This window comes from Apus apus, chromosome Z (assembly GCF_020740795.1).
Source record: "Apus apus isolate bApuApu2 chromosome Z, bApuApu2.pri.cur, whole genome shotgun sequence".
NCBI lineage: Eukaryota > Metazoa > Chordata > Aves > Apodiformes > Apodidae > Apus > Apus apus.
In genome coordinates this window covers 24,344,768-24,459,680 of record NC_067312.1, presented here as the reverse complement: position 1 = coordinate 24,459,680, position 114,913 = coordinate 24,344,768, and the positions used below count along the sequence as shown (strand labels likewise).

The 114,913-nt window shown below is 40.0% G+C and overlaps 2 protein-coding genes and 1 long non-coding RNA gene across 8 annotated transcripts; 2 read left to right on the top strand and 1 right to left on the bottom strand.

The window, feature by feature from the left end:
• Positions 1-4,157: 4,157 nt before the first annotated feature.
• LOC127395929 (uncharacterized) lies at positions 4,158-11,858 on the bottom strand. The gene is made up of 2 exons (XR_007891876.1): positions 11,556-11,858; positions 4,158-7,160 (listed from the first exon to the last, which is right to left on the bottom strand). It is a non-coding gene; the product is annotated as an uncharacterized LOC127395929 (long non-coding RNA).
• A 136-nt stretch (positions 11,859-11,994) lies between these two features.
• On the top strand, positions 11,995-57,894 carry TENT2 (terminal nucleotidyltransferase 2). Of its 5 annotated transcripts, none has more exons than XM_051642969.1 (15): positions 11,995-12,086; positions 14,381-14,572; positions 15,189-15,314; positions 19,009-19,234; positions 20,350-20,464; positions 20,875-20,966; positions 21,690-21,756; positions 27,587-27,653; positions 31,311-31,387; positions 33,855-33,983; positions 37,709-37,752; positions 44,215-44,351; positions 50,486-50,577; positions 54,822-54,901; positions 56,740-57,894. In XM_051642969.1, the coding sequence occupies exons 2-15, from the start codon at positions 14,418-14,420 to the stop codon at positions 56,812-56,814; spliced, it is 1,482 nt and encodes a 493-aa protein (XP_051498929.1). In that variant the 5' UTR covers positions 11,995-12,086; positions 14,381-14,417; the 3' UTR covers positions 56,815-57,894. The 5 variants fall into 5 exon arrangements, with proteins under 5 accessions (XP_051498929.1, XP_051498927.1, XP_051498928.1 ...); XM_051642967.1 differs by having other exon boundaries at positions 54,822-54,908; XM_051642968.1 differs by having other exon boundaries at positions 27,584-27,653.
• A 4,154-nt stretch (positions 57,895-62,048) lies between these two features.
• On the top strand, positions 62,049-111,393 carry CMYA5 (cardiomyopathy associated 5). 2 transcript variants are annotated; one of them, XM_051642163.1, is made up of 13 exons: positions 62,049-62,283; positions 70,018-80,848; positions 83,690-83,785; positions 84,424-84,657; positions 86,381-86,403; positions 88,330-88,451; positions 92,176-92,316; positions 93,318-93,464; positions 96,815-96,959; positions 104,332-104,465; positions 105,225-105,324; positions 106,396-106,572; positions 107,486-111,393. In XM_051642163.1, exons 1-13 carry the CDS (start codon positions 62,129-62,131, stop codon positions 107,766-107,768), a joined length of 12,588 nt encoding a protein of 4,195 aa, XP_051498123.1. In that variant the 5' UTR covers positions 62,049-62,128; the 3' UTR covers positions 107,769-111,393. The 2 variants fall into 2 exon arrangements, with proteins under 2 accessions (XP_051498123.1, XP_051498122.1); XM_051642162.1 differs by having other exon boundaries at positions 92,176-92,325.
• The last annotated feature ends 3,520 nt before the right edge of the window (positions 111,394-114,913 follow it).

Genomic DNA, 114,913 nt, shown 5'->3' with positions numbered 1-114,913 from the left:
GAGTGACAGAGCACTGGAACAGGCTGCCCAGAGAGGTTGTGGAGTCTCCTTCTCTGGAGACATTCAAAACCTGCCTGGATGCCTTCCTGTGTGATGTACTCTAGGTGACCCTGCTCTGGCGGGGGGGGTTGGACTAGATGATCTTTCGAGGTCCCTTCCAACCCCTAGGATTCTATGATTCTATGATTCTATGAGCAGGTGTTGGGGCCCTAGCTGTGCTGAATGGTTATGAGAAACTTTAGATAATAAGAGAAACAGTGAAGGCCATTCTGTGGGAACTAGTTGGTGATGATTATGAGAAACTTTAGATAACAAGAGAAACAGTGAGGGCCACTCTGTGGGAACGAGATAGTGAAGATGACATACAGCAGTTAGGTAGTGTGGTAAACGGGATGGGGGGCTGGACAAAGGGTTTGGAGTTGGGACCAATTAAAAGGGGAATGGGGACATGTAAACAGTGTACACTAACCACTCAAAAACCTTGCTCTGCCACGTGGGTGACATACACGCTGTCCTAAGACTATATAATCTGCACGCAGCCTAATAAACATGGACTGAATCTACATCATACTGGTGTGTCATGTTCTTTCCCGGCTTGCCACGGAAACTGGACCTCGGCAAGCAGGGACACCCCACACTAGACCAGGCTGCACAAGCCTCAGCCAACCTGGCCTTAAACACCTCCAGGGAGGGGGCTTCCACAACCTCCCTAGGCAACCTATTCCAGTACCTTACTACCCTCATGGTGAAGAATTTCTTCCTAATATCTAACCTAAATCTCCCCTCTCTCAGTTTAAAACCATTACCCCTTGTCCTACCACTGCTCTCTACGGTGAAAAGCCCCTCCCCAGCTTTCCTGTAGCCCCTTCAGGTACTGGAAGGCCACAACAAGGTCTCCCCAAAGCCTTCTCTTCTCCAGGCTGAACAGCCCCAACTCTCTCAGCCTGTCTTTGTTGGAGAGGTGCTCCAGCCCTTTGATATCTTTGTAGCCCTTCTCTGGACCCTCTCCAACAGCTCCATGTATTTCTTGTACTGAGGGCTCCAGACCTTTACACAGTACTCCAGCTGCAGTCTCACCAGAACAGAGGGGCAGAATCCCCTCCCTGGCCCTGCTGGCCACACTGCTTTTGATGCAGCCCAGGATGTGTTTGGCTCTCTGGGCTCCAGCACACACTGGCAGCTCACGTCGAGCTTCTCATCTACTACCACCCCCAAATCCTTTTCCTCAGGACTGCTCTCCAGCCATTCTCCCCCAGCCTGTATGTGTGCCTGGGGTTGCACTGACCCAGGTGCAGGACCTTGTACTTGGCCTTGTTGAACTTCATGAGGTTGGCACTGACCCACCTCTCCAGCCTGTCAAGGCCCCTCTGGATGGCATCCCTTCCTTCTAGTGTCAGCTACTCCACATAGCTTAGTATCATCAGAAAACTTGCTGAGGAAACACTCACTCCCACTGTCCATGTCTCCAACAAAGACATTAAACAGCACCAGTCCCAGTACTGACCCCTGAGGAATGCCACCAGTCACTTGCCTCCGCTTGGACAGAACTGTTCTCTGGGCATGACCATCTGGCCAATTACTTATCCATCAAGTGATCCATCTCTCAAATTCATGTTTTGTGTAGTTTGGAGACCAGAATGTTGTGTGGGACAGTGTAAAATGCCTTGCACAAACCCAGGTAGATGATGTCAGTTGCTCTATTACCCACCATCTCTGTAGCCCTGTCATAGAAGGCCACCAAACTTGCCATTAGTGAAGCCATGTTGGCTGTCACCAATCACCTCCTTATTTTCCATGTGCCTTAGCAGATTTTCCAGGAGGATCTGTTCCATGACCTTGCCAGGCACAGAGGTGAGACTGACAGGCCTGCAGTTGCCTGGGTCTTCCTTTTCCCCATTTCTAAAAACAGGGGCTATGTTCCCTTTTTTCCAGTTGGCAGGAACCTCACCAGACCACCATGAGCTCTCAAATATGATGGACAGAGGCTTAGCAACAGCATCCATCAGCTCCCTCAGGACCCATGGATGAACCCCATCAGTTCCCATAGATTTGTGCACCTTCAGGTTCTTTAGATGGTCACAAACCTGCTCTTCTCCTACATGGGGGATGCTTCATTCTCCCAGTCCTCACTTTCACCTGCTGTGGCCTTTGTGATAAGGCTGGAGCACTTGCCAGAGAAGAGTAATGCAAAGAAGTAACTGAGAATCTCAGCTTTCTCAATAACCTGCATAGCTAGGCCTCCTGTTTCCTTCAGGAGAGGGTCTGCATTTTCCTTGTTTGCATTCCGCCCCAGGTGCAGGACCTTACATTTGCGCTTGTTGAACCTCATTAGGTTCCTCTCTGCCCAGCTCTCCAGCCTGTCCAGGTCACGCTGGATGGCAGCACAGCCCTCTGGTGTGCAGGCCACTCCTCCCAGTTTCATATCATCAGTGAACTTGCTGAGGGTACACTGTCCCCTTGTCTTGATGAATAAAGGGGTTGGGGTTTTCCTTCCTACAAACCAGTGAAATACAGAAATCAGACTAGGATGTTAACTTTCTTCTCCCTCCCTGTTCCCATTTTCTTCTGTGTCTTATTATTCTCTTTGTTTTTTCAGTGTACTTTTACACTCCAGATGCTGCTCATCTAGTGATCTTTACAAACTCTGTAACAGCCCTGTGTCACTGCCTGCCTGTCTTGCACCACCTGCAGCCAGGACACTGCCACTCTCAAATTGCTTTGAGTCTAAAGAAAAATCCTTTTCTCCTCACCTCCTGATGGGGCTAAATGCCTCATCCTGCCCTTTCAGCTACTTTGCCTTATTTCTGTTGGTCAGAATCCTAGCTCATGGGCTGGGTAGGGCAGCCAATGCAGCCTTCCTTGCTGTCCCATCCAACTTCCCCCTCCTTTGGACAAACAGGACAGGGCATTGCTGCTCAGAAGTGCAGGTTGTCCTGCAGTTACAGTAGACTAGACTAGACTGTTTTTCAGTTGTAAGGGACTACAGTGATTTCACACTAATCAAACACACACAGGACACAGACAACACACAGAGCAGGGCTTGCATATGTTACCCCACCCCTCCCTTCTTCCCGGGTCCAAATCACTTTGTTCCCGGTTTCTCTCCCTCCTTCCCCCCAGCGGCACAGGGGGACAGGGGATGCGGTTTAAAGTCACTTCACAGGCTGGTGGTTCCTGCTGCTCCTTCCTCCTCAGGAAGAAGGATTCCTCACAGTCCTTCCCTGCTTCCCCACGGGGTCCCTCCCATGGGAAAGAGTCCTCCACCAACCTCTCCTTCATGAGTCCTCCCCACGAGGTCCGGAACTGCTCCAGCCCGGGCTTCCCACAGATTCACGGGCTGCTTCGGGAACAAATTCCCCTGGCGCCGGGGTCTTCCAAAGCTGCGCAATCAGAGTCCACTGGCAGCAAATCCAAGTTCACCCCTCCTGGTGCCTTCAGGGAATGTTCCACCACATTCCTCCATGAGTGCAGGGGGACAGCTGCCATCTCGCCATGGGCTGCAGGGAAACTTCTGCTTTGGCACCTTCTTCTCCTCCTTCTTCATTCCCAACCACGGGCACAGCTCTGCCTCTCCAGCACAGTTCTTTCTTCCACTGCTTAGTTCTGCTCAGGTGTCATTTCAGTTCTTTCGTATGTTAATCACTGAGGCACATCTGTTGTCTCTCTAAAGGCTCCTTAGCTGGTTTTGGAGCAGGGGGAGCTTCTCAGCTTCTTGTGGGAGCCACCTCTGAGGCCCTTCCCCTCTACCAAAAACCTGCCAAACCAAACCAGAACAACTTCACAGGAACTACATAACCCTTAGGAAGACTTCTTGTGTAAATCTAGGTCTTTGCTTCACTGGGAGCAGCATGCAAAGCACAACTTGCACTCTCATAAATTGAAAGAAAAAAAAGCTGCACTGGAAGGCCAAATCTGATTTTCAGAACCAGCATATTAATTAAGCACAAGATATATATTCTTGTATTTGGCACGGAAAGAAATACAAAACTTTTGATACATACTCTGCAATGAGACAGTACAGTGACCTTGTGGTTAAATGGTTCCAGTGAAAAAAAAAATGAAGCTTCCAAACCCTCTTGCTTTCTAACACTCCTCACCGAAGTAGGAGGCTAGTTTTGGCTGGGTAAGGATTCAGAGATAAAAAAAACAACAAGCTATTATTGAGCAGGCATTCTTTATTGCAGCACTGGGGCAGTACTTGGGTTCTCTCCACCGTAAGTGTTCCAACGAGTTAGCAAAACACCTCAACTTATATACACCAAAAACATGCATATTCAGTTTTATGCCAATGAGTTCCCAGAATTCTATTACATAGTCATTTTATTTCCGGGAACTAGTTATCTTCGTAATTATGCATGCTCAAGGGTTGCCTGTGGAGGTCTTTATTGATTCTAGTCTTTTGTCTTCTTTGTCCTGTCTCCCATCATGGTTGTGTCTCCCATCCTGGTCCATGATGCCAATAAAGTGTCATGACCCAAGTAGGGCAACCCAGGGAGATTCAGATCGGACCCTCTTGCTTTCTAAACTCCTTCTCAGAGTGGAGCCCTGTTGCAGCTGGATCCAAACTGTGTCTCAGACCTGGCCTTTCCAGGGAGAGTCATTAAAATGTCACAGAGATAGATAATAGAAAGTCACCAGTCCTGGATCCAGTGTTGGGCCAGCCAACGGGGGAGTTTCCCATCATGGTCCTGTCTCCAGTCTCCTGCAGGTAGATTGTCCAAGTGGGTCCAGAATCAACATGAACGTTGTCTGTTGGTGCCACAGGTCTTAGAAGACTTGGTATTATAAAAGCCTGCAGGATGTTTGGCATAACTGACACAAAGTACATCGTTTAAAAGTAACCCATTCAGCTAACTTAGTACAGAAAAGTAATGATTTTAGTAAATTTCTACAACTATCACCAGTTGTGGTTCTACGGCTGAATAAACCATTCTCCTAAATGCACCAGCTGCCCTCCCCCAAAGCACCTTTGTGAGTCAAGGCACCCTTGTGCCTTTCCTTCACTGCCTCCCCACACAGGTACCACCAGCTTCTCTGCTGGGCTCAGCTGCTCTCTGAGTAGGTGCCTTAGAACCCACCAGAGGCAGCTGGAACCAGCTGTGTCCAGTCTTCAGCAGCCCCACTCAATATTAATCATGATCATGATGGACCCTGCCAGAGAATTTAGTATTTAAGAGAGGTGGGAGAAATGCTAAGCACTAATTTGCTGCTGTTAGCAGATGCAGGAATGCCGTGGGCAAACTTGTGGCCTGCCTCAACGTGGCTGTCAGGTCCTCAGGGTGAGCAAGCTGGCAAAGGGCTTGGAGAGGCAGCCACTCACCCCAGCTGTAAGAGATGGTCTCATTCACATTTAAAGCCTGTGTTTTGGCTTTCTAGGAGTAGCTGCCAATGAAAACTGTAGATATAAAGATTTCACTTTACCCTAACATTCTGTTCACCTGCTTTAATATTTATACATTCTAGAAATGTATTTACTATTACTGAAACAGTGCTGCTGAAAGTGCTACCAGCAGTTTGAGAAACAAAAATTAATGATGCTGACTTTAACATCTTTCTCACAGTGCTTTCCTTTATTTATACTATTTTGACTGCAATCTTCCAAACTTCAATGAACGTACTGAAAATTTTAGTTGCAAGCGTGGTCTTTCCTGAAACAGATTCTTCTAGAAGTTATATGAACTGCTGTCATGGACAGAGGACTTTTTTTTTTTTACCATACAATTTGATACCCCTTTCAAGATACCATACTGAAGATGCTAGCTTGCTGCCAGGTCTCTCAACTTGAGGTTCCTGATGTTCAAAAACCAGGCATTCCTTGCAAAATTTAACCAATGGCTAATTAAAAGAAAAAAAACCCTCCATATAAATCTGCCCCTTTAGCAGGCATATACAGGAAGTCTGAATTGGGCCAGAGAATTTCAGGTTTGTATGCTAATGCAAATTCATACTGCTCAAAAGCTGCTGGAAAGGAAACTGGAAGAGAAAGAGCTATGTCCTGTGAACTACAAGATTAAGTACTGGTGGGAGCAATGCATATTTCTAAAACACTAATGAAGTACTTTCATGGTTTGCTGGAAGCATATTATCATCCTGGTAAAAATTCCATGAAGTACCATTTTAAATTTACCTCCTGTAAATTGCCTGTGTTTTCTAAGATTTTGCTCATGTGTGATGCAATGGCCATACTGTACAATTCTACCTCAGAGAAAGCACTTTTTAATACCATGGCCAATAAGTTAGCCATGTTCTTTTCTAGCTGCACATCATACAGCCACCTTAGTATGTTACAAGTGCAAGAATATGATAGTTAGTTCCAAGACAAAGGGTTTAGATTTTAGAAGCACAAACTTCAGCTCTCTCAGGTCACAAGAGGTAAATGTTTCACCATGAGGACAGTCAAACATTGGAATAGTCTCCCAAGGGAAGGCGCAGATTCCCCCACGTTGCACAGTTTTAAGTCTCAGCTTGACAGGGTGCTGAGCCATCTCATATAAACTATAGTAGTACCTAGAAACGTTGGACCAGATGATCTTTGAGGTCCTTTCCAACCTGCCACTCTATGATTCTATGATACAGTAAGCCACAGCTAACACCTAATAATCTGATTCCTAGTGTTTGCTGAGTAGCCACTGCAATTAATATGTATTATAAATAGCATTTGATGTAATTAGAATTCAGATAATAAAAGGAGAACACCTATATGGAGTTGTACAAAGAGGAACTAATTAAAACCATAGCATACTACCTACCTAAAGGTGTAGAGTTAAGGTTTCCATGGCAACTTCAACTGCATTTCCTGCCTTTTGTGATTTCAAAAGCTCAGCTTCAGCTTTGCTTTAATACAGTGTTTCACACCGAACAGTTTTACCAATAGAAGTACTATTTTGAAACCAGACATTTCTAGGGGTCCTAAAACTATCCCAGTTTGCACAGCGATGTTGTAAATTATTCAGAAGAAACTGTACTAATACATAGCTCACAACAAAGACTGAACTTGCCTCAGCTGGTGTAATGTATTGTGGATATGTGGTAGCCTCTTCATAGATAAGGTAATGGCAGCTTCCCTTTGGAGTTCTGTTTCTTTTCCTCTGTGACACTGGCTGAAAAACTATCTGACCTGAAAAAGGCCAGATTAAAACTGAAGGCAAGAAGGACCACATCTGCAAGTGTAAAATGGGAAAAATTACTTTATTTGAACTACAACTCATTACAGAACATACAACAAGTGCACCTGGAAAAAACACTGGTTGTGAAGAAAAGCAACACTGTGGATTACTGCTGCAGTAGACAAAATTGTTCCAGTTTTGATCCTAACTTTTGATTAGACTTGTGCAACTAACTTCAGCGGGAGTATGTATGGGTACACAAATAAGAAAATATTAAAATTTAGGAAAACCCAAAATGGAGATCTTAATTTAAAAAAGCTGTGTTTAAAGGCATTTAATTACAAAAGTTATAAAACCAAAGCACTGAAGTAATGAAATTACTATCAAATATAATAACTAATCTAACCAGTGCATAGCATTGACCATTTACCACAAGAGTGTATTTTCAACAGTAATCTAAATGGGGCAATGCAAACAATTCATCTGAAAAAGATAAAGGGATCATTCACATATAGACACATTTTTAGATCATCCCAAATGAGAGACAAATACTGTAAATACCCATTTTACTATCAATCACCACAATAGATTTATAAAGGATGTATTTTATAGATACATTAGTTTGCAAAGTTACTAAAAATTTTCATAACAATGCCTATGATACACTGCTTACATTTTATAAATACTGTACTGTATATTACGTGATATGTATACACATATATAAAATTACTATACTGTATTTATATATATCAACTGATCTCACTTAAAAAGCACTAAAGAAAGCATATAAAGGCATACATGAATGTCATTGAACTTGGCTGAATGCTGAACATCAGAACTAGAATGCTGCACAGCAGGAAAAATTACTGAATTTGCTTATTTAAGAAAATAATTAATTTTTCCTTCAGTATTTATTTGCTAAGCTTTTGAATCCTGTTTTTATTGTGTTGGATATCTATGTGGACACGTGCCGGTTACCTTCACCAACTGATCTGTGCCTTTTTGTTTCTTAATGTACAAATTATTTCAGTTCTTTGTATTATTATTGAAATCTTGTATTCTTTTCCTGAGGAAAGATGCCTTTTTCCTGGTACATAAAATTTATTTTAGACCTAAGTATCTGGTTTGGCTTCAATCCCAGAATATCCTGGTTTCTAAACAAACTGCTAAGCATATTATATGGGCATCATGATTAAAAAGCTGTAGTCTTCACTGTGGATCCTGTACCATATTAATCCCTCTTATAGCTCCATTTATTTCTTTGGAGTTACATTTATTTTAATACACTTACCGTGTTTGGTCTCAGTACAAAATATGAGAATGGCATATTTAAAATGAGGCATTGTACTGACACAAGTTTCATTATTTCAGACCTGGTCCTGGAGACTAATAACATAATAAATGATCATATATTACAACTGGTTTGGAAATGGAAAAATGATTAAAGTAATTTAAGTAATTTTCCAGTAGGGAAAGGATGAGTACATGAGTACTTGTTTTTAATCACTCTTATTCAGGAAACAATTTTAAAACCAATAGTATCAAATGTTCTTTCATAAGGTTGTTTGCTACGGTAAAGCACATTCTAAACATTCCCTGTCTCTCTTCCCATAGGCCTTGTGTCTGATGCCAAGAGATAGAGAAAAGGGTCTATAGACTCTTCAAGATCAGACAAGGGTTTCCGTAGAGGAATAGATTTTTTCCTTGGTGTTTTTCTCCTTGAACTATTGAACATTTAACTGCTTCATCAAAATTTCAAGCACTATTTACCTTCAGACAGAGCACTTCAGCTCTGAAGTGTTAGAAAGCTGCAAATAGCACCAAATATTGTCTGTAGTTTTTAGTGGCTGAATTCAGCCTCTGCTTCTGTTATACATCTTAAATGTTCCAACACATTAGATTTACAAACTGTTCTGTTATAGAACAATAAATATACAATTTTTATTGTAAAGCAATATTTCTCTTTCAAGGCAGAAACAAGTCCAGTCGTAATTCCATCCTATTTTGGGGCATCTGGTGGAATCTGTAGTGATAGTTCTGTTGTACAGTTGACCAGTGTTCTAATTCTTTGAATGAATGAGTAAAACCAGAAGTAAGGCTTTGTAAGTATTTTCTGACAGAAAATAATTTAACCTGTTAGCTTTCTGATATCACAGTCATGGTCAGCAAGTAAGGCACATATTGAAAAAATAGAACAGCTCTCAGCACATCAAGACAGAAAGATTTCTCTCAGAAGGCCTTTGGTGATTTGTAAAATGTCAGATCATTTCAAGTGCCTCACTGAAATATACAGCTATTTTGACAAGTGGATGAGGTAAGGCACAGGGAGAAATCCTTATGAGTGAACAATCTGTACCAAAAAAAACCCCAAAGGTTAGATTTAATATCTAGATTAAGGCAAGCACAAATTATCAGAGTGCCTGTGCCAAGGACAGGATGAAAGGGAAACAAGGAAAAACATAGCAACACAAGTTGCTTTAAGCGGGTGAATGCATTTCTATATCCTTTTTTAATCTTCTTTTTGCTGTGCAAAAATTGTTGATGTTTAATACACTGCTATAAACACTGCCCGCTACCAAGTATATTGATTGTTAGGTATATTTGTTGTAGGTCCCATGGCAAACACGAGAAACCTTGAAGAATTACATGTTATTGGTTAATGGCACATTATGGTGGTCTGGAGAACACCGTCTGAATGCGGGAAATGGGGAACTCCAGGAGTTGTATTACTGACTTCCAACGGTCAAGACACAGAATTTTCTGCCTTGAGCAGAAACTAGAAAGTTAAGTTTTTATTCCAAACAAATATAGCACATAAAGAGAGCTGAGTTCCAGGTGATAATCAGAGTCCTGCATAAATGGGCACTGGTAGGATTCTCATGAAACTAGAGATCTACTGTGCTACTCACTCTCCATTTAAGCTCTCTTGGAACTTCATTTCTTGGCAGGGAAGAACTCTTGCTTCATCCCAATAGTTCCCATTTCAAATCCTTATCAACATCACCCACCCAAACAACTCACACTGGGACTTTGTAACATTTATAAAACATATGCGTTACTCTAATCTTAACTGTGGGCTGACCTTAGCTAAAGACCCCAAACCATGGCCAAGCTGGAAAAGCTCTCAGGAGGGAATTCTTTGTGTTGCACAACCCTGCCCTTTGTAGCACTTTTTCAGCTCCACAACAGGACCTATCAGCTCTGTTGCTCTTCTAATCCTTCCCCTAAAAATGGTGACGTAGCCCATAAGCCCTGAAAACTGAGGTACAGATGATAAAGTTGTCAAGAGAGAACTGGTTTGGCAGCTCACACCTTCTCTTGGCAGCCTGTCTGCAGCCCTGCCTTCTCGAGATCCCTAGGCTTTGTCTTTGAACCTTAATGCTAGAGGGCATCAAACAGCACCCGATGTGGCCCACATAAAAGTCCTCAGAGGATTCTTTCTGCAGCCAAGACCTTCCCCCAGCAGCCTCGTGCCAGGTAGATTCCTGGGAACTGTCCTCTCATCACCCTAAATATGTCCAGGGCCTTAACGCCAGGCAAACCCAAGCATGACCCTGACTGAAGTATTTGAGAGCAATTTTATGCAGCCCAAACCTTCCACTGACAGCTTCTCTGCAGTCCCACTCCACCTAGACCCAGAGGGTTTGTCTCTGTCTGAACTCAAATCCTAGCCTTAACCCAAGCCATTTACTGAACCTTACCCTAAGACCTCAAATAAAGAAAAACAAACCAAACCAAACCAAAAAAGTAGTATAATTAAAACAGCCAAATGAAAACATTGATAAGGGAAATGTCTTCCCGGCTAAACCTACCTTTTGCACTACCTTTACAACTTCACTCAGTATATGCTACTTGGGTTTCTCATAAATATAATGGTAAGCACAGCTATGGTCTGATCCCTATACAAGCATCCTAAGCCATGGCCAAAGATGAAAAAGTCCTTAGTGAAGGATCCTTTTTGCAGCCCAAACCTTCCCTTGCCAGTCCATTTGCACATCTGCCCACTTCACCTGGGCCTCTGCACTTTCTCTCTTTCTTATCCACCAAGCCTACCCATGAGTGGCCAGCACCTTAAACCATGACAGGTCTACCATGGTCTGCTTTCAAGTGAGCAAGCCCTCCCCTCACCCCATCCCTCTCAAAGATGGCAGCTTCAGCAGTGCCTCTTAGTGCAGAAACTTTGCTTCAGTACCTGCTCAACGCCAAGAGCTCACTGGCTGTAACTGCTCTCCAACGGAGAGTCAAATTCGGCTCCTGTCTGCTGAACGCTTGATCCTTCAGGGTGCACCCATTCTAGCCCATTCCTGGCTTTGGATTTATCCTAGCACACCTACAACCTCTGGTGGCCAAATCCTAACTTAAGTTATTCAAATGTTATCTTTTTTTCATGGACTTTGGAACAGCAGTCGTCCAGTTACAATCGGCCAACGACTCTAGAGAGCAACACACCTGCACTGTGGTTCCTGTCTTCGGGGCACAGCCAGCAGGGTTTTTGGCGGAGTGCCGTCAGCCTTCCGGCCCTCCGCGGCACACAGGGGCCCTCAGACGCCTGTCCGACCAGCCACCCGCCAATCACGACGGCTGCGGACAGAGAACGGACCGGCGCCCAGTTCCGCAACCACAGGGACGTGACGCTTTTCGCCGGGCAGCTGCCGCCGCCTCGGGCCTGCCTGCCGCCGGGGGGCCCAGCCCCACGGCCCCGGCCCCACGGCCCCATAGCCCCCGGCCCCCCGCTCCGTGCCCCGGCCCCACAGCGCCCGGCCCCTCCGGCAGGGGGCGGCCGCGCATCCCGGCAGCGGCGGCGGCGGGCGCGGCGCAGGCGGGGGCGGCCACTTCCTGCCGCCGCCTCCGCATCCGGGGCAGAGGGCCGGGCAGACGGTGTCCGCTTCCGGTCCGCGCCGCCGCCCAGAGACCGCGGGCGAGGGGCTGCCCGGCGCGGCCCGCCCCGCCTGCCTCCGCCCGGGCCCCCCGAGTCTCCTGGTAGGGCGCGGGGGTTTCCTCTTGCTGCGGAGCGGGGCGCCGGGAGGGGAGCTGGGGCCGGCGGGCGGCCGGGGCTCCGGGGGCGGCGGGAGCTGCGGCTGCGCCGGGCGTGCCCCGCGGGGGCGAGTCGGTGTCGGCGCGTGTGCTTCGTTCGCTGGGCTCGTGCGGGGAGGGAGCCCGGTCGGACGAACGCGTGACGATTGCGGCGCTCTGGGAGGAGCTGGCGGTGGTTCCGCCCGGGCGGTCCCTGCCTCGAGGCGCCGTGCGTGGCGTGAGCGCCGTGGGGCCCCGCGCGGGTGCGGCGACGGGAGGGGGCCTCGTCGGCACGTTTCTTCCCGGCGGCTGAGCGTCTCCTCCTGGCATTTACAAAGACGAAAAAGAACGCGTCGTTTCCGCAGCTCAGTCCTGAGTCCGTGTACGCGGTTCTGTCAGGGGTCAGTTCTATCCCGGAACTGCCGGTGCGTGCTGTGTGTGGTACCCGGAGTGCCTGGGCTGCCTGGTGAGGAAGGAGCTCTTCTCACGGGGGTTACATGCCTTGCCTGTCCGTGCTAGGAAGGAAGAAGCTTAGAATGCACATAAATATCATTCAGATTAAATGTAAATGTCTGGTGATTTTCTTGTCGAGCAATGCAGTTTTGTTTCTTCAGCAGTATTGAAAGTAAATATCTCCAAAATAACTTGCACTGGTCACAGAAGCAAAGGATGGTTTAGGCTGGAAGGGACCTTAAAGATCATTTAGTTCCAGTCCTCCCTGCACGGGCAGGGGAAATACGTAATATTCACCACCACCACCCCCAAAAAAACCCCAACAACTCAAGACAAACAAACAACAGAAGAAGCTGTGAAAGCATTAATCTTGGCAGCTTTTTCTTGGAGCTAGTACAACAAGGTCCATGTATGTATGACGTGTGTGTACATTTCACCAGTGTGAGGTGTCATCACAGGAAGCAATGAAGTCAGACCAGAGCCAATAAACTCCTCGGTATTTCTTTGCCTCTGTCTGATGCTGATGCTGTGTCCAGTGACTGATGTAACTGCTAATCCTTTTTTTTTTTTTTTTTTTCTTGGTAGCTAACCTAAAAATGATACTTTAAATTTACAGTACTGTGTGGTAACAGGATTTCTGTGCTAGGACATGGATCTGTCAGCATTTTTCCCAGTTGCATTACTGAAGCACTGGGTTGATGAAAAGGTTTTTATATAATAATTAGGGAAATACTGCCATTGCTCTTAGGACTCCAAAATGTTCCGATTAGAAGTTCTTTGAAGTGACTTCTTCCTCTTGTGTTTCAATCCACGTATTGTGGTAATTGGAGGAATATTTATATGCAGAGTGTTTAGGTCAGTCACGTACAACCGCGTTTGTCAGTGGCACATCATCTTTGTTTGCAGGGTTTGTATGTAAGACTGAGGTAAAAAATACATGAAGAAACTTTAAAATCATGCCACGTTATCAGTGCAACAAAGATATATGTGCAGTATTGATAAATGCTTTTAAAATCTTCTGATAATGTTTTTTCTAGTGTAAAGTCTGAAGTTTTCAACGTGTCAGTTGAGCTTAAGGTAAAATACTGATGATATGCAAAACGGATGCCATGCACAGTTTCACTTGTTGTAGAGGCGAAGATTTTCTTTTTAGGCCAACTTTTCTGCTGATGTGTAATGCATATAGTAATACAGGAGCAAGCAGCAGTCAGTTGTGCCAGAAAAAAATTGAAATTTAAGAGATAAATCTACATTTTTCTGTCACAGAATCCATTCACTAAACACAAACAGAGAATTACACTATGTCCGTGATATTCTTAAGGCCTACACTGATTCCTTTCCAACTGCTGTCATTATTTGGCTCCTTCTTTGCTTATCATGTCATGAAACAAAGAATGAATTTTGCTTATAGTTCGTTATCAGCTGCATGTTCTTCTGATGTAGTCAAGTGTTTCTTCCCATGTATTGTGAACCTCATTGTGCAATGTTTGAAGTAATAAACGTATTCCAGTGTAACACATGACTTTGAGATAAAAACTTGTATTATTTTTGTTATGTGATTTTTCTAAAATTAAACTTAAAATGGAGGGGAGAGAACAAAAATTCACTTTTAAACATAAAATAAGTTGTGATCGTGAAGCTTCATAGTATGTAGTGTTTTTATTTATGGTCTGATCCTGAAGGAGGTAAAACTAGCCTGTAATATCTGGAAATATATTTTAGATTATGTGAATTTTTAAATTAAGAGTTTAAAATGTAACTAGTATTTATTGTTTCCTAATTTTGATATGTATTTTTTTTTAATGTAGGTAAAAGGATACATGTTCACTTCAAGTAGAAAAGAGCATGTTCCCAAATTGCTCCAACTTGGGTCGTCCACCCTTCCCTCCAAAACATCAACAACAGAGTAATTTCTTCAATAAGCTTCCTCTGAATGTACCACCTACTCTTCCCTCTCACCAGCAAATTATTGACGTTCAGTTTAGTTTTTGGAATACAGCGTAAGTACGATAGGATTTGGTAGTGGGGATTGAAAGTTGGAAAGGAGAGTTAACAGTTTTTTGAAAGAAGCATTTCTGTTTATGGAGAACTTTAAAACCAGTGAAAAACGTGAAACTGCATTACACTTAAAATAGGAAGGCATCACGTGTAAAACAGAGCTGTATCATTTTTTGTTGGTTACCTACAAGTTGCAATGCTCTCCTGCATTGTGCATGATGCATGAAGTTCTGTTGCACTGGTTGGATTTAATAATGCATGGTTCAGTTTTAAGTATCTTCAATTGTAATTTTTTACTGGGGGAAACAGGGAGGAGACACGGGGAAGAAATCTTTTTTCTCAGGGCTTGATTAGGAGACACCATAGTGTTATTTAGGCTCTTAAATTTAACAGTATGTTAAAATAATTGGTTTGCTAACCTCTGCTTGCATGTGGAAGAATGATAATATATTGTTTTAATGAGAAATAGATAATGAAAAACCTCTTGGTTTTGGGTAGAAAAGACGGATGTATTGCGTTCAACAACAACAAATAATGACAGGACCTGCGGAGTTAAGCAAAACTTCTAACCATAAAAAACATCATAGTTACCACATGAGTAACAGCTATGGACTGTAGTCTTTCCAGGGCTCTTTTGAGTGGGAACCTTGCAACTGTCCCAGCGGTTACACCACAACCAATGGCTTATGGAAGTGGCAATCCAGTACCTACATCTGATGCCCCCACATCATTCCAAGGAAGGAAGTAAGTTCTTTGTATGTGTGTGATTAATTCTGGTTGTTAAGTATCTGTGGTGAAGCTTGTCAAATACCAGTTTATTTTGCAACTTGAATTTTGTTGGAAGTTGCAAGACTACCGAACAAATGCTTTTTGATGAAACAGGCCATCTTAAGGCTCTTTAAAGCATTCATGTGCCTGTTTCTGAGAATTCTAGAACTCAGAAGTGTCTTAGTATATGCAGTCTTTCTGCTGCAACAGCCTGAGCCTGGCAGAACTGTAACTTACATGTTTTAATACTATAATAGGCTGTAGTCTGTGTGTGTGCTTGGCTACAAGAGGGTTTGTGTCAATAAACTGGTGTTGTTTGCCTGTGAATTTATCAAGTTAAGAGTGAGAATGCACCATCAATGTTTTATGGGGTTCGGGAAGTTCTTCTGATGACACGCTAGGTGTTTCTCATTATTTTCTTAAATATGTGAAGCTTTATTTTTTCATAGAGAAAGTGCTAAATTCAAGCATATGTAAGTTGTGGGTTTTTTTAAGAGGAATTTTATGGAGGCATAGGTTTTCTACTTTTCAAAAAACTAAAATTAATTAAATTTAGATAACTTCTTTTTAGTTTGGTTGCAACAGAGAGCAGAATTTCAGACTAATACATGGTTTTATTTTCTTCAAACACTCTAGAATAAAGTAACTCCTCCTTACTAGTTCAGCAATAGTAATTGATCTGTGTTTGTGAATCAGCTTATAGTGAGGAAGCTTTATGTAGTCTTGTCTTCAAAATTATTTCCTGTGTACTATTTTTCTTCCGGATTTAACAGATAAGAAAATAGGTATGATTAAATATATGGTATGAAGTTATAGTGAAGTGTGTACAATCACAGAGTGGTCTGGGTTGGAAGGGGCCTTAAAGAGCATCAGGTTCCAACCTGCTTGCCGTGGCCAGGGACAGCTCCCACTAGACCAGGTTGTTTAGAGTCCTGTCCAATCTGGCCTTGAACACTTCCAGGGACGGGGCATCCACAACTTCCCTGGACAACCTGTGCCAGTGTCTCACCACCTTCACACTAAACAATTTCCTCCTAATGTGTAACCTAAATCTACCCTCTTCCAGCTTAAAGCCATTTCCTCTTGTCCTGTCCCTACCTTCCCTGATGAAAAGTCCCTCCCCAGCTTTCCTGTAGCCCCTTCAGGCACTGGAAGGCTGCTATAAGGTCTCCCTGGAGCCTTCTCTTCTCCAGGATGAACAGCCCCAACTCTCTCAGCCTGTCTTTGTTGGAGAGGTGCTCCAGCCCTTTAATCATCTCCATGATCCTTCTCTGGACCGACTCCAACAAGTCCATGTCCTTTTTATGTTGGGATCTCCAGAACTGGACATAATACTCCAGGTGCAGTCTCATGAGTGTGGAGTAGAGAGGGAGAATGACCTCCCTTGGCCTGCTGGCCATGCTTCTTTTCATGCAGCCAAGGACACGGTTGGTTTTCTGGGCTGCAAGTGCACATTGCTGGCTCATGTTGAGCTTCTCATCAAGCAGCATCCTCAAGTCCTTCCTCTCAGAGCTGCTCTCAGTTAATTCTCTGCCCAGTCTGTATTTCTGCTTGGGATTAGCCCAACTCAGGTGCAGGACCTTGTGCTCAGCCTGGTTGCACTTTGTGAGGTTGGCATGGGCCTACCTCTCCAGCCTGTCAGAGTCCCTCTGGGTGGCATCCTTTCCCTTCAGTATGGCAAACTCACCACACAGTTTGGTGTTGGCAGCCAACTTGCTGAGGTTACACTCGGTCCTACTGTCCATGTCCCCAGCAGAGATGCTAAACAGCCCTGGTCCTATATTGACCTTTGAGGAATGCTGCTTGTCACTGATCTCCACTTGGACATTGAGCCGTTGACTACAAGTCTTAGAGCATGACCATGCAGCTGATTCCTGATTCACTGAATGGTCCATCCATCAAGTCCATGTCTCTATAATTTAGAGACAAGGATATCACATGGGACAGTGCCAGATGCTTTGCACAAGTCCAGGTAGCACTTCTTGTTGCCCTTGTTGTCGCTAGCTAGATTTAATTCTACCAGGGCTTTAGCATTTCTAACCTGATCCCTGGCTGCTTGGACAATTTTCCTGTATTTGTCCTGGTTACCTGTCCTTGCTTCCACCTTCTGTAGGCTTCCCTTTCATGTCTTGAGTTTGTCCAGGAGATCCTTGTTCAACCACACAGGCCTCCTAGCATTCTTGTCTGTCTTCCTCTTTTGTTGGAATGTATTGCTTCTGGGCTTGGAAGAGGTGGTCCTTGAACATTAACCAGCTTTCTTGGGCTCCTTTCCCTCCAGGGCTTTATCAAGCAGGTCACTGTCACATGAACTAAAGGACATGCTTTTTTTTTTGCTGCATGCATGTTTCTCAATGACCAGTCTGGTTTATGGAAAACTATGCTGCATTAGGGTATTTGCAGTCACCTAGTTAATCCTTCAATCTTGTGTCAGCTCTTTTTTTAAAGTTATTTTTACTGAATGTGAGTTCATGCAGTCCTCAGTCAAAATAGGCTGAAACAGCGTTATGTTTTGATTTAATGTTACACTAAGAGTTCCTATAAAATTGTGGGTACATAATGTTACTGCAGCTTCTCTCAGATTTGGAAACTGAAATGATGACTTGAAGTCTTTTAAGTTAAATTTGTATTATTATTATTAATAATACCTGTCCAGCTCCCCGTACTACTTTGACAGCTGTTCTGACTACAAGAAATTACTGTAGTTTTATGAACAATCGGTACGTTGATACATATGAACATTTTATTTAATGCTTTTCAATTGACCAAAAAAAAAAAAAAGTGTGAATCCTTCCATGCTGGTTAGCTTTATGCAGCACTTGATGTATAAACAAAACATTAATTCCTCTTATTCTTTACTGTGGATGGGCCACAGCATTCCACCACTGGTCAGCTTTCAGTACAACTTTTCCTTAATGAGGAGTCCATATGCCATGTGGGGTCTCCAAGATCAATGTATCTTTTCAAATATGTTTTAATTCCTTTGATGAAAAGACATCGTGTTTATGACCTGTGTAACTAAACACAGTCATTGTATCCATTTGTCAAATTAGTGTTCTAGTTTTTGCCCAGGTTACAGAGTTTACTGTCTGTACAATCTAAGGCAAAGCCAAATGCTGCATTTTGAATTTTGAATGCCATTTGTGTTAACTTTATTTTTGTCCCCTCTCCACTACCAAATTAATTTTATTCATCAGTCACAAAACTTTTCACTGCATTATGTGGATTAAAAAAAAAAAAAAAGGTACCCTTACATAGTCTGTATGTATTTAAGAAAACAACCCAACACAGCAAAGAAACAGGAAAAAAAAAAGTACATTGTCACCAAAATAATATGATGAGCTTTTTGAGCAGTCCTGCGTAACTGAATTTGCCATTTAGGTTTCAGCTGGTTAGTACAGACATTGTAAAGCAGTTGCATCATTTCACTTAAAGGGTAGCTGCATTTTTGCATTTTTCTGTTCTTTTTCCATTCTAGACTTATTTCACCTAATACCTAGGGTGAGCATGCCCTTTGTTCTGTAGATTACATGGTTTTAATGAAATAGCCACATAATGAAGCATTGCTATATGCACTTTGTAGCAGCTGTCTTTTAGTTGTAGGTTGCAGCTTACAAACTTGAGGAATTACTGTCCTTTTTTACTGTCCTTTTTTTTTTTTTTTAATTTTTAGGAGACGAAGTGAACAAAGTGTTCCACATGACGTCAAACGTCAGCGTCTTCATTCACATCATTCTGAAACAACTTTAGTTAACCAAGCAGTGCCTTTACCAGAAGACCGTAGATGCTCCTTCCCAGGATCAGTTCAGTCTCCAGTGTTCCCTTCATGTGTCCCTCCGTTGCAAGATCCTTTGTTTCCAGATCCAATAGAAACCTCACTACCTGTGGCCAAAGATAAGGTAACATCTTCTATACCTGTGCTTTGCAACTGCCTTCTGAGTAGGTAGGGTTCAGTGGTGCTGTGGGACACTGCAAAATTTTCTGCAAGAGTCCCTAATACGATTAAGGGGTCTGTGTCACTGAGCTGTCATTAGAAGGAATATCAATAAATATAGCTGCCACTGTGGTCTTCAATAGCCTTCTTGTGTTTTTTTGGATTTGGAGCATTTTTGGGGGGTAGAGATAGTGTTCCCTTGTATTGTTTCGCTTCCATACTAAGGTTGGGAAACCTGTATGCTCCAGAAAGTAGGAATTGGGATGGTCTGTTACTCATATAGTTTGGGGGCTCAGAGAATCTTGATGGAAAAAACCCAATGGTAGTAATAGGATCAAAGTCCATTCTGAATAAATACAGTATTGAACCTATAAAGATGTCCTTTACCTCTCTTCAGAATGAGATAGAAGTTAGCTAGTTCTGGAATATAGAGGAGGATATCTTCTTTAGGTGGACAGCGGAGTTGGAACTGTTTTTTGTTCTTTTTCAATAAAAAAACCCAAACATGTGACTAATCAGTCTTCATATTTGATCTGCACTGGCATGACAGAACATTTTTATTGTTGATATATATGTTGAAATATCTATTAATTACAGCATATAACAGTCTTGTGGAAGAGAAACAGTTAATACCTCCTTCCACTATAGATCTAACTACTTCTTTAATAGTTTATGTGGGATGAAAAAAGAAAGCTAACTTAAATAATTTTTAATATTTATTTCTCCATATTACTGGTAGGCAAACTGTTGACAATGAAGTCAGCAGAAGATATACCTGGTCTTTCACTGCTTACTCCCTGAAGGGCTACAGATACCAATGATATAAAAATAGTTTTCTATGGATAGACATAACAGATTGAACAAATTTAAATATAAAAACTTGGCACAAATTTATTCCATAGAGTTGTTCAATATGAATTCAGGTGTGGTAAAACTGTATAAAAGGGAATAGGTAGTCTGAACTGATGCTGGCTATTTTATTTTTTTTTAATGCATTCTTCTGTATTTCATGTAATTCCCTCTCTGGCAGGAAGAATGTTCACTTCTCTGTATCTTTACTTTTTGTATGTGTGTGTCAAGTTAAGTCAGCAGGTTTTGGAGTTGTTTCAAGCATGTCAGCAACAGACTTGTGATTTGAACAGAAAAGAACTCTGCAGAACACAACTCCAAAGAGAAATTCAGCTCATTTTTCCACGTATGTTTTGAATTTGATTATTTAATATCAGTTTGAGTCATGGAATGATTTGGGTTGCAAGGCATCTTAAAGATCACCTAGTTCAAATCCTTCTGCCATGGGACTTCTTGCACTAGTCCAGGTTGCTCCAAGCACCATCCAACTGGGCCTTGAACACTTCCAAGGGTGGGGCACCCACAGCTTCCCTGGGCAACCTGTTTGTGTCTCACCACCCTCATATGGAATAATTTCTTCCTAATGTCTAGTCTAAATCTACCTTCTTCCAGTTTAAAGCCATTACCCCTTGTCCTATCGATACACCTTGGAAAAAGTCTCTCCCTAGTGTTCTTATTCTTTTATTTCACGCTGCTTTTTCCTCTTAAGCTATGGTAGGTCATGTTAATTTTTGTTCTGTAATTCTTCTGTTACAGATAGCAGACTCTTTTTGGTTGGGTCCTCACTAAATGGGTTTGGCACTCGTAGCAGTGATGGAGACTTGTGCCTGGTGGTTAAAGAAGAACCAGTAAGTAATTTAGAGCACATACTATTTAAAAAAATGTTGTTTAAGTGTGTGTGCTTTTTAAGGCTGGATTCTAAAATGAGAAACAAATGCTCACATCCTTTTGATTTAATCACATATTTTGCATTTATAATAATGATGAACTGTGGGCCCAGAAATGTTGCAAATATGAATTTAACCCTATGAACCCTTTAACCTAACGAAACATTAAAAAAATAGGCATTGCCTCTGCAAAACTGGAATTGTGAAGAAAACTGTTTAGTGAACTCTTAACTCCTTTTACATGCCATTTTAATTTTAGAGAGCAGGCATGAGGAGGAATTTGATTCACAAAATGTCTTAGGTATTTTTGTCAAAAAAATATTTATGAGTCGAATGTAGGTTGAGAGAAAAGATGTAACAAAAAAAAGAAATTAAATAACATAATTTTGAAATAATTGAAGCATCATTGAAAAAGAGGAAAAGGACTTTTTTTATATGAGGGCTATGTTTTAATCAATTTCTATGATTTGTGACTGTCTGATAGTTACTTTGCATATAGAATATGAACTGCTCTATCTGGCTTTTGCCACACTAGATGTATATGTAGGCTGTGGAATTGTGTTAGTATACATTATCGTGTCTTATTATGAGAATTAAATTTATTTGAAAAGTAAAGCATGCTTACTTGGAAGATCCAAATGAGAGATACCAACTTTTTTCTTTAATTTTAATACCATATTTCAGGTAAATCAGAAGACTGAAGCAAGGCATATACTCAGCTTAGTCCAGAACCTCTTCATTACTAGACTTTGTAAGTTCCTGGCGGTAGTGAGGTGGTAAGATTATTGGCAATTCTGGAAGTAAAAGTATTGGTGCACACTCGTAACTCATTTATGTAATGGCATCTTGTCTAGCTTCTAATCGCAATATTGTTTGCAGAAAAGTGATAGACACTTAATAATGTTACGTATCTTGGTGCTGATGGTAAGTAATCAGAAAAACATAATGGTTACCTTGCAAACTAGTAACTAGTGGATTTAAAAAATGGGTAGCGTCTGAAATGACTTGAATTGCGGACCACAATTTGGGGGTGGGTGGGAAGTAGATTTCTGTTTGGGAAACCTCTGTTAGTGAACTCTTACTGGTCTTTTAGATTGAAGTGCGTTCCTGTGGACAATAACAATTCATAAATAATACATTAGACTGTGCAGAATTGGTTTTTATTCAGGGACCTTGATAGCAGTGAATAATTAAGTAAAGTGCCCTGTAAAGAAAGTATTAAATGTTGGCAGTACTAGCACATATAGGAGAAACAGGTCAATCCATAATTCTTGTAAGTTGTTGTTTAGACTCCCTTCAGCTGAGGAATTCACCTGGGCAATTCTTAACAGGAAAGCCTCCTTATTCAGAGGCTTTTGTATCATCCTGTGAATTATAAAAGACCCTGTCCTTTACTGACTTTGAAATTTCTTAATTGGTGAGGGTGCATACCCAGATTTTCACAGCTCACCTGAAGAAAGAGTTTATAGATCCATCACAGAACAGGCATCTGATATTTAATGGCTTGTTACTATTGTGTAATTACTATTGTGTAATTACTATTGTGTAAAAGGCTTATTACTCCTGTTTATATAAGGAATCCAGAACTTTGGGTTTGTCTAGGATGCAGGTCATTCCAATGCTTTCTGAGAAGCACAGTGATAAAAGTGTTATGTTTTCAGGATTCAGAAAGGGTGCATTCTGAATAAGCTGTCACCCTCTTCTGTTTTTCAGGGGATTGTGTTCTGTAACTGATCTTTAGAAAAACGTTTGTTTGCCAGGGAATAGAAGTATCAGAAAGACATGATGGTCATGTGGGAGTAATCCCTGAAGGTTTTTGCTTGTGCCATTGCTCGTTTTTTATGCTTTCCTAATTCTCTGTTGTCTTGCAAGTGCCTTTGTTCAGCTTCATTTAATCAAAATGTTCTTTGGACAGTGAGGCAGGACAAAACACTGCTGATACTACTGCTCCTGTCAGACTCTTTTAATTGTGGTATGTAGACCTCTTAGATCATATCTTCCTGATGATGAAGACATCACTGTAGAAACAGATTCCTATACCTGCCTGTCTGTCCTTGTGCCCATGTATGGATGTTCTGTGGATGGAACTGATAGAAAAAAGTTTGAAAATGTTAAGCTGATTCAAAATGAAAGGCTTTACCATGTGGCTCTTCCCGTTTTAATTTAGTTATTTTACAAACTGGAGCTCAACTGTGCTGAGATTCAGTACTTCTGGAACAAGAGGGTTGCCTAGTTACTTTGATTGAAGCTTATTTAGGCAAAAATTATTACTGTCATCCATAATTTCAAAATAGCTTGCGGATTGGTTTTGGTTGGGGAGGGGGTTCTTCCAGGCTGGACTTCAGAAGCTAATAGACTCATTGGCTTTGTCTTCATCTTTGGGGAAATCATCTTAGCAGCATGTGCTTCACTGGTGTCTTTTGGCACTCAGTATGAGTTTGCGGAGTGAGGTTTATGTGCTTAGAATGGGCTGTTCGTTGTCAGCTCCAGATTAGTGGCTAAATTATTTTTTAATAGAACTGCAGCTTTTTCAGTTATTTCCTACCTTCTACTGTCTTCAGAAGTCAGGTTCCGCCTGATCATCAAGGCTGGGATCTACATGTAAGGAAGAAGCCTACAGAAATTGCAGTTCTTTTGAGATGTTACTTCAACTTGATTCAAATGTAGAATTCTAGATTTGCGGCTTTAAGGGTTAGCAGTGCAGGTATGCTGCTCCTGTGTACAAGCAAGTGTAAGATTTGTCTGTACCGAGCTTCTTAAAAAATTGCAATTTAATTCCAGCAGTATTCTGTATTGATTCACATGTGCTTTTTAACCACCTAAAAGGTATGAACCTGTTGATAATTATTTTTGATTTTTTTGCAGTCCACTTAATATGTATGTTACTAGACTGTAACCTAAGGTGACCCGTCTTTGACCATACTGTTTAAGTATTTCTTCTTTCTTTCTTCTGTTGAAGAAAGACTGCAGGATGTTCTCAAGTGTGTGAGCTGTAATTAAGCTTATTTCTTGCTTCGCAGAAGAGAATGGAAATAAACATAGTTTGGGCTGAACATGAAAGCTAATGAAATATGTGCCAGGGTATATGGGAAGAAAGAGAAAGAAACATAAGATGTTATTTAAAACTAAGTCCTTGGGCTGGGTTTGTGAAAGAGTTAAAGGACAAAAAGAGATAAGGAGGAAGTTTGTGGTATAGGTAATGTACTAGAGCTTTTTTAACCTTTTTCCAGATAATTTCAGTTCAGAAACTTGGGACAAGTTTTTTCTAGCTGTGCCTCTTCTAGCATCATCCTCTTTATTCTTGCAGTTTGTGGTGTTCCTGTGCATTCCAAAATAAAGGCTATAAGAAGTGTGATTCTCTGCTTTTATCACCTTAATTTCATGATTAATTGATAAATTAGAAAGCATTTCCAGTGCAGATTAGATCAATCGCTTTCAGTTTGTCTTCCCTTTAGGTAAATCGCCTTCAGAACTTTTATAGTGCCATCTCTTTTGTCCTTTATATACAGTTAACTGTGATTGGTGGATTAATGTTTCATTCTAGGAGGTTTTGAGAAGTGGATTCAAGATTTATCTAAGGTCTAGCTTGTTTCAGTTCCCACTTGCAAAAGGTAACAATTGTGAGCAAGGATTTTGTGTCCATCAGATATAAAATCTTAAGAGCAGAGGCTTTTCTGTGTTCTTACTCTGCACCTAGGTTACTGACTGGTATTAAGATGTGTTCTTTTTTTGAATAGTGTAGTCACAGCATATATAGGAAAAAGGTTCTGATACTTACTGTTTTTGTGGAATGTGTTGGCCTTAAAGGTATGCATTGTGTTTCTCCTAGAGTAGAGAAATGTAAGGATAGCAGTTATAGATCTTGAATTTCAAAGACTAGCAGAATATGTATAACTTTTCTAACCTGCACATACCTGTTTTTTTACAATATTGTCTAACATTCCCAGGACTGTACACTGAAGTCAATGTCATTTAGAAATGTGATATGTGAAACCTGAATTTGGAGTTAAAACTGTTATGACATATAGAAGAGAGTATAATCCAAACCACTCAGAGTAAATGTCAAACTAGTTAGTCTCTTCAGATTCATCCAGGCCAGACTCATTTGAAAAACAACTTGGCTGTACTGGGTTGACTGGTGTTCACTGCCTAAGTAAGTACAAAGAGCTTGTTTTCTTTTAGTTATAAAAAGAGGTGTGGTATTGTTGAGCCTAGGATATCAGAGTGGAATCCACCTAATGGTTGTCTAGTGGGAAACATGCAACAGCTAGGGCAAGCATGGGAACTTTAACTCGAGTTAATGACTTTGAAGGAACATGCAGATGGGGGAGTGAATTCCAAACATCCACAATCAATTCATCCTGTGCTGCGTTGTACCCTCCTAGACTCTTTGTGACTCTGGATTCAGACTTCAGTGTCACCCAGTTTCTGTGGTATAACCATATCACTGAGATCAGGCTACATGTGCAGGATGCCAAAGATCTTTTTGGCATATACCATGTTTGAGTTTAATATTGTACGATTGTTTAATCTTTTATTTTGTAAAAGAGAGACTTAAGCTGTTTATTTTGAAATTCTGTATAAGCAAGTTATTTATGAAACAGTACTTAGTCTTCTTTGAAGTGGTTATATTATTTTTCACTACAGCTGAAGTGGCATTTGTGACTTTTTCATGTACATGCCCAAAACCCTGGAGCAGCTGTATGGAATTCTTCATGTGTATTTTAGTGCAGCCCCTCTGGTCATAGCTTCAAGGTCAAATAGTGAATTTACTAAGGCACTTACTCAACCTGTATGTATCTAAAAAATCTGCATCCTGTGTGTTGGTTTCTTCCCTTAGTATGTATGATTATCTAATGTATAATAGAGATTCTGCTAACAGTGTCATTGGCAGAGCCAAGAAGTAGGTTACCAACAGCAAGTTACTGCCTTCTAACATTATCTTTGCTTTGTTGCACCCTGGAAAACAGATTTGGATTGTTTTGGAATGTATTTATTTTTTTTCTGAGCCAGTTAATTTGGCATGAGCATCCTTAAAGTGCTAGGAGGCATTTGCAGGCAAGGATGTGTTTGGACGTGGATTGCCACTAGTTCAGTTAACTTCTGAAGGGCACCTGAGAAAGGTCACAGAGAGGAAAGTAGAATTGCAGTGGCATGTAATTAGATACCCACTGTTGTCTGCTATGTACTAATGTGTTGGGAATCTTCATCTTCAATTTGGTAGTGAAAGGAGAGGAGGCAGAGAGCTGTACATACTTTATAGCTTTGCTTTAAGAATGTTCTGGGATGTTGGGGGAGGGATGCTTATATGTGTCTGCAAGTGCAACTAGAGAGGAGACACAGTAAGTTGTACTACATTGTACGTTCTGTGAACGTGGATTGGAGTTCTGTAAGAGTTGTCCTTTAAAATTAATAAGTTATTGTCTCTTTTTTGGCATGCCAGTCTGTGCATTGCTTAGGATCATACAATGTATTAACATTTAAATCAATAAGGATTACCCATTATTATTACTATTACCCATTACTGATCTTCCATATGAGTGGCAATGAAGCTGCAATGCATAGTCCAAGAGGCATGAAGAGACTTCAGAGCCTTGGGATAGTTGGTGAGAGAAGCTGAGGCACAGGTTGTTTTTTCCTCTCTCCTTACAGTTGAGCACAAAAACAGGTGGACACGGTTTATTAACGCATGTGGCTGTGGCAGGTGTCACTGCCTCAATTCTGGGTTTTTTGATAATGGGATGGCGTACATGGCACCAGGCTTGCTGGCATTGGATGGCACAGTATGAGTCTGGGAGAGCTTAGTGTGTTTGAGTTTGGATGGTCTGGCATTGAGCATGTCTGTCTATACTGTGGATGATCATCTGAGGTGCAGTTCTGTGGCTGTATATTTACTGCATGTCTTATCACCACTAAAGCAAAAGGCAAATAAAGCATATCCCATTTATGATGGAAAGTGCAGTCCTGTTTTCAGTTACAATTCAATATGTATTTCTTGGTATGTACTTTTTTAGTCAAACAGTTTTTAAAGAAAGTTTTAAGCTTGGTCCATTGCATAGTGAAGATAGACCTATGTTAATACTTGTTGATCAGTAAAATACATAATTTCAACTGCAAGCAGACTAGACATGATTAAAAAGTATGCAGCCAATCATGTGTCCATTGCTACAATATAGTGCTGGACTTAAGTTTCTGCCCATCCTCGATAGATATGTTCTTGCTCCCTTATTTTTGAACCTTAACTATAACTGTTCAGGATTTCTGTTAAAAGTACTGATCAGGAAAAGCATTGTATAATCTTCTGTTCAAATTCTTGAATATACTTACCACAGAAAATTCTTCCACTAATGTTTTTCTCTTTAATATGTAGTGCAGTTTTTTCCATGTGCTTTCCTAGAATGTATTTTTGCTCCAGTTGCTAAAGGTTACTTAGTTTAGCACAACTCTTCTGAGTGTTTTTGCTAAATTTAATAAGCTACTGTTTGCTATAAATCACTCAGTATGCTTCCACTTTCAGATCTTAATTTTAAGATCAGCATCTTACAGGAAAGTTAATTTCATATTTTTCTCTCTTTCAGCAGGCTACATTGAGCGACCTCAACTGATTCGGGCAAAAGTGCCAATAGTGAAGTTCAGGGATAAAGTCAGGTAAGTGTTGTGTTCAACATAATTTTTTAAACTCTCACATGGGAAAGTACTCTGGGTACTGTCTGTGTGAGTAGCCCCACTAAGTAAGGCTTTGTTTGTTTGTGTTGTACTATAGTTGTATTGCCAATTTGTATACCTAGCTTGCAGTGGCAGTTAGCTTACTTCCCTGATAGCCTGAAACACTCGTTGTTATTGTGATGCTGTTTAGTTTCTGTGATGTGAAGTAGGTGCAGTACATTATGTATTTCTATGGGTTACTTGTACATCGAGGACTGCAGTTGACAAATGGTTCATGACAGAAAAACAATGGTAGCAAGAAAAATGTTGTCAATGATCATTTTGCTTGCTGTGCAAACATAACTATTAAGCTACTTAAGGAATAATTCACAGTTTTTACACATACCAACAGCACTAAAACACGCTAGCTTCTTGTGTTGTTGATTTAAAAAAAAATATTCTGCTGTCTTCTGGGGTGGCATGCTGTGTTTAACAAAGTAGAATTATGTGCTCTATTCACATTGTTAGGGACTAAATTACTTTTTTTTAGGAGGAGGAAATAATTGGAGAGAAATGGTTGTGGTTTATGTTATAGTATTATTTTATCTTCATTATGAAGACATGAAAATGCATAATCAAGAGGGATATACTAGGACAAAGAACAATGTATTACCATGTGATAAAAGTATCTGATAGAGGAAAAAACTGTACAATGCACTCAGATTGGGTAGGTGTCTGAATAACATTCAAGTCTTCCTATATTTTTGGGCTTAGATTTTGTAAGGCTTATGTTTATCACCTTCATGTAATAACATAGCCTAACTACTCTTTATAAGTAGGACATTGAATGGCTCTGAAGTACCTATCTTATCCTGCCTGTACACTTTTGAAATTTTGCAACCCTGTCTTTTAAACAAACAAGCCCACTTCTCTGGCCTCTCTTAATAATATACCTTTATATACCACATTATATCAGGCCAGAAACTCTGCTGTAAAAAAACTCAATCTGTCATGTTTACAATTTGTACTAATATAATCCATTTCAGCTTTTCATGCATCTGAGATGGTGTAACACTTGTTAGGGTTTTTTTTTGTTGTGATTTTTTTCTATTTTTTATTTTCACCTAATGCTGTATTTATTTCTGTATGCTTGACTACCTTTTAAAAATTTGAATAATTTCTGTCTAATAACGTTCTCCTTTAACAGTACAGAAGGTTGTTTCTCCCATACTTTCTGAAGGGATTACACTTGTCAAGCTAAAATGTGGGTTAAATTGCTTAGCTACATATTATAATGTTAGTCTTTTCATAGATATACTAAACAGTAAATTCCTGCTACAAATAATGAATAAATCGTGGAGTTATAACAAGATTTTTTTTTTCCAATTTAAAATGCACATTAAAAAGAAACCTGAAGTATGAAAGTGATAAAGTTGGAAGATTTTTGTAAGCATTTATGGTCCATGCTAGGGTAACTTGCAAAAAAATGTAACAGTCATGGTATTCATATACCTTTTAGACAGGATTTAAAGAATTCCTTTTTTCCTACTGAATCAAGTGTAATCATCTTAGAATAGAAGCTGCCCATTACATTTTTGAGAGAAAAAAACAGTACTGTTCACCATCTGGTTTCCTGTGGCTTTTTTAGAAGAAAGGCTTGGCGGGTAGTGACATGACTTTGGATTGGCTTCTTTGTTTGCTTTTTTCTTTCTTTCCAGTTAATTTTCTCTTACATAACCTGTATCCTCTACCCATGTTTTGTCTTTTTATTTAAGCATCTGTTTCTTTCCAATCTCTTATCAACCTGTCTTTCCTAGGCTCATGCCATATACATACACACATCCCCTTTATTATTTCACAGAGGCCTTGAAAAATTAATTGGATATTCTGTACCCAGGGCATTAAGCTTATTCTAGCCAAAACCAGAAACTAAACCGTACAAGCTTCTTGTGAAAGTGAGTTTTCTTGATGCCCAACCACTGAGAGAAAATGGTAGAATTCAGTGGGTGGTATGTGTGCATCTGGACTCTTAATTAGTGTTGCTGGTGGTCCATGTATACCTGAAAATTGGCATGTCTTAATTTGGTGGACAAGAAAGTTTTCAGTGTGTATTTGCCCTCCTTTTTAATCTTAAAGGTTTTTTTAGTGCTATGATAGTAAGGGAAGATCCATTGCACTTTAAGACATACTGTCTATTTTTTTGGAGTCTTTCCCAGGAAATAATTCCAATACTGGCTCTACTACCAGACAAGCCTTAAATTAATTAAAAAGATTTCTGTACTACAGAGGATGCAAAAGCTTCTTTGCTGCTACATTTGATGTACGGTTGACTCTTTTCCTCTCCTTTAGAGCTTTTGGTAGAACTTGAGTCCCAACAGTACAAAACTTTTTTCACTTGCCATAACTGCAACATCTGTTAAATGTGCATATTAAAGTACAAAGTAACTGCTATATAATTTGCTTAATCAGCATCTCATAAGTAGTAATTTTGTTAGTTGAGGTTACTTTGAATTACACATGCAGCCTGACATATTTCTTTATTATATTAGCACATACAATTAATATTCTTACTAGTGTTCATGTTTCGTCTTACAACTGTCAAGCAGCAACTCAAGCATGTTTACTTCCTGTAGTATTATGTAATATGATCTTAAAATACATAGAAATCATACTTAATATTCAGGTTTGATGTTATGTCATATTTTTGGTGCAAACAGTGTTTTAATTTAGCTAATGCCCAAAACCTCTTTGTAGGTATTGAATTAATGCTTTTTATCCAGTTTAATAAATTCCAGGTCCATGTTCACCTTCCAATAATTCTAGAAAATCCAAAGGAATATTCAGGCAAACAGATGCTATGTGAATGAGACTCGAATATGTAAAATGGAAGTAGCTGTACATTGCAGAATGCTACTTCTTAGTCCATAATTGGCAGCTCTTGTTGCAAGTTGCAGTGTTGCTATACCTTATTAATTATGAATTTAATATTGTTTCTTGAATACTGTGAGTAGTTAAGCCCTATGTGCAGTATGAAGTTCAAATTTTGGGCTCAAATGTGATGTAAAGAAAGCATGTAGTGCTTGTTTGCCTTGTTCCTACTTGCTATTAACAGCATGAAACAGTTGTTACAACTATTTTATCACAAACATGCAATATTTAATAATAAACAGTTTTGTTTCAAAGTACTTGCTGATTACTTCTGACCATCATTCCAAAAAAGGTACTCTTCCCTTTTGACCTCTTCAGACTCTTCTCAGTTCATTGGCATGATTTCCTGAAAGAATATGTCAGGAAATTGTTCTAGGCATCGAAGGTTGTCCACAATAAATGATGTAGTGCAAGCCTAGTTGGGAGACAGATTTGTTAAAAATCCAAACCATATTTGATATATTAAGTGGTCCCAAGGTCTAAACTTGGATCTACATGTATGCTCTGTATAGAACAACAATTACATTTTTATAACAGTGGAATTCAAATCTGTGAGCAGCTCAGGTACTATAAACAAAGCTAGAGTAGAAATTGCAGCATCAAAAATCTGTTTGAAGAAAATTCTAGTGTATTATCTTAAAGTTACATTTCTCTACCTCTATCATTAAGTAGATAATAAATTCTGAAATTGAATACCACGATGCTTGATTCTTTTTCTTTTCTCCCCAATAGCCGTGTGGAGTTTGACTTGAATGTAAACAATGTTGTAGGAATAAGAAACACATTTCTTTTGAGAACTTATGCATACGGTGAGTTTTTAATGTATTTTCTTATTTCTGTAAACTTTGTTTTTTAAATGTATGTTTTAGTATTAATAGACTATTAAAATTTAGTTGAATATATTAGCTTACTATATATAAAATAATGTAATGAGCTGCATAAGGTAGCTTTAAGATAACTTCTCATTGCTCATCCTAAATATATGGAGAAAACTGATATATCAGCTAGGTGTGTTTTTAATTGAGTATTATAACTTCTTCATATTAAGTTTCACGTATCTGCTACAAGGGCTGCTTCAGTATTCTGCAGATAATGAGATCATTATACTAATGATTATCTAGTGGTAGAATCTCCAGTTTCTTTTATGTCCTTACAGCCACTGATAGATATGTGTGGCTAATGGCCAGCTGTGTCAGTATACTGTTACAAAGTCTTTCCTCAGAAAATCCAAAATACTGCTTCAGTTTTTATACTAACCCCAGAACAAAACTGGTTTGTGTCGTCTCTGGAGTTCGCATTTTAGGGAGAGACTATGAAACAGAGTTATGAAGGGGAAGTAATAAGAACAGTATTCTTAGTGCTAAATCAGGGTTTTCTAGGCATCATGATGTCCTGTGACAGATAAATACATAAGGAGTGGACCTCAGGCTAGTTCTTCTAGGCTATTTGCAGTTCTTCCTTTACCACCTTCTTCAGTTCTTGCCTACAAGAATTCCTTTTTATTATCAGTAAATGTTACCTTTACTAGTTAATTTTTACTAGTATTTCAGTCGCAATAGTTTCAGTCCTCCATATTCACATTACTGCAAGAGCCTAGAACTTGTGCTGGATCAGTTTGTTAACAGTAAATTCTTCATCCACCCAGGAAAGCCTGTGCCTGGAGAGGGACTTCTTTCAAGCTTAAAAAGGTTAGGGAAATAATCTTTGTAATTCATGGCTACAGGTGAGGGATCAGTTCACCAAGTCTAATGTCTCCTGTTGAAGGATAAACACTGTTGTTTTCTTGAGGTCAAGACTGAGTTAGTAGTTAAGGGAGACTTCTGGTTGGAAAGATTATCTCCTCAATGTGATAGACTTTCTTAAATAGCAATCGTAGCAAGCACATTCTGTCTTGTCTTCTTTGGTCCAGAAAACTCTCAAGTGACATAAGGCAAACAAAAGAAAATGGTAACTTTTATCAGACAATCTCTTTACATGCTTTCAGAAGTTGTATCAACCAGAGTGTATAGCAATAAAACTATTAGCCTGCTCATATAAATTAGTGGCTGAAGGACTTCACCCTGCCTGCAAGAAAAAAAGATCAAATTACCTCTCATGTGGAAGACAAGTGGGTCAGTTTGTTCCATTAGGAGAAATTAGATGCTCACGCAAACAATAAACTGGTTATCTTAGTGAGCATGTAAAACATTTTTTTTCTATGGATGCTCTTGTGTCTTTTTAAAAATCATCCCGTCTATGTTGGTGCATAAGTGCATTGAAAACATCAAAGATAGAATGGTAAAGTGAAGCAGAATGTCCACAGAACATGTAGGCAGATAAAGCAGATCTTGAAACTGAAGGTTATCCTGTTGTGGTATCAATTTTTGGCTTAACAAAGCATATCTGTGATTAAATCTGCAATTCATGGTAGGTATTTTTCAGTTAGTGGAAGCTGGATGTTTGAGCAAATGACATTACTGTGCATTTTCTTGAGGGCATAGCTGTGTCAGGTAAGAAAAGATACTCTAGAACACACAAGGCATTGGAAGGCCATCGTTAAGGACGCTGCAAGATCCCTAGGAGGTGGTGGTGTGAGTGACATCTCCCTATGTCACATTACTCCTGTAATTAAAAGGCTATCTTTGTTCTCCAGATATTCAGAAGATCATACCTGGAATGCACCTATATTTGTGTCTTTCCTCATGGAAAGCATTTGTCTTCATTTAGTGAGTTGTTGAATCTAACATTTCATCTACATAAAAAGCTACTGAGGACAAGGCAAATTTAAAATTGATGTTTGTGTGAAGGGGTTGCTGCTTTCATGGATATTAGGGAAAATTTAAGAATGAGCTCTGTGTCCTCCAGCCAGGAGAATTCTTTTCCTTTCCTTTGAAGTTATATAAATTTAAATAAAAAATTAAAAAAATTAGATACGGTCTGTCATGGCAGCAAGTTATTTCAGGGAAAATTAGTACAGTGAACTGGAGAGAACTTAAAAGTATAACATGACATTGACTGATGAGCCCAGTTTTGTCTTATCTGCAGTTTACCTGGCATACCCCTTGTAGTGTGTCTGTGAATATTACTACTCAAAAGACTATTTTCAAATGCAATTTTGTTTTCTGATTTTTATAGGATGGATTGTAGTTGTAGGAGAGCTAAGTGAATTTTATAAAATGTTTGCTAAATGTATCCTTAGAATACAGAGTATCATGTTGATGGAGTAGGAAAAAAAGTTGATTGATTGATGCATAGTTAAATGTGCTTTTTTTTGAGATTTATTTGTTTTACTTGCAGTTGAGAATCGAGTTCGTCCATTAGTACTTGTTGTTAAGAAGTGGGCAAATTTTCATGAAATAAATGATGCCAGTCGTGGTACTTTAAGCAGCTATAGTCTTGTATTGATGGTTTTGCACTATTTACAGAGTAAGTATTTTTTTAATATGTTGAAACTGTCCTTTTTAAGTTTGTATTTGTGTATTTCCTATAATAACATTAAACACCAGCAGGAGTCATCTTACACAGACAAAAATCTGAAAATAAAGTGGGTTTTACTGCATTTCCTTAGTGCTGCATTTTTCTTCAATAAGTGGACTTCTTCTCTGGAGGCAGAATTACCAGCTTTAAAAAGATTTTTTTGAAGTTTAAACAATTCAGTATACCTGCAGAACACTATATAACTATGAAGTAAACTCAAGCACTGGTTAAGAAAAATTCAGCCTTTTAACAAAGGGAAAAATGTAAACAAAACAAATTCAGTGGCATTTGTTTTTTTGTTTGGTTTTGTTTTTGTGGGGTTTTTTAATTTATTTACTTATTTGAGAGCTTCCAAGAAAATTCCAAGGGACAACACATGCCATGGTGTCATTTTTCTGTTTCTGGTGCCTGGAGGGCTGGACATAGGGAACATGTATATTCAAGAAGGCACTACCATCTAATTACATTTTTCCCACTGATTACTGTCTTCTGTGAGGTGACATGTTGAAGACCATTAAAAGTTGGGATATTTGAGTGCCAGTGGCAGTATCTTTCCTTGTGACTTCAATATGTTGAATATCTGTATGGAGCTGGAGAGCTTCGCCTGAGGAACTAAGGATCATTGTTAAGAACTCAAGAAACCCGTGCTGCCTAGAAATGTTTTTGAGGAACAGACTGAAATGACCTTGTCCCCTTATTCTTTCTTTCGTTAGAATAAGCCCATGTTTGTGATTTTTTTTGCAATTTGCAGTTCTTGCTGAAGACTTCAGGATTATAATTTAAGAAATCATATAGCTCAGTATGAGTTTCTTGGTTCTTTGTTGAGAGAAAAGTGGCTACAGAAAGGAAGGCAAGGAACCCCTGACGTGTACATCATGTGGACTAACATGCCGGTAGAAGTATTTTCTGAATTCCTGTCAGTTCATGTGTGGACAGTGTATTTTGTTGCTTGTATTCATTCTACACATTTCCTTTAATTTTTTGGTGACATGCTGATTATTATTGTTCATGTTGTTTTTATGACAACTGGTTCCTAATGTTTTATAATCTATGGACAAACAGACTCTTATTTTAGATCTTGCCCCTTTGTCAGTTTGTGTAGGTTTTAAATTTTTCTAACATCAGGTAGAAACAATGTTTAGCTCCTCTTGACAGCTTGCTTGGCCTGGAATGTAGATACTTGTCGTAGAGTGGGTAGCTGACTATTGGTTTTAAGGTCGTGCTACACCCACTCTGTACTAGGGTGTAAAGCTTTTTATGACAGTTGACTCAAGCTGGTGGCTTTCTTTAAGCTGAACAGTATTTGTAGTAGAGGTCCTAGGAGGGACTCCGCTGTGGTGGAGCGCCATAGATTATTTTTTTCTGTTTTCACAGCTCTGAAACATACTTTAGGTGACTGAGGACTTCAACGTAGAACCTTAATACACATCTGGGGAAAAAATAAATAAATAAATAAATTAAAAAATGTTCATTGGAAGAGATGAAGTTATAATGAACTTAAAAATGTCAAATTAGTATTAGATACAAAATTGAAAATGCGGGGAACTACTGGGTTTGAAGATCACTGTACAAAGGTGAAACACAATAAGGAGAGGAGAAAAATGATCTTTACATACGATTGGTGATAATCTTAGCAATGACTCGATAAACATTTGATGCAGTTTACATTTTTAATGGAAACAGGCCTTTTCACTTAGACTCTTCAAACCTCTGTTTTCACTGTATCTGTTACTTTGGAAACTTGTATTGGGTCCTGTGTAGCAGTCGTGAATGGCCAGTTACTGAGCTGTGCAAAAAATTAACACACACAAGGGAAAGAGTTACAAAGAAGTAACAACCCTGCAAGCATGAGGACTTTGGCTGTAGTTGTCTTTGGTAGCAGCCACAGCTGCCTGAGAAAGATCAGCAGTCCACAGATCAAAGAGGAGCCTGCTACCTGTGCTTTATCAGCCTTTATGCTAAAAAAGGCATTAGAACCATGGCTCTGGATATGTAACTAGTATCAGCTGTTTTGATTCTGAGGTTTTATTCATGCAGATTTTAACTTTTTTTTTTTTTTCTGCTTTATGAATGTAGCTTGTGTCCTAGTCATAGAATTTCTAATAGAGCTTTCATGGATGTTACTGGGGAGGGAAAAATGGAAAAGCTTTCTTTCACAGTAAATAGTGTCCTTGTCTTCAGTAGGTAAATTTCTTTCCTTTACTACTTAATCTATTTCCATATTCTTATATTTGTATGGATCTCATTGGGCCTAAGGTTAGTGTGGCTTGAGTTTATTTCATAGGTACATCAGTGTCTGTGTTTATCAGTGTACATGAACTTTCCTCCAGGTAACAGGTCCTACTGCCTTGTACAGCAAGAAAAGGAAAACTCGTGGCAAATACTAGTGATAAGTGGTAATTTTCCCCCTTAACTCCATCCTCTTAGTACAGCATACAGACTCAGATAAAATACCTTGATTGCTTGTATTGCTCATATTTTGTTGCTTTTTTTTTTTGGTGTGATGGAGAACTGGAAATTATCCAAGATGTTGAAGAAATAAGATGCTCTTGCATATTTCTCAACACCCACAAGCAAAAATATTACTAAAGCAACTGTGATCCTATTCTTAGCAGTCCTGCTAGTTAATATAGTACACTCTTTGAAGATATCCCAGGCATGTTCTGAGAATTCTGCTGTTCTGATTCTTAGTCCCTATGGAAAAGAATTCTGTAACATCTTATCCCTTGCGAGACCTTGTCTGAAGGGTGAATTAAGTTCCAAGTCAAAGTCTTGTATGCGCAGCTTAATTATCATTCTCCCTAGCGAATGATGTGAACCATTTGTTTAAAAAAAACCCACAACATGCTGAAGACATGATGTTAAAGCTCCAACAGTTGTTTACATGGCTGCTCTAAGTGTGATGTGAATACTTTGGAATTTTTTTTCCTCTCTATCTGTAGGACCACCAATCTCCCACCGAAGTGGGAGATAAGTTTTTTTCCTGTTGTTTGTATTGTGTAATAGATGCTCTCCCCATCCATAACTTTCATAAAAGTTAGTTGCTTGGTTCGCGTTGTGCTTGTTAGTATCGTTAATGTCTGTATAATCTTCATGAGCTGTTTTCCGTTTAGTAGAGCAGCTAACAGCATTAGACTATATATGTATTTTGTGGCAATTTTGCTAGCAATGCCTGCTAAATGTGTTGCGCATTTTATCTTCAGGTTACTTTTGGAGAATCAGTATGTTATACTTTGCAGCTGAAGAATGTGTACTTCTGCAGTATCTGGAGGCTTCCTATGCTGTGATAGAGTCATCCTGTATTAGATGTAGGGAAAGAAAAAAAGAGTGAAGTTTGTTTTTTTCTGTTAGGGAATCTAGATAAGTTTCTTAGAGCCATGAATTAGCAGGAATTTAAAAAGTGAAGTCATGCCCAGCTGCTGTGGAATTTTTAATGTCTTCTACAAATAGTAGTATCTTAGTAACAGTTTCCCTTAACCAAATTAAATACTTATACAAAATATAGAAGTAGAAGGATTTGCTGAATAACTTCTATTTTACAAAATGCATGAAAGTGAAGTTCTTGATAGATGTTTTTAAGATGGAATTTCAGTCCAGCCCTTTGTTGTAGTTGATATGATATTGTTTTCTGTGAATTACATGAATCATAGCAACTTTAAACTTTTTTTTTATAGCCCTACCTGAACCCATCCTTCCATCCCTCCAAAAAAATTACCCAGTAAGTGTTTCTTATGAATTTATTACATCATATACATATATGAAGCTGCTTATCTAAAATATATTAATTCTTAAATATCTCTGGTGGATAAAGTTACACAGTCTGTTGAGCCTGCTCATTGATACACTAAACATAATTGTGAAAAAGGTAATTTGCTGCTTTTGATCGTTTCTTTAGTGAAAACAGCCTGTTATACATGAGAATATTTCACACACAGTTGGAAATGAGTGCTGCTAGGAGCTGCTGACCTAATTCTGTTATGCTGGCCTGAAAATATTCCTGTGTCATCTGTAACTTTTTGATTCTTATTTTTTAATACGTTAAGTAAGGTTTTTTTTCATCCTACTGTAGTGTTTCAGAATTCCATACCATTCTACAGCTATTGAGTTGCCTGGTATTTCTGAGTGCAGAGAGTGAATAATGGTGTGTTTACTAAGGAGACTTCTGAGATCTTACAAAATTGGGCTTCAATCCAAGAAGAAGCTACCTTATTAGGTCTTTGCTGTTATGTCCAGATCATACTCTTCATTTCCAGACAACTCTGTGAATTGGTTTGCTTTGATCCTCTACAGAATCAGGACTGCAATTAGTGGGACTTAACCTAAGGAAGATTAGCTAGAGATAAGAGCTATCCTCCTAAATACTTGTCTGGGGACAAAAGACCTGTTGTTAAATATGTCTGTGCTGTAACTTATTTGGAGAAATTCCTCTGTTCCTTTCCTCCCATCTGTCACTTTGAATTATTTTTTTTATTACTCATAGTTGCCATGGTTTGGTGTCCCTGTCTGTGTGTGGTTTTTTACTGTTGCTGATAATTGTGCTGAGGTAGTATCAGAATGCTATTCTTTCTTTTGTGTACATTCCCTTTAATGCTGAAATGGGAATATTTGATGGCACTGTACATCAGGGAGAAAATACTGTGGTGTCAGCCATTTGGGGTAATTGGGATAATCAAGATGCAGAAGAAAGCTTTCAGCTGTAGTACACTGCAGTTTTATTTTTTTTAACCTGCCTAGGCATACCTGTGCTAAATTTTTATGGTCTTTTTTTTTTTCCTCTGTTTTGCTGTTGGTTTTTTTAACTGCACTGTATGCCTTCTAATTTCTTCATTGTTAGTGCTCCAAAGCATTTGAAGTTTTTTTTCAGTTCTTGTACTCTTAAGGTTTATCAGGTGGGGTTTTTGAATTGCTAAACTTGCTATCTGTTTGCATAATGCTGGTATGCTGTAGCATTTAAAGTTTTGTGTAGCATGTAATTTAAAGAAAACAATAGTAAACAATAGTTTAAACTGAATCTTCAGTAATAATAATGCAAACATTTGTTTGTAGTGTTTGACTTGTTTGAACTTCACAGCATTCTACAAATATTAATGTCTTAAATTATTAAAGCAAAAGCATGCAATACTATAAGGTGAAAAATCTATTAATTTGTACTAAATGCAAGGTTTTGTCTTGTGTCGTGTGAAAATGGTAAATCACTTGTAAGTTTCTAAGTTTCTAGAACACTGCTGTAACATTTTTAACCCTGTTTGAACATAGAGTTGTTGTTGCTGTTAGTTATTTTGCCTTTGGAGAACAGGCTAAATATTCTAGGATTGCTAATAAAGTAAAAGGATTTTTTTATACATGCTTACTATTAAACCAAATCAAAACTATGAGATAAGATATATATATTTTTTAATTACACTAGAAATTTGCAAATATATTTTTGGTCTATTGTCTCCATTAGGAATATAATTAAGTGTTTAAAAATTATGAAAGTTACAATTTCATCATACTGCAAAGAAATGGAAAATGAGAAATATACTACAACAATTCTGGTCTTTTGACTTGCAGTAGTGATTACAAAGCTCAGGCAAACGTCATTATCCAAAGAAACGATATGTTTTCCTTGTGGTTGTAGCCAGTCAAAGCTGTGTCTCCATCCTAATACTACACATAAAATATTGCTTCTCCTCTTCTGAAGCAAACCACCCTACCTACAATCTGTTTTTTTAGAAATCAATTCTGCAGGTCTTTCTGCAGCCTGAAAATGCTTTGAAGCAAACTGCTCATTTTAAATTGCAGGTTCCATGTAGAAGAGGCATGCTTACTTTCAGTGAGAAACAAAAGACAGATTCTGTGAATCATTATATACCTACTTCAGATGTGAAAGGTGAAAACTCCTGGAAGGCCACTACATCTGCCCACCTGTGTGTTTTGTTGCCACGGAAGAGTCTCCAGCTGGCACCGAGCTGGCGTGTTCTGCAACCGCTAACTTAGAGAGAGCATTTGATCATATCAGATGTAGGACTAATTTATAGGTCTTCCTGCCCCTGCCAGCCAGAGAGGGTAGATGAAAATAAACCACAAAATGTGTTATCAGTCTGACGTCTGTATAGAACTTGCCTTCAAGTCAGGACTTTTACAGATGAGCTCTGGAGATCCTGTCATGGCTTAGGCCATTTTGTCTTCTGATTATTTTGCCTGTGTGTTTCCAGAGGTGAACATTGCTGCAGCTGGGTGTTGGATGGGAACGTGTGCCTGAGTTTCCAGTGTTCCAGAGCAGCCTGGCATTTTAGCTTAAATACAGATGGAGGCGAGTCTCCACTAGTGCTCTGGATTTGGAACTTTGTGGGCCCTAGCATGAGCACATTTTTGCTTCTGCTGCTTCAGCTTCACTAAGCAGGCATATCTTTCAGAGGGTGAGGTAGAAGATGGGATGGTGCTTCCCATAGCTCCTTCATGCATTAGAGTCAGTCCTTGGGCAGCCACAGTTTGCTTCACTCTTCAAGTTGCACTTTTTTGAAAGTATAAGCATGAGTTAAATGTTTAGTACAGGGGGTGTCTATTATATATGTGCAAATACAGATACCTACCAAAACCGGCAAGATACTATGCTGATGTTACCACTGAAAACTTTTTTTTGAAGGAAGTATCCTGTACAGTCAGAGTTAAACTCATTAGGCAATGAGATACTAAAATCTAAATATATTTGTTTTAATGTACTCTTGTATTCCTTTCCAATATGTAGGGTGGAATTAAAAATATGTGTAAGCATTATGTAACTCGAACGTGAAGCATGTTCCTGTATGCTATTGTTTCCTAGGGAAATAAGCCAACCAAGGTAATGATCAGAAATCTACCAAAAAAGGAAAAAAGCCTTCAGAATCCCTTTTTTCTTGGATATTTTGAAGTGATAGCTCATTTATATTTGTTGCTCAATCAGATCCTCTGTTTCTTTTCCGTATCTTAAGATGGCATGATGGAAAGACACAGGAAGCAAATGAGCAACTAATCTTAAAATAGGCTAATTTTTTTTGCCGTCTAGAGCAAGTTAAGAAGGGAAAGGTTACAGGGAGGCCCTTCTTGAAACTTAAGATAGTTTGAAAGATACTCTCTAATTCTGTTTTCTTACTAACCTCTGTCATGCAGAATCTGTAAGCTACACCTTGCTGTTTATCTTGTTTTAACCCGAGTCTCTCTGGTGGGAAGAAAAGTACTGCTATCACTATTTTACAATAGGCAAATAGATTGATGTGGGTTGTCTGTGGCAAAGCATCAAAACAATTCTAAGTATCCTATGGTTGATCTGACCTCTTGTTCACTGGGTGCTTTGTTAAGAAATAACATTAGACTACTTTGTTGCTTATTGGTGCATTTAATGTTGGTATATGTAAACAGAATTTTCAATAAATCTTCCCCATACAAAATTTTAAATAACAATTAACTTGGTTTTACATGTAAAACTTTCTAATGTGGTAAGAGCAATTTCTTCCATAACAATTTTTTTTTTTTTCTTCTTTCTACATGTGGTGGTCAGCAACTCGCAATGTTTAAAAAAATAAGTTGACTAACAATCAGAAACGTGTGGTTAACAGTTTTTTAATCATTAGCTGCTGTAGACTGTATCTTGCATTTTTACTAGAGCACTTGTTTTTTGAAGGCATGTGCCCTTCTGGATAAGGGAGGCTTTTATTTGCCTGGCCTTTCTGGGGCAATTATATTTAATACCCATGGTAAAACGTGGAACTGCAAGTTTCATGAAACCGAACTTGCTTTAAAAAAAAAAATAATAAATTAAAGATCTAATTCTAGATTGCAGAATTGAAGAGTTTAATCCTAACTACAACATTAAGATCTAGTAAATTGCTGTCTAGTGTGGGTTAGGAATTTTACCTCTTTTGCTATGAGTGGGAATCTTTGGAATGTGGTACATTTTCTGCTCCTCAAATGAGGAGTGTTTCAGTTTTAACAGTGTTGCTTATGTGACTTTTGGTCAGTTGCTAGCTCAGTGAAGAAATGGACAAAGTGAATATCCTAAAAAATGCCTCCATCTGTGTTATGCTTCTATCATAGTCACCAATTTATGATTTTAAGACTCTGCAAGGTTTTGCAACTTCACATTTCATTAACTGCTAACATTTTCGTGAAAAATTATCTTCAGATAAAGTTTATATCCTTTTGTGCTTTCACATTTTCTGAATGTAAGTGTACACACACATGCATGCATGTATTCTCTTTTTGCTGTAAGTTTTATTGCAACTATATTTGATATATTGTTTTTAGCTATTAGTATAACTGACTTTTTTTTCTTACTGAAATTATGTACCAAACACCAATAAAAATAATTAAATTGTGACCAATATATAAAAGGTAAATGAAATATACTTACGGTCAAGATTGATAAGAAAAATCAACATCCTCTCAAGCTTCTAATAGTGCTAAAGAAAATAACTTCTTTAGTATTCTGAAAGGTAATATCCCAAAGTCTTAACTTTTTTGCTGCTCAATATGTTAGCCTTACTGTTGTGGCACATTTCTGTTGCAGTTGAGAAGTTCTTAGGCATTTGAACACTCAAAGCATTTAAAATAAAATCTTGGTTTCCTTTTCAAAAATGTCTGCTGCCTCCAAACATTTACTTAGTATATATTCTGTTATAGTAATTCCATTGCATTTCTATTTTGTATTACATGGAGGTCAACAGCCCTTGTTCATATTCCTTTATTCCCTGTGTCCGTTTTCTCATGAGCTTTTGTACTGCTAATACTACATTTATTTGTTGTGATTCTTGTACAACTTTCAGTGGCAGTGGGCATGGATTGACTTTCACTCTGGTACCTGTCTCATTACCTTTGGGGTTAAAAGTATATATACTCTATAATTTAGATACAGTTGTTCCCCTTTTAGATATTTATATGCTCTGTTTATGTCTATCTGTCTCCATGTTTTTGGTATTTTCTTTTGGGGGGTAAGCTGTTAAATTCTTAGCTCTGATACCTTTAATAGTTTGGGTTTTTTTATAAGCACAGTTGTATCATGTGAGAACAAGACTTGAATTTTTTTATAGAGGGAAGAATGGCCTTTTTTCCCAGCAGGTGTTGCACAATGTTCCAGGAAGTTTTTCTAGAATTGCCAAAAAGACAACGGGAGTGCCAGACTTTATAGTCCTACTGGTTTGATGGCTAATCATACTTTTCTCAGAGGAAGAACTTCCAGCTCTGAACATGGAAACAGTATTATAGTGTATAGTGCTTCTAGTGTTACTGTAGTACAATAAAGTTGGAGTCATGCCTAATACTATTCTTTAAAATAACAATGAAGTGGGAGGGGAGATACAGTAATGACTGAATAGGTTCCTCAATTTACATTAGATATATTTTTATATGTGAATGCAAATCTTGCTCTTGTGTATCTTGCGTTCATTTTCCTTAAAATACACAACATTGCTGTAAAATGTAGTATCCTAGTATTACCAAGTTTTAAAAATTGTTTGCGTAACAATAGAAGATATGTTCTCCTCCATATACCAGTGTCTCAGAAGAACCTAAAGGATACAGTGGACACCCAAACACTACAGCAGACCTAAACCCATGTTAATTTAGTCTTGTGTAGGTTCCTTTTTAAGCTGGCAGTAGTGACTTCTTTATAGCAAACCTGACTCTTTTTTTCCCACCTCCTAAAGAAAAGCATAATTCAACATAAATTCCGTGTTCTGTGTATTCATCTTTTTTGCACAACTGTTTTTTTTCATAATAAAATAATACGGGCCTTCCTTCTGAATTGTTTCTGTACCACAGAAGCACATTAGCTTTAACTAGCCATTTTCAGTTCAACTGCAACCATTCAGTGCAGTTTACCTTGCTCAGCTTCTGCTCATGTGCTTTTAGTAGCATGTCAGTGCAAGTCCGGTGCAGAGATTCTCCGATGTTAAAGTTCTTTAGCAAACAGAAGGCAAGATAGTCTTAGACATTTCCATGCAAGATGATTCTACCTGAGTTCAGGGGATTCTACCTGAGTTCAGGGGGAGTAACTAGTATCCAGCAGAGGAGCACAAGAGAAATAGAGTCCTTTGCTTTTAAGTTGTCCTTGAACTTGTCATAAGCAAATGATAGGCAGCTTTTTGTTTTATGAAAAATATATGAACCTAGATTAAGGCTCTGTGTGTGTGTATATACATACTCTCTGGTTTTATTTTGACAGGAATCTTTTGATCCTGATATGCAGTTGCATCTTGTTCATCAAGCTCCATGTACCATTCCTCCTTACATCTCAAAAAATGGATCAAGCCTTGGGGATTTGCTAATAGGCTTCTTCAAATATTATGCCACAGAATTTGAGTAAGTAATAAACTCAGTGGTTTTAAATATGCAAAACTTTGATTTTTCTGTTCAATATATGAACACTTTTTAACTCTTGAAGGGAAAGAATAGCAGTTAACACAAGATGGTAACTAACAGAGAGGAAATGGGTGAAAACACTAAGGGACAACAGGAATGCTGATAAGGTGTCTGACATCTTTTGTTTAGCCAAGCATCCTATCCTGTAAAATAGCTGCTAGGGGTTAGAGAGCTTTATCCTTTTAAAATAGCTGGATTTTGTTATATTAGAGTGTTGTAAAACTACCTATCCATGTGTGACAAAAATCTGCTCTTCTTAGTTGTAGCTTAAAGTATTGATTAGTAGCTGCGATTGTCCTGTGTCACACTGAGTCAATGGAGGTTACTGACTCCTTTCTTTGACTAGAATATAGATCGATACAGGCCACGCCGAGTGAACAATTCTCCCGTGTATAGCTGATTTACTAATCTTGTCGATTTGTTAGAATCTGAACTTCATTTTGGCACCTGGACTTTACTGTAGAAGAGGAGAAGCTGAAGTTATGAGATTGCAAATATTTTGCCAAATTGTCACTTGAGTACTACATTTCAAGAAACTTAAAGATCTTCTAAAGAACGTGTTTCTGAAGCAGTTGGTTCATACGTGTTGCTGTCCTGTGTGCATCATATAAATTTCCTGGAAGGAGAGCAAAATGTGTAACTGCTGGATACCCGTTATAATTTTTGAAGTGTTCTTATTTTACTTCAATGTAAGAAGTGAACAATAATTAAATGTTTATAATAAAATATCGCTGTGGTGTGCACCACATGTGAATTATGTAAGCTAAATCCATATACCTTGTGGCAATTAATGGACTAACTGCACTTTATGCATGCTTATGCCTGATTCTGAGTTTCACATAACAGATTTTCCTTAAATGATGTCTGCAGATAAGGGAATGTTCTTTTTTCCTAAACATTTTAGCTGAGTACCTGTCTCTTCGACTGCCAAGGTACTTTTTGCTAAACAGGTAACTTAGAAGACACTTCTGGAGTATATCCTCAAGTTCTTAATGTATGCAGGGAGGCTAGATGCCTTCTTTACTACTTGGCTGTAAAATGAGCTGTTAATCAGCTGTTAATATGAAAGTAAATATCTTTTTCACTAAGGAATAAGTCTCTGGTTTGCCTGTGTAAACTAACAGAGAAGATCTTGTCCAAATGCAGGAGAAATACTTAATATGACTTTTCTTGTCTGGGTGCTTGTGAACATAGAAAAGAGCAGATTTTTGCTTAAGTCAGCATCTGGTCCAGGAAGACTTTTGCTTTCTTTTTTGCCTGCTTTTAGACATGCAGGATATACTAAGAAGTATGAAGACTAACAATGCTTCAATATCAGTACTTGAACTGATGGTAACCTCGGAATATTATTTTTCATCATGATCATAAATGAGGAAAAAAATGTTACCTAAATGTCATCACAGAGGCACAGTAGAGCTTCTAGTTAAAACAAAGCTTGAAATAGTGGTCAATGAAGATAAAGTAGCCACTGATGGAAAGAAAATATTCTTAAAGAACAAACAAAAAAATAGTATCTAGCTTGTCTTTCCAGAGTTAAGGACCTGTTTAGTATTTAAACATTTGACAGGTGATACTCTGTTTCAATAACAAACAAATCAACAAAATCCTCTATTAAAAAACCCAATAAAAACACTGTAAGAACAACCATTGGAATTTCTGTGTTGAAAATGTTACATATCTGAGAAGTCTTATCAGGAAATTACACACCTAGTGCAGCTACTTAGATTTAACTCTTTCTACTACAGGAGTAAAACTTATTCAGGCATACTGTTTACTTGACCGTCTGTGTATCCCTGACAACTATAAATCCTGTTTGGAAAAAGCAGGGTGTGTGTCTCAGTACTAAAATTCCCTGTAGTTTTATAAAAAGTGGGAACTGGCTGCGGAACAGAAACCCAAATGAATGCCAATGCTGGGGAAAAGGCAGCCAGAACATGGTGTTTAAATGTGTGTGTGTCCTAACCAACCAGTGAGAACAAGTACAGCGTCATACTATCCACAGTGTCTGTTATCTTGAGGTTGCTGATGGAGATGTTACAGGTGGGAATGAGGACAGGTGTGAAATACACACAACATAGTGCTCTGTTAGTTCTGCCTTTCCTGGTAGAACTAGTAATTTACTCTTGAATGTGTTGAATAGTTTCATTGCTGTAATACATTATTTTTTTTTAAGTGTTTGCTTTTCCTGTAGAATATTTTCTAGTGTTTTTACAAGCAGAAATGTTGAGATGATATTTAATATTCTGTGACTGTTAAGTTAGGTCACATTTAAATAAAGTGTACTGTGCTGGAGAACTTTCACTATTGAACTGTAATGGTTTTGGTGAAGAGATCACTGAAGAAAATACTACTTTAATTTTCATTAAAGTGACTTTTGTAGATTCCATCTGTGGAGTAGAGCACAGTACTACCAGGTTTGATACACAGGATCTGTTTTGCTGAAAGAACAGTATGCAGTCAAGAATGATCAGATCATGTGTGAAGGTAATAATTTTGGACAGAATGAGTCATTGATGCCACCTCCCTGGAATGCTTAACTGATTAACTATTTTACAGTGTTGGTAAGGAAGATGAACAAAGATGTAGGTACATTATTTTAAACTTCCCCCTCTCTAGCAAAGGCCAGTACATACTTATATTAAAATCTAGGTTTTACTTTATTTTATGAAGTTAATAGTATTTAGGGGCAGGACTGGCCCAAAGGAAGAAGCAGGAGTGGCACAAAAGAAGAAGCAGGAACTTTGCATACGGTGCAGCCATGAAAAAGCTTATCTCCTTGTTTTGTGTTGTTTTTTTTTTTCTTTCCCTTATGCTTTGAATTTGGTTTGTTTAGACTATAAGCTCTTTCAGAAAATTACTAATGACCATGTATTTATACAGTGCTCATTTCACAGTCGTACTCAGGAATTTTTTGTGTGGTCCATAAGGAGTAATTTTTATCCCCCTTCATAAGTTACCAGAAATGTAATTTGCAAATTGCTGCATCTATTGGACTTACGCACTACATATGGCAATGCTTAATTTGCTGATGTAGTTGTATAATTAGCTTGTCATAAGAGTTCAGGTCTGCATGGAGTTTCACATGAAACTGGCTAAAACTGCTGGCTTAAAAAAAAAAAAAAGCTGTCTAAAACTACACTCCATTTTTAATTTTTTCAAACTATAAACTATCAAAGGTCTGCTGATCATACAGTGAATATAACCAAGTGAAAAATTTATTGAAGTGTTTTCAAAAGAAAGTATTTGGAAACTTGTCTGTTTACCAAGCCCTCTGGAGGGAGGCCCTGATTTAATTTCTGCAGCAGTGAGTGAAGGCAGCAGGTTTTCACTTGGCAGTCCCTTTACAAAGCAAGACCTTGAAGCAAGGCCTCACTCTGCTGAAGTTACTGCTAAGGAACTTAGAGATTGCTCTTTGTGACTATACTTCTCTTAAATTGTTTCAAGTTATATAGCATTCAGTAAGTAAGTTATATTTGGTCGACATGATAAAAGACTGGTCACATTATCTTAGCAAAATGTAGAATCCAGTTGCTCACAGATCTCTTCAGGGTATACATTAATAAAGTTAATAAAGGAATCTTTTTTAAAGTATATTGAATTAAATATACTTGCAGTTTATATGTTAATAAACTTAATAAAGGAATCTTTTTTAAAGTATATTGAATTAAATATACTTGCAGTTTGTACCCATCTTAATATATTTATGCAGGCAAGTTTGGCTTATTAGAGCACTCTGGAAAAGATAAGCTTTTTAATTAATTTGTTGTGTATTCATACACAGTCCTGGAAATGCCTGGTCTTTTTCTTTCAAATTATTGCCTTCTCCATGAGAAGCACATACATAATGGAAGAAGTGACATCAGAAACAAATTATAATTGAAACAGCTGATTAAATGGTTATTGTTAACATGTGGATTGAAAGTATGTATGCAGAGAATGTTTGCTTTATGTTGGCAATAATGAAGTCACTGTGTGCAAGCCAAAATGGTTAGAATTAATACACAAATTGTTTGCTATTGGTAATTAATTTCTGATTGAGGCTGATTTTGGAATGAAGACAGTGAGTTTAGTGAGACTATTTGGTAAGGTAGCTGTTTTAAAGTTTAAACAAAAAGTTGTTTAAATACCTAGAAATATCACCTTTTTTGTTGCTTTTTGCTAAACCAGTGTACTGCAAACACAATTTTTGCTTAGTAATCAAGCCAAGTAGAACCTAGAGAAAAAGAAGTAAGAAGAATTACATGTTTGAAGTGAAACAATAGTTTCTGGTTTAACCAAACACAGAACAAATACTTTGTTGCATGACATTTTTTTCCTACTGGCCTGGATCTCTCTGATTTAAAATAAGCTTTTAGTAAAAGCATAAGGGTTGAAATGCTAGCTTCTGCTCATGACCAATGTTCTAGAGCTGCAGTTTAAGCTTCTTTGATGCTCTAGCTTTTTCTCTGTAGCCTTTTTTTGCCCGTTTTTGGGTTTTTTTTAGAGCAATTAATCTGAATTTCTTGTTAAGCTTGTGTTGATGGTAGTTTATTAAAAAGATACAGAAAAGTATTTGGTGCTTCACAATATCCCTTAATTCTTGCAGAAGTAGTCTACTGTGGGAATGAAGTAGAGGAAGAGTGATGGGTTAAAATGAAAGCTTTAGTTTGCATTGGGTGCTAAAAATTGTCATCACCTGTACTCATTTTCTAACAAATACATCAAGGGAAATGTAAATACACACAGCAGTGGGTGAATTAAGTACTCTGAGGTATCCTTAACAGTGCTTCATATGCTGTGTCCTGCACCTTTTAGAAATAAACCCTATTCAGTCTTAAATAAAAGAATAATGTATGTGTTCTGTGGAAGCAGAATTAGTCAAACAGCTCACCTTCATAACTGGTTTTAATAAGGAGTTGTATCTCTCTAATTTGTAGAACTGAAAGCACAGATATTTAGCTGATGTAAATTGTCTTATCACTACTGAATTCATGGAGTTACGACAGCTGATCTGTGGCCTAAAGAGCTCAGAGTTCCTCCATATTTATGTGATGAATTATAGACTGTATTTTGATTTACAGTTGATTTTTACATATTTAGTGTAGATGGTTTATGCAGCCAGACAAGCTCCTATCTCTTTGCATTATGTCAAAAGATGGATTCAGTCAGGAGATCATCTCAAGTGTGTGTAACACCAGTACAGGTAGCAGCATGCTACCCAGCTATTCCTAAGCCCCATTTAGTTGGGGCATATGGTGATGCATTGTTGATGATCCAGGCATTTTGCTGATATGGTAGTTTCCTGATTTAATTACAAGCCGCTGAAAACTGGCTGGGTAGCTTAAGAACTACAAGGGGTTGCTTTGGCTTCCATTGTGTTTGGCATGTGGTCGTGCCAAGCATTGTGAAGGTCATAAAGATGGTTAGCATGTTGTAAGGATTGTCCTGTAAACTCTTCTGCTCTTGTTTCAAAGTTACTGTTTCCTGTGGTTTTGTGATTGTAAAATTGTATGCAGATAGTAGAGTATCTTCAAACACATATTTGAGTTCTTGCTCTGTTACACTTGTAGGAGATCTAAAATTAAGCATATGCTAAGCATTAGTGCTTTATAATGCACTGTTAGTGCTTTCTTGTTCCAGAGACGCTGGCCTGTAAGCAAGCTCTCTTTATACTGTTGATTTTTTAATGGAATGCAGTATGTGACTTCACCTGCACTTATGTTTCTTTTCTCCCCACAGAAAATTCTGAAAGATAGATTTGAGACTATAATCTCTTTTGAACTTAGAAATAAGTGTAGATGTCCGTATTGAAGTTGATTTTTTTAGAAAAAACTGTTTTGGTGTGAAAATGTGTTTCTGTAATGTTCTGTTTTGCAGATGTTTTTGTAAATAAGCTTCTCTTTGTGGAAGATTTTTCTTGTTTCTTACCCATCATTTTTTAGTCTTATATAGTGAATTACAAAGATTAGACTGTTACATGAATTATTATAAAGTACTGTGTTGTATCACTTTGACAATTTAATGAAATGTAAACTGGTATTATTAATTTAGAATCAAGAGTTATAAGTTCTGCAAATTGTTTTCTTTTTCCTTAGTTGGAGCCGTCAAATGATTTCAGTTCGTGAGGCCAAAGCTATTCCAAGACCTGATGGTATTGAATGGAGAAACAAATTTATTTGTGTAGAAGGTAAAATGTAAAGCTGCTTTCTGATTTTTAACTGTTAAGACACTAGATACATGAATCTGTCAATTAGATTTTAAATTGGTTGTGTTTTAATAATGCACAAATTTAATCTGTACTTATGTAGAGAATGAAGTTTAATCAGTTTAAATAGTTTTGGCAACAGTCCCACCAAACACATTTGAGAAGGAAGCTTTAAGTTCTGTAGTGTTTAAAAATAGTCCTCTTGACCTTTACTTCAAGAGCACTCATTGACCTGTTACTGTTGGAACACAGATTAGGACTTTGACAAGGAATGGCTTTTATGGCAGTAGCATGTGTTTTCCTCCTCTGCAGAAATAGTCACCAGTTTTGCCAAGATTGAGCTTCTGAAAAACCAGAGCAGGCACACGCTCAGATTCCTCTCGAAGAATATTCGTTGTTCTAGAAGAGTCCTGGCATGCCAAGTCCTAGCAGTGACTAGATTTATGTCAGTCCCCTTATGGGTTCTATTTTTGGCTGCTTTATGAACAGACGTTTTCTGCAGAGACTATATGGTGCTCTCCAGAACTGGAGGGTAAACCCAAGTTAGCTTTTGGAAATGCAGGTCTCAAGCCTTAGTGAAGACTGAACTGGGCAGTAGTCACTATACAGGGAACCTGCTTCATATGCTTTGATGCCTTCCAGCTGTTGTGGGGAATCTACCTGCATAAGATGAACAGTTAGCATGCCTAGGACATGAAGCTTGAACTAGGGAAAGAGAAGGTAATTGACCAAGAAAAGGATTCATATGTTCGAGAATGCAAGAAGAAGCAGGGAAGGGACTGAGAGGTGCTGTGTAATTGAAAACTGTTAACACAAAGAGGTAAGACAAGGGAGTAAGAGTCAGAATGAAGCAGCTGAGGGGGAGCTGGTTGGACAAATGACTGTGGATAAGGAACCAAGGTGGAATGGGAGCAGAATTAGAAGTAAGTGGCTTAGGACACTGCAGGGAAGAGGTAAGGTTTGAAATGGGACAAGTGGCCTGGGCCCCAGCTGTAAGTAAATGGAGGCTATTAGGATCAGGATATCGAGGGTTGAAGTTTTGGGATAAAAGAGGGTAAGAATTTGGCCAGGAGCCAAATGGTATGGAAAGAGTTTTTAGAGATTGGGAAAATTTTGCTGGGGGAGGAGGGAGTTAAGGCAGAAGTCCTGTGCCTGGAAAAACATTCTCCAAGATTTCAAGGCATGGGAGTGCACCTATTTGTGTGCGTGTAATTTTCTGCTGTTTGTGCTACTCTATGCTGAGTGAAGTGAGTCTCTGTGCTTCCTGGCGGTGAAGTTAGCCATTCTGTGGCCCAGATCTCACCAACTCAGCTGTAATTGTGTAGACAGCAGTGTGAAGCCACATCATGGAATTCCTGTTCTTTATTTGACTTTTTTTGGGGAAGAATCAACTACTAGTCGCTGGGGAAAAATGCACTGAAAGACGACTGTACACTTGACTCTACAGGCTCAGAGTTGAGAAATGTGAGAATCCACTATGTTGCAGGAGAGGCTGAATGTTTCAATCTCTCAGGTTTTTTTTACATTACAAAGTGGTTGAATGATTAAGTTTTCTTTCTGTCAGGTTGGAAAATAGAACATCAGCATACAATATAAGCATTTTAGACTTTTTATTAAATAGGCTTGGTTTGTACAGCATTTCCTTAGGAGATAATCTTGCATTTCCACTGAAAAAGGAAAATTAACTATAGGTGGCACATCTGATTCCTTCGTCTTACAGTGTGCTTCAAGACTTCATTTCAAGAGTGGGTTTTAGCTTCATATACCAAGTTTTTACTTCTAAATTGGAAAGGAATAGTTAAATTTCCTGTTTTGTCTCAAGGGCGGCTTCATGTTTTAACAGCTGTTAAGCTGAGCTAGTTTAACAAAATATGTAAAGCAACTTTTGTGTACTTTGAGAAGAAGCTTTTTAAAGCTAGCTAAACATGTCACAATATTCTTGTTTCCAAATCTTTGCGAGATTTTCCAGTTAGCAGACTAAAATACCAGTAGTTGTTATAATGTGTATTTGTTAACATTTCAAATATATTTGTTGATAAATTACACAGGTGTATGCCTGCAAGTTGACATAATTCTGCATGTTGCAATGTGTTTAGGCTTGCTCAGAGAAAAATTGTTTTAATTTTTATTGGCCTTAAAACTGATTCTCACTTCTATTTCTACTGTTAGAGAAACAAATACAGTAGAGATGTTCTTTTCAGACAGTTTAAAATCTGGGAGGCTGTTACCATTATGGAGTTACAGAGAAAGCTGCTTCTAGCTAATATTTGTGAACACTCCTTTTCAGAAGATCTAAATTGCTAGCAACAGTTCTGGTTTTCATTTAAATCTTGTCTGTATAAAATAACACCATGCACTCTCCTGTTGCAAAAGTTACAGTTTGGAAAAGGTAGTAACATGGAAGTTTTGTGAGACAATTAAATCAATAGTCATTTAGGGAAGCAGGATCAGAAGCTGTCTAAGCTGCACCTGATTCATGCTTGTACTTCTAAATCTTTCAGGTCCACATATTAAAAATAACTCTAAAAATAATTCAGAGCTTGGTTTGCAGCAGTTCTGAAGTTTTGTTATTTCTTGTATTTTTATTTAGAAAGATGACCCCGCTAGCCTTACCCTCAGGCACCAGGGTTGAAGTTGTATTACTTTTTTTCTTTCAATATTTTCATCTCTGTGTGTGAACAAAATAACTAATGATGGACTTCTGCTGTCTTGATTGTTAAAAAGTGTAGTGGTGTAAATAGTAGCTGATAGCAAAATTCTTTCTGCACTCCAGGCAATGAGTTTGTCTTTTAACAGTCAGTAAATACACAAGAACAAAGGGAAGATGTGAGTCAGCTTTTGTGACAAGAGTACCTTTTTTCCTGCTGACAGTTTCGGAACGTTGTACAGCTTTGCCCTTGTTGCTTTTAAAAAAATAAATATCTTGATTCAGCATAAAGTACATAAAGATCCTAGCATTAAAGAAATAGTTAACATCGCGTTTAAGACACACAACAGAAATGCTATGCTGTTTCATGTGGTAAGAGACGTGGAATTCTTAGTGACAGTAGGTCACCACATCAAATTATGTGACTGACTTTTGAGGACTATATGGTTTTTTATTTGATTGCCAGGGTTTTTTTGTTCTAGTCTGAACGTATGATGCTTTCTAAAGTAAAATAAATCTGCTTGTAAACATCTACTATAGGTAGTTAGAAGATAAACCTTTTAGAAATGTGCCAATTACATTTATTGCATGAAACAATTTCTTTGTGAATTTGAACAGCTTGCAGAAATAAAATCTCGGTGCCATGGAGCATGTTCCAATTTTAAGTTCCAGTCTCCATGATGTACTGTAATACTTGGCACTAGTGAAGCTTGAATACTGTGTTCAGTTTTGGGCCCCTCACTACAAGAAGGTCACTGAGGTGCTAGAGTTTGTCCAAAAATGGGCAATGAACTTGGTGAATGGTCTACATCACAAGTCTTAAGAGGAGCAGCTATGGGAACTGAGGCTGTTTAGACTGGAGAAAAGGAGGCTGAGGGGAGACCTTAATCGCTCTCTACAGCTACCTGAAAGGAGGTTGTAGTGAGGTGGTGTCACAGTTTGACTCAGAGACGCCAGGGTAAGCGCTATGTGCTTACAGTGGTGGAAACAAGTACAGGATGGTTGGAAACATATCCTGTGCCTCATGCCACAGCCAAGATACTACTATCCAAGGCCTTGAGAAGCAAATCTTGCTATAGCCTGGGAGTCAATGGTAATGGATGGATGGAGTCCTCCCCGGACGCCGGGCATGGATGGAAGAGAAGGGAGGAAGAAGCAGGAAGTTTTTTTAGTATCTGTTGCTTTAATGTTGGCAACCCTATTAATCCTTCAGTTAAAACAAGAAGTTCGGTGACTCTGGGTCACATGTGCAGTAAGCTTCCAAACATTTTAACATGCAAAATCATATTTTGATATCACAGACTATTAAGCAGTGACAGCACAATCATACTGTACTTCAATAGATACAATAGCCTGACTATATTATAGTGTACATACCATTAGACCATTCAGAATTTGGGGCTTTTTTCAGATCAATGTTATGTAGAAGTAAAGATTGAGAAGCAAAGTAGAATCAGCCACTCAAAGGGAAACAAAGACATTTTGTCTCCTTTGGGTTTTGTCTTATTGCTTGGTCTGTGAAGGCAGCCTAGCTCTAGGGTTTTTTTAACACTTTTAATGTCTGTGTTGGATCTTGTAGAGCCCTTTGATGGAACAAATACTGCTAGAGCTGTACATGAAAAACAGAAGTTTGATCTAATCAGAGATGAATTTCTTCAGGTAAAAAGTAAATCTCATTTAATTTTTCCAGTCCCTTTATACAAATGCTAGTATTTGAACCTGCCCACTTCTGATGTTTGTGTCATTAATATTTTTTTATGCTTTATACTATTTAAATAATTTAAATGTTTTTTAAATATAATGTGTTTCTTTTTAATTGTGAAAAAATTGTTTAGTAAGAGTATTTATTAAATGTCTGCCATTATGCTTAAGTTGAAATGGGTACTTGAAATAGTAAACCCTTTGTCTTAGATTTTTTTAATGTGTGTAAAATTCTAATCATAGTTAATAATTTTAGAATTGCAACTCTATCTTCATTATTTCTACCTACATGAATCTGACTGTTAATAAACCATGTTTTATTCTTCTTACTATCCCTTATTTAATAAATATCACCACCAGTGGTGGTTTTTGACAATTTGATTAAATTGATAACTTTCTTTAGGGAGATTATACTCAAAGTTTTAGGACATGAGTAGGTCAAAGGAGCTTTCACTGTTCCAGTCAGTGGAGGAGGCAAGGACACTGAAGCAAGCAAAGATCTAGCTCCTGGTTAAATATCCTTTTTCTAAAAATCCTTGCTGCCAACTCTCCTTTTTTCTTGTGTCCTGTCTAGGTATTTAATTTGGAATTCCAGCTCAAATTCTAGCTTTCTGAGATCTCTATGACTATTCCTAATGTAGTTATAACTAGGGAATAGTGTACAGAACTGGATTCCTGCTTTAACCAGTTAGACACCCCTGTTATGCTCTGATTGGAGGTTCCTGTTTACTCCAGTTAATCAAGTCCTTAAATATTTGTAGGGCTTCTCCAGCAAAAAGGAAGTCAATACCAGGTACTTGTAATAAAACAAATGCTATAGGCTGTTGCCTTAGTCAGAAAAGGATAACTTTTTTGCTTGGTAATTCTGTTCAGAAATGTCAGTTTCCTTCTGCTTAACCATGTTAGCATACAAAATAGTGAACTGTTCACATAATTTTATATAATATACTTGATATTGTGAATCTGCTAAAGCAGCGGTTTGCAAAGTAGTTTGGGCTCTCCCACTGTTCTGTGAAGTCAGAGTGAACTCCCCTGTTCAGAGTTTTCAGTTAACAAATCGTTTTCAAACCTGTGTGATTTTCTTAAAGTTGTAAAAGCAATTTTTGCTCCCAGCTGTCTGACAGCCTGGTCCTGGTAAAATTTCCTCTTTACTAGGAACCGTAAGGAATGTCAGTTGCTTAAAGTTGCAGGTACTTATCTTGCACTTTTTTAAGAAGCCCGAGGAAACAGTTTGTCTCATTGCCCTTGACAGATTATTCTTCCTGTGGTTTTCATATGCACTGTGGTTTAAATGAATTCTGCAATAAAGACAGGAGGGTCCTTCCAGTTACTTGCAGGTTCATGGCCTAAGAGATGTGACAGATGTGTCCTGGAATTCATATTAGAATACAGAAGTCATTTGAAAGAGCCTATTTTGAAGACACAATTATGATCTGGAAATGTCGGAGAATAGCATTTTGTATCAGGAACTTTGACATGCGTGAATTTGAGACAATTATCTTGCAGTCAGAATATCAGTGTAAAGCTCAGGTAATGTTATCATCTCAGTCTTGACAAATCCACTCTTCTTGAAAGGCTGTACCTTTCTTCGCAGTTAATTTCATTTTGTGTACCTTTTGTATTCTTCCCTTAAAAAACAAAACCAAAAGCAAAGCACCCCTCTTCTCAAGAAGGAGAAGACTATCAACTTTATTTTTGTGGAACTGTGACACATACTGCTTACAATGGTAAATTTAAGCGTTAATGGTAAATATATTAAGCCTTTTAAAACATTTTTTTTTTTTTCCTCCCCCCAGTCTTGGCAGATATTACGAATCAAGAAAGACCTGAACTGTATATTACCTTTAAGAGCAGCCATACAGAAAAGATGACCAATTTATTTCACTTTCTTATCCGATTCTGCTGAAATAAAGAAATATCAAAATCAAGAGGCAGTTTCCCCATGTTTTTTTATGACATGGTTTTCTCTGTAAACTTTTGTTAAGGAAATGTTTATAAGAAAGATTGCATATTTTATTATAAACATTTGTTAATACAGCTGTTCCTTCAAATGTATTTTTTCTGTAAATGCTTGCATTGTTGACTTGTTGAAGAAATTCAGACAAACCACAGGAATAAATCCATTTACATGGAATTATGGGAATATACTGATTTGCTGTTTCCCTAATCTGTATACTCATTAATTCAGACATATTTAACTGTGAAATAGAAGTTCAGTCCTAAACTATGACTAAGTCTGACTGTATCCTTAAGGCACTGCACGCAGTACTCACTTTATGAACAGACAGCATGTGCTTTATATCTGCTTAACTGCAGTAAGCACTTTTACTCAACTAGGCATTTTTCAGCTTTATTTCCCTTTTATGTGGAACAACCAAGCAACAGTTTATGAAAATTAAGATAGATTATGGTTGGTAGTGTCCTGGATATGAAGAACTGTAATCTAAACCAGAATTTTCAGGGAAAAGTTCTACTACAAAGATATTTAAATAAAAGCGGTCAAATCAGTATAGGTAAATGCTTCATATTTACACAGAGTAGGCACAATACTTTTTACAGCTTTCTTTTACATATTTGAAGTAGTAGAGATGTCTGCTTTGGAAAAACAGCAAACAATCAATCCAAAAAAACACCATCAAACCACCCCACAACCCTACCACTGTTAAAAAAGCTGTGCTTCTGTTCTGACTTTGTGTAAGTATTTGTAAATTGGTCAGCTGCTGTAAATTGAATTTAAGTAAGTAATCTTGAAAATTTTACCTTTTCCAAATCAAAGTTGTGAACCCTCTTTTAGACCTGCTGTAGCACAATTTGTGCCTTTCATATTTGCTATTGAAGACCAATTAATTGTTAAAACTGTACTTACCATTTATGTCAAATTCATATTTTCATTTTTAAAGTTTAGTATTTTGTATGGTGTTCAGTGGAATAAAGTTTCTTTATGGAAGATACAGTTTATTTTTCCAGTTGATGTTATTTTGTATTGGTATTTTAAATATTTCCTATAATTAAGTGGAAAATAAATGCCCTATAAAAGTAAGGCCCCTGTTGTAAATGGTGAACTTGTATATGGTTCTGCTCCTGTCTGAGTACTGGTAGAAATTCCATCTATTGCCATCTGTAGTGCAATTGTGAAAACCCTTATAACTGTGTAACATAACAAGCATCTTATCTTGTGCAAACTTTTACGTTCCAAGTAAATTAAAGTTTTACAATTTAAAAGTTCCAGAAACTGTAAACTGTTTGTCTGCAGTGAAGTTAATTACTACACACTTCATCATGACCTAGTCTATGTAAGATTTTGGCTTGTTTCTTGAAACAGGTTCTTTCTACAATTAAAACGATCTTTCTCTTTTCAGTTTTTCACCCCTCACGTGGGGGGAGAGTTGGTGTCAGTGAGGCTCCGAAAGCCCACCACCAGACCTCCTCCTTTTTTATAGCCCTGTTTCACTTAAGCAAGTTTCACAGCAATGAGTAAGCATGTTTGAGACATCTCACCACTGAGAAGCTTGAGTGGACCTCTGCTCCTCCAGCTTTTTCTCAGGCCCTAGGCCATCTGCAGGCCATCATGGTTGTCTTCATCCTCACTGCAGTCCTTTTGGGATGCAAACAGGTTTGTTGAAGGGCTTACAATGGTGTTTCACCACTTTGCACAAGGGCAGGTGGAGTCACCATCCCTGCACAAGTTTAAAGATGTGTAGATATGGTGCTTAGGGACATGATTTAGCAGTGAACTTGTTAGGTTAATGGTTGGGCTTCTTCATCTGAAAGGTATTTTCCAGTCTAAGGAATTCTGTTACTCTGTAAGAGGGGGGGCATACCTGGTCAAACTTGGCAAAAAAGTATTTCATGGGAGTTGGATGTGAGGCACAAAACTTCATTCATGTTTATCTCTTATGAGTGCATTGCATCACTGAAGCTGTCAACATATCCACACCTTAAATTACTCTTTTTTTGATTGAAACTGTGTCTTCCTAACAGTTTTAAAACAGACAGCTAAAAAAATGCTGTAACTCAATTAACTCCTTGCAACTCTGTAAAAATTGACCCAGCAACTCAGCTGTGTTTTTGATACAAGCCAAGATCTGTAGCCTATATCTTTCAAGAGAATCCTTTTGCTTTTTTTCCCTCAAGTTTAAGTACTTCTGATAAGCTGTATTTATAATCAGAAATACAAAGTCTAGATGGTTGTTTTCCCCAAGTGTTTAGAGACAAGCCTGATTGTGACGTCCTCTCTAAAAATGGAAAGTTCTTCAGTACTTTTTACTGTGTTAGCTGAGCAAGGGGTAAGGTGGTGTAACTTTGTTTAGCTTTTAGTGAAAGAAGCCAGTGGGTAATCTGGCAAGAGCAGGGCAAATGGCAGTGCTTTCACAGAAAATAATTGGAGAGCTTTGGAAGATTTCACCGGATGTCATACGTTATTCTCCTGCCAGGGCAAACGAGCAGCACCACTTTCCATGGAAATGCCAGACAACTTGGAACGATGGTGAGTGAACATAATGATATTTTTTTTAAATGGTCTGCTGCAACTTTTGTCAGAAACCTTGAGATAAAATAACACAAAATAAATGCTTCAGGGACAGCTAGTAGGAGCTGAACTTCAACTAACTTTGGATTCACTTCTGCATAGTCTGGAGTTGTTCAGAGGTTTAATGGCCTGCATTTTCATCTACTCTGGGCAGGTAGCCAGAGAGGGAAATCCACTAATGGCTATCATAAATCTTAGTGCAAAGGTGTCCCTCCTCCTCAGCTTCAAGATAAAAAGCTTCACACACATATTCCTTGGCATACACCCTAGCAGGAATTTTTTCTGAAAGATCTTTGGCAAAAGGTGTTTTTTGGAGCTGACCAAGGTTTCAGCAATGGATGCAAGATGCTAACCTCTCTGAGGCTTCTTACTGCCTTGAAATAAAAATGCTTTAGTTCAGCTCTGTTTTTTAACTTAGGACTAGTTTTGAGTATTCCTTTTGGCACTGGTTTTGCCTGTCATTCCTCACCTTACATTATGTCAGAAACTACTAGTATGTCCGCTAGGATTTTCGGAAGTCTTATTAACTTTCTAGCAATGCTTTTAATTAACGGGGTCAGAGATCCACAGCAGGACCAAACATTAACAAGAGCTTCCCATTCAGTCACAGTAGTGCCAGACTGGCATAGGCTGCATGCTGTGAAACTTGAAATTTCTCTTCTAGCTCTCTTGCTCTCACTTTTCCTAAAATGTGATTGTGTGATTTTACTCTCTACCTTAAGGTGGTCTGACAGTCTAAGAGGCTAGTTTTAAGAAATCCCTTACAAAGAACTTAATATAAACCAATTTTAAGACTCAGATTGAAGGGTGATGTGGTTATTTGGGAGAAATGAGCAGCCATGGTAAAAGGATGTGAGGTGATTTGTAGATAACCTGAAGTTAGCATTTGTGAAAACCTTCTCAAGTGCGTATTTGAAACAAATGCTTTACTTAAGTTGGGTCCCTGGACTCAATTCATAGTATATTTGGTGTTAAATTTAAGTCCATCAGAGAATGTAACTCTTTATGTAATGGACTCTACTTGCTCTGGGTTATTTCACATGTATTTTGTAGTGTTGGTTGTTTTCTCTGATAGTTGTGTGTTTTGATATAAATCTTTCTGTAACTGATTTTGCACAGGATGATGCTTGTAGGAAGAGCATGAAAGGATCTGCTGTTTTGGTCAATTTACAGGTCAAATTAAGTTATGGCAGGTACAGAGGGCAAAGGACTAGGTCTAGAAATGATTTGAAGAGGTTCTGGTAAAAGGGTATTCAACTTCTTCTTGCTGTGTTAATGACTGAATCAAAACTTGTGCCATATATGTACACTTCATACATAAGCACTTCTAGAAGATTGTAATGCTCTTGTCTTCCATGTGTAACGAATGTGAAGTCCTGTACCTTAGATTTCATTGTGCCGTGTGCACTCTCTATGCTCATGATAAAATCTGGAGTTTAAGTTAATATCTGTTTCAAGTACACTTCGACAAATTATATTCTGACCTTGTGAATCGTGTACCTCAGTGGGTAGGTGAAGAGAGCAGACAGGTTTTAACTTTATGTACTGCTTAGGAAATATTTTAATTCAAGTGAATCTGTCAGTAGAATTTTAATTTAGCATTGTGGAGAGACCTTGTACTCAGAAATACATGCTTGAGTGTTTCTCTACTTAAAACACAAGAAAACACTGATTGATTTAGACCTAGCTATTGCTTTGAAGAACAAACAAACGAAAAATGGAAAGAAGAAATGGGATTAGAGTTACACTGTGTATACAATGTTTTATACCTGAAATAACTTGTAAGTTATTTGTTTAGAATTAGAGGTAAGATGTTTCTCCCCCTCTTCTAAAAAATAGTTTTTTAAAAAATTCATTACTTTGCCTAGTACAGGTTGGAAACATTACAATTTTTGTCTATAAAAAGCACTGCATTTTGTGTGAAATGCAGAATAATAAAGGATGAACATGGGTTAACCTAAACTCTACATGGTAATGTAGTTTGTATTTGCTTCTAATTAAAATTGGTTCAGATCTTCTCAAAGAGGAAATTTGAAATGTCCTGTGATTTAACAATTGGACACATTTGGGGATTCACATATATTTCCTGTATGTTGTTAAAAAATATAGTACATCTGATATCCCTTATTGTCTGGTATTAATTATTAAAGGCATGTCTTCTAGGCTCATCCACTCATAATTGTATTTGACCTCTCTAGCTCAAATTTGAGGCATGCTGGGTCCCCTGTGTGCTTGGAGGTGGGACTTGCTTTTGTATGTGCTGAAGGCATCTTTTTCTGGAACCACAAGAAAACTCCCCTTCTGCTTCATCTGTGCCATCCACCTCAAATTCCCTAGAGGTGCCTGGGGGTAACTGTGGGGGCCGAGCCCCTTCCTCCCCGCTGCTGCAGAGCTGGGCAGCAGCAGGAGGCCGAGGGGTGAGGAGCCAGCCGGACGGTGCTGCCAGGTTCTGCCACGTGTCGTGGCGCCCGGTTGGTGCTAGGACCCAGGGCAGGGCTGGCAGCGACTTGGCGCTGCAACTGCTCTGCCTTCTATTTAAAGGCTGCCCTGAGTCAGGAGAAGCGAGAGCTGCTGGGGATGACAGTTGCTGCAGGCAGCTCTGGGGAGGGCAGGGTTGGGGGTAAAAATCACCGGTGAGGGCCTGAGCTGGGAAAGGCATGGAGGGATATCGTGGTGACAGGCCCTCTGAGACCCTGTCCTTTGTAGAGGATGAAGAAGAAGAAGAAGAAGAAGAGAAGGAGGAGGAGGAAGAGGAGGAAGAAGAGGAGGAAGACGCTGTGGACCCAGAGGAGGCAGAAGAGCTGACCAACAGGTACTGCCTCCCCCAGGGACTTGCAGCCTTGGTGGGAGCTGTGAGTCATCCTGAAGCATGAGCCTGGGGGAGATGGCAGGATTGGGACCCAGTGCTAGTTTTTCTAGCGCCTTTCCCCTTTTGCTTCACCAACTGACGCTGATAAAAAGGGAGGGGGGGCTGTTAAAGCAGGGTGTTATGGATGGGTATGGCTGTAATTGAGTTTCATGCAGTAAGAGCCTGCCCTGAGTTCCCTGAAAGCTTTTCTATTTAAAGATCCTCTGGCCTGCGAGCTCAAGTGGCATCTCCCTCTGCCTCTCCCTCTCTGGCTGACTCTCTGTCGCATATCGATCTTAAATGCTTTGCAGATTTGCTTGTCAGGGAGAAAATGGTCAAAGATTGCAATGGTGCATTGAAATTTGTTCCTTTTTGATGGCTCTTACTCCCTTCCTGCTTGTCTCTCCTTCTCCAGTCTCTTCTTCCCCGAAAAAGGAAAAACTTACTGTATGTGCTTGCTGCCAGCTGTCATGATTCATGAGGCTGCTTTTTGGGGTGCAATGAGAAACACTTGACCACTTTGCCGGGTTGGGTTTGGTTTTGTTTGTTTGTTTGTTTGTTTGTTTTACCCTGAGTAACTTTTGCACAGAAGCATTTTTTTTCTTAATGTTGCACTCCTGCCATCAGGAGATAAACCAAGCGAGGCAGAGGCCAGGCATCTGGCCCTGGTCCTGCGCAGAGTGCAGAGGCGTCAGCAACCCGATCTGTGCAGGTGGGCTCCTCTGGCCATGCCAGAGTGGTGGTTGCTAAAAGAGACCATGAGGCCTGACAGTCCCTCCTCCCCTGCATATCAGGTTGCAAGATTTCTTCTTTGTCTTGAGTAAAGCCTATGATTTTGGGGTGAATACTGTAGGAAGAATGAAATACACTAATGTTGACATCTTAAGGTATTTCCAGAAACCATTTTTTGAATAAATTTGGGTCATGCTGTTCCTAAAACATCTGTGCTGTGGAGCCGTCCTGGGTCTATCACAGTTCTGAGCCCTTTCTAGTATTGCTGATGGTCACTGGAAGAGAGAAAGATGGCACAAGAGAGGTGGGGAGGGTCTGTGCAGCCCAAGCCACCCCAAATACTGCAGCAACAAAAGTCAAACAGGGAGACACAGCCCAGAACTGTAGGAAAACCTCCTTGCAGAGGAAATAAAGAGCTGTTTTTACAAAGAAGACAACCCTGGTGTGTAATGCTGCCTTTCTCCCAGCAGAGACGTTTACTCTTCAATCTTGTCCAGGCAGAGAGAGGGGTTACATGCTGATAAACACTGCTTGCATCTGGGTGCAACCCTACAAGAAAACCAGCTGAGGTCAGCGAAGTGGAGCTACTTCACTTCAAACAGCTAAATGACAATTGCCTGGATATGTTTTTATGCAATCTGCAATTAAAGGGCTAATAATAAAATTCAAATTGTAAAACATAAGTGAGATTGGCTAACTTTTCCTTTAAGGGGAGGGAAGCGTATGTAGCCTTGCAGTTCTTTGCCTCTCACGATGGGAAGATGGCTTCTCCAAGGATGCCTCTTAGCAGCTCCCCACATCTAGGTCTTGCTTTTGTCTGGCAGTCTCTGCAATAAAAACTTGGGCATTGCATCCTACCACTTAGTTAAACCACGGCAACCATTCCCTTTCAGTCTTGATTGTATTAGGAATTGCAGAGTTCATCTCTATTCTTAACCACCTTACTCCTAAGAGAGGTCAGATTCTACTCAGGAGGTTTTTAACAGCTGTGCACAGTGGTAACCTAGTATACTTAAATTCATTTTATTGGTTTCAGTTGGCTAAAGGAGATGATAATTTGGGGTTTGGCACAGATATGTTAACTGCACCAAGGACTCAACAATAGGCTAATAAAAGAAGATGGGATAAGGCAACACACCTTTGTCAGCATAAATAACTCACTGATCTTTTCTTGCCTTTGGGCGTTTTACTATCTGAAATAGATAGATCAAGATGGATGTCTTTTGTTTCTAGCTCCATGCAGAATTAATCATCAAAAGGGGGAAGATATTTTGGAAGGCAAACATGAGTATGAAGTTAATAAGTTTTAATTTTCTATTGATTCCTGTGAGATTTAAGTCTAACTATGGTAATATAGTTAACTGGTTAACTGGTTTATGTACCCACTGGAATATCCAAGTCTCTACATGGTGGGTGAGCTGCTGTGACGCTGTTCTGGCTCTCACACCTTTCCCAGCTGATTTTTTTTTTCCTGGCCCCTGTCAGCAGCTGCAGACAGGAAATATATTTCACTCCATGTTTTGTTTCCCTTCAGCCTTACTATTAACTAACTGGTTGATAATGGTCCAGATTGCAGTTTGGATCTAAGATAGCACTCTGAGAAGTTCCTCATTAAGTTTCAACAAAGTGATAAAATCACTGGGTAAAAGAACTCTCCCATCCAGACTGAAGTGCTTATTTGGTATCTGCTGCTCCCTGCATGTCCTGTGTAGTGGAGAATCCAGAATGCAGAAGCAAGACAGAGCTCTGGGGCATAGATATGCTTTGGTTTCTCAAGTGGCATATGAAACTGTGACCAGCAGCACCACCAGCCATGCCATGACCTGATGTCTGGAAAAGAGACCACCGCTGCACTGGGTTGTGTCACTTCCCAGGCATTTGCAATCTGCAAAGATGGAATAAAATGTCTGTGACCAGCCCAGCTCCTTGATCCCAGCTGCTCTTCATAAAAATCAACTTTGTAGCAGTGCAACCAGCAGTCTTTCTGCTTTTAATTATTTGTTTGAATTTGGACAGATGAATGAGTCGCTGAGTTGCCAGAAGGGCATCATTAACACTAAAGGAAGTTTACAGTAGGTTACCAAGTAAGAGGCTGGGTTTTAAAAAGTTGCTTTCTGTAGCTCCTAATTGTCTTAGCCTGAAGAACAAGATGGATGAGCTGTAGCCCTAGAAAATGCAGAGCAGTATGCAGAGACCTTGCTGAGCATACTGATTTGCAGCGTGATAAAGGCAGAAATTACAGTAAAGTGCAGAACAAAAACATAATACAGAAAAATATTTTGTTCAACAGGGAAGGCAAGCTTATCAGTAACCATTTCCACCTCCCCTGCACTGTGCCTGCAGGGCTCAAGTAGGAGCCTTCAAGGGATGAGAGGTCTGGTCAGTGCAGGCCATCACCATAGCTTGACATCTTGGTCATTTTATCTGGGTTGTTTTGAGCTTGTGAAAGGTTATGCAGCAGCGTGTGGGTTTTTATGATACTAGAATTGACAAGGTCTGATGCAAAGTGGATGAAGGGAGGCCCTGGAGGATTTTAGAAAGCTGATGGACTAGCTATAGTTCCTTGCAATGGTAGTGGGTATAGCACAGATGAACAGACCTCACTCAGCGTATCTGAACACAACTGCTCTGACAGCTAGGGAGGTGAAAGCTCTTTCCTGGTCTGATACATAAGGGAATGTATGCCCAGCCTGCTGGACTGGACTAGAAAACTGAAAACCCAGCAGACGCAGCACAGAAGTCATAGTGAGAAGCAGAGGAATTGTGAGAAGCAGGAAGAGGCAGTAAGAAAAATCTGGTCTTGAGCTATTATGACAGAAAGCACAAGACCAATTGTCAGTGTCTTCAGGAATTAGAAAAGGTTTCAACCAATGTCCTGGCATGGAAATAACAAACTGACAGCATGGGTGCTGACAGGACTGGTGTGAAATGTCTATCTGGAAAAAAGGCAGCACTGGCTTTCCTCCCTGGATGTCAGTGGCTCCACATCTGCATTTATGGAGATGAACATTGCAAATATCTTTTTGTAATGGCATACACTTCCTCTGACTAGAGATGTGTCTTTCAGATACGAATGTGCAGAATGCAAATTATATACAAAACTAGGGCAGCATGTGGAAGTATATTGGGAGAAAATGCCTGAATAACTTGTCTTTCTCCGTGGTCTTAAAAATATGGATAACCACTCTAATGCACTCTAGAGGAATGTGGACTGTGACCCCAATTTTGGAAAAGAGACAATGATGTGAATAACTCAAGATTTGTACATAGACAGGGTTAGCGTGTCTCATATTTGTTTACTAATATCAGCTGAAGTGAGAGTGCTGTTCTGTTCTGCATGGAGTTTCATTTAGTACCACAAGGTAGTGCAGAAAATAGGTTAAAAAATATATGAGGGTTATTCACAACTTGAAAAATCTATTAAAAGATTAGGCATCTATTACTGTGGACTTGTATAAGATCTAAAAGCTTCCTTAGTACTATTACTATTGTATTATTTTATTTTGTTTTATTCTATTTTGCTATGGCCAAGTCAACCTAATGCAAAACTATTAAAATGGCAAAGGAAAAGCTAGCAGCAAAGGTGGTATATATTTATTTACTTTACCTTTTCCTTGAACCTGAAAATCTTACCCTATGGAACTAGCCTTGCTAGAAAGTACTATACCAAGGTACTTAATGACTGCATGTACTGAGGTTTTGTATTTGAGGGCAAGTTTGGGTTTGTTTTGGGTTTTGTGTTGTTTGTTTTGCTAAGTAGTGATTATTTAGTATTGCACTGTTAGACTTGCTTTGAACTGTGGGCTCTGGCCCAAGCTGTCCTGCTAGCCCCAGTCTTCAGGCCAGCCTAGTCATCATAAGTGGCTTAAGTGCCATCACTGATCTTTGATACTGTGTTGTCCCACCACCTCTTGGTCAGTCTGTTGTCCCACAGGATGACTTCTGTCTTCAGTTAGCACCAAGGACACCAGAAATGAGATAGTCTGTGTCTCATTTTGCATGGTCTTCAGCATGATCCAGCCCAGGGCAACCATTCCTGACCTATGGTCTGGAGAGCAAATTCATGGAAAGGTAAGGCCTGTACTGCTAGTAGCAGGATTACCTTTCTGTTTCTTATAGGTACTGAGCCAAGTTTCTGAGGGCCCTTCACAGAAACCTTATGGTTCAGAGAGTTTGCTTTACAGAGCAATTATGGCTTTCCTCAGGATTTCCTCTTCTCCTCCTTCAAAGACCTCTGCTAAGAGTTCAGCAGCCTTGGGAGAATGCCATCTACTCCTCAGGGGTGTCCCACCACCTCTGTAGCTTGAAGGCATCTCTGCCATCCACACAGCCTCTGACAGTCGGTCAGACAGGTTCTGCTTCTCCTTACCCATTGTCAGGACCCAGATTTCTTCATTCTGAAGAAATGCTTTATCCTAATCACTTGGAAATCACTCTGTTCAGTGGAAGCTGGAACCTTGTCTAGCCATAGGTTTTCTGACAGAGACTTCAACACTTCTAATTTACTGAAGCTTCTGCCTTTGCCAATAGACACTCTGCCTTTCTTTCCATCAGCTACTAATACAATTTCCCTAAATGAACTACTGTCTACTCAATAAATATCTGGGTTGAGAGTTATGATTACTTTTTCTATTATTTTTTTGAAATCGTTACTGTAACCCTAAAAATACTGGTTTTTAAAAGGCAGTATTATGTCTTTAAATTGATTTTTCTGTTCTTCACAGTCTTGCTTCTAAGACTGTTTTTTTTCTAAAGCTTCCTAGAAAACATTTCTTCAGCCTTTTTTTTCACCGTATGATAGCATATGGATTGCACATCATAAGGTTTGAAGTTAGCTTTATAAATGATTGTTATTTCATTTGGGGTCAGCTCAGTATATTTTTGTTGTTGAATGTATTCTTCATTGGATTCACCTGAAAACATACAAATCCATGGGCCCTGATGAGGTGTATCCACCTGTGCTAAGAGAGCTGGCTGATGTTGCTGTGCCCCTCCCATCATTTCTGAAAAATCATGGAGAGTGAGAGAGGTGCCTGAGGACTGGAAGAAAGCCCCTGTCACTGTAATCTTCAGAAACGGCAAGAAGGAAGACCCTGGCAACCACAGGATTAGTTGCCCATCCCTGGAAAGGTGATGGAGCAGCTCGTTCTGGAGGCCATCTCTAACCACATAGAAGAAAATAAGGTTATCAGGAGTAGGCAACATGGATTTACTAAGGGGAAATCTTGCTTGACTAATTTGATACCCTTCTACAAAGGTATGACCATATGGTAGATGAAGGGAGAGCAGTGGATGTCATATGCCTTGACTTCAGGAAGGCTTTCGATGCTGCCTCCTGTAACATCCTCATAGGAGAACTCAAGAAATGTGGGATAGATGATTGGACTGTGAGGTGGTTTGAAATCTGGCTCAACAACAGAGTTCAGAGGGTTGTGATCAATGGTACAAAGTCAAGTTGGAGGCCTGTGGCCAGTGGTGTTCCCCAGGGGTCATTACTGGGCCCAGTTTTGTTCAATATCTTCATCAATGACGTGGATTAGGGGACATAGTGTATCCTCAGCAAGTTCACAGATGATACCAAACTGGGAGGACTGGCTGATACACCAGAGGGCTGTGCTGCCATCCAGTGTGACCTGGACAGGCTGGAGAGCTGGGCGAAGATGAACCTCATGAAGTTCAATAAGGACAAGTGTAGAGTCCTGCATCTGGGGAGGAATAACACCATTACAGGGACCATTAGGGATCGTCCTTTTGGAAAGCAGGTCTATGGAGAAAGACCTTGAAGTCCTAGTGGATAATAAGTTATTCATGGAACAGTAATGTGCCCTCATGGCCGAGAGGGCCAATAGTATCCTGGAGTGCATTAAGAAAAGTGTGTCCAGAAGGTCTAGGGAGGTTCTCCTCCCCCTCTGCTCTGTCATGTTGAGACCTAACCTGGAATGCTGTATCCAGTTTTGGGTTCCCCAGTTCAAGAGAGACAGGGATCTACTGGAGAGTAGGTCCAATGAAGGGCTACGAGGCTGATTAAGGGACTTGAAAATCTCTCCTATGAAGAAAGGCTGAGAGAACTGGGGCTGTTTAATCTTGATAAGAGAAGGCTGAGGGGTTATCTTATTAATGACTATAAATATCTGAGGGACGGGTGTCAAGACGAAGGGGCCAGTCTCTTTTCAGTGGTGCCCAGTAACAGGACAAGGAACAATGGGTATAAGCTAGAAGATAGGAAATTCCACCTTAGCATGTAAAGAAACTTCTTTGCTGTTAGGGTAATTGAGCCCTGGAACAGGCTGCCCAGAGAGGTTGTGGAGTCTCCTTCCCTGGAGATTTTCAAAGCCTGCCTGGATGTGTTTCCGTGTGACCTGCCCTCAATTCTGTGATGGCCCTGCTCTGTCAGGGGGGTTGGAGTGATGAACTCCAGAGGTCCCTTCCAACCCCTAACATTCTGTGATTCTGTTATTACTTTCTTAAATATGTAGAGTGCATAGAGGATGAAACATATGAGAAGATGGTAACAAACTAGAACATGGATTCTGGATTGTGTAATAATTTACACTTAGTCAAAGCAAGCGTGGGAGCTATTAAAACACTTACAATATCTTAAAAGTCTTTAAGCAAGGTTTAAATGATACTGTGAGGTAAGAAGGCACTAGAGAATAGCCCTAGAATCAGTTCAGTCTCACACTGGCAAAACAAGGTCAGATCAGGTAATGTTTTTCCTGCATTGTCAGGAGCATGTAAGTACCTCCCCTTTATTGAACAAACCTTGCAACACACAACTTTACAAACATTTATCTAAAATACTTTTGGCAGGTGAAATATGACTTTGCTTGTGCTTGTGTTTCAAAATTCATGCACATGTGGTGTTTTTACAACTTTGAAAAATATTTTTGCTTTAATGCAAAGATTTAGATGTGAAATAATTTAATTTGTTGTGTGATTTTTGTCTCTTGTTTGTTTGTTTTTTAGTTTAAAAGATCTTATCCAAAGTGAAGATGTGAAACCTAAGCTGCAGTGCATCGTGTCTAACCCTTCCTTTTCTATGGTAACAGTTCAAAGTGAAGATAGTGGGATAACCTGGGAAACTAGCTCAAGCAGATCTTCTACTCCCTGGGCGTCAGAAACTAGTACAACTTCTGATCTTTACAGTATGGAAAGTTCACCAGTAGGTTCTCCTCCAGGAAAAGTTATCTTTATTATGGATGAAGGTAAGATTGTTCGTAAAAGGCAGCATAAATCTTCAAATAGGGTGTCGACGGTTACAAACCTGAAGGGGGGCCAGGGCTCTAAGAAACGAGACTCTTCTGGAATGCAGAGGCAAGAACCAAGAACTGTTCTAGGAGAGGTGCAGGGCTCCATGTTGAACGTTGAACAGGTGGAAGCACAAGACACAGATGAAGAAATGCTGGATGACAAAGAAGATGTAGAGAGCATTGCAGAAGAGCCAGTAAAACGTGCTCCGATAAGATCAATATTTAGAGAAAGCAGACTGAGAAAAGTAGGGCCGATCCTTGGAGGACCAGTACAAGCTAGAATCCAACTGTTCAACTCAATTTTTGGGGTGACTGAGCCAGCCCCTGAAACACCACAGAAAATGAGAAGCCGGAGAAGCAGCTCAGTATCAGGAGATTCTGAACGGCTCCTTGAAACATCAGTAAAAGAAAGACTGCAGAAATTCAATTCACTTTCTGAAGAAACACATTCAAAACATTTCCAGAGAGCAAAAAGTAGAAATCTTGAAACACCATCAGAGAGAAGAAGGAAACAAAGACAGCAATCCACAGCACATGAAAAACAAAGCTATTCTTCACCAACAACGCCTCTTGAAAAACGACTCACTGATAAAGATGATGCTTCATCTGAAAATATTAAATCCATTAAAATGAAAGATAAACCAAGCAAATTCTCAGGCTTTGGTGACGAAACAGCTCTTCAACATGAAGACAAAAAAGACAGACAATCTCTTTTGGAGGTTCCAGATCAGGTATCTGGACAATCACTGAAGTCCTTCCCTCCTGAAGAAGCCAAGAAGCAGCAAAGCTATTCACCTGTGTCCAAAACATCAATAACAGAGCAATCAGCCTCCATTTCACCAAAGTCTGGTGCTAGATCAGAGAAACAAATGCTGCTTTCTTCAGCTGAAACTGGAAACAAGAAACCAGACCAAATCCTGCAGACAGCATCAGATCCTCTGGACGAGCAGACAGAGAAAGAAATTCAGTCCAATTCTTCACCACAGTCTGTTTCAGCAGATTTTGTTAAGGAATTAGGTAGGCAAAGTACCCAACCTGTTTTGCCTACAGCATCCATGTCAGAACATCCTGAGAGGGAAGCGCAGAAGTCAGCAGCTGAGTCTCACTTACCTAGTCCTCCATCAGCTAAATCCAAATCCACTCTATCTGAAACAAGACAGGAGGATATTACTCCTCAGTCATCAGAAACAGCACAATCTGAGTCTGAACACATGCTGTTACCAGATTCTGTGGATGAAGCAGAGAAGCAAGAAGTAGAGTCTCATTCATCAACAGCTGCACAGTCTGAAACTGAGCATTCAGATCTATTGCATTCTGCTAAAAAAATGGAGAGTCCAAATACCCCACCACCAGAAACCCAAAGTGTTCATTTAAAGGAGCAAACAGAATCTGAGGAGCAAAGAATGAAACTGAATTTACCTATTCCTGAAAAGATGGACTCTAAATATTTTGGCATTTCATATCCTGTTCACACAAAAGCACAAGAAACTCAGGAAACTTCAGCTGTAAATAAACGGGAAGATCTGGATCACTCTGATTTTTCCATTTCAAAAACCAAACAAGTAGAGAGTGCACAAATGGAGATCGAGCATCCAGATTTCTCATATTCCACCGCAGAAATTGGGGGATCAGAGGGAACACAGATGGAGGTAGAGCATCTGGACTTCCCTTTTTCTGAGGAAGTAACAGAGGAAGTAGAAAGTGCACAGTTGGAGGTGAAGCATCCAGAATCTTCTTTTTCCAGGGAAGAAATGGAGGAGTGTGAAAGTGCAGAATTAGAGACAGAACATCCAGATTTCTCATATTCCAGGGAAGAAATAGAAGAATCAGAGAGTGCAAAACTGGAGACAGAATATCCAGAATTGCTTTTTTCCAAGGAAGAAACAGAACAATCAGAGAGTGCACAGCTGCAGACAGAACATTCAGATTTCTCATATTCCAAGGAAGAAACAGAGGAATCAGAGAGCATCCAGCTAGAAACAGAATACCCAGATTTCTCATGCTCCAGAGAAGAAACAGTAGAATCACAGAGAGCACAGCTGGAGATGGAACATCCTGACATTTCCTTTTCCAGGGAAGAAACAGAGGAATTGGAGAGTGCCCAAGTGGAGACAGAACATCCGGACTTCTCATACTCCAGAGAAGAAACAGTGGAATCAGAGAGTGCAGAGCCGGAGATGGAGCATCCAGACTTTTCCAAGGAAGAAATAAAGGAATTGGGGAGTGCCCAACCTGAGGCAGAATACCCAGATTTCTCATACTCCACAGAAGAAACAGTGGAATCGAAGCTTGCACAGCCAGAGATGGAGCATCCAGACTTTTCTTTTTCCAGGGAAGAAACAGAGGAATCCGAAAATGCACAGCTGAAAATGGAACACCAGGAGTTTTTATTTTCCAGGTTAGAAACAGAAAAAGAAAACCCTGTTGCTTTTGAACCAGAACAGCCAGAGTCTTATCCCCATGAAGAAGCAGAGCAAGAAGAAACAGCACAGCTTGGGGCAGTACCTTCAGATTTCTCACATTTGATGGAAGAAGCAGAGAAAGAAGACAGTACAAAACTCCATTTGGTACATCCAGGTATATCTAATTCCAAGAGAAGAGCTGAGACACAACAAACTGAGTATCAGGAAACAGCACATTCAGATTTACCACGTCACACAAATGAAACAGAGCAGCAGGAGCTGGTGCAAGTAGATGTGGACAATTCTTTTACGTCACATTTTGGTGACAAAGGAGAACAGCCACAGCCTGTACAGCAGGATTCACAGCCTGGAGGTAAGCTGCATTTCCATGCCAAGGGAGTTCAAGGAGAAGATACTCAACTGCAGGCAGAGCGTCCAGCTTTGACATCTTCTACTGGAGAAGAACAGGTACATAAAACCTCACAGCTGAGGACAGAAGAGCCAGAAATTACATACTACACTGATGAAACAGAACAACAGGAAATACTGCAGCCAAAGTTGGAACAGGCAGATTTGCCATATTCCCATGGAGAAACAGCACAAGAACCTGTACAAAGAGACTTAGGAGGTGCAGAGCCGTCGTGTTTCATTAGTGAAGTAAAGCAACATGATGATGTACAATTAGCTTCAGAAAACAGGGATTTCTCATTTACCACTGGACAAGTAATGCAAGAAGGAGTGGAGTCAGGGTCTTTTGGCTCCTTGCATTTGACTGACAGAGCAAAGACCTGGGAAATGGCACAATCAGAGCAGTTGCTTCCCTCCCATTCCATTGCTGTTAGTCAGGAACAAGAAACCACACCACTGAATGTGGCCCAGCCAGATGTATCCTTTGATAGAATGGGACAACAAGATAGAGTACAGAAAGGGCTAGAACTGCAGGAAACAGCCCAACAAAAAGTTACGCAAATGGAAATGGAGTGTTCAGACTTGCCAGAAACCTGGTGTAAAGATGAACCAAAGATCATAGACCAAATTGATTTGCCACAGCAAGACACAGCTCAGCCAGAGGTAGTGAATCCGTCTTTGCCATATTCTCTCAGTGAAGATTTGCAAGAAGAAATGCAAACAAAGCCAGCATATCCCGAACAGACATTCTCTGTAACTACAGAGATGCAGGAGGAAATGACACAATACAAATCAGAGCAACCATTTATTTCAGATTCTACTGGCAAAACAGAGCAACAAGAAATAGTATATCCAGATCTGGAGCAAACATTTTTGCCATCTTCCAGTGGAAAAGAAGCTCTACTGGAAATGGAAGCGAGTTCAGAATATTCAAATTTGTCACATTCCTTTGACGAAACTGAACAGCAAGAAAATTTGAAACATCCAACCTTACCATTTCGTTTCAAGCAACAAGAAACCACACCACTGGTGATGGAACATCCAGATTTTTCATGTGGCAGTGGTGAAGCAAGACCAGGCAACATTGTAGAGCAGGAGTCAGGACATCCAGATCTCTCATACTCTATGGGAGAAACACAAGGGCAATCAGGACATTTGGATTCACCTCGAACCCTGGGTGAAGCAGCAGAATCTGAAAGCATGGAGGTGGAGTCTAAATACTCAAGTTTGACATGTTCTGATAAACAAAAAAAACAGGAAGAAACTTCACACGTGGATTCAGAATATCCAGATTCATTATTTTCCATTGGTAAAGCCAAACAGCAAGCAACTCAAGAGTCTGATTATGAAGAACTGCCTAAAATGGCCAGAAAAAGAGCTTCTCCAGTAACTGGGCAAATAGAGTCAGAACATCCAGATTTGACATACTCCCTTGGCAAAGCAAATGAGATGGAAATGGCACCATGGGAAACAAAGCATCCTCATTTGTCACATTGTCACGATGAGACAAACCAACAAGAAGTAGTAGTGTTGGATCAGAAACACAGAAAAATTTCTGTTGGCAGAGAAAAGCAGCAGCAAACCACAAAAAAGCAGTCAGAACAAGAAAAGTTATCACATCCTCCTGGTAAAACAGAGCAATTAAAATATGCCCAGGAGGATCTGGAACAACCAGATGTATCGTTTTCCATTGACAGGCAGGATGACAAAATGGCCTCAGCAGAGGCAGGAAATGCTGATGTGATACATCCTCTGGACAACACAGAAGTGGAGTGGAAAGTACAAAGGGAATCAGAGCAAAAAGGTTTAACTTGCCCCTTTGGAAAAGCAGAACAGCACACAGTTCAACCAGAAGTGGAAATTCCACATTTGGCTCATTCTGTGGGTATGGCAGAACCAGAGCAGGGATATCCTGATTTGCCTTACCCCACTTTCAAAGCAGGAGGACTACAGACTGCCCAGCTGAAACCCCAACACCCTGGTCCAGCATGGTCCCTCAACAAAGTGCAAGAAACAACCCATATGGGGCTGGAACAGCTGGATGTGTTGTCTGTTCATGACAAAACAGTGCAAATCCCACCTGCCCAGCTGGATCTGAGCCACACAGACTTGGCATCCCCCACTGACAGTCTGGGGCAGCAAGGGATGGAGCACACCTCCTTGGGACACCCTGATGAGGGACAGTTTGTCAGCACAACAGAGCATCTACAAGCTACAAAAGAGAAGATAACATCTCCAGATGCATCATCTCATAGCAGAAAAGTGGAGCAAAGAGAAATGGCAAAACCAGAGCCAAAGCATCCTGATTTATCATATTCCATTGATAAAATACGAACACCAGAAACTGCAGAACGAGGGTTAGGAAAACCAGATCTATCAGCTTGGCCTGGCAAAACACAGCAAGCACAAGCTGCTGAGGAGTTTGCTCAGGAGGAGCAGCCAATGCTCCTGTATTCCTTCAGAAAAGCTGCTCAAGGTGAGAAAGCACAGCCACAATTAGAACATTCACAGTTGTCTTATTCTGTTAGTGCAGCCAAACAGGAAGCTGCACCTGTGAAATCAAACCATTCAGATTTATCTGCTGGCAGTTCAGAACACCATGAAATCATACAACCAGAGGCAGAACTAATGAATTTGTCATGTTCAACTGGTGAAACACAGCAACCTCAAATGGCTGAAGTGGATTTGGAGTATCCAGATTTATCACATTCCACTGGCACAGCACAGCAACAAGAAAAGATTCAACCACAGCAGGAACAGCCAGGTGATTTTTCATCAGCTCTTAGCAAAGAAGAGCAATGGGAAGGTGCAGGAATGCAGGCAAAACACCCTGAACTGCAGTGCTCCATGGGGAAAACAGGACTGCCACACTCCCAAGCAGAATCAGAATATGCAAACTTGGCATTTTCTGCTAGCACAGCAGAACCTCACGGAACAACTCAGCCAGAGTTGAAAGAGCATTTGTTGCATTCTTTTGTCAAATCAAAACCATCCTGGGCTACCCCAATGAAGTCTGAACATCCAGACATCTCAGATGCCATGGCCAAAGTACTGCGCCCTGATTTGTCTTCTTCTGTTAGTGAACACAAAAAAAGTGGAGAACTGGAGGTCAAACAGGAGAGGCAAAGCTACACCTTACACCCAGAGGAAACAGTACGACTAAAATTGGAACAGCCAACATTGTCATGTTCTTGTGGCACAGGACAGCAACCAGACACTGCCACACTGGAAAGGGAATTCCCAAGTTTGTATTCCTCTGGCAAAAAGGAGCAACAAGAAATTACAAAACCAGATTTTGACCACTCAGATTTATCATATTCAACTGATAAAGCACAGCAACAAGAAACAGCACAACTTGGGCTGGGACAGCCAGATGGTAAAACAGAGCACTCACAACCTGCCCAAAAATCAGTGCAACAGCCAGAGCTTTCAGAGTCCTTCAGCAAACAAGAGGAGAAGGGAATGGACCAGCCTGGCTTTTTGCATTCTCTTCACAAAGAAAATCAGAAAACAGCTTCACCGTTAGACTTAGTGCAATCAGGTTTATCACATTTGCTTGGCAAAACAGAAAAACAGGAAACTGCACAGACAGGGGACATGCCTTCTGATTTTTCATATTCCATGGGAACAGCAGAGCAGTTGCAAACAGAACAACTAAAATCAAAAAGTCCAGATTTGTCATATTCCTTCAGCAAAGCAGAGATGCATGAAATGAAATCATTGGATTTATTGTGCTCTTATGGCAAAGCACAAAAACCACCGACTGCCCAGCTGGAGCATCCAGAGACATCATATTTCATGGGTGAAATGGAGCAAAGGGAGGGGGCCCAACCCGATTTGCAGTGCATTAGTTTGCAGTACTCTGTTGTTGAAACAGAGCAACCAGGAACACCTTCTCTATCATATCCGTTTGGTAGGACCGAGGAACAGGGAACTGCACAACCCAACTTCAAAGAATCAGATTTATTAAGTCCTGCTGACAAAGCAGAAAGGCATGATACAGCCCTGTTGAGGGCAGGGCATTCAGAGAAGCAAGGCACCAGGGCTACTTCATCTCTAACTGCTCAGCTGGAAAATAAACAAGATTTATCCTTTTCCACCAAGGAAGCAGAGACCCAACCATATTCACCTCTTACTGAACAAACCATGTCTGTATCTTTGGGTGTTTCACATTCTGTCTCTGAAACAAAACCAGTAGAAAGTCCAAAGTCTTCACCCATAACTGGAGGCCTGTCCCCCAAGCACTTAGATTTACCCTACACCCACAGTAAAACAGAGCAGATAGAAACTGCCCAGCCTGCATCAGGTTTCTTCTTTCCAAGAAAAGGAGAGAATACAAAAAATAATCTACATTTGCCTGTGGCTGCACAGTCAGCAGCTGAACATGTAACTTTACCTGAAAAAGCGAGAGAACAGACTCCATGTTACTTCCACACAGCTATGCAATTAGAATTTGAACAGTTGCAATTACCATATTCTACAGAGAAAGCAGAAACTCTGGAAAGTCAAGATTATTTAACTGTATCTTCAAAACTGGAGTCTGAACCCTCAGTTCCATTTTATTCAGCTGAAGAAACATGTCAGCAAGAAGTACCACCTTATTCAAAACCAGCCTCTGAATATTTGGTTTCCACACACTCCCCTGCTGAAAGAGAGAAGCAAACCATGCAGTCACATATTCCCCAGTCTGCACAATCGGAGTGTAAACATGTAATTCCACCACATGATGAAGAAGAATTGCAAAAAATTCAGCTCTCTTCACCTAAATCAGTAAGCCTGATGACAGCGCAGAGTATGACTCTCATGCACACACAAGACCAAGATGAGCAAGAATCTCAAGATTTGTTTGGTACAAAATATCTGTCATCAGAGCAGCTAAGAAGTATCCCCAAATTCACTTCTGAGAAGAATAAGCAAGAAATAAAACCTGATGTGCAGACAGCGCCAAGGTCAGTGACTTCAGAGTCGAACTTGACTGCTGCAACAGACTGGCAACTAGTGTCATCAGATTCATCTGTACCTTTTCATCCATTACCTGAAAAGTCAGAATCTGTGTTTTTTACTGGTGATGAAGAGAAACAAAATATTCCATCATCTTCATCTGATGTAGTAGGCGTGCTTGGAACGCAGCCTGGTGTAGATTCAGTCATTTATACTGGAGGAAAGGATAAGTGTGAAGTGCAGCCATATTTTGCAAATCAAAAGCATACATCCTTAGAGCACCTGGGATCTGTTTCATCAGATCTTATTAGTGAAACTGTGACACACGAAGTTCAGCATTATTCTGGTGAACAGGGAAGCCTTTCTTCAGCAGGGATGAAGTCCATTAGCTCTAGTTCTGATGACAAGCAGAATCCAGATACTGCATCTTTTGGGCTAGCCAGCTGGCTGTTAGAAGAGGTGAAATCTCGTTCAATTAGTCCAGTAAGAGCTACAGAAGTAGACACTCAAGGAATTCAGCCTTTTGCAAATGAAGTTTCTGATCTTGGATCAAAACAAATCCCAGCTGGAAGATGCAGAGACCTTAGAGTTCATGGTGCTACAAAGAACAAAGGAGATGTGTTAAGAGTTTCTGATTCAGTGTCAAGTGAAGTTTCCCACAGAGTATCCTCAGAAACCAGTCACAGATCACAAAGGTATGACGTGACAGGTCCAGATAAAGTTCCAGAGCATGAAATTAGGATTGAAAAAACTTCAGAAGTAGAAGTAATGCTAAATCCAGAGGCAGACAAAGTGCCTGAGCATTACCTGAAAGGAGAAGAGAAAGAAATGAAACATGCAAGCACTGTAGGAGACAGTCAGCAGGTTCCAGAACCTGCTGAACAAAAAGATCTATTTAATATCATTTCAGAAGGTTATGAAATACTCAATATTCATGCTCCTACACATATTTCTTCTGTTGATCAAGAAGAAAGTAAACACATGCCAGATAAACTGGAATACTTGGAAACAAATCCTTCATTTAAAAGAAAATTAGTTGATGATGATGGCCATAGAGCCATAGCTTCTGGAACAATAACAGAAGCTTCAAAATGCTTGGAATTGGGACAGCCTGCAACCCGTGAATTAAAAGAATTTGTCAAAAATTATTATGTTGAAGAAAGTGGAGAAACACAACAAGAAAATCCGATGTTGACTGAAAACAATAATGCAATGTTGGACACTAATAATGGTATGGCCGATGTGGATTATTTTGAAAAATATACATTGATTGATGACAAATCTCCAATTAAGCCACAGTTTGAAAGACCAAGCTCATTGTTTACTGTGACAGAAGATCCCAATGAACCTGTGGAAGAAGCCTCATCTTTTAAAGAAGCTGCTGAGGTAGATACTTTGGAAGAGGAGTTTTCCATACTAGAGAATCTGGATGAAGTATTTTATGGTACTGTGAAAGGAGAAAGCAAAATACAGTCCTATGTAGAGGCCCCAGAGCCTTTACCTCTGCAGAAAGAAATTAATATTAGCAGTAAAAAGGTAGAAGATGAACGGAAGTCACCAGGGACTCCACTCTTCAATACAGAAGAAGGAGTGCTAGAACGATCTCGGTTGTTCCCTACCACTGTTGCTGCAGTTAATCCAGAGCTTCTAGAGGAACCACCTGCTCTGTCCTTTTTATACAAGGACCTCTATGCAGAAGCAGTAGGAGAAAAGACAAAGGATGAGACTCCTTCTGATGAAGAAAGTGGTAATTCTAATGCATCTTTCCCTAGTAGAAATTCAGACACAGATGATGGAACTGGAATATATTTTGAAAAATACATTCTTAAAGATGAAATTCCAAATAAGGCCAGAGGGCCTCAAAATAATCATATTCCAGAGAATGAGTCCTTTAGTGGAGGAATTTCAGTCCAGATCTCAGAGGACAAACATAAACAGGGGTATGGTGATGTTCAACAAGAGGTTCTGTCAGAAAGGGGTGTTGTGGAGAGAGGGAAAGTCAAACTTGACAGTGACATTCAAGCAACAATTTGTAAACCAACGCATGCCATTCCTTTTGGAAGCAAAGTAATGCCTTCAGCTGCAACAAGTGATACCACTGAACAAAGAGAAGAAGAAAATGTACCTGTAGAAACAACTGAGGAGTTGCAAGAGCAATCAAGTCACCAAGTGTTTAATCAACTAGTGGATTATCAGAGAGCTGAATATCGAAGAGCTAGTAATAAACTGGAAGAACAGAGTGAAACAACAGCAGTTCCTGAAGTGGAAAAATACGTCGCATATGTCCGGACTCCTGTCGAAGACAGTGAAGATGATGAGTATACCCAGGAAAATCTTTTGCTTGTCCCTACCATTCAGCAAACAGAGAAGCCAGACTTGGAAAAGGCAGACCAGCAACCTGAAGTTTGTGAAGATCTCGCTGAGTCAATGGACTATGATGTGATTACGCAAGAAGAACTTTTGCAAGATGAAGTATCATCTCAGTTCACACATGAGGAGCTATTATTTGAAGACAGGGACTCTTTTGAGCATGTTGGTGATAGTTATGAATTTGTTAATGAGCCAGAGCAAAGAACACCTGTTGAGCTTGAAGATTCCGGCTTTCTGGTGATGTATCCTGAAAAATCAGCAACAACTATTCCTCAAGTTGAGAGCCCACAAAGAGAACTGAAGAAAGCACAAGCAGACACATATTGTTACAACTGCAAATGCCCAATATCTGCTATTGACAAGCTTTTTGGAGAACATAAAGACCATGAAGTTACAACACTAGATGAAGCTGCAACAAAGATGAAGGTAAGAATTAATTTGGGTGAGGGAAGGAGCTACTGAAGCTAATTTTTCCAGCTCTCTAGTGTCGTCAGGGAAGAGGCTCCAGGCAGCAGTCCAGAGGCTAAATCACAGTATCCAGTGGTATCCCGGGGTGCATTAAGAAGAGTGAGTCCAGCAAGTTGAGGGAGGTTCTCCTCTCCCTCTACTCTGCCCTAGTGAGACCCCCACCTGGAGTATTGTGTCCAGTTCTGGGCTTCCCAGTTCAAGAAGGACAGGGATTTACTTGAGACAGTCCAATGGAGGGCTATGAGCATGATTAAGACACTGAAACAGTTTAGGAGGGAAGGCTGAGAGACCTCGGGCTGTTTAGTCTGGAGAAGAGAAGACTGAGAGGGGATCTTATTAATGTATACAAATATCTGAAGGGTGGGTGTCAAGGAGGGGCAAATCTCTTTTCAGTTGTGCCCTGTGACAGGATGAGAGGCAATGGATATAAGCTAGAACATAGGAAGTTCTGCCTCAACATGAGGAAAAACTTCTTTACTGTAAGGGTTACAGAGCCCTGGAACAGGCTGCCCAGAGAGGTTGTGGATTCTCCTTCTCTGGAAACTTTTGAGACTCATCTGGATGCCTTTCTGAGTGATCTGCCCTAGGTGGTCCTGCTCTGGCAGGGGGGTTGGACTCGATGATCTCCAGAGGTCCCTTCCAACCCCAAACATTCTGTGATTCTGTGATCTGTAAAATAAAAACTGTTCCTTCATATCTGCTGGAGGTCTTGAAGGGAGACCATCTTTTTAAGGTATTCTCTAGAGTCCTAGGCTTGCTAAACTGATACTTTTATTTGTTCATAAATTTGAATGAGCTCATTTATATGTAGCTGTTTCTGGACTTTACATCTTCTAGCCTGCTCACAGGTGTGAGTTTGTTCTGGCTGGTATGTGTAGGGGTAGAAATGGGAAGAGTATTTATTGTTCCTATGGGAAGAAAATTTTAGTAACAGCAGCTCATTCCACTTGACAAGGTACATATATGTGGGGACCAGTATCATCACATAGTGGTCCCTGTCCTAGTTATATGTGTTGGTTGCTTGGAGATGTTAGATGAGTTGCACAGTTTAAACAATTTTTTTGAAACTCAATCCTCATTCTCTGTTGGGTTCATCGTCATTTGTGCCAATAGTGTTTTAGGTAAGAGTTTATTAGCAAGTCCTACTTCTTCCCACTATCTCTAAGCTGTACCATTTCAAAAACAGATAAAAATGCCCTCCATTTCAGTGGCCTGGTCCTTTGCTATGAACTTTAGTGAAAATGCTTTTGTTTATGTGGAAGCTCTTCTCCCTTAAATTGCAGTTCTGCTTGTGGAAACTGCATGCATGTGATGTCTCACTTTTCCCATATCAGCTTTGCTCATGAACTACTGTATAAATGTTCCTTTCTTAGTTACCAGCTACTTAATCTCACCCCAGTATCTGAAAGGAGAGGTCTCTTCCTTGGCACATGGTCAGTTAATGATAATACAGATTTTATGTAATTTATCAAATTCCAGAAGTACTTGTAGCAATGGTATTTATGTTATCTTTATGTTAACTCATATGCAAGACAGAGTAATTAAAAGTAGGAGGAGTCCATGTGGCAGCTTCAAGTATCATTTATTACTATCTCCATGGTGTGCAGATGTGTCACAGCAGAGTTGCTTTTTATATATCGCTGTTCATGCTTGACTTAGAAGTGTTAGTTAACCACCAATAAGTCAGAAATTAAGTCACAGACCAAGCCATCCCTTGAATATACCTGCATCGCAGTGAGTCAAGTTAAGCCACAAATAAACATCCCATGATATCTCTCCCTGGCTGTGGAGAACAAACATGAAGCCAGTGTTGAATCCGACCGCAACACAGGCACGGCTTCTAGGGTTTCTAGCTCAGGGCTCAGGTTACTCTGAGACAGCATTTCTGTGGCTCTTCTTACTTCTCTATAGCTACGGAGAAAACATCAAGATTGAGAAATGCTTGTTGCATTAATTTTAACTGTAGGAACATAGCTTTACAGTAAATGAAATGCGATGACAACTCTCAGATTTTATAGGTTATCTTGACAAACAGCTTGGTGTTTGGTCCTAACTATTTATAAAGTTAACTGCAGTTGTACAGTCCAATGTGACATTTATAATTAATGGAAAGTTATATGCTAGGTTTCAACAGATGTAGCAGTAGAAGTTTGCCATAATAGGAAGCTGTTACCAAAGGAGTTTAACCTTCCGTTTAGATTTATGCCAGATAATTAAAACTAAGTATTTTTATAAATTATAAATTGCACCTGAGCAGATGATCAGCTTGTTTTCATGGAAGGTCAAGGACTAAAGAAAAAGTTCTGAGTTGTCTCTGATACCTGTTGTCCCTTGGAGTGCTTTATTTCCATATATAATTCAACCAATTATTGTAATAAATTCTGGCTTATAGAATATATCTGTAAAATTCTAATTTAAAAATCATTACGCTGGTTAATCTATTAGCCTCATAATTACCTGCATTATCTTTCTTTTTATGGCAATCTCTCAAGGACCCTCATGAGGCTTTAAGTATTCCCAGTCTTTAGTCTGCACTGGAATTTGTAGCATTCAATAACTTATGTAGACACTCAGCAGCTTGTTGAACGGAGCGCACTTTTTTGGTTTCGAAACAGTTTTGTGACTGTTCCAGTAGCTATTTCTGTGCCTATCTTTGTAGCCAAGGAGATACTTAAACTTAATTTAGCACTTGTTCCAATGGTGGCTCATGGCAAAACAAAAATATTCACCTGAAATAAGTTGCATATGAAAACATCATAAAATAATGTGCTTTTCTTATTACAATTTTTTAAATTTCAGGATCGCTTAGGTAAATTGCTAATAGCACTGGAAGAAAAGTCAATGAAGATTGAAGGGTTTGTGAGTGATATTGAGTCACTATTTAACTCTGTAGAGGTAAGTCCACTGTTTAATCACACTTGTTTTAAGACATGCTTGCCTGGATTAGTATCATCTTTGCTTCCACTAACACAGACTGTTTCTCCAGTATTCAAACTGACCTCTCGGGATGGGAGGTGTTGACTTTAGAGGAAATAAAAGTTTAATATTTTCTCACACTCTATTGCATAGTGGAATATGTGACTGTGAAACACTGGAGGAGGAAGTTGCCTTAATTTTGTTTATGTATGTAAAAACTGACACTGTTAGTGTCTTTCTTTAGAATCCTGTGTGAAGCACCTAAATGAATTCCCAATGTCTTAATCTCTTCTTAATGCCCAAGTTCTTAAGCCTTGAGGACTGTATTAATTTTGGTTGAAAGTATGGATTTTTAGCTATTTTGTAGTCAGACTTCCTGTGTCAATGTTTAACTATAAAAGCTCAATTTTAAACACTAACAGTAGAAAAAACAAACCTGCCATTTAAAAAAAATGTATTTTCTAGTATTATTTCTCCCAGATGAGCTTGCTTATAGAAATAGTTCTCTTTTTCTCAGGATGCCAGGAGTCTGGTGGATGGCTCATGTATGGTAATTTCTGTATGTTCATTAAAAGTTGCAGTTTTATTCTGCATATCAATTTACATTTACTTTGCAGGAAAATAGTAAGAAAAATGCAGAGTTATTGGAAAAGCAGAACGAAGAGATGCTTAAGAAAGTGGTAGCACAATATGATGAGAAATCAGAGAACTTTGAGGAAGTGAAGAAGATGAAAATGGAGTACCTGTATGAGCAGATGGTTAACTTTCAGCAAACTGTTGATTCAGCAAAGGAAACTCTGGAGACAACAGTAAAAGAAGTGGAAGAACTTGATGGATTTGTTTTCCTAAATGTAAGTAAAAATGGCTTTCATACTGTAGCATTTATGATATCGGTTAGGAAAGCACTTATACAGTACCTAGGCTGAGGATAAGTTATTTACCTTACTTCTTTTGTTAAGACAGCTAAATCCTCCAAGCTCAGCTATTCCATTCTAAAACTGCTTGATCATTTTCTTTTGTCATGTGAATGCTCAGAAAGAATTGCAAAGATGATGCATAGGATGAAAACACACCTTATCCCATTAAAATGGTTCTGTTTTGTTTTGTAAAGAGAAAGCTAAGAGACTCCGAAAATTTATCTAGAATTCCCCTGAAGAGTAAGAAATGTCGTAAAAGGTACTACTATATGAAAAATAGAGGTGAAACAAGAAGTTGTAATTGAAAATTGTCTAAAGCAGAAGCAGAGTTGTTGTTCAGTTCTGGGTGGCTGGTTGGTTTTGTTTTGGTTTGTTTTTTTAAGGAGCAGACACAGGCAGCAGTTGTGCACTAAAATTACTAGAGGCTGTGATACGTTTTTACTGCTGAGAACCAGTGAATGGTTGGGTGGTGCTTAGTTGCTGGCTGGGGTTCAACCACAGCAGTGGGCAAGGGTTAGGAACGTGCATGTGAGGAGCACATCTGTAATGGTCCTCTCTGGATGTAAAAATCATCCCATCATCACTTGAGTTACCTAGCTCATGCCATCATCAGTCATAAAGAATGATGGTTAATTGTGAACAGTCTGTGTCCTCCAAAATCATTCTTGTGCTGCAAGACTTGGCCATAAGTGAGCTGTGACACTTTCTTCTTTACAGAAGTGTACCAGTAGTCTTGACAGGGATAGGATTTCTGGGACAATAATCTTGTACCTGTATGGAATTAGCATGCAGTCTGGAAGTTGCAGAGTTGCATCCTGGGATGCAAGAAACAAAAAGTTCAAATTACTATCTAAAGACTGATTGTTCATGCAAAACAAAACAGCTTTCCAAATAAAAGTCCCCAGGCCATATGCCAGCACTTATGCAAATGGTGGAGCAATATTTGCCTTTCTGCCCTGCTCTGAGCTACCCAATGAATGTCTCAGTATCCTGCAACCAAGTTAATGCCATGGGAGACTGGCTAGTTTGGGATGGATGAGAAGTGTATCTTCTTTTCCTGAACTTTGTGAGGTGCTGGAGTAGTACTTTGGCAACAAGAGAACTTCATAACCCAAAATTCCTTTGTGAGGTGGGAAGATTATTAGATTCCCTGCCCCTTTCTGTCAGTGATGAAGGACTGGAACTTTTCTGTCCATAAGTCAAGAAATGTTAGCTGAAAATTCATGGAACATGAGAGAAAATCTCACTCCATGAGTACAAATCTCACATAGGTTCTAGTAACCAGAAGTTATGAAGGAGATTTCGGATTTAAGTGTTCTTGGTGTGCCAGTGATTTCTTTGTATAAAAGCTTTGGTTTAAGAAAGTATTTGACTTTGCTTTCATCTTTAAACCTGGATATTGAGTACTGACCCCTCAGGAGTTTAAAAGCAGACTTAGACTGTAATAGCCTGCTGAGCCAGAGCTTTGAAGTGGAATATTCTTAAGGAACTAAATTCTCTGCTGGTGTGAATGACCAGCATCCCCAACAACATCAAGTCAATGAAGCCATGTGGGTTTTATGTCTGTAGAGAGCAGCAAGACTGTTAGGTGAGTGGCTCTTCAACATTTTCAGTGTTTCAAAAACTGTTAATACATTTCTGTTTTTTCCTCTTTTAGTCCTCGAAAGAATTGCATAAAAGGTATATGAAGTATGGGTTAAGTGCACTGTAGTGCCTACTAGGCCTAGCATGCTGGATGCTTCATTTAGTAATTGCAGGCTTTGATAATACTCATAACTACTTTTATAAATCTTTCAAATAAATTGAGATAAGAAGTTTTATACTTGTTGCTGAAACTGACTGGTTTTGAAGTGGTTTGCATGTGTTCTGTAATATATCAAATTAACAAGTAGCATTTTAAAATATCAGCTCAATTTTAAATCTCTACACAGACATTTTTAAACATATGTTCCTTTTAGTTATTATTATGCACACATATATTTCAGAAAACATGTTAACATGTTAGATATCACTGGAACATTCTTTTTTTCACTATTCAGGTTCTTTCTACCTCATCTCTGAAAGGTTATAAGTCAAAGTATCACTCATGTGACTGGGCTTGTTGGGCATATTTCTGAACAAAATCCCAGAAAAAAATGAAATGAAGTGGCTTTCAAAGGCTTACCAGAAGACTATGGGCTAATGTTTCCCCATGTGTCTTCTTCAGCACCACCTGATTCAGAATGTGTCAGAGGTCTATTGCCTCTCTACAGCTGCATCCTGGCCTGCCTGCACCTATCAATAAAAGCATGCATTTATTGCATGCATTTCTCTGCCACAAGCAGTCCTCTGCCACGTGTGAGTTCCTCAAGGGAGCCATTTTGTTGAGACCTGTCCTTTAGAAAAGAAGTCTTCAACCATAAGCCCATATCACCCCAATAGCATTTCCAAGGTGAACGCCAAATACTCAGACAGGCTGGCTGCAGGCTTCTCCTCTGCAAGCCCCCCCCAAACCTGCTTTGCCCACACCACCAACATGGGCTTTGCCCACAGGGCCCAAGCACTGCATGGTGCACATCAGAGATACCCTTGTCAGTGCGGCCTCAGCCACCACAGCGATATGCCCGCTGACCGGGGACTAACAGTGACACCAGGGTTCCAGTTCACATAAACCACCAGAGACTGGTCTCAAATGAAGGTGCCAAACACCCCTTCCTGGTTCCCGATAGTCTGCAGATTTAGGACTGTGCATTTGAACTCCTCTAGTATAAGTAAAAATGTGAGAGTCCAGCCACATTTCTGCACTTAGCTTATTGCATAGGAATAGAGCAGCTATAATGTAATGGAACTATTTCCCAAGGCTTCTGCATACTTGGTCTTTATGTATTAACTTACACACTAAACTTATAGTTTATTCTCTTTTCTGCATGGGTTTGGTTATTATTTTGATAATACCTGACTTGCTAAAAAAAGGTTAAGTACAAGTCTATATAAAAATGTGTGATTTTCTAAAGAAAGTGTAATTTATATTTATTGTGTTGTGTTATGATTGTGTGTAATTAACTACTTTGGTGAATGAAAAAAGAAGGGGAGAAGGGTAAAATATAGTTGCCCTAAAAAAAAAATAAAATCTTTCACTTCCTTGAAGCTGCTTCTGTCTCAGATTTAAAAACTTGTTGATTTGTTTTTCCTATAATGAACTAGGCAAATGTGGACTAATTAAGTGGGTTCCATCTTCCTTCTCATGTTTTTTTGCTTGTCACAAGCAGCTGCTTTACACTACATCTCTGGAGCCAGAAGCTGTAGTTTAGCTCTGAGGTTTTTAGCCTTTAAAGGTACTGTGTTAGTGAGTTCAAAACCCTGTGCTTTTGAGAATCTTGCTGAGAACTTCAAATCCTCACATGTTGAGTGTACACAGACCACGTGCAGTCTTTCTGCACTCCTGATCTGAAGTAACAGTGTGCTCCAAGTGTCCAAAATCAGGGAAAGAGCTTCTCCTTGCATATTGCCCTCAAGTTCAGGGGAAATATTTTGAGAAGTGTTATGTTGCATGGTCTTTTCTTCTGGCCTTTGGAAACCGTGACACCGCAAGTGATTTTTTACAGCTCTGTGTTTCCTTTCAAATAGGTTACTTTCTGCAATGGATACTACTCTCTCTTTAGAAAAGGTGCCCAGTGCTTTTTCACTGTTTGAGCACTATGCGGACAGTCCAGGACAAAGCAACCAACACTCTGTAAAACATGTGGCTGGTAAGCATCTCTGAATATCGTCTTTACAAAAGCTGACATTTTGGCAACAATTTGGAAATTTTATGAAGCTAAAAACAGAATCTATTTGAGAAGCATAAATTTGCAAATGATGTAATCAGCAATCAGAGTTGAATGCAAAATTAAGTCTAATTATGCACAAGTGTTTGGCTTATAGTAGGAGACTAAAATGAGCAACAGAGGGAAAAGTGCTAACATGGGGATACTTGCAATACTTAGGATATCTGTACATCAGACTAGCAGATCTCTACCTGTAAATCTCCCAGGGCTAAAGAAGTTGCTGTTCCCTTGCAGGCAGGAACAGAGGAGGCAAGGAAAGGGTCTCCTGAGCTATCTTTCTTCAAGGGTGACAGCCCTAGGGTTGCTGGTGTGGGGAGGAGAGCAGGGGGCTGGCTGATGGCCAAGGTCCCTGGACTTGAGCTAAGTGAAGGGAGGCACCTGAGACTCCTCCGGGTTGTGAAAGGAAAGAGGTTAGCTTAGTGCTGCAAATGTGCTGTGTGTCTTGGTTTAGTTCCCAAACTCTCTCTTACAGTCCCATGGGTTCAACCATTCTTTCCTTCTGGGCTGCTACCTCCTGGCAAGGTTATCCAGGAGGACAGACCCATTTTATCAGCATGCTGTATTTCCTTTTCCCACAGGTTAGTCCAACATATTTTTCCCCAAACTGCTGAGGTCTGCTTTTCAGTTAATTTGCTTTAGCTACACTGTTTGCTGAACACTAAATGGCTCCAGATCTGTTTGTTTTGACAAACTGGAAATTAATGACTGTCTGCTAGCAATAGACCTTCAAAGCTCCTCATCCTTTATACTTTATTTTCTTCCTCTTGCTAAAATGCCCAGTTTTCATTCTTCATTTCCAGTACCAAGTATTTCAATTGCTACAGTGATTTTTACTTTGGTGAGCAGTAGACAAAATATGTATATGTTGTTTTTGTCAAGATTACACCCTTCCTGAAGGAAAATAGAAGCAACTGCCTACATGAAAGTTTATCTGGAATTGAACACTTTGATTACATCATTTATCACATACTGGAGGCTAATATCAGACACTCAGAATTTTTTTTGACTGAAGCCATTTGGTGAAATACATGTGAATTTGCCAAGTTTCTCCAATCCACATATTTTTCCTTCAGAAAATAGTCTTTTACCAAACAATTTAATCTAACTTGATTTTCACCACTTCAGAAACATCTTTCCTTCAATATGCCCTCCATTTCCACATTTTCCATATCCGCTAATGAAAAGCTCTTTTCCATCAAATTCTTCCTCCTTTCACATCAGCCACCCCATTAAGAAAAGCATTAGCATAAAAAACATTTGCAGCATCCCATTGAGCATACTGGAACTCAGGCTTTACCCAGGCAAGAAGAGTAGGGACAATCTAGAAATTGAAAAGTTATTACTTCCAAAGCCTGCTGTGAGCCCTGCCCTTTTACACCAGAACACAAGGACCTTTACTGATTGTAACAATGTTCTATTAAAGTCACAGGGCAGTGTAAACGCTCCCCTTCTTCAAGTCCACAAAGCCAAGAAAATCTTATTTCTCATGAGACTGGAAAGGGGTAAATATCCATAAAATATTTGGGATTATTATTTTTTCTCCTGGGGTCTGTGGAGATTAGGTAGTATGAAGGGAAAATTTCCTTACACCCCAGCACTTCAATGAAAACTGAACTGATGAGAAAATATCACACTTTCTGTCAAAAAATACGATTCAGTCAAACTTGTGGTATAAGTATCTCATTTCTTTGACAAAAAATAATTTTAAAAGGGATCAGTGCTTTGATAACACACACATGTTCTGTTTCTGAAGAGAATTGTTAAACTTGCTTTGAAACTACTTTAAAAAGTTTTTTTTCATGTTATGCAAGAGGAAATTAGAAATCAAATATTTCTCAGTGTTACCAAACTAAACTTTTATATAGATACTATTTTTTTTTCAGAAATTTCTTTCATTAAACTAGTTTCTTTTCAGATTTGGCATAATAGTAAGTCTTGCAGTTGTGGGGTTTTTATGACCATAAATAGTTTTTCTAGGCAACTTCACAAAAAAAAAAAAAAAAAAAAAAAGAAAGAAAAAAAAAAAAGAAAAAAAAAGGTTTCCCCACTGGCTGGAAGTCTTTTCCTACAAAAGATCAATTTTTAAATTCACCAACTCTAGAAGCAGTCAAAAGACAAAATGCAGATTCTTTTTAGCAATGAGAAGGAGAACTTTTTTCAATGGGAAGCAGATGTAATCCTACTGTACTGGTAGCTCTCCCTATAAATCATGAGGAAACAGCCAGCATCTGCATTTGCCTTGTTCATGCCACAGGGGATCATCATCATTACTGTGAAGATAACTGAAAAAAAAAGCAAAAGCTTTCTGCTGAGATTCTAAGAGAATTCATGCAATATGTAAATGTACCGGGTGAAGAAACAGAATAATGTATTTTCATTCCCTGCAATCACTTTAACAATGAACATCTTTTGGGGCGTTTTGCTTCTTTATTTTCCCTCCCTCTCTTTTAAGCCACAATAGGAAGGGAACAATATCTCATCAGGGATGGATCTGTGCCAATCAAGAGCCAAAATTAAATGAAATTTGGGGAACCTTGGAGGTCTTTCTGGTTGTCCCATGATGTTCAAGTGCTTTGGCAGAGCTTAAGTTCACCTGCACTCCAAGGATCCTTTGTCCACTGGATCTGTGGGGAAAATGACAATGCCAGGCAGGATACAGTAGGAATCCACCTCTGAGCAGGGGCAGACCAAGGCTTCATGGAGCCTCCTGATCCTCAGGCTGGTAGTGCAGGAGCTCTGAGGCTTCCTTTACCTACAGCATATCCCTGTTTCTGTCAGCTGCTGTGGATTTGACTCACTGCATTAATCCCTTCCTGGTGTGGCAGGTCCTTTTCTCTGCTTACCTTTCTGGGATCAGCTACATACATCTCTCTCTGGAGGAAACTTTTGTTCTTCTGCAAGCTCCCTCTCCCCATCAGTGAACTGTCTCTTGTTGTTTGCTACAAAAAAGTCTTTTCAGTTTCCACTTTCATGAGCATCCTCTTCATAAGGTGTCCTCTCATCTGGGGCATGTTCTGCAAGGCAAGCTCAGATAATGGAGAAGATGGTCACCCGAAGGACCCTGTGTTAGCCCCCAGGGTCTTCTGGCCTTTCTGAGGAGGTGGCCTGAATTTTTCAGGAGTATCCTGGGTTTCATCAGCATGTGTGCCTCAAAGTGGAGTGCAGAACTGGAGAGCTCTCTCTCTGCCTGAAGGAAGCAGGTTGCCTGGGGAAAGAAGAGGGATCACTGGCATTTTATGTCAGCTTTCTGTGTTCACATTTGCCACAGCCCTGGGAGCCTCCCTGCCAGAGTTGAGCAGCTGTGCCATGACTCACTTGTGTGATGAGACATCGGGAAGGACCCCAAGAGTTGCACAGGGTGTGAACACATGCTTTGTTTTGGGTTCAGGTGGTTCCAGTACTAGGACTGGATCTTATTTTGTCCAGAATGTAAGGGAAATGGACAGATTCCAATACTAAGCAATTAACTATTATGTTCCTAGTTTAGGAGGACCTGTTGCTCTAAAACTGCACCAGTATTATCTATATTTCATGTACTTGGTGTACTTACTCTCTGAAAATAAGCAACATGGTCATCTCAGGAACCTGTATGTAATTAGGCTGAAAGAACGGAAGCATGAATAACAACAAGAGACTTTCCTCTCAGTCCCACAGACACCGACTGTCATACCTCAGGAACCAAATTCAGCCACCAGCACCTCCATTGCTGTTTACTGGGCAGTGAACGACGGGGATGCCATTGACTGCTTCCAGGTCTACTGCATGGAGGAGCTGCAAGCCAGCAAAGGTGCAGGGGGTGTGTAATGTCTCACCTTCAGGACAGGAGTCCTTTCAGCTCTGGTATGGGGTCAGCAGTGGGGAGGCCAAACTGCAGGGAAAGGCCCAGGATGAGAGGTTGTGAAGGCATCATGTGTAAGACTAAGGTAACAATGGAGGAGAGTGTGAGGTACGTGCCATTGCTTCTCCTCTCCTTTGTCACCCAAAATGCACAATAAGTATAACGGTCTTTAAAGTGCAAGGCAGTTGTTCGCAGAAAAGTAGCAACATCCCTGTTGAGGTGCCCTTTTATGAATTAGCCTGACCTTCAGAGAGGATGTGTCCATGATGCCCCCTGGATACTCATGGGGATTGCTAAGAGAGCTCCCAAAGGAACAGGCTTAATTAGATTTTTAGAGCCCTGCAAATATTTAGGAAATATGTCCTAATAAAAAATTACAGGAAAACTTAATCAGTATTTCCCCAGTATTTCCACTTGTAGACAAAGATTTTTTTCTTTAATTACATTAAAATATTTCAAATGTAAATTAAGAAATTAAGAAAAAAGGATTTACATGCTCATTCTTTAAAAAGCTCACTGATCATAAAGTCCCCTTAAGCAACTGGGCTCTGCACAAATCCATGTGCACCTATGTGTATGTGTGTCCATGCTAAAGGATGCTAAGGGCTCTTTATAACACGCCATTGTGAGGAATTGTTAGGTTATACAGCTGTGACACCAGGGTTGACAACTGCTGATTGTGTCCCAAATTTACAGCCTGGTTCTCAGAAGGACTTGGGCCCATAAACTCCCCCTGTCATCAATGGCATTTGACTGCACTCAGTTCAAGGGCACATCAGAAAGTTTCTGTCAAAGCTGAATTAGAGTAAAATTAGGAGATCTCTGCTAGTAATGCTTTCTGGATTTTTTTAATTTACTGGTTTTCACATGTTTGTTGAGAGATGCAATCACAGGCCCTACCAGTGCAACAGGTGAGTGTGATGTCCTGTGCATGTGTGTGTTCCTCTTAGCTTTGGTGGAAGAGTACCGAGTGACGGTGAAGGAGAGCCACTGCATTTTGGAGGACCTGGAGCCAGATTGCTGCTACAGTGTGTGGGTCATGGCTGTGAATGGCACAGGCTGCAGCTTACCCAGTGAAAAAGCCATTTTTAAAACAGGTATGTACGTATTTTTGCATTTCATTATCGTTTTGGCATTTTAGTATTTTAAGTTTCAGGTCCTTACACCAATTCTAGTCTCTAGTGTTACTGAAACTGAAGAAACTGTTTCATTTCATGGTCATTTCCCTTTTTACTGAGAGACAGCAACATAATCCTCCTGGGAGGAAACTTGAAGGAATTCAGATTTAAAGACACTGCCAGGCCTTGTGACTGGGACACTGAGGCAGCACATAGAGAATTTCTCTTCTATGTGTACTGCAGTGCTTTGGGAAAGCCACATGGTTGCTCCCAACTGCTTCTTCTGTGGAAAACAAGGTGACAACTGTGGTTTAAGCAGGCTTTCCCCTGAAAAGTTCATTATTTAAGCCTGCTTTGCCAATGTGTCTCTCTCAGTGGGACACAAAGCTCAGGTGTGGCTGAGAGGCTCTGCTGCAGTTTAAGTTATATAAATCGAGTTATTAGATGTCTATTGTTTATGAACTTCCTTTGACTAATTTTTGTGAGCTTTAATTTCTTCAATAATTTGTATTGACAAAACTATTGCTTCTTGAATTATGAGCAAGGTGAAGCATCTTGTGTCTGAGGCCCTCTTGCCTGATTATTTTGTTACTGCAGCATAAAAACAATAATTCTATTCTCGCAAAATACAGACAAGGGTATTTAAAAATTTCACCATGTAATCTTTCACTACAACACTGAGGATATTGTTGCAATCACTTGGCAGCAACCACAAGCCCCTCTCTTAATCCACTGGGCTTCAAATTTGTTGATACTTCTCAATATTCAATTTGCTATTCATATTTTAGCAAAGACAATTTTCTAGAGAATTCAAAGTAGAAATTAAGATTTTATGGCTTTAACAATGTAATTGTGAGCATGGTTGTCGCGAACCGGTGACGGCACCATTAGAAGGGGTAAGATGGGCCGTTCTCCACAATGGTGCAGAACTCCTGCAAAGTGATCATAGTTCTAGTTAATATAGTAAATATAGCTAATAAATTATAATTTTAAAAGGGATTCTCACCTTTCTGAAGCTGGTGTTGTTTTTTGTTTGTTTTTTTTTTTTAAAGAACTGTCTTTGTGTTTTGGCATCAAACTCATAATTCATTTTCCCAAAACTGAACCCTCCTGAAGAAGTTAATTTTCTGGAGTCTTTGATGCCTTCCTTTGGCCTGTTTCTTTAAGAAAACACATAAACTAGATCAAATAAGGGTTCATTAAACACTTCACCTCAAGCTGAGGTGAACTCCCTCTGGAGTGCACTGAGCCCCAGATGGACTTGGGACACTGCTGAGCACTGAGTGATGCAAAACATCCCCTTAATATCAGAGATGGAAAGATGAGCACTGGTAATGGAAACATTTTTTTCAGTGTGAGCCTGGCTACTTTGATATAAAACTGGAATAATCTGTTTCTTCAAGTAGCCCAATGAACTCAGAAGCAAGAATTTAGAGAACTTATTTTTAATAGTTCAGATTAGAAGTCAGCAAATACAAGAAATTAATTTGGTGGTACATGAAGTTACAGGAACATACACATTAATAGTGGATCAAAGCTGTGCCTGTCCAGGTGTTTAGAACCCCCACAAGATTTCACTATTGGGAGTGCACTCGTGGAGGTGGCAATGGGACTGGGGAGTTGCAGGGAATGCAGACAGGTGCTGCTGCAGCATTCCCCCAGCACCTCCCACCTCCTGCTGCTGCATCTCCAAACTCACTGCCTGTCCTCCCCTCCCCTGGGAAATATGCTGTTTCCAAGAATTATTTTCAGTAAGAAAATGATGCTAAGGCAACAAATATCCCTCTACCCTGACTCCTCCCTGTGTGTCTCAAACTGATTTCCATGCAAAGGCTCTTTGCAATCCTAAAGACATAGGAGTGCATGCACCTTCTGTTCTTCCAATGTGGTTCTCACCAGGTATCTATCTGACAGACAGAGTAAGAACTAACCCCTTTTACCAGGAACTCAGATACATATTCTAACTGCTGCTAACTTGTTAAAATTCTCAAAAACAAAGTAACAACGTTTCCTGCTATGCTGACTCCATCTACTCTTTAGACAGAAAATTTCAAATAAATTAAAAAAGACTTTTATGTCCTAGGACATGCTGTTTGCACCTACTTCAATGTGGGTATATGTCAGGTATCAGGGGATTTAGCTATTAATTTTTCGTTCTTTAGAAACAGACATACTTAAAACCAGACAATAATCAAATATGTCAGAAGAGAATTACAGGATTATTGCTAAGGGAAGCTCCATAGTTGTATTACAAGATGATAATCTATCCTACAGATTTTCTTCTGCAGAATATCTAGATTAGCTGTTCCTCTATGAAAACATTATGTACATCTTAACATGAACTGCTAACGTCTTGATTTTAACTAAATCAAGAAATCTGTATGTATTGTGGGTGTTCTTCTTTCCTCTTCTACTAATAAAAAATTGTTTTTCTTATAAAATGGAATTAATCTGGAATGATGGTTGCAGGTCTATAGAAGTATCTTGTCAGAAAATGTTCTAATTTCCACTTCTGTCTTAAGCCTTCTATTTGGATCCCAATCTGTTTAAAAACAAAATAATTTCCTATTACATTTTTTAAATTAATAACCCATCTTTTAAGGATTGGTATTAAGACTATTGCCATGAGCTACAACAGCAGGTTATAAGGTTTGTTTATGTTGCTATTCCCTGTAAAGGGAAAGAGCAAGTTAATATAACCAGTCCTTTTTCAGCCTACAATGTTGGGTGTGCAATGTCACACAATAGCTTTTGATTACTTGCATTCAGTGCACTATTTTACATTCAGTTTTCTGCCTTGCAGTTGGGTCTGTAGTTCTTAAACTATGACTCTAAAAAAGAGAAATTGTGGGACCAAATTTTAGCATTGCAAAAATAAACAGGTTTTAATTAAGCAGAAAGTCAGCATCTTCCCATCAGTTCTGCAGCAGCACATGAGTTTCTGGTGCAGTTCATGCAGGGGCTGCCGAGGACAGGATTGAAGTGATGTGGAGAGAGCTGTAGGCAGTACTCTCTTGGTGCTCTGCTCCTTGAGTATTGGCAGAAACAAGGAAAATTTGCTTGAGGAAAGGCATAATCTGCATGGACATTTTAAGAATGTGCAGAAATACACAGTTATTCACAGTGACTTTCCCAGCATGGTTTTGTTTTGTTTTTTTCCCCAAAAGGTAACCTTCTGCCATAGAAACACAAGAAAAATATTATTGCTGGATGGGCAGAACTATGCCCTGGGTTTCTGGAGAGGTGACTGTTCTTTCCCTTTGCAATCATCCCCTGCCAGCTGCTGGCACCCTCACTGCAGTGCAGCTAATGTGTCCCTGTGTCCCCAGCGCCTGCTGTCCCCACCATCAAGGCCGAGGACTGCACAGTGTGTTGGGACACGGCCACCATCCGCTGGCGTCCCAGCTCGGTGTCGGCGGAGTCCTTCACCCTGGAGTACTGCCGGCAGCACCCGCCAGAAGGAGAGGGTCTCAGGTCAGTGCCGCGCCTCCCGGTTGCGTTAGGCAGCTGCTAAGGAGCATCCCCTGCACGGGGAGTTGCCCCCCAGGGGGTTAATTTGCCTTCAGCCTCCCAAGAAAGGAATCCGCTTCTTCGTGCTGGGGAGTTTACAGGACAGATGCTCATCTATGAGATTAGGCCGAGGCATGAAAATACTTCCTTTTTATTCTGTTTAACTGGGCAATCCCTTTCATTTGGGGCGCAAACCCTGGAAATGTTGCACTGTCTGCAATCAACCAGGAGGTGCAGGGCTGTGCTGGCCAGGGAAGCAATCACTGCCGTGGGCAGGGCAGGGGCAGGCAACCGAGCTCCAGGGAAAGAAGCAGGATGGAGGCACTTGGCCTCGTTTGCTCTCTGCTTTGTGGCAAACAAGACAAGACCCATCTTGGGGCATATGATTCTCTAGTGAGGATGATACAGGTGTCCTGGTCATGTTGGCTACCCACCTGCACTCTCTGGATGTGTGGGCAGATCCATCCCAAAGCACATCTGAGTGCTGCACAACCCTGGGGACATGCCACAGAGGTCACAAAGAACCCAAAGAGCAGCTTTGAAATTGGGGGCAGTGTCTGCTTATACCAAGCTCTCTCTGGCTTCCCCTACACTATGTCTGTCCTGTGTCAAGGAGAGAGGGTGGGGATGGAGGTGCCAGTGAGCTGGGAAATCATGCACTGGGTTGAAGTGGAGAGAAAACTATATGGTGTTCTGTATGTCCTTGGGGCTTGGGTTTTGTTGGTTGGTTGGTTTTTAAATCAATGACAGCAATATTCCAGCAAAATACAGTTACAGAGGTCTGAGAAGCTTTGGGAGATGGGGAGTGACTTGCTATATGGAACCCTGTGGAAGAGCCTCAGCCCAGCTGAGATAGTCTGCCCTTACCTCCCAACAGCCTGATCAGGGTCTTCACCCAGGGGCTATTTCACATGGATTTCATGTAGATGTCATAGAGAGAGCAGAGCTCCACCCCTTGCAATCAAAATTAGTTAAGGGGATTAGAGGGTTCACAGGTTCTAGTAGACAAGTAGGTTAGTGAAATCGTGTGCACCTTGCTCCTTACGAAAGAGGCTAAATATTAAAAAAACCAAACCAAACCAAACAACAACACTTCTGCAGGGTTAGAAGACCTTTTTTTTTCCATCCAATACCATTGTGCTGTGTTAACAAAATCAAGGAGAGGTCTTAACCAGCTGTCTGGCCTCTCAGAGGACAGCCATGACCTGCCCTGTTTCATACATATTTCATGAAGCCATCAGGTCCCTACCAACCTGTCAAAGTGGTTGGTCAGGGATATGAAGCTGCTCCCAAAATCTCTGCTGTGTGTTCACCCTCAAGTTTCTTCACTGGTAGCTGGAATTTACTCTTTTTCTCCTGAAAAAAATGAACTATAAAGTATGCTGGGTTTTGTAATCTGTAAGCGAGGTGTTGATAACACCAAGCACTTTACTTGTGTGGTGATAACTGGCAAAAAGCTGCCAAAACAGACCTATTCCCTTTCTCAAGTGAGCTTGTGCAAAATCTAACATGTTTATAATTATACTGAGTCACATTTGACTTATTGGCCTCCCTGTGGGTAGAAGGTAGCCCTGTACTGGGACAAGTGTGAAAAATTCCCACAGGACAAAATACTGAATTATCTCAGAATTTTCTGTATTTCTCAGAAATTTCTGTATTTTTACAGTGTCAAGATCATATTTTACAACTTATTTTCCCTCAAAGCAATGACCCTCTTTCCTTTTCAAAAACAAGCTCCTTGAGATTGACCTAAAAAAAGGGCCCACTGGTAGATGAAGAATGCTGCCTGTATTTCTCCCACCCAGGACACCCAAGAGGCTAGTTAGAACTATGTATGTAGCTGATATCGTGGGAAGAACTGCCTTCTGGAAGTATCTAAGGGAGCTTGAAGTTCTGGTATGTGGTACTTATGTCAGGTAGAATAAAACTGTCATTATGCACACCTAGGAGCATTTATGCCTGGAAATGCTGTAGTTTCTTCTGGTTGCTTTCCTTGAAAGATTGGAGTTTGTCCTTCACAGGTTTCCTGAGCAACAGTCATCCTGGGCATTAGCCAGACATGGAATCCTTAGAGAGGTGGCCTGTGCCTCTCCTACTTCAGCAGCCCCATGGTTGAGTGATTTCCTAGTCCCTGGGTGGGAGTTCAAATGAGTTTCTCAGCAGCCCTGGAAAGTTCATACAACTGTCACTGGGGGAACAGTGGGAAAATAGAATTGGGAGAAGGACATCCCAAGAGAAGTCCTGGAGAAAGCAGTATGGTCCCATCCCACAAGGCTGTTTTTGCACATATAATTCTGGGACTTCATCCAAGGCAAGGGACACTGCTGAGAGAGCAGACAAGGATAAATACCCCCATAGAACAGCTAGAGCCCTTTGTGGAGCCCCTGATCTAGGCTGGCCTTTAGTATGTCAAAGAATCACAGGATGGTTGAGTTTGGTCCATCTGGTCCAAGCCTACTGTTTAAGCAGGGCCACCTAGAGCCAGTTGCCCAGGCAGCTTTTGAATACCTCCAAGAAGGTCCTTGGAGCAGTCCAACTTCCCCAGGGAGAGAATTTTAAGAACATCTGGAAACAAATTCTCATTAAAAGTTGTCATACTAAGTGTAATTTTAAATAACTATAGTTTCCCTTTGGGTTATGTCTCCTGGACAGCTTGCCACCTGAGGGATATAATTTTGTATAAAACCATCTTAAATCTTCTGCAAGAATGAGTCTCTGGCCTGCTGCTGTGGTTCCCAAACTCCTTTCTGTGTTGATTCTGTTTCCAGAATCTGTATGAGTCTTTAAAATTTTTCTTTCAGCTTCCAGAGCTCTGCTATTTTCTCAGTGTTCAGCCTCTTTGTGTTGAGAAGTCAATGTAGCTGTGGGTGGAAGATGGAAAACTGTGAGAAATGCAGTCCAGGGATTAGGTGTGTGGGCTGTTCAGATGGAAACCATGTATCACATCATGAGAAATCTGTAAGACTCAGGGAGACAGAAATTAGTACCATACGCAGTGAGATGGTGAAAGCGGAAGGTGCTGAGTGTCACCGGCTCTGCCCGCGCAAGACCAGCACTGCTGGTGACTGAGATTTTGTGTCTACCCACAGAGCAGGTGTCACCCTGGAAAAAGGAGAGCAAACCTCCCTAATGTTGCATTGCTCACATGACTTTCCTGCAAGCACAGGAAACAAGGTGTGGAAAATGGAGAATCTTCCACCTCTCTGGCTGTGCTGAGCTTGCCATCTGAGATAGCAGCAAGGGCCATTACAGGTGGTGCTTTGGTGATTTAACCCCTAGAGAGCCAGAGCTGGGACAGAGTGAGATGAAAGGAAGTATGCAGCACAGCTGAGAGAAAACTCAGAGCTATTTATTCTTTATTTTTAGTTTTCCACCCATGGTACAATCCTACTCTGTGCTTCTGCAGATACCTTGCAAAGCTTGCATACTTTCAGCTCTAACTCTGCATTGGTGGTAGCAGCACAGGTCTGGAGGTGCTGTTTTGGTGGGGTCTTGGGGGTGGAGATGACAGTTATGGCACTGGGGGCGTTCTGAATCACTGCAAAGTGTATCATTTGCTGGGTTCATGCAGTATTAAAAAATATCCTCTAGATGTTGTTTCCTTGAAATTAATCAGATGAGAGAAACATTTATCAAAGCATAGCATCACATTTCCCTAAAGCCAGGAAAATCACAACTTTACCAAACAACTGCTACTGTAATATTCCATGGCAATTTAAAGGTAAAGAAACATGTAACTCCTTTCTGTTCTGCTTTGAATAACATGTACCTGAAATTTGGAGATTGCATTTTGAGACTTAGAGATTCCTCTTATAAAGAGAAGGTATAAGAGGAGATACTTCAAATATTTAACTTCAAATATTTCTTGAATTTCTATGCACTGAATTTTGTGTCACGATTCCAAGACACTGTGGGAACACTGCTAGTGTTATAACACTTATGCTAAAGGCTAGAATGCTACCTTTGTTGATGTTAACATTATTACATTTCCAATCATCTATGAAGTGGACAGGTGTCTTTAAAGTAGAAAACAGCTGACACAGAAAATGTTGTAGGTGGATTTCTCTTCTTTCCTGAACAAAATAATGTGGTTCATACTTTAGGTGACCTTGAGGAAGATCTAGCTGCAATTGTTTTTACAAGAACTTGGAAATTAATCAGGCTTTTACCCTGACATAGTCAGGGTACATTTTCCCTTCCCTTCTCCTGTGCATGACCTGTACCCTGTAAGGTAAGCAATAATCATAGCTTCTTCTCATCCTTGCTTTTTTATCACTGATTGCAGGGTCAACCCAAAGCATGACAAACAACAGTGATTGCTAGTGAGCCCTCAGTATTCCCTTTCTCCCTTCACTCTATCCTTCAAACAGAAAGAGAGGTGATAGCAACATCTATTTCTTCTTTGCATGAAGCCTCATGTGATCTCAGATCTGGCTCAGATTGTTGAAAATTAAATTCCTTCTTGTTGGCATATTCTGTTTCATTAGTTGGCAGCAGTGGGACTGTTTTTTAAGCCTTAATCATAGCTAAAATCGATGGGCTCATATTCTTAGGCAGCTTAAAGCTGGCTAAAATAGATTACCAAGCAGACAAAGCTTTACAAAAATCTGATCACTGTTTTACTGACAATATCTGCTTAAGGTGCAGGGTTTTCTGTTTCAGTATTACAACTGAAATGAGACATGCTATTGCTCTCAGATTTAAATATGCAACTGAATTCTGATTTGGAGAATTTTGCATTTGGAAGAGGCCCAAGTCTGAGCTTTGATGGCTGACCGTATTCTGCAATTGGCTGGACTCAAACTTTCCTCTGAACACCTGAGATCCAGGGTCCAGAATATGAGTACCCCAGGTCTACTCTTTACACCAGAGTGTACCTGTCCACTTGGATTTAGAAACAATTTTGTCTTTTATTAACTAGCCATAAGTTAAATATTTCATAGTGAAAAAAATCTCTCTTTGGAAGGACACTGACTTACATGGTATTTTCCAGAAGAGAGAATAAAGTGCCATATACAGGGCATAAGTGTGCTTGGGATACATCAATCTAAACAATGCCACGCACAGCTTCTGATGAGTATCTTAGTGTACCCTCCCTTCAAGTCACTTGTGACTGCTGGCTCAAAACTTCTTCCTAGTGGTCTGTGCTCCAGATTTGCAAAATGTAAGAATGGGGCTTTTAAGGAACAGATTGGGCAAGACTTGTCTAGAAAGTGTGAACAAATTTCTTCAAAGCTTAGGTGCCCACTTCTTTTCCCATGCTTCTGCTTTCATCCTTATATTCCTTTTTCTCACCTATTTTATGTTTGCCTCCTTGTTAAGTTCCCATCTTGTATTTTAATTCCATTCATCTTTCTTTTTTCTCTTGTCTCCTATACTCAAAAGTGCCTTTTTCCTCTTTCAAGTCTAAAGATCTCAGGTTGTCATTGGGCAATTCATCAGTTTCCACCATGCCCCTGAACCCTTCAGTAAGAACCGACCAGCCTGTCTTGCTGAAGCACTGTCGTGGTCAGGGGCTTGATTAGTTACGACTGTGAGGCAAGCTGCAGGATTGCTACCTCGTTTCACCAGAATTAGTTTAACACATACCCCAAAGGTAGCAGGGCTCTGCACTGATCTCGCAAGAGCCCCAAACACTCTGAAATCCTTTCAAAGTGGGAAACAAGCAAACAAAAACCGCAGGAGCACCCAGTGCTCTTTCTCAGTGTTTTCAATCACTTTTATTGGCAGCTGTCAGTAAAAAAAAACAACCAAAACCCAAACTTGCTACAAACTAATAAGGAAGACACATCAGTCTTTCCCCAGGATGCCATCCTCCTACGTGCAAAGCTCTGTGTTGTGTTTGCAGGAATTTGGTGTGTACAGGGCTGTGGGATTTTACTTTCATGTGATAAATGTGGCAGAGGCAGTGAAAAATCCTAATGGATGAGCACTGATTATTCTTCAGATTATACTGCTCTCTGGTGGGACATATGCGGAAAAACAGTTACTACAAACGGACAGCAATTGTTTGCTCGGACTGCTGATTTGCCTGCCTTACCTCCTCTGGGGCCACAGTCATTAGTGCTGGAAAAGGTAATTTGTTTAATCTAGTTCCTCAGAGAGACATTACCGGCAGGAGGGAGACCACCCTGGGCTGCAGTCTCAAACCCGGGGTGGAAGGGCAAGGTCCTTGCGTGCCCTCCAAAAGCACATCTCCTGTTTGTGACTTGGCTGGAGAGCAGAGCAGGACTCCTACCTCCAGCCCTTTCTGACACCACGGAGGTTATTGTCTTTCAATGCAGAGAACAGAGAGGTTATCTTGAAAAACCTGCATTACACTTGAAAATTTAAATACCTTAAAAATCCCTAGAACCATTTCTGAGATAAAATTATCAAATTTATACAGATAAACAGTCTTTACCTGCAGGCATACAATGTGGTGGGTATATACTGTGTGACTCTGCCATTATCATAAAAGGCAAAAATGAGGAAAATCAGGATTCAGTGTATGAGAATTTGTTAAACCAATCTTTCATACTCTTGACAACATATAGAATTAAATTGGCATCTTTCTAGCCATCCAAAGTACTTTCACTGACACTTCAAAGTGCCTGTGAAGCAGATTGAGTGGGTGCTGACTCTCACTTCCCTGCGTGTGTCAAGGCAGCAGCAGTAGAAGATGTGAGGGCTGGAGCTTTTGAGGCACCACAAAGGGGAGACATAGTCAAAGCAGGGCACTGTACAACGGTAGTTTCCCTGCTGCTGCCTCTTGCAAAACCAGCCTGTTAGAGTGCACGGCACTGTTAGGGAGACAGAGCCAAGACTCAGCTGATGAACAATTTGTGAGCAAGGGGTTTGTGACAGGAGGTGCGTGGCTTCTGTGCAGCCTCAGATAAGGGTATCCATTCTTTTGGATCAGTACAAACATCAGCAATGCATTCATTGTCATGCAACTGAATTAATCTTCAGAAGCTTGTTCAGCTTGTCATGCAGCCTTTTTACAGGAGGCGGATGAGAATTTGATTATGTGCTGCTTGTATTTTATGTGGTGACTTATGCTGCAAAAATGAACATGAAGTGAGCATTACACCCAAGGTTTGTGCTAAATTAAAAGATGGTACCAGGGACAAAGGCCTGCAAATTTGCCAAATGAAGTAAGGAGAATTCCTCAAATAAATTTCTGAACCTCCTACAGTTGTTTGCTTGAAGTGTTCACCTTTCTGATTCTCTTTGGTACCTGTTCTTTCAGCAGTCAACAATACTGTTAGGTGACTTAGCTATTTGCATAAATTATTCTATCCTGGTTTGGTTATCTGCATACATTTTAATGTATAAAAATCTTTAAAATTTTCAGATCTTTTGCTGTTATAAAGAAACCTGAACTGAAAGTATCCCTGGAGCCCAATGTGAACTATTTTTTCTACTTGAGGGCTGTCAACCCCTTTGGGACAAGTGAGCAAAGTGAAGCAGCTCTCATTTCAACTAAAGGTAAATCACAATTGGGATGGAGGGGCAAAGCATCCAAATACGCTGTTTTTATCTGGGAATCATAATGGAACTTTCTGATACGGCAGTAACCATGTTATTAAGATGAAAGGTACTGTATTTTATCTGATTAAAATTAGCGCAGTCAGGGACTTCTCTCTAAGTGGGTAGATTTATGTCAATGTAGAACTGAAGAGACCTCAGAAGCAAAACCAGTTCTGTCAGAGATGTGAAATTATTAAATATTCTCAGGGACTTCAGTTTGCTTGAGTTTGGCAGTGCATATTCTGGTAAAAGGTGCCATAATCTTTAAAAAATACCTCACAATTAAAACCATATGGACTTGAGGCTTCAGGGTTGAGGAACCATGCAAAGCAGCTTGGAAAACATAATGGATGATTGAAACTTCAAGGTTACCAGATAAATAGTGTTAAATCATGTGTGTTTCTCCCAAACCAGCCTCAACTTTCAAATTTGCTATTTTGAAAAAGCAATTGATTGAAAATTATTCAACCTTCTTGAATACTGAAGATCTCCTTATCACCCAGCTACATTTCTGAATTATGGACTGTGACCCCAGCTGGGTGCAGCTTGGGAGAGTCCTTGCATTTGCACCCACTTTTCTGCCCCTCCTACCTGCCAGCTGACACAGCTTTATCCAGCTAAGATGGCAGTAATTTTTCCTTAACATTGTTTGATTCATCTCATGTTAACCTCACCAGCCTCTCAGAACTGGTATTTCTCTGTTGTGAATTGTACCAGGGACTCGATTTCACCTGCTGAGTGACACAGCCCACCCTGCTTTGCAGATCTCCTCCAATGCAACAAAGATCTGTCTTCCAGAGAAAGCCAGATTCACTGGGTGAGTAGCAGCATGATGAACATGACCACACTGCAAGGTTCAGGATGGGTTCCTCACTCTCTTAATTTTTTGCCTATAGAGAGCTTTCACATGGCACTAGCTGATTTTGTAGAAGAACTAAATCATTTCAGTTAGGTAGCCCCTGGATGTTGTGGATTGACCCCCCTGCAGTTCAAGCAGTGCCGGGTCTCAGTGAAGCCAGTAGGAGCATTGATGTAGGTGCTGAGAGGAGTTGCACTGAGGAGCCTCCTGAAAGTTACAGGCAATGGTACCTCTTGGGACTGCTGGGTTTGCCTCAGTCCACAGTCACGGCTTAATCCTTCAGAGCACTTCAGTCACAAAGCAGCTTGTTGCTGCCCCAAGAAGGCCGGATTTGTGGGATTGCTTTAGAAAATATTGTAGGTAAAAGTAATCCATCCCTTCACCTTGCTCGTCTACTGAGGGCATTGTTGGTAACATATTCTAAAGCATCTGTGGCTTTGGAGAAATAGGTAGTGCTCCTGGGGTACATTAGAATGGTTGTACCAGGTTAGCTGTGTTCATCACAAAGCCACCCATCACATGGGGTTTTTTTAACACACTGACATGGGTCCTATCACAAGCACAGGTCCACTTCTCTAAGTTTTGCCACACTGTTATGGCTTCTTAAAAGGTAATGAGGTATTACTGATTTAAACACTTTTATTTTTTTTTACTGTTACAGCTGAATGCACACAAAATGTTTGTCACTGTGTATGCTTAAATCAACCATGCTCTCTAGTTAGTAAAAGTCTGCTAAGTATGAGGTCTTTTTTTGCCTCCAAATTCACCTTTTTCACCCTTTTTTACCTTCATGTAATTGTGTCTAATTTTGCATAGTTTTTAGTCCTCAAGATGAATTCCTCTCAGTGCAAAAGTGAAATTATTCTCTGCGACAGCATTCAAATATTTGATAAAACCTTGCACTTAGAAGAACAGAATGCAATCCATTAGTAACTTTAAGTGCAGCTGCATGACACGACTGTAAGAAATATCACAATGTGCTTGATTTACCACCACACTCACTTTACTGTACACTTCTTCCACAAACAGGTTTCCTTCAGTCCTGGGTGAACTGCTGCCTGCTCGAGGGTGTCATTACTGGGAAATTGTTGTCTCTGCCTGCAAAAGCTACAGGATTGGGATTTCCTATGAGACAACATCACGGAGCAGTGTTATGGGGCTGACTGATACCTCCTGGTGCATGTGGTGCTGCCCTACACAAACAAGGTAAAGCTGAGTCAGTCTGGGAAGTTACTTGTCCCTCAGGTAAGTACAGCTGGCCAGCTTCAAGAATCATGAGAGCAGAAAGGATCTGTCTGCTTTCTTTCTGCAAATTTGAGTAATAAGGAAAGGACAACTACAAAGGAACTTTAGACCTCCCCTTAACTGAAAACTCTTATAAAGCATATTAAAAATAAAATAATTCTCAAATGAATCTGCCCTTCACCCAGCCAATGAATGAAACTTTAAAAACTCCTTTGCCACTGTTTTGTCACTCCAGGTGCATGTCCTGAACTGCTTCACAAAATCCCAGGAAGCGTATTTATTTCCCTAAGAGCAGTTTTTTTAGGTTAAGCCTTCATAGAGAATGCCTACTCCTTCCTTGTCCTCCACAGCAACCTGCCACTGTGGCAGGACTGGCAAGCAACTGGCCAGTGCTGCATGTTTGGAAGTCTGTAAGACATAACTCTGTTACTCCAGTGTAAAGATGCTGTTGGTCTAAACAAGTGTGCTTTTTTAGTGTAAAATTATATAGATGCATAAACATAACTACCTAAATAGAACATCTGAGATACAAAGGGTTTTGCCAAAGCAGAACTCATGCTTAAATCCCCACAAAGACATGTAGTAAGAAAGATATAGCTGAATGTATTATATCATATGATACGATATGATAAAAGCAAGGTTGCTTTTATGCTGAGACCCTAAAGATGCCAAGCAAAAGGGCTCATCAGAGTGCCAGGCAGGGCTCTCCAGCCATGCCACACTTGCTTGGCTTGTGTACTGAGCACGATGCAGTTGCCATGTGTCACACTGCTGCACGCAGCTACCTGTTCGTAGGTGGCAATAGAGCAGTAGGTTATTTCTGGTAAACTGCCATGAGGAGTCTCACTCTGTTCTGGCTTCCTTTTTCCTTTAGCTTTCTTTACAGATTCCTTCACACCGGTGTGATGAGCGATGTCCATGTGACAGAACACCCGGCCAGGATCGGCATCCTGTTGGATTACAGCGGTGGCAGACTGTTGTTCTTCAATGCAGAGAGAGGACTGTTGCTGTTCGCCATCAGGCACAGATTCACTGAGGCTGCTCACCCAGCCTTTGCCCTGGAGAAGTCTGGAGTGCTTACCCTGCGCACAGGCATGGAGCTGCCGGAGTTCGTGAGGCACAGCTACTCCCCTGCCTCCCGCTCCCAGGGAAACTGACAATTACACAGTCAGGGGACTGGGAGTGGAAAGGGAGTGCCAGGGAGGGATGTCTAGGCATCACCGATGAATGCCACACACACAGCTCTCTCCCACATCATCAGTAACTGTAGTTCATGCTCAGCCACATGATCACTCAGAGCCTGGAGAGGTAGAGTGTGCATCTAGTGATATACACAGCAGTACTTTTGAAGGGGAAAAGAGTTTTGTTAGATATGAACATCAAAAGGTGGGGGGAAATGTACTTTCCCTGTGAAAATACTGACAGTGATAGCTGTCTTTTTGAAGGTGATGATGAGCCTTTGCATAAAATAAGTACATCTCTCACTGCAAGATATGAAAGCCATCATTTCATCATTTGCCAGGACAATCAGAGCCCAAATCCAAGATTATATGTTTGAAAAATGTGCAAAAATTTCAACAACTGAGCCATTCTGCAGGTTGATATATCTTATGTTATTGTTTTCCAACTCCTTTCTTTAAGTGTGCAAATTAAGAAAACTTGGACACTTAGAAATCTGCATGATTCCAAAATGAATGAGTCCCATACTAGTCTCTGTATCAATTATGTGAAGTCTGAGTTTGCAACATGCTCCTACCCTGCTCACAGCAGATCACCACACCTGACTGTGTCAATAAATATCTACCTGTAAATAGGTACTCATGAAACATGTGTGAGAGTAGTGGTAAAAGTCTTTCCTGTTTTTCATCCTCAGTTTGTTGGCGGGGTGGTTGCAATGGTGAAGATGGCCATCTGGGACCTTAGAGATTAGTCAAATTGCAAGCAGCCTTCCTGTGGATCACCCCTTTTCTATCACTGCTTTTTACCTTCGCACTTACTGATTTGATGCTCCTAATTTCAAGCTTGTGGGCATTTTCCTGCATCTGCCCAGCTCTCTCCTGTTATCTACACTAGCACCAGCACCACACCAGCAAGGCACAGTGCCCCAGGACCATCAACACAAGCGTGATAAAAATGGCTGGTGCCCACAGAGGAGTAAGATGCTGATTTTCCCCTTTGGGCTTTTTCAGACTGTTTTTCCAAGCACTTCACACATCGGTGGTATGGCTGTCTTTTTGCCTGCCCCAGGGGCTGAAAGCATGAGTGTCACTGGTGGCAAACTCCAGTGAATGCTGAGGGGAAATCCATCTTAAGGCAGGCAGGCAGGCAGTGCTTTTCATGCTGTGCCTGCTCTGGAGATTTCTGCCACAGGGGACTACGCTGCCAGACTCATTTTTGAGCTGAGCTGAAGAGCTGTACTCCCTGAAGTAAAGCAGATTTCAGGAGGCTAATAGTGAGGGTTTGCTTCTAAAGAGAGGACTTAAATGAGTTTCAGGGAGGCTTCTGCTATTTATGCTCAAAAGAGGTGACTGCTGCTGCTGTTTTATTTATGATATAACACCCCTAAGGCATGTGCTTGCTACTTCAGCCTGCTGTATGCTTGGTGTCCCAGAGGAGCCATGTTCCACAGTCAGAGCAGCCTTGGGTGGGATAGTTGCAGCGAGATAAACAAGACCCTGTGGCCATTCATTTTAAGTCAGAGTTCTTTTTGGCATTTCAATTAAAAAGTGCTAGTTCTGAGTCTCTGATGGGGAGAGAGGGGAATGAAAAAGCAAGGTAGTGCCCAGCTGGCTAAAGTGGGTGTTTCATAGAGGTGTGCAGGATACTGAGAAAAAGACATCCACAATTAGTTTGGAAAGAAAGACAGAAAGGACATGAGGGCAACATTATCATGGAGTCTCAAGAGGAGGTAGCAGAAGGCAGGCTGGAAACACAGTGCAGATGGTGATAAACTAAGAGGTTGGTGGTTGTGGCGAGGCATACTCCTCAGGCTCCTGCAGCCAGTGAGCTCACCAGAGGTTTGGCTGCCTCCAGTGCTTTGAACTAAACCTGAAAAATCCCAGCTTTGGGGCAATTTTACATGTGTTTTCCTTGCCTGGTCTCTGCTGCCCCAAGTGCAGGACTGCTTCGTGGACACCAACGTGATGTATTGCCAAGGAGACAGACAGCGAGCAGGAGAGTAAAATGACAACAAAGTATTTGGGTGGCTTTTTGAATTAAGCCAAGAAACAATTTCCTTGACAAAGGTAACTGTGTATTAGTAAATAGCGGCTTAACGCAAAAAATTTAGATCTACTGCCCCATGATGTTACTCAGGTAGCAATTGAGTTTGGCAAAAATTTTTTATTGGAGGTACCTCATTCCTAGGGATATTAGATTCTATTTGAAAAACTGACTGTTTCTTGATAATTTTTGTACAATGTTCAGTTTTTAGACTGGGTAGTATCAAAAGGTGTATTTACTGTTGATGTGAAAGCTGGATAAAATATTTGACATTAAAATGGCACTCAAGAGCCTAAACAGTATGGATTTGAATGTCTAAGTCTGGTCTGCATTAAGTTAGACCAGATTAAGAGATACTTAGAGAGAACATCTTGTTCAGAGAGATGGAAGAAAGTACACACTAACAAAAAACAATATGCAAGAATTAGGATTCATTATAGGGAGAAAATTCTTAGTGGTGAGGAAAGTAGCTCCTGAAAGCCACAGTTAAGCTGCTGGGACTTCTGATACATGGTGCAAACTCTCCTACGCTTAGAAAGCCTAGTGTTACATCTGCTGTCATCTTTTATTTGCCTGATGGGCACTGAGTGGCACCAAGTTCAGGAATTCACTTTTCAGAAGGTAACTGTCCACAGACTCTTGAACATACAGTATGGTCCACATGACTTTGCATTCAGATGAACTGAGGTTTTGAGGACTGTTGCATCATTTTTTTTCTGTCCACCACAGTTTATAACTACACATACTAGAAGAGAAAGACAAACTTGTTGAGCTTAGCATTTAGAAATATCTTAAAAACAGTGTGACTTATTTTTAGCAAATAAGGTTAATTAGCTTGGCTGATAGTAACTAAGACCTTGTGCAAATGCTGACATGGTTGCGTGGTACATGTACACAGTCTGGTCATCGTTCCATGCTTAGGATTACATAGAAACACGTTTTAGGAGTTTACACAAAGAACTGTAAAAGAGTTCACCAGTAATTTGGGGATAATTTTAATTCCAAAAGTACAAAAGCTTATGCCTAACACTGTAAATATTGTTAATAAATATTTGGACTGATCTGAACTGCATTGCATTAAAAGGAACAACTTATTTTCACTTCAGCGTGTTTTATATTAGGCTCTTAAACCCTTGTGCACTGAGATGAGAAGATAGGCCTGGATGAGAAGAGAAACAGTAATTTCAAAATAGTGCTGAACTGGATTATTGCTGGTATTAGTAGTATTGAACCACACGCTTGGCTTAGTTCTTTCTGCTCCAGCTTGAGTTTAGTGCTTCCATGCAATGTCAGGTGCAGAAACTTGGCAGTGTGTCTGCAAGCTGCAGCTCATGCATGCAGGCACAACTTTTCTCTTGCCATAGCTCTTTTTAGAAAGGGGAAAATGTCACGGAAATGTAACTGATTGTACGGCAAATGGTCTAGAAATGACTTATTTTAGAAATAGGTCCACTAAAAACTTCTTCCTCCCCACTTCTATTGTGGAACTTAATTTCAATTTGTCACTAAGCCTGTTGTGAAACATAAACCCAGTACCAATAAACTGTTGCTAAATCCATAGTACTGTGATACTATCTGTATGTCAAATATAATTTCTGATATTAGCACTGCAGGGTTTTGAATAGGTGTGTAACGATCGATTTAACATTAATAATATTACATTTTAAACTTTTGAAATCATCCTCATTTCAAGATAATAAATAGAGTCTCTGCTGTGTTTAGGTTCAAACTGGATTTGAAAAATCACAGTCTGTGGTAGAGTCATTATTAAATCACTGTCATTTTGTGGATGGATTTACTAGCTATTAAGATGCTTAGTATGCTCAGACAGTCACACAACCAGCAAGTGAGAGCATCTCTTCTACTTCCAGTCACATGCTGTGGAAGGGAGATTGAACTAGAAAAGTACCCTAATTTCTCTTGTTGAATTTTTCCAATTTTGCTCAAGCAGGCAAGAAGCCAGTGTGGCTTTTAATGCTGGGGCTGGCAAGAGGAGAGGAGGAGGAGGAGGCTTTATCTGAGCATCTCTGTGTATAGCCCAGCCTTCGGAGGTTGTGAAAGTCTACCTCACATCACTTGATAAACCTGGCTTAGAAGGCATGGTGCATCTGTAGTCCCACAACTCTCATTTTCATATTCTCTGTGAAGAGAACTAAATAATGAAGTAAAATTCATAGATGTTCTTTTACCTAATGGTGTATTTGTGTTTGCAGATACGTATCAGTCTGCTTCCTGCTATCTTTAAAAAAAAACACAATACAAAACCCAACCCAAACAAACAGAAAACCACAACCCAACAAAAAAAACCAAACCAAACCAAAATATATATACTTGTAGCTTGAAGCACAGCCTTCAGAAAAAAGTCACAAAGACAAACCTGAACCTTTGTAACAGGGGAGGGATTTTTACATGCTACTCCCACACAACCATTCCTGTTGTGTCCCACACTGACCACCAGTATAATTCTGTTTATTTATGACAGGATTATGTGCAAGATGTGCAACTAGCAGTGTAAATTATTATGAAATTACTGCTAGAGCTTAGGAAGTAATCTGTATTGGTATCTACTGTACCAAGCGAGAGCTTTCCTTTCCAAGCAAAGATTGTGTGTTCAGAGAGGTGAAGAGTTTTATGTGATTTAGTTGCTGCAGAACTACACAGGAACATACACTAGCCCAGCCAGCCCATGTACAGAAAGAGCACTGATATCTAGAATATAAAAGCAGATTTTGAAAGTCAAACTAGGGCACTTCTTGCTAGTTAAAAAAAAACAAACAACAACCAATCAACAAACAAAACAAAACAAAACAACAAAACAAACAAACAAAAAAAAAAACACAAAAAAACCCCTACAACAACAACCAAAACCAAAACCAACCAAACAAAAAAAACACTATCATGTCACTGAGCCTAAGGTAAAAATTGCTTTTTTTTTTTTTTTTTGCTTGGAGCCATATGATTCCATTACCTGCTTCTCCAGCAGGAATTTATGCTGTTCTGTGATTGGAATGCAGCAAGACTCAGCTTTGCTGCATGGCACTGCAGTTACTGTTGTACACATTCAGTAAGCTGACTGGAGCCTGAGTAGGTTGCTCTTGCATGAGCAAGGGTGATCACATTTAAGCTATTCAACACCAATAAATCAGACAGTTCCTTGAAGTGTGGGTTTCCTGGGAGACCTGCATACCCGTGCTGGAAAAAAGTCCTCAGCTTTTCTTCAAGTCATTCTTCTGCGGTTGCTGGACCCTGAAAATGCCTACGGAAGGAGCATGGCAGTTAGAGTGTATCTGAAAGGTACTTCTGCTTCAAGAAATGTTCATGCTGGAAAGGCTTACTTTGGACCTTAATCACGGCTGAGGTACATCATTTGCTTAAGAAGAAAAAGGTAAGGTAGGCAGGTCACATTCAATTTACTGGAGAGAAAAAAAAAAAAAAAAAGATGTTTTTACTCCAGTCCACTGCAAGGAAGCATTTGGAAACATTTGTAGTTTTGCTACTGAAGGCTTGCTTTCCATCTGCTTTCCAATGTAATCCTCAAAAGTAAAAATAAATTAAAAAAAAAAAAGCAGGATCTCTACTAACTGCAAAACAAGGTACAAGAAATCCCAAGCAGTTATAGTGAGCTCTATCTTTGCCATCACTTTTAGACTGCTGTTTTTCGAACAAGGCTAGAAATAATTTAAGATCATCACATTAGTGAAACTCTCCCCTTAACTAATACAGCTTTAATCCTGAGTTAAACAGCCTGGCTTTAATTTTCCAAGATTAAAATAGTTATTGGCCTTTTACAGCTAAGTGTGTTTTAAGGTGGTACAGCTACTCTACTCAGTCTTGAAACTGCAAGGCAGCTCTACTATCTGCAGTGCAGTGGCTGTGAAGAGCATTAAAGATTATGAAGTAATGGGTTAAATGAAAAGGTGTTGTAGCCCTCAAGAGGGTGCTTGTAGTACAGGGAAGTAAAAGCTTAGGGATGTTACAGTCGTAACCCAAGGAAAGATGTGAATGCTGACTTTTACTGCATAGAGAAAAGAGCAAATAGACAAGAGAGAGATGCTGGATGTTGGGACCACGGACTAGTATTTAACAGACATGTAACAGCTCGTCTAACTCCTCTTTTTACAGTACAGTTGATTAGACTGTACATGAACCTAATGTATCACATGCATTCATGTTGAGAAAGCCAATGTTCTGTCAGACTCATGGCACTGAAATGAATCCAGAGCAACAGTTCCCACACTACAGCTTGATGTAGTCCAATTCCTTGGACACCCCCTGCAGCTGAGAGCTGTGGAAGGGCTGTCCTCAATTCAGCACCTGCTTCAGCTGAGGCTTCCAGGCTGGCTTGGAGACAAAGGAGAATAAAACTACAGAAGTGAAGCTAACAGTGAGAAGAAAGACAAGCTGCCAGCAGGGCCAGCTGCTCCAGGACTGCCACCAAGGGTTCTGCCCAAAGGACTGCCATGCTGGAGTGCAGTTGCAACTCCTTAGCCCTGCAGATGTGCAGCAGTGTGAGCTGTTGAATTACCTCTCTCAGCCTATAGCTTCTACACTTAGGGGAACAAAAAACCAGGAATGACAGAATAGCAAGTTTCAAATCAGGTGGCAGAAAGAGTACTGGCTGTGCTGGCAAGTGGTCTCTGCAACGGAACAACTCCTGAACACAAGTGAAAATGGAACCAAGTGTGATGTGCGCTTTACTTACAGCAATTTCACAGCTTGAGTCCCTTGCTAAAATTGTGGAAAAGTGCAACTATTGTTCTGCAAGTCTCGCACAGTCCAGCTTTGAGAAATAGGCTTCTTTTTTTATTATTATTTTCTTTAATTAACAACTGCTTCATTAGCAAATTACTGGCTTGCTGTGAGCAACCAGCACTCTGTAACCCCCTCTGAGCTTCCCCATGCTCTCCAAGGTGGAGAAGGTGCTTGTTCCCTGAATCCAGGACAGGTCTGGGGGGGCACAAGAGCATGCAGAGTTTCATCCCTCCCAAACAATGCCTGTTTGGCTAGCAAGACTGCTTAGCTCACCAGTGTGGTAAACTATGCTAACAGTCAGCTAGTAGCTTGCTCAGTCCTACCTGCC

What these genes read in the sequence shown, in the direction of transcription:
- TENT2 (XM_051642964.1), top strand. Translation starts at nt 14,418, where the DNA reads ATGTTCCCAAATTGCTCCAACTTGGGTCGTCCACCCTTCCCTCCAAAA. An exon ending in TACCTGTGGCCAAAGATAAG is followed by an intron (nt 19,235 to 20,349) that starts GTAACATCTTCT and finishes GTGTGTGTCAAG; the next exon opens with TTAAGTCAGCAGGTTTTGGA. An exon ending in TGGTGGTTAAAGAAGAACCA is followed by an intron (nt 20,967 to 21,689) that starts GTAAGTAATTTA and finishes ACCATATTTCAG; the next exon opens with GTAAATCAGAAGACTGAAGC.
- CMYA5 (XM_051642162.1), top strand. Translation starts at nt 62,129, where the DNA reads ATGGAGGGATATCGTGGTGACAGGCCCTCTGAGACCCTGTCCTTTGTA. An exon ending in CCAGAAGGAGAGGGTCTCAG is followed by an intron (nt 96,960 to 104,331) that starts GTCAGTGCCGCG and finishes TAAAATTTTCAG; the next exon opens with ATCTTTTGCTGTTATAAAGA. An exon ending in AGCTCTCATTTCAACTAAAG is followed by an intron (nt 104,466 to 105,224) that starts GTAAATCACAAT and finishes GAATTGTACCAG; the next exon opens with GGACTCGATTTCACCTGCTG.